The sequence below is a fragment of the Schistocerca piceifrons genome, chromosome X, assembly GCF_021461385.2.
Source record: "Schistocerca piceifrons isolate TAMUIC-IGC-003096 chromosome X, iqSchPice1.1, whole genome shotgun sequence".
Taxonomy (NCBI): Eukaryota; Metazoa; Arthropoda; class Insecta; order Orthoptera; family Acrididae; genus Schistocerca; species Schistocerca piceifrons.
In genome coordinates, this window is record NC_060149.1 from 931,960,152 (window position 1) to 932,104,330 (window position 144,179).

Consider the following 144,179-nt stretch of genomic DNA (forward strand, 5'->3'; position numbering starts at 1 on the left):
CGTGTTAACCACCAATACGCGCTGGGATTCGTCGTCCACCGGTATTTGCAAGTACGCATCGGCTAGGTCCAACTTTGAAAAATATTTTCCCGGGCACAGTTTAGCAAAAAGATCTTCCGGGCGGGGCAAAGGAAAAGTAGCAGTCACTAGCTGTGGATTCACTGTGGCCTTGAAGTCCACGCAAAGTCTCAATTTTCCGGAAGGTTTTGGCAAAATTACTAAGGGTGAGGCCCAGAGAGAAGCTTGCACACGTTCAATTACACCCTGTGATTCGAGATCGTGTAACGTTCTTGCGACCTCATCACGCAATGCGTGGGGAACATTGCGCGCCCTGAAAAATTTCGGTTGCGCGTTTACCTTCAGTTCTAAATGTGCTTCATAGTTTTTAGCGCAACCTAAGCCCGGTGCAAAAATGTCTGTAAAGTCGTCACACAGCCGAGAAACACTGTCTGTAGGCACAGTCTGATTCACTGATAGGACCTGATTTACAATAGACATGTTAAACAACTGAAATAAATCTAGACCAAACAAGTTCACTGCAGAAGAAGAACGAAGAACGTAAAATGACACAAGTTTTGTTTGTCCCTTGTATGTTGCAAGAAGGCTGCACTGTCCTAACACAGGAATGTTCTGTCCGGAATATGTAGTTAGCTTAACATTTGCGGAACGCAACGGAGGTTTGCCCAGTTGTTTGTACGTGTCGTGATTGAGCAATGAAACTGCAGCTCCGGTATCGAGCTGGAATGGTATCACTTTGCCTTCAAATTCTAAGTCCACAAAAAGTTTATTGTCCTGCTGACGACAAGAGCGACTGTGTTGTGCAATTGGAACAGACACTGGTACAGAATCGCTTGCTAATTGACGTGATTTCCGGCGACGTCGACGCACAGTTTTTGTGGGACGATCACAGTTACTGTTAGAGAAAGTGTCACTGGACGAAGCGGAATTAACGACATGAATGTCCATAGGCGAGGGTCCACGAGCCTGAGTGTCCTTGGTTCGATTCCGGCGCGAAGCAAAGGGCCTGGAATGATTGTGATTGTCTGATCTGAGCTTTTTCTGGCAAACACTTTGAACATGTCCTTTCTTATTGCAGAAAAAGCAAATAGCTTGGCGTGACGGGCAATGTTCACGCGAATGTCTAGTAGCACACCGCGGGCACGATTTCACTACATTTGTGGGCTGGCGCGGCACACATGGCTTAGCGCGCGGCTGCAGCTGTGCGGACGTGCGCGAGGCCCGGTTACCGGGCCGCGCAGCGCGTCCAGCGGGCCGGTTAATGTTACACACGGCTGGCGAAGTTTCAAAAGATTCCTGAGCACAGTCAAGTGTGTCCTGTCTATCCAATATGTCTATCACTTGCTGAAGGGAGGGATTAACTAGTTTCAAAATTTGCTCCCGTATGCGAACATCAGAAACGTTCTGTGCAATTGCATCACGCACCATTGTATCTGAATAAGAAAGACCACAGTCACATTCAAAGGCACAGTCCCTAGTAAGTCCTTGCAATGTTGCTACCCACTCCCTATTAGTTTGACTGGCCGTACGTTTTGTACGAAAGAACGTATACCGTTTTGCAACCACATTAACTGTTTCTTTGAAATAGGCATCTAATGCAGACAAAATTTCCTCGTAGGGCAGAGTCGCTACGTCGCGTCGGGGAAACAATTTCACTATCACACGGTATGTGGACACACCGACACAAGAAAGCAAAAACGGCTGCCGCTCATTACCTTGAATTCTGTAGGCTGCTAGATGAAAGTTGAACTGGCGAGACCACTCGTGCCAGGTCTCATCGGCTGCCACGTATGGTCGAAAGGGAGGTGCAACAGCATTTAGTGGCAGCGGTAGCGAAGAAGCGGCTGCGGCCGCATCGGTTTGCAGCGCACGTTGACCCTGGACGAGCTGTCCAAGGGCATCCAATAACGCCTGCGTCTGCTGATTCTGCAAGCGATAAAATTCGGACAGTACATCTGGAGAATGTGGCGAAGCCATGACACAATTAAATGTAAGCAATCAGAAAGAACTCTTTTCCCTCGTCGCCAATGTTGTGTCGGTAGCTGGGCCGACACCGTGAAGTTGAGATGGCTGAAAAGGCAAGCTAGACTAACGCAGACGGGCGTGAAGTACTGGAACAGGATACGTAATTAATGTTAGGAAGAAAAGTACGTTGCTGGTTTAATACTTAACTTTACTAAATCATGGTGGTACATCGATCTTGACGATACACAGGAGACTTTAAGTACAATCACTGTATGGCTAATGGTGCCTTGCTAGTTCGTAGCCATTAACTTAGCTGAAGGCTATTCTGTCTCTCGGCTAATGAGAGAGAAAGGCTTCGTACATCTGGTCGGTAGCTAGGTTCTCGTACAACTGGGCGGTAGCTAGGTTCTCGTACAACTGGGGCGAGTGCTCTCTCGTATCACGAGACCTGCCTTGGTGGTGGCGCTAGGTCTGCGATTACACAGTGGCGACACGCGGGTCCGACATGTACTAAATGGACCGCGGCCGATTTAAGCTACCACCTAGCAAGTGTGGTGTCTGGCGGTGACACCACAATTACTGTATCCCTTGGACCTTCACATTGACGATGAAACACAGAAATCGCATCAGAATTAAATACAAAAAGCACAATGCCGAATTAAGTACAAGAAGACTGACTTTTCTTAGTGTCTATGTTTCGAGCCTTTCCTGTGTCTCCAGTTTTCGATCCTGATGCGCAACTGCCAGATTACTGTATCCCTTGGACCTTCACATTGACGGTGAAACACAGAAATTGCATCGGAATTAATTACAAAATGCACAATGTCGACATAAGTACAAGAAATTGAGATTTCTTAGCATCTATGATTCGAGCCTATACTGTGTCACCAGTTTTAGATTCCGATGCACAACTGCAGGTTTACTGCACACCTTCGACCTTCACATTAACGATGAAACACAGAAACTGCATCGGAATTAATTACAAAATGCACAATGGCGACATAAGTACAAGAAGATTGAGATTTCTTAGAATCTATGATTGGAGCCTATACTGTGTCACCAGTTTTTAGATTCCGATGCACAACTGCAAGTTTACTGTATCCCTCATAACTTCTCATACACTGAAATTGCATCGGAATTTAATACATAAGGAACAATGCCGACTTAAGTACAAGAAGACTGAGTCTTCTTACTGTCTATGCTTTGGGCCTTTCCTGTGTCACCAGTTTTAGACGATGCTTCACTTCGGGTTTACTGTATCCCTTAAACCTTAACTTTGACGATGAAACACAGAAATTGCATCGGAATTAAATACGACAGGCACAATGCCTACTTAAGTACAAGAGGACTTAGTCTTCTTACTGTCTATGCCATGAGCGCTTCCTGTGTCACCAGTTTTAGATTCTGATGCTTCACTTCAGGTTTACTGTTTCCCTTTGGACCTTCACTTTGACGATGAAACACAGAAATTGCATCGGAATTCAATAGAAACGGCACAACGCCGACTTAAGTAGAAGCGGACTGAGTATTCTTACCGTCTATGTTTCGAGCCTTTCCCTTGAGACCAGTTTTGGATTCCGATGCTTCATTTGATGTTTCTGTCTCCCTTGGACCTTCACTTTGATTATGAAACACAAATATTGCATCGGAATTAAATACAAAAAGCACAAGGCCGATTTACGTACCAGAAGATTTTCTCATCTTACTGTCTATGTTTTAAGCCATTATTGTGAGACCACTTTTGGATTCCGATCTTTCACCTCAGGTTTGATGTATCCCTTGGACCATCACATTGATGATGAAACACAGATTTCGCATCAGAATTAATTACAAAAGGCACAATGACGACTTAAGCACAAGAAGACTTGATTTTCTTAGTGTCTATGTTTCGAGCCTTTCCTGTGCTCCAGTTTTAGATTGCGATGCACAACAGCAGTTTAACTGTATCCCTTGGAACTTCCCATTCACGATTAAACACAGAAATTGCATCGGAATTATATACATAACGCACAATACCGACTTAAGTACAAGAAGACTGACTTTTCTTAGTGTCTATGTTTCGAGCCTTTACTGTGTCTCCAGTTTTAGATCCCGATGCTTCACGTCCAATTTACTGTATCCCTTGGACCTTCACGTTGACGATGAAACACAGAAATTGCATCGGAATGAAATACAAAAGGCACAATGCCGACTTAAGTACAAGAAGACTGAGTCTTCTTACTGTCTATGCTCTGAGCCTTTCCTGCGTCACCAGTTTTAGGTTACGATGCGTCACGTCCAATTGACTGTATCCCTTATACCCTCACTTTGACGATGAATCACAAAAATAGCATCGGAATAAAATACAAAAGGCACAATGCCGACTTAAGTACAAGAAGACTGGGTTTTCTTAGTGTCAATGTTTTGTCGATTTCCTGTGAGACCAGTTTTAGATTTTGATGCTTCACTTCAGTTTTACTGTATCCCTTGTACCATCATTTTGACAATGAAACACAGTAATTGCATCGGAATTAATTACAAAATGCACAATGCCGACATAAGTACAAGAAGACTGACTATTCTTAGTGTCTATGTTTCGAGCCTTTTCTATGTCACCAGTTTTAGATTCCGATGCACAACTGCTGGTTTTGTGGCGGTGTTCGTAGCGACAAACAATTCGCTGTAGAAACGGCTTACGAAGTCACCGCCACACTTTTAATAGCGGGCCGACCGGTCCGCTGGAACAGTGAACAGAAAGATGAAAACACAAACACTCTGATTAAATAAAAGTCGGTACTTATCTTTATTAACGAAGATACAGACAGTAGTGAACTCCGTGTCTACAGAAATCTGTCTAGTTCGAGTCGGAGCGGATAGGTCAGCGTCGGCTGACTAGAAAAAACAACTCTGCAGCGATGAACACACAACTGACTAGCAAGTACACAATTCGGTGGCGAGTATACAACTGAGCGGCGAATACAGAACTGTCCTAGCGCTCGCGACTCCAGCGCTTAAGAAGCCAGAAGCCAGTATGGCGCGCGCAGACTTGCGGCGATTTGCTGTCTTGCTGGCGCTGCTTATGCGGACGGCGTCCGGACTTTGATGCTGCCAACCTTTTGGCAGCGGGCTCGGGTGGCATTACTGGCTAGGACATAACAGCTGGTTTACTGTATCCCTTGGAACTTCACATTCACGATTAAACACAGAAATTGCATCGGAATTAAATACAGAAGGCACAATATCGACTTAAGTACAAGAAGACTGAGTCCTCTTACCGTCTATTAAGTGAGCCTCTCCTGGGAGACCAGTTTTAGATTCTGATGCTGGGCTTCAGGTTTACGGTATCACTAGGACCTTCACATTGACGATGAAACACAGAAATTTCATCGGAATTAAATAGAAAAGGCACAATGGCGACCTAAGTACAAGAAGATTGAGTCTACTTACTGTCTATGCTTTGAGCCTTTCCTGTGTCACCATTTTTAGGTTCCGATGCTTCACGTCCAATTTACCGTATACCTTGGACCGTCACCTTGACGATGAAACACAAAAATTGCATCGGAATTAAATACAAAAGGCACAATGCCGACTTAAGTACAAAAGGACTGACTTTTCTTAGTGTCCATGTTTTGAGCGTTTCCTGTGAGACCAGTTTTAGATTCTGATGCTTCACTTCAGGTTCACTGTATCCCTTGGACCTTCATTTTGACGATGAGACACAGTAATTGCATCGGAATTTAATACAAAATGCACAATGCCGACATAAGTACAAGAAGACTGACTTTTCATAGTGTCTATGCTTTGAGTCTTTCCTGTGAGACCAGTTTTAGATTCCGATGCTTAACTTCATGTTTATTGAATCCCTTGGACTTTCACTTTGAAGATGAAACACAGAAATTGCATCGGAATTAAATACAAAAGGCACAATGCATACTTAAGTACAAGAAGACTGGCTTATCATAGTCCCTATGCTTTGAGCCTTTCCTGTGAGACTAGTTTTAGATTCTGATTCTTCACATCAGGTTTACTGATTCCGTTGGACATTCACATTGACGATGAAACACAGAAATTGCATCGGAATTAAATACATAAGGCACAATACCGACTTAAGTACAAGAAGACTGAGTCCTCTTACCATCTATGATTTGAGCCTTTCCTGTGAGACCAGTTTTAGTTTCTGATGTTTTACCTCAGGTTTACTGTATCACTTGGATCTTCACATTGACGATGATACACAGAAATTGCATCGGAATTAATTACAAAAGGCACAATGCCGACTTAAGTACAAGAAGACTGAATATTCTTAGTGTCTATGTTTCGAGCCTCTTCCATGTCACCAATTTATGATTCCGATGCACAACTGCTGGTTTACTGTATCCCTTGGACCTTCACATTGCCGATGAAACACAGATATCAGATCAGAATTAATTACAAAATGCACAATGCCGACTTATGCACAATAAGACTGACTTATCTTAGTGTCTATATTTCGAGCCTATCCCGTGTCTCCAGTTCTAGATTCCGATGCTTCACTTCAGGTTTACTGTATCACTTGGACCTTCTTATTAACGATGAAACACAGAAATTGCATCGGACTAAAATTGAAAAGGCACAATGCCGACATCAGAACAAGAAGTCTAACTCTTCACACTGTCTATGTTTGAACCTTTCCTGTGAGACCAGTTTTGGATATCGATCCTTCACTTCAGGTTTACTGTATCTCTCGGACCTTCCTATTGAATATGAGACACCGAAATTGCATCGGAATTAAATACAAAATGCACAATGCCAACCTAAGTACAAGTGGAATGACTCTCCTTACAGTCTATGTTTTGAGCCTATCCTGTGAGGCCAGTTTTAGATTCCGATGCTTCACTTCAGGTTTACAGTATCCCTTGGACCGTCTTACTGACGATGAAACACAGAAATTGCATCGGAATTAAATACAAAAGGCACAATGCCGACTTAAGTACAAGTAGAATGTCTCTTCGTACTGTCTATGTTTTGAACCTTTCCTCTGAGACCAGTTTTAGTTATCGATCCTTCACTTCAGGTTTACTGTATCGCTCTGACCTTCTTATTGACGATGAAACTTAGAAATTACATCGGAATTAAATACAAAAGGCACAATGAAGACTTAAGAACAAGAAGACTGACTCTTCTTACTGTCTACGTTTTGAAACTTTCGTGTGAGACCAGTTTAAGATATCGATGTTTCACTTCAGGTTTACTGTATCCCTTTGACCTTCTTATTGACGATGAAACACAGAAATTGCGTCGGAATTATATACAAAAGGCACAATGCCGACTTAAGTACAAGAAGACTCATTCTTCCTATTGTCTATGTTTTGAACCTTCCCTGTGAGACCAGTTTTAGATAGCGATGCTTCACTCCATGTTTTCTGTATCCCTTGGACCTTCTTATTGACAATGAAACAGAGAATTTGCATCGGACTTAAATACAAAAGGCACAATGCCGACATGAGAACAAGAAGTCTAACTCTTCTTACTGTGAATGTTAGAACCTTTCCTGTGAAACCAGTTTTAGATATCGATTCTTCACATCAGGTTTACTGTATCCCTTGGACCTTCTTGTTGACGATGAAACATATAAATTGCATCGAGATTAAATAAAAATGGCACAAAGCCGACTTATGTACAAGAAGACTGACTCTTCTTACTGTCTATGCTTTGAACCATTCCTGTGAGACCAGTTTTAGATATCGATTCTTCACTTCAGGTTTACTGTATCCCTTGGACCTTCATATTGACGATTATACACAGAAATTGCTTCGGAATTAAATACAAAAGGCACAATGCCGACTTAAGTACAAGAAGACTGACTCTTCTTACTGTCTATATTTTGAACCTTCCCTGTGAGACCAGTTTAGGATATCGATGCTTCACTTCAGCACTACTGTATCCCATGGACCTACTTATTGACGATGAAACACAGGAATAGCAACGGAATGAAATACTGAAGGCACACTGCCGACTTAAGGACAAGAGGAGTGACTCTTCTAACTTTCTATGTTTGAACCTTTCCTGTGAGACCAGTTTAAGATTGCGATGCTTCAGTTCATGTATACGGTTTTCCTAGGACCATCCTATTGACGAAGAAACTCACAAATTGCGTCGGTATTAAATATAAAACGCAAACGCTGACATAAGTTCAAGAAGACTGTTTTTCTTACTGTCAATGATTTTATCCTTTCCTGTGAGACCAGGTTTAGATTCCTATGCTTCACTTCAGGTTGTCTGTATCCCTTGGACCCACATATTGACGATGAACCACAGAAATTGCATCGGAATTAATTACAAAAGGCACAATGCCGACTTAAGTACAAGAAGACTGACTCTTCTTACTCCCTATGTAATGAACCAAACCTGTGAGACCTAAGTACAAGTAGAATGTCTCATCGTACTGTCTATGCTTTGAACCTTTCCTCTGAGGCCTGTTTTACATTCCGAAACTTCCCTTCAGGTTTACTGTATCTCTTGGACCTTCTTATTGACGAAGAAACATAGAAATTGCATAGGGATTAAATACAAATGCACAATGTCGACTTAAGTACAAGAAGACTGACTCTTCTTACTGTCTACGTTTTGAAACTTTCGTGTGAGACCAGTTTAAGATATCGATGCTTCACTTCAGGTTTACTGTATCCCTTTGACCTTCTTATTGACGATCAAGCACTTAAATTGCATCGGAATTAAATACTCAAGGCACAATGCCGACTTAAGTACAAGAAGACTGACTTTTATTAGTGTCAATGTTTGGAACCTTTCCTGTGTCACCAGTTATAGATTCCGATGCTTCTCTTCAGGTTTACTGTATCCCTTGGACCTTCTTACTGACGATAAAACACTGAAATTGCATCGGACTTAAATACAAAAGGCACAATGCCCACATAAGGACAAGAAGTCTAACTCCTCTTACTGTCTATGTTTGAACCTTTCCTGTGAGACCAGTTTTAGATATCGATTCTTCCCTCCAGTTTACTGTATCCCTTGGACCTTCTTGATGACGATGAAACATAGAAATTGAATCGAGATTAAATACAAATGGCACAATGCCGACTTATGTACAAGAAGCCTGACTCTTCTTACTATCTATGCTTTGAACCATTCCTGTGAGACCAGTTTTAGATATGGAGCCTTCACTCCGGGTTTACTATATCGCTTGGACCTTCTTATTGACGAAGAAACAAAGAAATTGCATCGGAATTAAATACAAAAGGCACAATGTTGACTTAAGTACAAGAAGACTGACTCTTCTTACTGTCTATGTCTTGAACCTTTCTTGTGAGACCAGTTTAAGATATCGATGCTTCACTTCAGGTTTACTGTATCCCTTTGACCATCTTATTGACGATGAAGCACTGAAATTGCATTGGAATTAAGTACTGAAGGCACAATGCCGACTTAAGAACAAGAAGACTGACTTTTATTAGTGTCAATGTTTGGAACCTTTCCTGTGTCTCACTTTTTTAGATTCCGTTGCACAACTGTTGGTTTACTTTATCCCTTGGACCCTCACATTGACGATTAAACGCAGAAATTGCATCGGAAATTAAGACAAAAGGTACAATGCCGATTTAAGTACAAGAAGACTAAGCCTTCTTACTGACTATGATTTGAATCTTACGATCGAGACCAATTTTAGATTCCGATGCTTTACTTTGGGTTTACTGTATGCCTTGGACCTTCGCTTTGATGATGAAACGCCGCAATTGCATCGCAATTAAATACAAAAGGCACAAAGCCGACTTAAATACAAGGAGCCTTAGTTTTCTTAGTGCCTATGTTTTGACCCTTTCCTGTGTCACCAGTTTTAGATTCCGTTGCACAACTGCTGGTTTACTGTCCCCCTTGGACCTTCACATTGACGATGAAACACAGTAATTGCATCGGAATTAGATACAAAAGTCACAATGCCGTCTTAAGTACAAGAAGACTGACTTTTCTCAGTGTCTATGTTTCTAGCCTGTCCTGTGTCACCAGATTTAGATTCCTTTGCACAACTGTGGGTTTACTGTATAGCTTGGACCCTCACATTGACGATTAAACACAGAAATTGCATCGGGAATAAATACAAAAGGTACATTGCCGACTTAAGTACAACAAGACTGAGTCTTTTAACCGTATATGATTTGACCCATACTTCTGAGACCAGTTTCAGATTCCGATGCTACACGTCAAGTTAACTGTGTCCCTTGGAGTTTCACTTTGATGATGAAACAAATTGCAGTTGAATTAAATACAAAAGGCACAATGCCGACATAAGGACATGAAGTCTAACTCTTCTTACTGTCAATGTTTGAACCTTTCCTGTGAGACCAGTTAAAGATAGCGATTCTTCACATCAGGTTTACTGTAGCCCTTGGACCTTCTTGTTGACAATGAAACATAGAAATTGCTTCGAGATTAAATACAAATGGCACAATGCCGACTTATGTACAAGAAGACTGGCTCTTCTTACTGTCTATGTTTTGAACCATTCCTCTGAGACCAGTTTTAGAAATCGATCCTTCACTTCAGGTTTACTATATCACTTGGACCTTCTTATTGACGAAGAACCATAGAAACTGCATTGGACTTAAATACAAAAGGCACAATGTCGACTTAAGTACAAGAAGACTGACTCTATTTACTGTCTATGATTTGAACCTTTCCACTGAGACCAGTTTTAGATTCCTATGCTTCACTTCAGGTTGCCTGTATTCCTTGGAGCTTCATGTTGACGATGAACCACAGAAATTGCATCGGAAATAATTACAAAATGCTCAATGCCGACTTAAGTACAAGAAGACTGACTCTTCTTACACCCTGTGTATGAACCTTACCTGTGAGATCAGTTTTAGATTCGCACGCTTCACCTCAGATTATCTGTATCCCCTGGACCTTCTTATTGACGATGAAACACAGAAATTCCATGGGAATTAAATACAAAAGGCACAATGCCAACTTAAGTACAAGATGACTGACTCTTCTTACTGTCTATGTTTTGAACCTGTCCTGTGAGACCAGTTTTAGATTCCAATACTTCACTTCATGTTTATTGTATCCCTTGGACTTTCTTACTAACGATGAAACACAGAAATTCCATCGGAAATAATTACAAAATGCACAATGCCGACATAAGTACAAGAAGACTGACTCTTCTTACTGTCCAGGTTTTGAACATTTCCTGTGAGCCCAGTTTTAGATTCCGATGCTTCACTTCAGGTTTACTGTATCACTTGGACCTCCTTATTGACGATGAAACACAGAAATTGCATCGGACTTAAATACAAAAGGCACAATGCCGACATAAGAACAAGAAGTCTTACTCCTCCTACTGTCTATGTTTGAACCTTTCCCGTGAGACCAGTTTTAGATATCGATTCTTCACTTCAGGTTTACTGTATCCCTTTGACCTTCTTATTGACGATGAAGCACTGAAATTGCATCGAAGTTAAATACTGAAGGCACAATGCCGATTTAAGTACAAGAAGACTGACATTTCCTACTGTCTACGTTTCGAACATTTTCTGTGAGACCAGTTTAGGATTCCTATGCTTCACTTCAGGTTGCCTGTATCATCTGGACCTTCATATTGGCGATGAAACTCAGATATTGCATCGGAATTAAATACAAAAGGCACAATGCCGACATAAGTACAAGAAGACTGACTCTTCTTAAACTCTAGGATTAGAATTTTTTCCTGTGAGACCTGTTTTAGATTCCGACGCTTCCCTTCTGATTAACAGTATTCCCTGGACCTTCTTATTGACGATGAAACACAGAAATTGCATCGGAATTAAATACAAAAGGCACAATGCTGACTTAAGTACAAGAAGACTGACTCTTCTTACTGTCTATGTTTTGAACTTTTCCTGTGAGACCAGTTTTAGATTCCGAAGCTTCACTTCAGGTTTACTGTATCCCTTGGACCCTCTTATTGACGATGAAACTCACAAATTGCGTGGGTATTAAATACAAAACGCAAACGCCGACTTAGGTTCAAGAAGAATGAATTTTCTTACTGACTATGTTTTGAACCTTTCCTGTGTGACCAGTTTTAAATTCCTATGCTTCACTTCAGGTAGTCTGTATCCCTTGGACCTTCATATTGACGATGAACCACAGAAATTGCATCTGAATTAATTACAAAACGCTCAATGCCGACTTAAGTACAAGAAGACTGACTCTTCTCACTGTCCATGATTTGAACATTTCCTGTGAGCACAGTTTTAGATTCCGATGCTTCACTTCAGGTTTTCTGTATCCCTTGGACCGTCTTATTGACGATGAGACACAGAAATGGCATATGACTTAAATAAAAAATGCACAATTCGAACTTAAGAACAAGAAGACTGACTCTTCTTACTTTCTATGTTTGAAACTTTCCTGTGAGACCAGTTTTAGATATCGATCCTTTACTTCAGGTTTACTGTATCGCTCGGACCTTCTTATTGACGATGAAACATAGAAATTGCATCGGAATTAAATACAAAAGGCACAATTAAGACTTAAGTACAAGAAGACTGACATTTCTTACTGTCTATGATTTGAACGTTTTCTGTGAGAACCAGTTTTAGATTCCTATGCTTCACTTCAGGTTGTCTGTATCCCCTGGACCTTCATATTGACGGTGAAACACAGAAATTGCATCGGAATTAAATACAAAAGGCACAATGCCGACAAAAGTACTAGAAGACTGACTCTTCTTTCACTCTATGATTTGCTCCTTTCCTGTGAGACCAGTTTTAGATTCCGACGCTTCACTTCAGGTTAACTGTATCCCCTGGACCTTCATATTGATAATGAAACACAGAAATTGCATCGGGATTAAATACAAAAGGCACAATGCTGTCTTAAGTACAAAAAAACTGACTCTTCTTACTGTCTATGTTTTGAACCTTTCCTGTGAAACCAGCTTTAGATTCCAATGCTTCACTTCAGGTTTACTGTATCCCTTGGACCTTATTTTTGGCGATGAAACACAGATATTTCATCGGAATTAAATAGAATAGGCACAATGCCGGCTTAAGTACAAGAAGACTGACTCTTGTTACTGTCTATGTTTTGAACTTTTCCAGTGAGACCAGTTTGAGATTCCGATGCGTCACGTCAGGTTTACTGTATCCTTTGGACCTCCTTATTGACGATGAAACACAGAATTTGCATCGGAATAAAGTACAAATGGCACAATGCAGACTAAAGTACAAGAGAACTGACTCTTCTTACAGTCTATGTTTCAAACCTTTCCTGTGAGACCAGGTTTATATTCCGGTGCTTCACCTCAGGTTTACTGTATCCTTTGGACCTTCTTATTGACGATGAAACACAGAAATTGCATCGGATTTAAAAAAAAATCACAACGCCGACTTAAGTACAAGAAGACCGACTCTTCTTACTGTCTATGATTTGAACCTTTCCTGTGAGACCAGTTTTAGATATCGATGCTTCACCTCAGGTTTACTTTATCCCTTGGACCTTCTTATTGACGATGAAACATGAAATTGCATCGGAATTAAATACAAAAGGCACAATGCTGACTGAAGTACAAGAAGACTGAATCTTCTTACTGTCTATGATTTGAACCTTTCCTGTGAGACCTGTTTTAGATTCCGATGCTTCACTTCAGTTTTAATGTATCCCTTAGACCTTCATATTGACGATTAAACACAGAAATTGCATCGGAAATAAATACAAAAGGCACAATGCCGACATAAGTGCAAGAAGACTGACTCTTCTTAATGTCTATGTTATGAACCTGTCCTGTGAGACCAGTTTTAGAAACTGATACTTCACTTCATGTTTATTGTATCCCTTGGACTTTCTTACTAACGATGAAACACAGAAATTCCTTCGGAAATAATTACAAAATGCACAATGCCGACATAAGTACAAGAAGACTGACTCTTCTTACTGTCCAGGTTTTGAACATTTCCAGTCAGCCCAGTTTTAGATTCCAATGCTTCACTTCAGGTTTACAGTATCACTTGGACCTCCTTATTGACGATGAAACACAGAAATTGCATCGGACTTAAATACAAAAGGCACAATGCCGACATAAGAACAAGAAGTCTTACTCCTCATACTGTCTATGTTTGAACCTTTCCCGTGAGACCAGTTTTAGATATCGATTCTTCACTTCAGGTTTACTGTATCCCTTTGGTCTTCTTATTGACGATGAAACACAGAAATTGCATCGGAATTAAATACAAAAGGCACAATGCCGATTTAGTATTAGAAGACTGACTCTTCATACTGTCTATGATTTGAACCTTGCCTGGGGGACCTGTTTGAGATACCGATGGTGCACTTCAGGTTTACTGTAGCCCTTGGACCTTCTCACTGACGATGAAAGACAGAATTTGCATCGGAATGAAATACAAAAGGCACAATGCCGACATAAGTACAAGAAGACTGACACCTCTTATTGTCTATGTTTGAACCTTTCCTGTGAGACTTGTTTTGGATTCCGATGCTTCACTTCAGGTTTACTGTATCCATTGGCCCTTCCTATTGACGATTAAACTCAGAAATTCCAACGGAATTAAATACAAAAAGCACAATGCCGACTTAAGTACAAGGCGACTGACTCTTCTTGCTGTCTATGATTTGAGCCTTTCCTGTGAGACCAGTTTTAGATTCCGATGCTTCACTTCATGTTTACTGTATCCCTTGGACCTTCTTATTGACGATGAAACACAGAAATTGCATCGGAATTAAATACAAAAAGCACAATGCCGTCTTAAGTACAAGAAGACTGACTCTTCTTACTGTCTATGCTTTGAACGTTTCCCGTGTGACCAGATTTAGATTCCGATGCTTCACTTCAGGATTACTGTCTCCCTTGCACCTGCTTACTGACGATGAAACACAGAAATTGCAACGGAATTAAATACAAAAGGCACAATGCCGACTTAAGTACAAGGAGACTGACTCTTCGTACTGTCTATGCTTTGAACCTTTCCTGTGAGACCAGTTTTAGATTCCGATGCTTCACTTCAGGATTACTGTCTCCCTTGCACCTTCTCACTGACGATGAAAGACAGAATTTGCATCGGAATGAAATACAAAAGGCACAATGCCGACATAAGTACAAGAAGACTGACACTTCTTATTGTCTATGTTTGAACCTTTCCTGTGAGACCGGTTTTAAAGTCCCATTCATCACTTCAGATTTACTGTATCCCTTGGACCATCTTATTCCCGATGAAACACAGAACTGCATCGGAAATATATACAAAAGGCACATTGCCGACTTTAGTGCAAGAAGACTGACTCTTCTTACTGTCTATGCTCTGAAACTTTCCTGCGAGACCAGAATAAGATTCCGATGCTTCACTTCAGGTCTAGTGTATCACTTGGATCGTTTTATTGACGATGAAACTCAAAAATAGCATCGGAATTTAGTACAAAAGGTACAATGCCGAATTAAGTACAAGGAGACTGACTTTTCTAACTGTCTATGATATGAGCCTTTCCTGTGAGACCAGTTTTAGATTCTGATGCTTCACTTCAGGTTTTATTGTATCTCTTGGATCTTCTTATTGACAATGAAACACAGAAATTGCAACGGAATTAAATACAAAAGCCACAATGCCGACTTAAGTACAAGAAAACTGACTCATCATATTGTCTATGTTTGAACCTCTCCTGTGAGACCAGTTTTAGATTCTGATGCTTCATTTCAGGTTTACTGTATCCATTGGACCTTCCTATTGACAATTAAACACAGAAATTCCATCGGAATTAAATACAAAAGGCACAATGCCGACTTAAGTATAAGAAAACTGACTCATCACATTGTCTATGATTGAACCTCTCCTGTGAGACCAGTTTTAGATTCTGATGCTTCACTTCAGATTTACTGAATCTCTTTGACCTTTTTATTGACGATGAAACACAGAAATTGCATCGGAATTAAATACAAAAGTCACAATGCCGACTTGTGCACAAGAAGACTGACTCTATTTACTGTATATGCTTTGAACCTGTCCTGTGAGTCCAGTTTTAGATTCCGATGCTTCACTTCAGGTTTACTGTACCCCTTGGACATTCTTATTGACGAAGAAACACAGAATTGCATCGGAATTAAATACAAAAGGCATAATGCCGACGTAAGTACAAGAAGACTGACTCTTCTTACTGTCTATGTTTTGAACCTTTCCTGTCAGACCAGTTTAAGATTCCGATGCTTCACTTCAGGTTTAGTGTATCCCTTGGACCGCCGTATTGATGATGAAACACAGAAATTGCATCGGAATTAAGTACAAAAGGTACAATGCCAACTTAAGTACAAGAAGACTGACTCTTCTTACTGTCTACGATTTGAGCCTTTCCTGTGAGACCAGTTTTAGATTCTGATTCTTCACTTCAGATTTACTGTATCTCTTGGACCTTCTTATTGACGATGAAACACAGAAATTGCATCGGAATTAAATACTAAAGCCACAATGCCGACTTAAGTACAAGAAAACTGACTCATCATACTGTCTATGTTTGAACCTCTCCTGTGAGACCAGTTTTAGATTCTGATGCTTCACTTCAGGTTTTGTGTATCCCTTGGACCGTCGTATTGACGATGAAACACAGAAATTGCATCGGAATTAAGTACAAAAGGTACAATGCCGACTTAAGTACAAGAAGACTGACTCTTCTTACTGTCTATGATTTGAGCCTTTCCTGTGAGACCAGTTTTAGATTCCGATGCTTCACTTCAGGTTTGCTGTACCCCTTGGACCTTCTTATTGTCGAAGAAACACAGAATTGCATCTGATTTAAATACAAAAGGCACAATGCCGACTTAAGTACAAGAAAACTGACCCATCTCACTGTCTATGTTTGAACCTTTCCTGTGAGACCAGTTTTAAAGTCCGATTCATCACTTCAGATTTACTGTATCCCTTGGACCATTTTATTCCCGATGAAACACAGAATTGCATCGGAACTATATACAAAAGGCACATTGCCGACTTAAGTGCAAGAAGGCTGACTCTTCTTACTGTCTATGCTCAGAAACGTTCCTGCGAGACCAGTTTAAGATTCCGATGTTTCACTTCAGGTTTAGTGTATCTCTTGGACCGTCTTATTGACGATGAAACACAGATATTGCATCGTAATTAAGTACAAATGACACAATGGCCACTTAAGTACAATAAGACTGACTCTACTTACTGTCTATGATTTGAACCTTTCCTGTGAGACCTGTTTGAGATACCGATGCTTCACTTCAGGTTTACTGTATCCCTTAGACCTTCTCATAGACGATGAAACACAGAATTTGCATCGGAATGAAATACAAAAATCACAATGCCGACATAAGTACAAGAAGACTGACACTTCTTAATGTCTATGTTTGAACCTTTCCGGTGCGACTAGTTTTAGATTCCCATGCTTCACTTCAGGTTTACTGTATCCCTTAGCCTTTCCTATTGAGATGAAACTCAGAAATTGCAACGGAGTTTAATACAAAATGCATAATGCCGACGTAAGTACAAGAAGACTGACTCTTCTTACTGTCAATGCTTTGAACCTTTCCTGTGAGACCAGTTTTAGATTCCGATGCTTCTCTTCAGGTATACTGTATCCCTTGGATATTCGTATTGACGATTAAACACAGAAATTGCATCGGAATTATATACAAAAGGCACAATGCCGACTTAAGTACAAGAAAACTGACACTTCTTATTGTCTATGTTTGAACCTTTCCTGTGAGACTTGTTTTAGATTCCGATGCTTCACTTCAGGTTTACCGTATCGCTTGGCCCTTCCAATTGACGAAGAAACTGAGAAATTGCAACGAAATTAAATACAAAATGCACAATGCCGACTGAAGTACAAGGAGACTGACTCTTCTTGGTGTCTACGTTTAAACCCTTCCTGTGAGACCAGTCTTAGTTTACGATGCTTCTCTTCAGGTTTACTGTATTCCTTGGACGTTTTTATTGACGATTAAACACAGAAATTGCATCGGAATTAAATACAAAAGGCAAAATGCCGACATAAGTACAAGAATACTGACTCCTCTTACTGTCTATGATTTGAACCTTTCCTGTGAGACCTGTTTGACAAACCGATGCTTCACTTCAGGTTTACTGTAACCCTTGGACCTTCTTATTGCCGATGAAACACAGAATTTGCATCGCAATGAAATACAAAAGGCACAATGCCGACGTAAGTACAAGAAGACAGACACTTCTTATTGTCTATGTTTCAACCATTCCTGTGAGACTAGTTTTAGATTCCGATGCTTCACTTCAGATTTACTGTATCCCTTGGCCCTTACTGTTGTCGATGAAATTTAGAAATTGCAACGTAATTAAATACAAAAGGCACAATGCCGACTTAAGAAAAAGGAGACTGACTCTTCTTACTGTCAATGCTTTGAACCTTTCCTGTGAGACCAGTTTTAGATTCCGATGCTTCTCTTCAGGTATACTGTATCCCTCGGATATTCGTATTGACGATTAAACACAGAAATTGCATCGGAATTATATACAAAAGGCACAATGCCGACTTAAGTACAAGAAGACTGACTCTTCTTACTGTCTATGTTTAGAAGCGCTCCTGTGAGATCAGTTTTAGATTCCAATGCTACACTTCACGATTACAGTATACCTTGGAACATCTTATTGACGATGAAACACAGAAATTGAATCGGAATGAAATACAAAAGGCAAAATGCCGACTTAAGTACAAGAAAACTGACTCATCATACTGTCTATATTTGAACCTCTCCTGTGAGATCAGTTTTAGATTCTGATGCTTCACTTCTGGTTTACTGTATCCATCGGACCTTCTTATTGACAATTAAACACAGAAAATGCATCGGAATTAAATACAAAAGGCACAATGCCGACTTAAGTACAAGAAGACTGACTCTTCTTACTGTCTAAGTTATGAACCGTTCCTGTGTGACCAGTTTTAGATTCCGATGCTTCACTTCACGATTACTGTATCCCTTTGAACTTCTTATTGACGATGAAACACAGAAATTGAATCGGAATTAAATACAAAAGGCACGATGCCGACTTAAGTATTTGAGGACTGACTCTTCATACTGTCTATGGTTTGAACCTTGCCTGTGGGACCTGTTTGAGATACCGATGCTGCACTTCAATTTTACTGTAGCCCTTGGACCTTCTCATCGACGATGAAACACAGAATTTGCATCGGAATGAAATACAAAAGGCACAATGCCGACATAAGTACAAGGGGACTGACACTTCTTATTGTCTATGTTTGAACCTTTCCTGTGAGACTTGTTTTAGAATCCGATGCTTCACTTCAGGTTTACTGTATCCTTTGGCCCTTCCAATTGACGAAGAAACTGAGAAATTGCAACGAAATTAAATACAAAAGGCACAATGCCGACTGAAGTACAAGGAGACTGACTCTTCTTGGTGTCTACGTTTAAACCCTGCCTGTGAGACCAGTTTTAGTTTCCGATGCTTCTCTTCATTTTTACTGTATTCCTTGGACGTTTTTATTGACGATTAAACACAGAAATTGCATCGGAATTAAATACAAAAGGCAAAATGCCGACATAAGTACAAGAAGACTGACTCCTCTTACTGTCTATGATTTGAACCTTTCCTGTGAGACCTGTTTGAGATACCGATGCTTCACTTCAGGTTTGCTGTATCCCTTGGACCTTCTTATTGCCGATGAAACACAGAATTTGCATCGCAATGTAATACAAAAGGCACAATGCCGACATAAGTACAAGAAGACTGACACTTCTTATTGTCTATGTTTCACCATTCCTGTGAGACTAGTTTTAGATTCCGATGCTTCAGTTCAGGTTTACTGTATCCCTTGGCCCTTACTGTTGTCGATGAAACTTAGAAATTGCAACGGAATTAAATACAAAAGGCACAATGCCGACTTAAGTACAAGGAGACTGACTCTTCTTACTGTCAATGCTTTGAACCTTTCCTGTGAGACCAGTTTTAGATTCCGATGCTTCTCTTCAGGTATACTGTATCCCTTGGATATTCTTATTGACGATTAAACACAGAAATTGCATCGGAATTATATACAAAAGGCACAATGCCGACTTAAGTACAAGAAGACTGACTCTTCTTACTGTCTATGTTTGAACCTCTCCTGTGTGACCAGTTTTAGATTCTGATGCTTCACTTCAGGTTTACTGTATCCATTGGACCTTCTTATTGACAATTAAACACAGAAATTGCATCGGAATTAAATACAAAAGGCACAATGCCGACTGAAGTACAAGGAGACTGACCCTTCTTGCTGTCTACGTTTTGAACCTTTCCTGTGAGACCAGTTTTAGTTTCCGATGCTTCTCTTCAGGTTTACTGTATTCCTTGGACATTTTTATTGACGATTAAACACAGAAATTGCATCGGAATTAAATACAAAAGGCACATTGCCGACTTAAGTACAAGAAGACTGACTCCTCTTACCGTCTATGATTTGAACCTTTCCTGTGAGACCTGTTTGAGATACCGATGCTTCACTTCAGCTTTACTGTATCCCTTGGACCTTCTTATTGCCGATGAAACACAGAATTTGCATCTGAATGAAATTCAAAATGCACTATGCCGACATAAGTACAAGAAGACCGCCACTTCTTATTGTCTATGTTTCAACCATTCCTGTGAGACTAGTTTTAGATTCCGATGCTTCACTTCAGGTTTACTGTATCCCTTGGAACTTCCTATTGACAATGAATCACAGAACTTTCATCGGAATTAAAAACAAAAGGCATAATGCCGACTTAAGTACAAGAAGACGGACTCTTCCTACTGTCTATGTCTTAAAACTTTCCTGTGAGACCAGTTTCAGATTCCGATGCTTCACTTCTGGTTTACCGTATCCCTTGGACCTTACTGTTGACGATGAAACACAGTAATTGCATCGGAATGAAATACAAAAGGCACAATGCCGACTTGTGTACAAGAAGACTGACTCTATTTACTGTCTATGCTTTGAACCTGTTCTGTGAGTCCAGTTTTAGATTCCGATGCTTCACTTCAGGTTTACTGTACCCCTTGGACATTCTTATTGACGAAGAAACACAGAATTGCATCGGAATTAAATACAAAAGGCATAATGCCGACCTAAGTACAAGAAGACTGACTCTTCTTACTGTCTATTTTTGAACCTTTCCTGTCAGACCAGTTTAAGATTCCGATGCTTCACTTCAGGTTTAGTGTATCCCTTGGACCTTCATATTGCCGATGCAACACATTGTGCCTTTTGTATCTAATTCCGATGCAATTTCTGTGTTTCATCGTCAATAAGAAGGTCCAAGGGATACAGTAAACCTGAAGTGTAGCATCGGAATCTAAAACTGGTCACACAGGAAAGGCTCAAATCCTAGAATGGAGGACAAGTCAGTCTTCTTGTACTTAAGTCGGAATTGTGCCTTTTGTATTTAATTCCGATTCAATATCTGTGTTTCATCGTCAGAAAGAAGGTCCAAGGGATATAGTAAACCTGAAGTGAAGCATCGATATCTAAAACTGGTCTCACAGGAAAGGCTCAAATCGTAGAATGTAAGAAGAGTCAGTCCTCTTGTACTTAAGATGGCATTGTGATTTTTGAATTCAATTCCGATGCAATTTCTGTGTTTCATACTCAAAATGATGGTCCTAGGGATACAGTAAACCTGAGGTGAAGCATCGGAATCTAAAACTGGTCTCACAGGAAAGGTTCAAAACATAGACAGAAAAAAGAGTCAGTCTTCTTTTACTTAAGTCGGCATTGTGCCTTTTGTATTATTTCCGATGCAATTTCTGTGTCGGCATTGTGCCTTTTGTATTTAAGTCCGATGCAATTACTGTGTTTCATCGTCAATAAGAAGGTCCATGGGATACAGGAAACCAGAAGTGAAGCATCGGAATCTAAAATTCGTCTCACAGGTAAGGCTCAAATCATAGAATGTAAGAAGAGTCAGTCCTCTTGTCCTTAAGTCGGCATTGTGCCTTTAGTACTTAATTCCGATGCAAGTTCCTTGTTTCATCGTCAATAAGAAGGACCATGTGATACAGTAAACCTGAAGTGTAGCATCGGAATCTAAAACTCGTCTCACAGGAAAGGCTCAAATCATAGAATGTAGGACCAGTCAGTCTTCTTTACTTAGGTCGGCGTTGTGCCTTTTGTATTTAATTCCGATTCAATTTCTGTGTTTCATCGTCCATAAAAAGGTCGAAGGGATACAGTAAACCTGAAGTGAAGCATCGGAATCTAAAACTGGTCTCACAGGAAAGGTTCAAAGCATAGACATTAAGAAGAGTCAGTATTCTTGTACTTAAGTCGGCATTGTGCCTTTTGTATTTAATGCCGATGTAATTTCTGTGTTTCATAGTCAGTAAGAAGGTCCAAGGGATACAGTAACCCTGAAGTGAAGCATCGGAATATAAAACTGGTCTAACAGGAAAGGCTCAAATCATAGAATGTAAGAAGAGTCAGTCCTCTTGTCCTTAATTCGGCTTTGTGCCTTTTGTATTTAATGTCGATGCAATTTCTGTGTTTCATCGTCAATAAGAAGGTCCAAGGGATACAGTAAATCAGAAGTGAAGCATCGGAATCTAAAACTGGTCTCACAGTAAAGGTTCAAACATAGACGGTAAGAAGTGTCAGTCTTCTTGTACTTCAAGTCGCCATTGTGACTTTTGTATTTAATTCCGATGCAATTTCTGTGTTTCATCGCCAATAAGAAGGACCAAGGGATACAATAAACCAGAAGAGAAGCTTCGGAATCTAAAACTGGTCTAACAGGTAAGGCTCAAATCATAGAATGTAAGAAGAATCTGTCCTCTTGTACTTAAGTCGGCATTGTGCCTTTTGTATTTAAATCCGATGCAATTTCTGTGTTTCATCGTTAATAAAAAGTTCCAAGGGATGCAGTAAACCTGAAGTTAAGCATCGGTATCTAAAACAGGTCTCACAGGAAAGGTTCAATTCATACACAGTAGAAGAGTCAGTCTTGTTGTACCTAAGTTGGCATAATGCCTTTTGTATATCATTCCGTTGGAATTTCTGTGATTCATCGACAATAATATGGTCCAAGGGATGCAGTAAACCTGAAGTGAAGAATCGGAATCTAAAACCGGTCTCACAGGAAAGGTTTAAAACATTGACAGTAAGAAGAGTCAGTCTTCTTGTCCTTAAGTCGGCATTGTGCCATTTATATTTAATTCCGATACAATATCTGTGTATCATCGTCAATAAGAAGGTCCAAGGGATACAGTAAACCTGAAGTGTAGCATCGGAATCTAAAACTGGTCTCACAGGAAAGGCTCAAATCCTAGAATGTAGGACAAGTCAGTCTTCTTGTACTTAAGTCGGAATTGTGCCTTTTGTATTTAATTCCGATTCAATATCTGTGTTTAATCGTCAATAAGAAGGTCCAAGGGATACAGTAAACCTGAGGTGAAGCATCGGAATCTAAAACTGGTCTCAGAGGAAAGGTTCAAACATAGACATTAAGAAGAGTCCGTTTTCTTGTACTTAAGTCGGCATAGTGCCTTTTGTATTTAATTCCGATGCAATTTCTGTGTTTCATCGTCAGAAAGAATGGCCAAGGGATATAGTAAACCTGAAGTGAAGCATCGATATCTAAAACTGGTGTCACAGGAAAGGCTCAAATCATAGAATGTAAGAAGAGTCAGTCCTCTTGTACTTAAGTCGGCATTGTGAATTTTGAATTTAATTCCGATGCAATTTCTGTGTTTCATAGTCAAAATGATGGTCCTAGGGATACATTAAACCTGAGGTGAAGCATCCGAATCTAAAACTGGTCTCACAGGAAAGGTTCAAAACATAGACAGAAAAAAGAGTCAGTCTTCTTTTACTTAAGTCGGCATTGTGCCTTTTGTATTATTTCCGATGCAAATTCTGTGTCGGCATTGTGCCTTTTGTATTTAAGTCCGATGAAATTACTGTGTTTCATCGTCAACAAGAAGGTCCATGGGAGACAGGAAACCAGAAGTGAAGCATCGGAATCTAATACTAGTCTCACAGGGAAGTTTCAAAACATAGACAGTAAGAGGAGTCAGTCTTCTTGTACTGGAGTCGGCATTGTGCCTTTTGTATTTAATTCCAATGCAATTTCTGTATTTCATCGTCACTAAGAAGGTCCAAGTAGTACAGTAAACCAGAAGTAGGGCATCGGAATCTAAAACTGGTCTCACAGGAAAGGCTCAAAACATATACAGTAAGACTGGCAATCTTATTGTACTTAAATCGGCATTGTGCGTTTTGTATTTAATTCCGATGCCATTTCTGTGTTTTATCGTCAATAAGAAGGTCCAAGGGATTCAGTAAAAATGAAGTGAAGCATCGGAATCTAAAACTGGTCTCACAGGAAAGGTTGAAAACATAGACAGTAAGATGAGTCAGTCTTCTTGTACTCAAATCGGCATTATGCCTTATGTATTTAATTCCGAAGCAATTTCTGTGTTGCATCGTCAAATAGAAGGGCCAAGGGATACAGTAAACCTGAAGTGAAGCATCGGTATCTAAAACTGGTCTCAGAGGAAAGGCTCAAATCATAGAATGTCAAAAGAGTCAGTCGTCTTGTCCTTAAGTCGGCATTGTGCCTTTTATATTTAATTTCGATGCAATTTCTGTGTCTCATCGACACTAAGAAGGTCCAACGGAAACAGTAAACCGGAAGTGAAGCATTGGAATCTAAAACTGGTCTCACAGGAAAGTTCCAAAACAAAGAAACTAAGAAGAGTCAGCCGTCTTGTACTTAAGCCGGCATTGTGTCCTTTGTATTTAATTCCGATGTGTTTCATCGTCATTAAGAATGTCTAAGGAACACTGTATATCTGATGTGAGCTTCGGAATCTAATACTGGTCTTACACGAAAGGTTCAAAACATAGACTGTAAGAAGAGCCTGTCTTCTTGTACTTAAATCGGCATTGTGGCTTTTGTATTTAATTCCGATGCAATTTATGTGTTTCATCGCCAGTAAGAAGGTCCAAGGGATACAGTACACCTGAAGTAAAGCATCGGAATCAAAAACTGGTATCACAGGAAAGGTTCAAAGCATAGACTGTAAGAATAGTCTGTCTTCTTGTACTTAAATCGTCATTGTGGCTCTTGTATTTAATTCCGATGCTATTTGAGTGTTGCATCGTCAATAAAATAGTCCAAGGTGTACAGTAAACCTGAAGTGTAGCATCGGAATCTAAAACTGGTCTCACAGGAAAGGTTCAAAACATAGACAGTCCTCTTGTAACTAAGTCGTCATTGTGACTTTTGTATTTAATTCCGATGCATTTTCTGTGTTTCATCGTCAATAAGAGGGTCCAAGGGATACAGTAAACCTGAAGTGAAGCAGCGGAATCTAAAACTAGTCTCATAGGAAAGTTTCAAAACATATACAGTAAAGTTAGGCCGTCTAATTGTACTTAAATCGGCATTGTGCCGTTTGTCTTTAAATCAGATGCAATTTCTGTGTTTCATCGCCAATAAGAAGGTCCAAGGGATACAGTAAACCTCAAGTGAAGCATCGGAATCTAAAACTGGTCTCACAGGAAAGTCTCAAAGCATAGTCAGTAAGAAGAGCACGTCTTCTTGTACATTAGTCGACATTGAACGTTTTGTATTTAATTCCGATGCAATTTCTGTATATCATCGTCAATACGAAGATAAAAGGGATACAAAATACGTGATGTGAAGCATCGAAATCAAAAACTGGTCTCACAGGAAAGGTTCAAAGCATAGAAAGTAAGAAGAGTGAGTCTTGTTGTACTTAAGTCGGCACTGTGCCTTTTGTATTTACTTCTGACGCAATTTCTGTGTTTCATCGTCAATAAGAAGGTCCAAGGGATACAGTTAACCTGAAGTGAAGCATCACAATCTAAAACTGGTCTCACAGGAGAGGCTCAAATCATAGAATGAGAGAAGGGTCTCTCCACTTGTACTTAAGTCGGCAATGTGCCTATTGTATTTAATTCCGATGCAATTTCTGTGTTTCATCGTCAATAAGAAGGTCCAAGGGATACAGTAAACCTGAAGTGAAGGATCGGAATCTAAAACTGGTCTCGCTGGAAAGGTTCAAACTTAGACAGTAAGATGAGTCAGTCTTCTTGTACTTAAGTGGGAATTGTGCCTTTTGTATTTACTTCCGATGCAATTTCTGTGTTTCAACGTCAATAAGAAGGTCCAAGGGATACAGTAAACCTGAAGTGAAGCATCGATATCTAAAACTGGTCTCACAGGAAAGGTTCAAAGATAGAGAGTAAGAAGGGTCAGTCTTCTCGTAACTAAGTCGGCTTTGTGCATATTGTATTTAATTCCGATGCAATTTCTGCGTTTCATCGTCAACAAAAGGTCTAAGGGATACAGAAATCCTAAAGTGGAGCATCCGAATCTAAAACTGGTGTAACAGGAAAGGTTCAAAAAATAGACAGTAAGAAGTGGCAGTCATCTTGTACTTAAATCGGCATTGTGCCTTTTGTATTTAAATCCGATGGAATTTCTGTGTTTCATCGTCAATAAGATGGTCCAAGGGATACAGTAAACCTGAAGTGAAGCATCGGAATCTAAATCTGGTCTCACAGGAAAGGTTCTAAAGATAGACAGTAAGAAGAGTCAGTGTTCTTGTTCTTAAGTCGGTATTGTGCCTTTTGTATTTAATTCCGTTGCAATTTCTGTGTTATAATGTCAATAAGAAGGTCCATGGGATACAGAAAAACCGGAAGTGCAGAATCGATATCTAAAACTGGTCTCACAGGAAAGGCTCCAATCATAGAATGTAAGAAGGGTCAGTCCTCTTGTACTTTAGACGGCATTGTGCCTTTTGTATATAATTCCGATGCAATATCTGTGTTTCATCGTCAATAAGAAGGTCCAAGGGATACAGTAAAACTTAAGTGAAGAATCGGAATCTAAAACTGGTCTCACAGGAAAGGTTCAAAGCATAGACAGTAAGAAGAGTCAGTCCTCTTGTACTTAAGTCGGCATTGTATCATTTGTATTTAATTCCGATGCAATTTCTGTGTTTCATCGTCAAAAAGATGGTCCAAAGGATACAGTAAACCTGAATTGAAGCATCGGAATGTAAAACCGGTCACAAAGTAAAGGTTCAAATCATGGACAGTAAGAAGAGCCCGTCTTCTTGTACTTTAGTCGACATTGTGGGTTTGTATTTAATTCCGATGCAATTTCTGTGTTTCATCGTTAATAAAAGGTCTTAGGGATACAGAGAATATGAGGTGAAGCATCGGAATCTAAAACTGGTCACACAGGAAAGGTTTAAAGCATAGACAGTAAGAAGAGTCAGTCCTCTTGTACTTTAGTCGGCATTGTGCCTTTTGTATTTAAATCAATAAGACGGTCTAAGGGATACAGTAAACCTGAAGTGAAGCATTGGAATCTAAAACTGGTCTCACAGGTAAGGTTGAAAACATAGACACTAAGAAGAGTCAGTCTTCTTGTACTCAAGTCGCCATTGTGCCTTATGTATTTAATTCCGAAGCAATTTCTGTGTTGCATCGTCAATTAGAAGGGCCAAGGGATACAGTAAACCTGAAGTGAAACATCGGTATCTAAAACTGGTCTCACTGGATAGACTCAAATCATAGAATGTCAGAAGAGTCAGTCGTCTTGTCCTTAAGTCGGCATTGTGCCTTTTGAATTTAATTTCGATGCAATTTCTGTGTCTCATCGACACTAAGAGGGTCCAACGGATACAGTAAACCGGAAGTGAAGCATCGGAATCTAAAACTGGTCTCACAGGAAAGGTCCAAAACAGAGAAAGTAAGAAGAGTCAGCCGTCTTGTACTTAAGTCGGCATTGTGCCCTTTGTATTTAACTCCGATGCAATTTCTGTGTTTCATCGTCAGTAAGAAGGTCCAAGGGATACAGTACACCTGAAGTAAAGCATCGGAATCAAAAACTGCTCTCACAGGAAAGGTTCAAAACATAGACAGTAAGAGGAGTCAGTGATCTAGTACCTAAGTCGGCATTGTGTCATTTGTAATTAATTCCGATGCAATTTCTGTGTTTCATCGTCCATAAGAATGTCTAAGGGCTACTGTAAATCTGAAGTGAGCTTCGGAATCTAATACTGGTCTCACACGAAAGGTTCAATACACAGACTGTAAGAAGAGTCTGTCTTCTTGTACTTAAGTCGGCATTGTACCTTTTGTAATTAATTCCGATGCAATTTCTCTGTTTCATCGTCAATAAGAAGGTCCAAGGGATACAGTAAACCTGAAGTGAAGCATCGGAATCTAAAACTAGTCTCACAGGAAAGTTTCAAAACATAGACAGTAAGAAGAGTCAGTCTTCTTGTAATGGAGTCGGCATTGTGCCTTTTGTATTTAATTCCAATGCAATTTCTGTATTTCATGGTCACTAAGAAGGTCCAAGTGGAACAGTAAACCAGAAGTAGGGCATCGGAATCTAAAACTGGTCTCACAGGAAAGGCTCAAACATATACAGTAAGATTAGGCAATCTTATTGTACTTAAATCGGCATTGTGCGTTTTGTATTTAATTCCGATCAAATTTCTGCGTTTTAACGTTAATAAGAAGGTCCAAGGGTTTCGGTAAAAATGATGTGAAGCATCGGAATCTAAAACTGGTCTCACAGGAAAGGTTGAAAACATAGACAGTAGGATGAGTCAGTCTTCTTGTACTCAAGTCGGCATTGTGCCTTATGTATTTAATTCCGAAGCAGTTTCTGTGTTGCATCGTCAATTGGAAGGTCCAAGGGATACAGTAAACCTGAAGTGAAGCATCGGTATCTAAAACTGGTCTCAGAGGAAAGGCTCAAATCATAGTATGTCAAAAGAGTCAGTCGTCTTGTCCTTAAGTCGGCATTGTGCCTTTTGTATTTCATTTCGATGCAATTTCTGTGCCTCATCGACACTACGAGGGTCCAACGGAAACAGTAAACCGGAAGTGAAGCATCGGAACCTAAAACTGGTCTCACAGGAATGTTCCAAAACAAAGAAACTAAGAAGAGTCAGCCGTCTTGTACTTAAGTCGGCATTGTGCCCTTTGTATTTAATTCCGATGCAATTTCTGTGTTTCATCGTCATTAAGAATGTCTAAGGGATACTGTAAATCTGAAGTGAGCTTCGGAATCTAATACTGGTCTCACACGAAAGGTTCAAAACATAGACTGTAAGAAGAGTCTGTCTTCTTGTACTAAAATCGGCATTGTGGCTGTTGTATTTAATTCCGATGCAATTTATGTGTTTCATCGTCAGTAAGAAGGTCCAAGGGATACAGTACAACTGAAGTAAAGCATCGGAATCAAAAACTGGTATCACAGGAAAGGTTCGAAACATAGACTGTCAGAAGAGTCGGTCTTCTTGTACTTAAATAGGCATTGTGGCTTTTGTATTTAATTCCGATGCAATTTGAGTGTTGCATCGTCAATAAGAAGATCCAAGATATACGGTAATCCTGAAGTTAAGCATTGGAATCTAAAACTGGTCTCGTGGGAAAGGTTCAAACTTAGACAGTAAGATGAGTCAGTCTTCTTGTACTTAAGTCGGCGTTGTGCCTTTTGTATTTAAATCCGATGCAATTTCTGTGTTTCAACGTCAATAAGAAGGTCCAAGGGATACAGTAAACCTGAAATGAAGCATCGATATCTAAAACTGGTCTCAAAGGAAAGGTTCAAAGATAGAAAGCAAGAAGGGTCAGTCTTCTTGTAACTAAGTCAGCTTTGTGCATATTGTATTTAATTCCGATGCAATTACTGTGTGTCATCGTCAATAAAAGGTCTAAGGGATACAGAAATCCTGAAGTGGAGCATCGGAATCTAAAACTGGTGTAACAGGAAATGTTCAAAAAATAGACAGTAAGAAGTGGCAGCCATCCTGTACTTAAATCGGCATTGTGCCTTTTGTATTTAAATCCGATGCAATTTCTGTGTTTCATCGTCAATAAGATGGTCCAAGGGATACAGTAAACCTGAAGTGAAGCATCGGAATCTAAATCTGGTCTCACAGGGAAGGTTCTAAAGATAGACAGTAAGAAGAGATAGTGCTCTTGTACTTAAGTCGGTATTGTGCCTTTTGTATTTAATTCCGTTGCAATTTCTGTGTTATATCGTCATTAAGAAGGTCCATGGGATACAGAAAAACCTGAAGTGCAGAATCGATATCTAAAACTGGTCTAACAGGAAAGGCTCCAATCATAGAATGTAAGAAGGGTCAGTCCTCTTGTACTTTAGACGGCATTGTGCCTTTTGTATATAATTCCGATGCAATTTCTGTGTTTCATCGTCAATAAGAAGGTCCAAGGGATACAGTAAAACTTAAGTGAAGAATCGGAATCTAAAACTGGTCTCACAGGAAAGGTTCAAAACATAGACAGTAAGAGGAGTCAGTCATCTTGTAACTAAGTCGGCATTGTGTCTTTGGTATTTAATTCCGATGCAATTTCTGTGTTTCATCGTCAATAAGAATGTCTAAGGGGTACTGTAAATCTGAAGTCAGCTTCGGAATCTAATACTGGTCACACACGAAAGGTTCAAAACACAGACTGTAAGAAGAGTCTGTCTTCATGTACTTCAATCGGCATTGTGGCTTTTGTATTTAATTCCGATGCAATTTATGTGTTTCTTCGTCAGCAAGAAGGTCCAAGGGATACAGTACACCTGAAGTAAAGCATCGGAATCAAAACCTGGTCTCACAGGAAAGGTTCAAAACATAGACTGTAAGAAGAGACTGTCTTCCTGTACTTAAATCGGCATTGTTGCTTTTGTATTTAATTCCGATGCAATTTGAGTGTTGCATCGTCAATAAGAAGGTCCAAGGTATACGGTAATCCTGAAGTGAAGCATGGGACTCTAGAAGTGGTCTCGCGGGAAAGGTTCAAAACATGGATGGTAAGAAGAGACAGTCTTCTTTTACTTAAGTTGGCATTGTGCATTTTGTATTTACTTCCGATGCAATTTCTGTGTTTCATCGTCAATAAAAAGGTAAAAGGGATACAGTAAACCTGAAGTGTAGCATCGGAATCTAAAACTGGTCTCACAGGAATGGCTCAAAACATATACAGTAAGATTAGGCAATCTTATTGTACTTAAATCGGCATTGTGCGTTTTGTATTTAATTCCGATGCAATTTCTGCGATTTAACGTCAATAAGAATGTCCAAGGGTTTCATTAAAGTGATGTGATCCATCGGAATCTAAAACTGGTCTCACAGGAAAGGTTGAAAACATAGACAGTAGGATGAGTCAGTCTTCTTGTACTCAAGTCGGCATTGTGCCTTATGTATTTAATTCCGAAGCAATTTCTGTGTTGCATCGTCAATTAGAAGGGCCAAGGGATACAGTAAACCTGAAGTGAAGCATCGGTATCTATAACTGGTCTCAGAGGAAAGGCTCAAATCATAGTATGTCAAAAGAGTCAGTCGTCTTGTCCTTAAGTCGGCATTGTGCCCTTTGTTTTTAATTCCGATGCAATTTCTGTGTTTCATCGTCATTAAGAATGTCTAAGGGATACTGTAAATCTGAAGTGAGCTTCGGAATCTAATACTGGTCTCACACGAATGGTTCAAAACATAGACTGTAAGAAGAGTCTGTCTTCTTGTACTAAAATCGGCATTGTGGCTTTTGTATTTAATTCCGATGCAATTTATGTGTTTCATCGTCATTAAGAAGGTCCAAGGGATACAGTAGACGTGAAGTAAAGCATCGGAATCAAAAACTGGTATCACAGGAAAGGTTCGAAACATAGACTGTAAGAAGAGTCTGTCTTCTTGTACTTAAATCGGCATTGTGGCTTTTGTATTTAATTCCGATGCAATTTGAGTGTTGCATCGTCAATAAGAAGATCCAAGGTATACGGTAATCCTGAAGTTAAGCATGGGAATTTAAAACTGGTCTCACGGGAAAGGTTCAAAACATGGACGGTAAGAAGAGACAGTGTTATTTTACTTAAGTTGGCATTGTGCATTTTGTATTTAATTCCGATGCGATTTCTGTGTTTCATCGTCAATAAGAAGGTCCAAGGAATACAGTTCACCTTAAGTGAAGCATCGGAATCTAAAACTGGTCTCACAGGAAAGGCTCAATTCATAGAATGAGGGAAGAGTCAGTCTTCTTGTACTTAAGTCGGCATTGTGCGTTTTTAATTAAATTCCGATACAATTTCTGTGTTTCATCGTCAATAAGAAGGTCCAAGGGATACAGTAAACCTGAAGTGAAGCATCGGAATCTAAATCTGATCACAAAGTAAAGGTTCAAATCATGGACAGTAAGAAGAGCCCGTCTTCTTGTACTTTAGTCGACATTGTGCGTTTTGTATTTAATTCCGATGCAATTTCTTGTTTCATCGTTAATAAAAGGTCTTAGGGATACAGAGAATATGAGGTGAAGTATCGGAATCTAAAACTGGTCCCACAGGAAAGGTTCAAAACATTGACAGTAAGAAGAGACAGTCCTCTTGTACTTAAATAGGCATTGTTCTTTTTGTATTTAAATCCGATGCAATTTCTGTGTTTAATCGTCAATAAGAAGGTCCAAGGGATTCAGTAAAAATGAAGTGAAGCATCGGAATGTAAAACTAGTCTCACAGGAAACTTTCAAATCATAGACAGTAAGAAGAGTCAGTCTTCTTGTACTGGAGTCGGCATGTGCCTTTTGTATTTAATTCCGATGCAATTTCTGTGTTGCATCGTCAATTAGGAGGGCCAAGGGATACAGTAAACCTGAAGTGAAGCATCGGTATCTAAAACTGGTCTCACAGGAAAGGTTCAAAACATAGACAGCAAGAAGGGTTAGTCTTCTTGTAACTAAGTCGGCATTGTGCCTTTTGTATTTAATTCCGATGCAATTTCTGTATTTCATCGTCACTAAGAAGGTCCAAGTAATACAGTAAACCTGATGTAGGGAATCGGAATCTGAAACTGGTCTCACAGGAAAGGCTCAAAGCATATACAGTAAGATTAGGCCGTCTAATTGTACTTAAATTGGCATTGTGCCATTTGTATTTAAATCAGATGCAATTTCTGTGTTTCATCGTCAATACGAAGGTCCAAGGGATAGAGTAAACCTCAAGTGAAGCATCGAAATCTAAAACAGGTCTCACAGGAAAGGCTCAAACCATAGACGGTAAGAAGAGCCCAATTTCTTGTACTCTAGTCGAGATTGAGCGTTTTGTATTTATTTCCGATGCAATTTCTGTATTTCATCGTCAATACGAAGATAAAAGGGATACAAAAAACCTGATGTGAAGCATCGGAAACAAAAACTGATCTCACAGGAAAGGTTCAAAGCATAGACAGTAAGAAGAGTCAGTCTTCTTGTACTTAAGTCGGCACTGTGCCTTTTGTATTTACTTCCGATGTAATTTCTGTGTTTCATCGTCAATAAGAAGGTCCAAGGAATACAGTAAACTTGAAGAGAAGCATCGGAATCTAAAACTGGTCTCACAGGAGAGGCCCAAATCATAGAATGTAAGAAGTTTCAGTCCTCTTGTACTTAAGTCAGCAATGTGCCTATTGTATTTAATTCTGATGCAATTTCTGTGTTTCATCGTCAATAAGAAGGTCCAAGGGATACAGTAGACCTGAAGTGAAGCATCAGAGTCTTAAAAATGGTCTCGCGGGAATGGTTCAAAACTTAGACAGTAAGTTGAGTCAGTCTTCTTTAACTTAAGGGGGCATTGTGCCTTTCGTATTTAATTCCCATGCAATTTCTGTGTTTCAACGTCAATAAGAAGGTCCAAGGGATACAGTAAACCAGAAGTGAAGCATCGGAATCTAAAACTGGTCACAAAGTAAAGGTTCAAATCATGGACAGTAAGAAGAGCCCGTCTTCTTGTACTTTAGTCGACATTGTGTGTTTTGTATTTAATTCCGATGGAATTTCTTGTTTCATCGTTAATAAAAGGTCTTAGGGATACAGAGAATATGAGGTGAAGTATCGGAAACTAAAACTGGTCCCACAGGAAAGGTTCAAAACATTGACAGTAAGAAGAGACAGTCCTCTTGTACTTAAATCGGCATTGTTCCTTTTGTATTTAAATCCGATGCAATTTCTGTGTTTCATCGTCAATAAGAAGGTCCAAGGGATTCAGTAAAAATGAAGTGAAGCATCGGAATCTAAATCTGGTCTCACAGGTAAGGTTGAAAACATAGACAGCAACAAGAGTCAGTCTTCTTGTACTCAAGTCTTCATTGTGCCTTATGTATTTAATTCCGAAGCAATTTCTGTGTTGCATCGTCATTTAGAAAGGCCAAGGGATACAGTAAACCTGAAGTGAAGCATCGGTATCTAAAACTGGTCTCACAGGAAGACTCAAATCATAGAATGTCAAAAGAGTCAGTCGTCTTGTCCTTAAGTCGGCATTGTGGCTTTTGTATTTAATTTCGATGCAATTTCTGTGTCTCATCGACACTAAGAGGGTCCAACGGAAACAGTAAACCGGAAGTGAAGCATCGGAATCTGAATCTGGTCTCACAGGAAAGGTCCAAAACAGAGAGAGTAAGAAGAGTCGGCCGTCTTGTACTTAAGTCGGCATTGTGCCCTTTGTATTTAATTCCGATGCAATTTCTGTGTTTCATCGTCAGTAAGAAGGTCCAAGGGATACAGGACACCTGAAGTAAAGCATCGGAATCAAAAACTGGTCTCACAGGAAAGGTTCAAAACATAGACAGTAAGAAGAGTCAGTCTTCTTGTAACTAAGTCGGCATTGTGAATTTTGTATTTAATTCCGATGCAAGTTCTGTGTTTCATCGTCAATAAGAAGGTCCAAGTAATACAGTAAACCTGAAGTAGGGCATCGGAATCTAAAACTGGTCTCACAGGAAAGGCTCAAAACATATACAGTAAGATTAGGCCGTCTTATTGTACTTAAATCGGCATTGTGCCTTTTGTATTTAAATCAGATGCAATTTCTGTGTTTCATCGTCAATAAGAAGGTCCAAGGGATACAGTAAACCTCAAGTGAAGCATCGGAATCTAAAACTAGTAACACAGGAAACTTTCAAAACATAGAGAGTAAGAAGAGTCGGTCTACTTGTACTGGAGTCGGCATTGTGCCTTTTGTATTTAATTCCGTTGCAAATTCTATATTTCATCGTCACTAAGAAGGTCCAAGTAGTACAGTAAACCTGAAGTAGGGCATCGGAATCTAAAACTGGTCTCACAGGAAAGGCTCAAAACATATACAGTAAGATTAGGCCGTCATATTGTACTTAAATCGGCATTGTGCCATTTGTATTTAAATCAGATGCAACTTCTGTGTTTCATCGTCAATAAGAAGGTCCAAGGGATACAGTAACCCTCAAGTGAAGCATCGAAATCTAAAACTGGTCTCACAGGAAAGGCTCAAACCATAGACAGTAAGAAGAGCCCATCTTCTTGTACTTTAGTCGACATTGTGCGTTTTGTATTTAATTCCGATGCAATTTCTGTATTTCATCGTCAATACGAAGATAAAAGGGATACAAAAAACCTGATATGAAGCATCGGAATCAAAAACTGGTCTCACAGGAAAGGTTCAAAGCATAGACAGTAATAAGAGTCAGTCTAATTGTACTTAAGTCGGCACTGTGCCTTTTGTATATACTTCCGATGCAATTTCTGTATTTCATCGTCAATAAGAAGGTCCAAGTAGTACAGTAAACTTGAAGTGAAGCATCGGAATCTAAAACTGGTCTCACAGGAGAGGCTCCAATCTTAGAATGTAAGAAGTTTCAGTCCTCTTGTACTTAAGTCGGCAATGTGCCTATTGTATTTAATTCCGATGCAATTTCTGCGCTTCAACGTCAATAAGAAGGTCCAAGGGATACAGTAAACCTGAAGTGAAGCATCGATACCTAAAACTGGACTCACAGGAAAGGTTCAAAAGATAGACAGTAAGAAGACTCAGTCTTCTTGTAACTAAGTCGGCTTTGTGCATTTTGTATTTAATTCCGATGCAATTTCTGTGTTTCATCGTCAATAAAAGGTCTAAGGGATACAGAAACCCTGAAGTGGAGCATCGGAATCTAAAACTGGTGTAACAGGAAATGTTCAAAAAATAGACAGTAAGAAGTGGCAGTCATCTTGTACTTAAATCGGCATTGTGCCTTTTGTATTTACATCCGATGCAATTTCTGTGTTTCATCGTCAATAAGAAGGTCCAAGGGGTACAGTAAACCTCAAGTGAAGCATCGGAATCTAAAACTAGTCCCACAGGAAACTTTCAAAGCATAGAGAGTAAGAAGAGTCGGTCTACTTGTACTGGAGTCGGCATTGTGCCTTTTGTATTTAATTCCGTTGCAAATTCTGAATTTCATCGTCACTAAGAAGGTCCAAGTAGTACAGTAAACCCGAAGTAGGGCATCGGAATCTAAAACTGGTCTCACAGGAAAGGCTCAAAACATGTACAGTAAGATTAGGCCGTCATATTGTACTTAAATCGGCATTGTGCCATTTGTATTTAAATCAGATGCAATTTCTGTGTTTCATGGTCAATAAGAAGGTCCAAGGGATACAGTAACCCTCGAGTGAAGCATCGAAATCTAAAACTGGTCTCACAGGAAAGGCTCAAACCATAGACAGTAAGAAGAGCCCATCCTCTTGTACTTTAGTCGACATTGTGGTTTTTGTATTTAATTCCGATGAATGTCTGTATTTCATCGTCAACACGAAGATAAAAGGGATACAAAAAACCTGATGTGAAGCATCGGAATCAAAAACTGGTCTCACAGGAAAGGTTCAAAGCATAGACAGTAAGAAGAGTCAGTCATCTTGTACTTTAGTCTGCATTGTGCCTTATGTATTAAATTCCGAAGTAATTTCTGTGTTGCATCGTCAATTAGAAGGGCCAAGGGGTACAGTAAACTTGAAGTGAAGCATCGGTATCTAAAACTGGTCTCACAGGAAAGACTCCAATCATAGAATGTCAAAAGAGTCAGTGGTCTTGTCCTTAAGTCGGCATTGTGCCTTTTGTATTTAATTTCGATGCAATTTCTGTGACTCATCGACACTAAGAAGGTCCAACGGAAACAGTAAACCGGAAGTGAAGTATCGGAATCTAAAACTGGTCCCACAGGAAAGGTCCAAAACAGAGAAAGTAAGATGAGTCAGCCGTCTTGTACTTAAGTCAGCATTGTGCCCTTTGTATTTAATTCCGATGCAATTTCTGTGTTTCATCGTCAGTAAGAAGGTCCAAGGGATACAGGACACCTGAAGTAAAGCATCGGAATCAACAACTGGTCTCACAGGAAAGGTTCAAAACATAGACAGTAAGAAGAGTCAGTTTTCTTGTATCTAAGTCGACATTGTGCCTTTTGTATTTAATTCCAATGCAATTTCTGTGTTTCATCGTCAAAAAGAATGTCTAAGAGATACTGTAAATCTGAAGTGAGCTTCGGCATCTAATACATGTCTCACACGAAAGGTTCAAAGCATAGAATGTAAGAAGAGTCTGTCTTCTTGTACTTAAATCGGCATTGTGGCTTTTGTTTTTAATTCCGATCCAATTTGAGTGTTGCATCGTCCATAAGAAGGTCCCAGGTATACGGTAATCCTGAAGTGAAGCATGGGTACCTAAAACTGTTCTCACGGGAAAGGTTCAAAACATGGACGGTAAGAAGAGACAGTCTTCTTTTACTTAAGTTGGCATTGTGCTTTTTGAATGTAATTCCGATGCAATTTCTGTATTTCATCGTCACTAAGAAGGTCCAAGTAATACAGTAAACCTGAAGTAGGGCATCGGATTCTAAAACTGGTCTCACAGGAAAGGCTCAAAACATATACAGTAAGATTATGCCGTCTTATTGTACTTAAATCGGCATTGTGCCTTTTGTATTTAAATTAGACGCAATTTCTGTGTTTCATCGTCAATAAAATGTCCAAGGGATACAGTAAACCTCAAGTGAAGCATCGGAATCTAAAACTGGTCTCACAGGAAAGGCTCAAAGCATAGACAGTAAGAAGAGCCCATCATCTTGTACTTTAGTCGACATTGTGCGCTTTGTATTTAATTCCGGTGCAATTTCTGTATTTCATCGTCAATACGAAGATAAAAGGGATACAAAACACCTGATGTGAAGCATCGGAATCAAAAACTGGTCTCACAGGAAAGGTTCAAAGCATAGACAGTAAGAAGAGTCAGTCTTCTTGTTCTTAAGTCGGCACTGTGCCTATTCTATTACTTCCGATGCAATTTCTGTGTTTCATCGTCAATAAGAAGGTCCAAAGAATACAGTAAACTTGAAGTGAAGCATCGGATTCTAAAACTGTTCTCACAGGAAAGGTTCAAAGCATAGACAGTAAGAAGGGTCAGTCCTCTTGTACTTAAGTCGGCATTGTATTTTTTGTATTTAATTCCGATGCAATTTTGTGTTTCATCGTCAATACGATGGTCCAAAGGATACAGTAAACCCGAATTGAAGCATCGGAATCTGTAACTGGTCACAAAGTAAAGGTTCAAATCATGGACAGTTAGAAGAGCCCGTCATCTTGTACTTTAGTCGACATTGTACGTTTTGAATTTAATTCCGGTGCAATTTCTGTGTTTCATCGTTAATAAAAGGTCTTAGGGATACTGAGAATATGAGGTGAAGCATCGGAATCTAAAACTGGTCCCACAGGATAGGTTCAGTACATAGACAGTAAGAAGAGTCAGTCTTCTTGTACTTAAGTCGGCACTGTGCCTTTTGTATTACTTCCGATGCAATTTCTGTGTTTCATCGTCACTAAGAAGGTCCAAGTAGTACAGTAAACCTGAAGTAGGGCATCGGAATCTAAAACTGGTCTCACGGGAAAGGCTCAAAACATATACAGTAAGATTAGGCCGTCATATTGTACTTAAATCGGCATTGTGCCATTTGTATTTAAATCAGATGCAATTTCTGTGTTTCATCGTCAATAAGAAGGTCCAAGGGATACAGTAACCCTCAAGTGAAGCATCGAAATCTAAAACTGGTCTCACAGGAAAGGCTCAAACCATAGACAGTAAGAAGAGCCCATCTTCTTGTACTTTAGTCGACATTGTGAGTTTTGTATTTAATTCCGATGCAATTTCTGTATTTCATCGTCAATACGAAGATAAAAGGGATACAAAAAACCTGATGTGAAGCATCGGAATCAAAAACTGGTCTCACAGGAAAGTTTCAAATCATAGACAGTAAGAAGAGTCAGTCTTCTTGTACTGGAGTCGGCATTGTGCTTTTTGTATTTAATTGCGATGCAATTTCTGTATTTCATCGTCACTAAGAAGGTCCAAGTAATACATTAAACCTGAAGTAGGGCATCGGAATCTTAAACTGGTCTCACAGGAAGGGCTCAAAACATATACGGTAAGATTAGGCCGTCTTATTGTACTGAAATCGGCATTGTGCCTTTTGTATCTATATCAGATGCAATTTCTGAGTTTCAACGTCAATACGAAGGTCCAAGGGATACATTAAACCTCAAGTGAAGCATCGGAATCTAAAAGTGGTCTCAAAGAAAAGGCTCAAAGCATAGACTGTAAGAAGAGCCCATCTTCTTGTACTTTAGTCGACATTGTGCGTTTTGTATTTAATTCCGATGCAATTTCTGTATTTCATCGTCAATACGAAGATATAAGGGATACAAAAAACCTGAGGTGAAGCATCGGAAACCAAAACTGGTTTCACAGAAAAGGTTCAAAGCATAGACAGTAAGAAGAGTCAGTCTTCTTGTACTTAAGTCGGCACTGTGCCTTTTGTATTACTTCCGATGCAATTTCTGTGTTTCATCGTCAATTAGAAGGTCCAAGGGATACAGTAAACCTGAGGTGAAGCATCGGAATCTAAAATTGGTCTCACAGGAAACGTTCAAAACATAGACAGTAAGAAGAGCCCGTCTTCTGGTACTTTGGTCGACATTTTGCACTTTGTATTTAATTCCTCTGTGTTCCATCGTCAATATGAAGGTCCAAGGGATACAGTAAACCTGAGGTGAAGCATCGGAATCTAAAACTGGTCTCACAGGGAACGTTCAAAACATAGACAGAAAGAAGAGCCCGTCTTCTGGTACTTTAGTCGACATTTTGCACCTTGTATTTAACTCCGATGCAATTTCTGTGTTTCATCGTCAATAAGAAGGTCCAAGGGATACAGTAAACCTGAAGTGAAGCATCGGAATCTAAAGCTGGTCACACAGGAAATGTTCAAATCATAGACAGTAAGTATAGTCAGTCTTCTTGTACTTAAGTCGTCATTGTGCCTTTTGTATTTAAATCCGATGCAATTTCTGTGTTTCATCATCAATAAGAACGCCCAAGAGATACAGTAAACCTGAAGTAAGAATCGATATCTAAAGCTGGAATCACAGCAAAAGCTCCAATTATGAATGTAAGAAGAGTCAGTCCTCTTTTACTTTAGTCCGCATTGTGCATTTTGTATTTAATTCCGATGCAATTTCTGTATTTCATCGTCAATAAAAGGTCTAAGGATACAGAAATCCCGAAGTGGAGCATCGGAATCTAAAACTGGTGTAACAGGAACGGTTCAAAACATATACAGTAAGAAGAGGCAGTCATCTTGTACTTCAATCGGCATTGTGCCTTTTATATTTAAATCCGATGCAATTTCTGTGATTCATCGTCAATAAGAAGGTCCAAGGGATACAGTACACCTGAAGTCAAGCATCGGAATCTAAAACTTGTCTCACAGGAAAGGTTCAAACATAGAGAGTATCAAGAGTCAGACTTCTTGTAACTATCTCGGAATTGTGCCTTTTGTATATAATTCCGATGCGATATCTGTATTTCACCGTCACTAAGAAGGTCCAAGGAATACAGTGAAGCTGAAGTAAGGCATCGGAATCTAAAACTGGTCTCACAGGAAAGGTTCATATCATAGACAGGAAGTAGAGTCAGTCTTCTTGTAACTATGTCGGTATTTTGCCTTTTGATTTTAATTCTGATGCATTTTCTCTGTTTCATCGTCAATAAGAATGACCAAGGGATACAGTCAATCTGAAGAGAACGGTCGGAATCTAAAACAGGTCTCACAGGAAAGGTTAAAACCATAGACAGTAAGAAGAGTCTGTCTTCTTGTACTTAAGTCAGCATTGTGCCTTTTAAATTTAATTCCGATACAATTTCTGTGTTGCATCGTCAATAAGATGGTCCAAGGGATACGGTTAACCTGAAGTGAAGAATCGGAATCCACAACTGGTCTCAGAGTAAAGGTTCATAACATAGACAGTAACAAGAGTCAGTCTTCATGTACCTAAGTCGGCATTGTTCCTTTTTTATTTAATTCCGATGCAATTTCTGTGTTTCTTCGTCAATAAAAAGGTCCAAGGGATACAGTAAAACTGAAGTGCAGAATCGATATCTAAAACTGGTCTCACAGGAAAGGCTCCAAACATAGAATGTGAGAAAGGTCATTCCACTTGTACTTTAGACGGCATTGTGCCTTTTGTATTTAATTCCGATGCAATTTCTGTGTTTCATCGTCAATAAGGGGGTCCAAGGGATACAGTAAAATTTGTGTGAAGAATCGGGACCTAAAACTGGTCTCACAGGAAAGGTTCAAACATAGACAGTAAGAAGAGTCAGTATACTTGTACCTAAGTCGGCAATGTGCCTTTAGTATTTAATTTCAATGCAATTTCTGTGTTCCATCGTCAATATGAGGTCGAAGGGATACAGTAAACCTGAGGTGAAGCATCGGAATCTAAAACTGGTCTCACAGGAAAGGTTCAAAACATAGACAGTAAGAAGAGCCCGTCTTCTTGTACTTTAGTCGACATTTTGCACTTTGTATTTAATTCCGATGCAATTTCTGTGTTCCATCGTCAATATTAAGGTCCAAGGGATACAGTAAACCTGAGGTAAAGCATCGGAATCTAAAACTGGTCTCACAGGGAACGTTCAAACATAGACAGTAAGAAGAGCCCGTTTTTTTGTACTTTAGTCGACATTTTGCACTTTGTATTTAATTCCGATGCAATTTCTGTGTTTCATCGTCGATAAGAAGGTCGAAGTAATACAGTAAACCTGAAGTGAAGCATTAGAATCAAAAACTGGTATCTCAGGAAAGGATCAAAGCATAGACGGTTGGAAGAGACAGTCCTCTTGTACTTAAAACGGCATTGTGCCTTCTGTATTTAAATCCGATGCAAATTCTGTGTTTCATCGTCAACAAAAAGGTTCAATGGAATCAATAAACCTGAAGTGAAGCATCGGAATCTAAAACTGGTCACACAGGAAATGTTCAAATCATAGACAGTAAGTATAGTCAGTCTTCTTGTACTTAAGCCGTCATTGGGCATGTTGTATTTAAATCCGATGCAATTTCTGTGTTTCATCATCAACAAGAAGGTCCAAGAGATACAGTAAACCTGAAGTGATGAATCAATATCTAAAACTGGTATCACAGCAAAAGCTCCAATTATGAATGTAAGAAGAGTCAGTCCTCTTTTACTTTAGTCGGCATTGTGCATTTTGTATTTAATTCCGATGCAATATCTGTGTTTCATCGTCAATAAAAGGTCTAAGGATAAATAAATCCTGAAGTGGAGCATCGGAATCTAAAACTCGTGTAACAGGAACGGTTCAAAACGTAGACAGTAAGAAGAGGCTGTCATCTTGTACTTAAATCGGCATTGTGCCTTTTGTATTTAAATCCGATGCAATTTCTGTGTTTCATCGTCAATAAGAAGGTCCAAGGGATACAGTACACCTGAAGTCAAGCATCAGAATCTAAAACTGGTCTCACAGGAATGGTTCAAACATAGAGAGTATCAAGAGTCAGACTTCTTGTAACTATCTTGGCATTGTGCCTTATGTATATAATTCCGATTAATATCTGTTTTTCACCGTCACTAAGAAGGTCCAAGAAATACAGTAAAGCTGAAGTAAGGCATCGGAATCTAAAACTGGTCTCACAGGAAAGGCTCAAAACATATACAGTAAGATTATGCCGTCTTATTGTACTTAAATCGGCATTGTGCCTTTTGTATTTAAATTAGACGCAATTTCTGTGTTTCATCGTCAATAAAATGTCCAAGGGATACAGTAAACCTCAAGTGAAGCATCGGAATCTAAAACTGGTCTCACAGGAAAGGCTCAAAGCATAGACAGTAAGAAGAGCCCATCATCTTGTACTTTAGTCGACATTGTGCGCTTTGTATTTAATTCCGGTGCAATTTCTGTATTTCATCGTCAATACGAAGATAAAAGGGATACAAAAAACCTGATGTGAAGCATCGGAATCAAAAACTGGTCTCACAGGAAAGGTTCAAAACATAGACAGTAAGAAGAGCCCGTCTTCTGGTACTTTGGTCGACATTTTGCACTTTGTATTTAATTCCTCTGTGTTCCATCGTCAATATGAAGGTCCAAGGGATACAGTAAACCTGAGGTGAAGCATCGGAATCTAAAACTGGTCTCACAGGGAACGTTCAAAACATAGACAGAAAGAAGAGCCCGTCTTCTGGTACTTTAGTCGACATTTTGCACCTTGTATTTAACTCCGATGCAATTTCTGTGTTTCATCGTCAATAAGAAGGTCCAAGGGATACAGTAAACCTGAAGTGAAGCATTAGAATCAAAAACTGGTATCTCAGGAAAGGATCAAAGCATAGACAGTTAGAAGAGACAGTCCTCTTGTACTTAAAACGGCATTGTGCCTTCTGTATTTAAATCCGATGCAATTTCTGTGTTTCATCGTCAACAAGAAGGTTCAAGGGATTCAGTAAACCTGAAGTGAAGCATCGGAATCTAAAGCTGGTCACACAGGAAATGTTCAAATCATAGACAGTAAGTATAGTCAGTCTTCTTGTACTTAAGTCGTCATTGTGCCTTTTGTATTTAAATCCGATGCAATTTCTGTGTTTCATCATCAATAAGAACGCCCAAGAGATACAGTAAACCTGAAGTGAAGAATCGATATCTAAAACTGGAATCACAGCAAAAGCTCCAATTATGAATGTAAGAAGAGTCAGTCCTCTTTTACTTTAGTCCGCATTGTGCATTTTGTATTTAATTCCGATGCAATTTCTGTATTTCATCGTCAATAAAAGGTCTAAGGATACAGAAATCCCGAAGTGGAGCATCGGAATCTAAAACTGGTGTAACAGGAACGGTTCAAAACATATACAGTAAGAAGAGGCAGTCATCTTGTACTTCAATCGGCATTGTGCCTTTTATATTTAAATCCGATGCAATTTCTGTGATTCATCGTCAATAAGAAGGTCCAAGGGATACAGTACACCTGAAGTCAAGCATCGGAATCTAAAACTTGTCTCACAGGAAAGGTTCAAACATAGAGAGTATCAAGAGTCAGACTTCTTGTAACTATCTCGGAATTGTGCCTTTTGTATATAATTCCGATGCGATATCTGTATTTCACCGTCACTAAGAAGGTCCAAGGAATACAGTGAAGCTGAAGTAAGGCATCGGAATCTAAAACTGGTCTCACAGGAAAGGTTCATATCATAGACAGGAAGTAGAGTCAGTCTTCTTGTAACTATGTCGGTATTTTGCCTTTTGATTTTAATTCTGATGCATTTTCTCTGTTTCATCGTCAATAAGAATGACCAAGGGATACAGTCAATCTGAAGAGAACGGTCGGAATCTAAAACAGGTCTCACAGGAAAGGTTAAAACCATAGACAGTAAGAAGAGTCTGTCTTCTTGTACTTAAGTCAGCATTGTGCCTTTTAAATTTAATTCCGATACAATTTCTGTGTTGCATCGTCAATAAGATGGTCCAAGGGATACGGTTAACCTGAAGTGAAGAATCGGAATCCACAACTGGTCTCAGAGTAAAGGTTCATAACATAGACAGTAAGAAGAGTCAGTCTTCATGTACCTAAGTCGGCATTGTTCCTTTTTTATTTAATTCCGATGCAATTTCTGTGTTTCTTCGTCAATAAAAAGGTCCAAGGGATACAGTAAAACTGAAGTGCAGAATCGATATCTAAAACTGGTCTCACAGGAAAGGCTCCAAACATAGAATGTGAGAAAGGTCATTCCACTTGTACTTTAGACGGCATTGTGCCTTTTGTATTTAATTCCGATGCAATTTCTGTGTTTCATCGTCAATAAGGGGGTCCAAGGGATACAGTAAAATTTGTGTGAAGAATCGGGACCTAAAACTGGTCTCACGGGAAAGGTTCAAACATAGACAGTAAGAAGAGTCAGTATACTTGTACCTAAGTCGGCAATGTGCCTTTAGTATTTAATTTCAATGCAATTTCTGTGTTCCATCGTCAATATGAGGTCGAAGGGATACAGTAAACCTGAGGTGAAGCATCGGAATCTAAAACTGGTCTCACAGGAAAGGTTCAAAACATAGACAGTAAGAAGAGCCCGTCTTCTTGTACTTTAGTCGACATTTTGCACTTTGTATTTAATTCCGATGCAATTTCTGTGTTCCATCGTCAATATTAAGGTCCAAGGGATACAGTAAACCTGAGGTGAAGCATCGGAATCTAAAACTGGTCTCACAGGGAACGTTCAAACATAGACAGTAAGAAGAGCCCGTTTTTTTGTACTTTAGTCGACATTTTGCACTTTGTATTTAATTCCGATGCAATTTCTGTGTTTCATCGTCGATAAGAAGGTCGAAGTAATACAGTAAACCTGAAGTGAAGCATTAGAATCAAAAACTGGTATCTCAGGAAAGGATCAAAGCATAGACGGTTGGAAGAGACAGTCCTCTTGTACTTAAAACGGCATTGTGCCTTCTGTATTTAAATCCGATGCAAATTCTGTGTTTCATCGTCAACAAAAAGGTTCAATGGAATCAATAAACCTGAAGTGAAGCATCGGAATCTAAAACTGGTCACACAGGAAATGTTCAAATCATAGACAGTAAGTATAGTCAGTCTTCTTGTACTTAAGCCGTCATTGGGCATGTTGTATTTAAATCCGATGCAATTTCTGTGTTTCATCATCAACAAGAAGGTCCAAGAGATACAGTAAACCTGAAGTGATGAATCAATATCTAAAACTGGTATCACAGCAAAAGCTCCAATTATGAATGTAAGAAGAGTCAGTCCTCTTTTACTTTAGTCGGCATTGTGCATTTTGTATTTAATTCCGATGCAATATCTGTGTTTCATCGTCAATAAAAGGTCTAAGGATAAATAAATCCTGAAGTGGAGCATCGGAATCTAAAACTGGTGTAACAGGAACGGTTCAAAACGTAGACAGTAAGAAGAGGCTGTCATCTTGTACTTAAATCGGCATTGTGCCTTTTGTATTTAAATCCGATGCAATTTCTGTGTTTCATCGTCAATAAGAAGGTCCAAGGGATACAGTACACCTGAAGTCAAGCATCAGAATCTAAAACTGGTCTCACAGGAATGGTTCAATCATAGAGAGTATCAAGAGTCAGACTTCTTGTAACTATCTTGGCATTGTGCCTTATGTATATAATTCCGATTAATATCTGTTTTTCACCGTCACTAAGAAGGTCCAAGAAATACAGTAAAGCTGAAGTAAGGCATCGGAATCTAAAACTGGTCTCACAGGAAAGGCTCAAAACATATACAGTAAGATTATGCCGTCTTATTGTACTTAAATCGGCATTGTGCCTTTTTTATTTAAATTAGACGCAATTTCTGTGTTTCATCGTCAATAAAATGTCCAAGGGATACAGTAAACCTCAAGTGAAGCATCGGAATCTAAAACTGGTCTCACAGGAAAGGCTCAAAGCATAGACAGTAAGAAGAGCCCATCATCTTGTACTTTAGTCGACATTGTGCGCTTTGTATTTAATTCCGGTGCAATTTCTGTATTTCATCGTCAATACGAAGATAAAAGGGATACAAAAAACCTGATGTGAAGCATCGGAATCAAAAACTGGTCTCACAGGAAAGGTTCAAAGCATAGACAGTAAGAAGAGTCAGTCTTCTTGTTCTTAAGTCGGCACTGTGCCTATTCTATTACTTCCGATGCAATTTCTGTGTTTCATCGTCAATAAGAAGGTCCAACGAAAACACTAAACTTGAAGTGAAGCATCGGATTCTAAAACTGGTCTCACAGGAAAGGTTCAAAGCATAGAAAGTAAGAAGGGTCAGTCCTCTTGTACTTAAGTCGGCATTGTATTTTTTGTATTTAATTCCGATTCAATATTGTGTTTCATCGTCAATACGATGGTCCAAAGGATACAGTAAACCTGAATTGAAGCATCGGAATCTGTAACTGGTCACAAAGTAAAGGTTCAAATCATGGACAGTTAGAAGAGCCCGTCTTCTTGTACTTTAGTCGACATTGTACGTTTTGAATTTAATTCCGATGCAATTTCTGTGTTTCATCGTTAATAAAAGGTCTTAGGGATACTGAGAATATGAGGTGAAACATCGGAATCTAAAACTTGTCCCACAGGATAGGTTCAGTACATAGACAGTAAGAAGAGTCAGTCTTCTTGTACTTAAGTCGGCACTGTGCCTTTTGTATTACTTCCGATGCAATTTCTGTGTTTCATCGTCACTAAGAAGGTCCAAGTAGTACAGTAAACCTGAAGTAGGGCAACCTGATGTGAAGCATTAGAATCAAAAACTGGTATCTCAGGAAGGGATCAAAGCATAGACGGTTGGAAGAGACAGTCCTCTTGTACTTAAAACGGCATTGTGCCTTCTGTATTTAAATCCGATGCAATTTCTGTGTTTCATCGTCAACAAAATGGTTCAATATGAGGTCGAAGGGATACAGTAAACCTGAAGTGAAGCATCGGAATCTAAAACTGGTCACACAGGAAATGTTCAAATCATAGACAGTAAGTATAGTCAGTCTTCTTGTACTTAAGCCGTCATTGGGCCTGTTGTATTTAAATCCGATGCAATTTCTGTGTTTCATCATCAACAAGAAGGTCCAAGAGATACAGTAAACCTGAAGTGAAGATTCAATATCAAAACTGGTATCACAGCAAAAGCTCAAATTAAGAATGTAAGAAGAGTCAGTCCTCTTTTACTTTAGTCGGCATTGTGCATTTTGTATTTAATTCCGATGCAATATCTGTGTTTCATCGTCAATAAAAGGTCTAAGGATAAATAAATCCTGAAGTGGAGCATCGGAATCTAAAACTGGTGTAACAGGAACGGTTCAAAACGTAGACAGTAAGAAGAGGCAGACATCTTGTACTTAAATCGGCATTGTGCCTTTTGTATTTAAATCCGATGCAATTTCCGTGTTTCATCGTCAATAAGAAGGTCCAAGGGATACAGTACACCTGAAGTCAAGCATCAGAATCTAAAACTGGTCTCACAGGAATGGTTCAAACATAGAGAGTATCAAGAGTCTGACTTCTTGTAACTATCTCGGCATTGTGCCTTATGTATATAATTCCGATTAATATCTGTTTTTCACCGTCACTAAGAAGGTCCAAGAAATACAGTAAAGCTGAAGTAAGGCATCGGAATCTAAAACTGGTCTCACAGGAAAGCTTCATATCATAGACAGGATGTAGAGTCAGTCTTCTTGTAACTAAGTCGGCATTTTGCATTTTGTTTTTAATTCTGACGCAATATCTGTGTTGCATCGTCAATAAGATGGTCCAAGGGATACGGTTAACCTGAAGTGAAGAATCGGAATCCACAACTGGTCTCAGAGTAAAGGTTCATAACATAGACAGTAAGAAGTGTCAGTCTTCATGTACTTAAGTCGGCATTGTGCCTTTTTTATTTAATTCCGATGCAATTTCTGTGTTTCTTCGTCAATAAAAAGGTCCAAGGGATACAGTAAACCTGAAGTGAAGCATCGTAATCTAAAACTGGTTTCACAGTAAAGGCTCAAATCATAGAATGTAAGAAGAGTCAGTCTTCTTGTACTTAAGTCGGCATTGTGCATTTTTAATTTGATTCCGAAGCAATTCCTGTGTTTCTTCGTCAATAAAAAGGTCCAAGGGATACAGTAAACCTGAAGTGATCCATCGGAATCGAAAACTGGTCTCACAGGAAATGTTTGAACCATAGACGGTAAGAAGAGTTAGTCCTCTTGTACTTGGGTCGGCATTGTGCCATTTGTTTTTAATTCCGATGCAATATCTGTATTTCATCGTCACTAAGAAGGTCCAAGGGATACAGTAAACCTGAAGAAGGGCATCGGAATCTAAAACTGGTCTCACAGGAAAGGCTCAAAACGTAGACAGTAAGATGAGCCCGTCTTTTTGTACTTTCGTCGACATTTTGCATTTTGTATTTAATTGCGATGCAATTTCTGTGTTTCATCGTCAATAAGAAGGTCCAAGGGATACAGTATACCTGAAGTGAAGCATCGGAATCTAAAGCTGGTCTCTCGGGAAAGGTTCAAAGCTTAGAGAGTTAGGGGAGTCAGTCTTTTAGCACTTAAATCAGCATTGTGCCCTTTGTATTTTATTACGATGCAATTTTTGTGTTTCATCGCCAATAAGACGGTCCAAGGTATACGTTAAACCTGAAGTGAGCATCGGAATCTAAAACTGGTCTCACAGGAAAGTTTCAAATCATAGTAAGCCGAGTCGGTCTTCTTGTACTTATTTCGGCATTGTGCCTTTTGTATATAATTCCGATGCAATTTCTGTGTTTCATCGTCAATATGAAGATCCAAAGGATACAGAAAACCTGGAGTGTAGCATCGGAATTTTAAAACTGGTCTCACAGGAAAGTTTCAAAGCATAGACAGTAGGAAGAGTCAGTCTCCTTGTACTTAAGTCGGCATAGTGCCTTTTGTATTTAATTCCGATGAAATTTCTGTGTTTCATCGTCAATAAGAAGGTCCGAGGGATACAGTAAACCTGAAGGGAAGCATCGGAATCTAAAACTGGTCTCACAGGAAAGGCCCAAATCATAGAATGTAAGAAGGGTCAGTCCTCTTGTACTTAAATCGGCATTGTGCCTTTAGTAATTAATTCCGATGCAATTTTTGTGTTTCATCGTCAATAAGAAGGTCCAAGGCATACAGTCAACTTGAAGTGAAGCATCGGAATCTAAAAGTGGTCTCACAGGAAAGGTTCAAAAAATAGACAGCAAGAAGAGTCAGTCTTCATGTACTTAAGTCGGCAGTGTGCCATTTGTATTTCATTCCGATGCAATTTCTGCGTTTCATCGTCGATAAGAAGATCCAAGGGATACAGTAATCCTGAAGTGAAGCATCGATATCTAAAACTGGTCACACAGGAAAGGCTCAAATCATTGAATTTGAGAGGAGTCAGTCCTCTTGTACTGAAGTCCTCATTGTGCATTTTGTATTTAATGTCGATGCAATTTGAGTGTTTCATCGTCAAGAAGAAGGTCCAAGGGATACAGTAAACCTGAAGTGAAGCATCGGAAGCTAAGACTGGTCTCACAGGAAAGGTCGAAAACATAGACAGTAAGAAGAGCCCGTCTTCTTGTACTTTAGTCGACATTGTGCGTTTAGTATTTAATTCCGATGCAATTTCTGTGTTTCATCGTCGTTATGAAGGTTCAAGGGATACAGTAAACCTGAAGTAAATCATCGGATTCTAAAACTGGTCTCTCAGGAAATGTTCAAATCATAGCCAGTGAGTAGAGGTAGTGTTCATATACTTAGGTCGACATTAGGAGTTTTGTAATTAATTCCGATGCCATGTCTGTGTTTCATCGTCAATAAGAAAGTTCAAGGGATAGAGTAAGCCTGAAGTGAAGCATCGATATCTAAAACTGGTCTCACAGGAATGGCTCAAATCATAGAATGCAAGAAGAGAAAGTCCTCTTGTACCTAAGTCCTCAGTGTGCATTTTGTAACTAATTCCGATGCTATTTCTGCCTTACATCGTCAAAAAGAACGTCCAAGGGATACGGTAAACCTCAAGTTAAGCATCGGAATCTAAAACCGGTCTCACAGGAAAGGTTCAAAACATAGACAGTGTGAAGAGTCAGTCATCTTGTACTTATGTCGGCATAGTGTCTTTTGTACTTAATTCCGAACCAATTTCTGTGTTTCATCGTCAGAAAGGACGTCCAACGGATACGGTAAACCTGAAGTGAAGAATCGATATCTAAAACTGGTCTCACCGGGAAGTCTCCAATCAATGATTTTGAGAAGAGTCATTCCTCTTGTACTTTAGTCGGCATTGTGCCTTTTGTATTTACTTGCGATGCAATTCCTGCGTTTCATCGTCAAAATGAAGGTACAAGGGTTACAGTTAACCTAAAGTGAAGCATCGGAATCTAAAACTGGTTTAACAGGAAAGATTCAAAACATAGACTGTAAGAAGGATCAGTCCTCTTGTACTTAAAACGGCATTGTGCCTTTTGTAATTAATTCCGATGCAAATTTTGTGTTACATCGTCACTAAGAAGGTCAAAGGGATACAGTCAACTTGAAGTGAAGCATCGGAAACTAAAAGTGGTCTCACAGGAAAGGTTCAAAGCATAGACAGCATGAAGAGCCCGTCCTCTTGTACTTCAGTCGACATTGTGCTTTTAGTATTTAATTCCGATGCAATATCTGTGTTTCACCGTCTTTGTGATGGTTCAAGGGATACAGTAAACCTGAAGTAAATAATCGGATTCTAAAACTGGACTTACAGGAAAGGTTCAAATCATAGACATTAAGTAGAGTCACTCTTCATATACTTAGATCGACATTGGGAATTTTGTATTTAATCCCGATGCCATTTCTGTGTTCCATCGTCAATAAAAAAAGTCCAAGGGATACAGTAAACCAGAAGTGAGGCATCGATATCTAAAACTGGTCTCACAGGAAAGGCTCAAATCATAGAATGCAAGAAGAGTCAGTCATATTGTAATTAAGTCGTCATTGTGCCTTTTGTACTTAATTCCGAACTAATTTCTGTGTTTTATCGTCAATAAGGACGTACAAGAATACAGTAAACCTGAAGTGAAGAATCGATTTCTAAAACTGGTCTCACAGGAAAGTCTCCAATCAAAGAATGTAAGAAGAGTCAGTCCTCTTGTACTTTGGTCGGCATTGTGCCTTTCGTATTTACTTGCGATGCAATTTCTGTGTTTCATCGTCAATATGAAGATCCAAGGGATACAGAAAACCCGAAGTGAAGCATCGGAATTTCAAATCTGGTCTCACAGTAAAGGATCAAAGCATAGACAGTAAGAAGAGTCAGGCTTCTTGTACTTAAGTCGGCATTGTGCGTTTTGTACTTAATTCCGAACTAATTTCTGTGTTTTATCGTCAATAAGGACGTTCAAGGGAAACAGTAAACCTGAAGTGAAGAATCGATACCTAAAACTGGTCTCACAGGATGGTCTCCAATCAAAGAATGTAAGAAGAGTCAGTCCTCTTGTACTTTAGTCGGCATTGTGCCTTTTGTATTTACTTGCGATGCAATTCCTGTGTTTCATCGCCTTAAGAAGGTACAAGGGTTACAGTTAACCTGAAGTGAGGCATCGGAATCTCAAACTGGTCTCACAGGAAAGGTTCAAAACATAAACAGTAAGAAGAGTCAGTCTTCTTGTACTTAAGTCGGCATTGTGCCTTTTGTATTTAATTAAGATGCAATTTCCGTGTTTCATCGTCGATAAGAAGTTCCAAGGAATACAGTAAACCTGAAGTGATGCACGTAATCTAAAACTGGTCTCACAGGAAAGGCTCAAATCATAGAATGTAAGAGGAGTCAGTCCTGTTGTACATAAGCCGGCATTGTGCCTTTTGTATTTAATTCCGATGCAACTAATGTGTTTCAACGTCAATTATATGGTCCAAGGGATACAGTTAACCTGAAGTGAAGCATCGGAATCTAAAACTGTTCTCACAGGATAGGTTCAAAACATTGACAGTAAGAAGAGTCAGTCATCTTGTAGTTTAGTCGGCATTGAGCGTTTTGTATTTAATTCCGATGCAGTTTCTGTGTCTCAAAGTCAATAAGAAGGTCCAAGGGATACAGTAAACGTGATGTGAAGCATCGTAATACAAAACTGGTTTCACAGGAAAGCTTCAAATCATAGAAAGTAAGAAGAGTCAGTCCTCTTGTACTTAAGTCGGCATTGAGCGTTTTGTATTTAATTCCGATGCAATTTCTGTGTTTCAACGTCAATAAGAAGGTCCAAGGGATACAGTAAACCTGAAGTGAAGCATCGGATTCCAAAACTGGCCTCACAGGAATGGCTCAAAACATAGACAGTAAGAAGTGTCAGTCTTCTTGTACTTAAGTCGGCATTGTGCGTTTTGTATTTAATTCCGATTCAATTTCTGTGTTTCAACGTCAATAAGAAGGTCCAAGGTATACAGTAAACCTCAAGTGAAGCATCGCAATCCGAAACTGGTCTCACAGGAATGGTTCAAAACATAGTCACTAAGAAGAGTCAGTCTTCTTGTACATAAGTCGGCATCGTGCTTTTTGTATTTAATTCCGATGCAGTTAGTGTGTTTCATCGTCAATAAGAAGGTCCAAGGGATACAGTAAACACGAAGTGAAGCATCGATATCAAAAACTGGTCTCACAGGAAAGGTTCAAAACGTAGAATGTAAGAAGAGTCAGTCCTCTTGTACTTATGTCATCATTGTGCATTTTGTAATTAATTCCGATGAAATATCTGTCTTTGATCGTCTAAAAGCAGGTCCAAGGGATACGGTAAACCTGAAGTGAAGCATCGGAATCTAAAACTGGTCTCACAGGAAAGGTTCATGATATAGACAGCAAGAAGAGTCAGTCTTCTTGTTCTTAAGTCGGCATTGTGCATTTTGTGTTTAATTCCGATGCAATTTCTGTATTTCATCGTCAGTAAGAAGGTTCAAGGGATACAGTAAACCAGAAGTAAAGCATCGGAATCTAAAACTGGCCTCACAGGAAAGGCTCGAATCATAGAATGTAAGAAGAGTCAGTCCTCTTGTACTTAAATCGGCGTTGTGCCTTTTGTATTTAATTCCGACGCAAACTCTGTGTTTCATCATCAATAAGAAAGTCCAAGGGATACAGTTAACCTGATGTGAAGCATTAGAATCTAAAACAGGTCTCACAGGAAAGGTTCATATCATAGAATGTAAGAAGAGTCGGTCCTCTTGTACTTAAGTCGGCATTGTGCATTTTGTATTTAATTCCGATGCTATTTCTGTGTTTCAACGTCAAAAAGAAGGTCCAAGGGATACAGTAAACCCGAAGTGAAGCATCGATATCAAAAACTAGTCTCACAGGAAAGGCTCAAAACATAGAATGTAAGAGGAGTCAGTCCTCTTGTACTTATGTCTTCATTGTGCATTTTGTAATTAATTCTGATGCAATTACTGTCTTTCATCGTCTAAAAGGAGGTCCAAGGGATACGGTAAACCTGAAGTGAAGCATAGGAATCTAAAACTGGTCTCACATGAAAGGTTCAAAATATAGTCAGCAAGAAGAGTCAGTCTTCTTGTTCTTAAGTCGGCATTGTGCATTTTGTATTTCTTTCCGATGCAATCTCTGTATTTCATCGTCAATAAGAAGGTTCAAGGGAGACAGTAAACCTGAAGTGAAGCATCTTAATCTTAAACTGGTCTCACAGGAAAGGCTGGAATCATAGAATGTTAGAGGAGTCAGTCGTCTTGTACTTAGGTCGGCATTGTGTCTTTTGTAATTAATTCCGATGCAATTTATGTGTTTCATAGTCACTAAGAAGGTCCAAGTGATAGAGTAAACCTGAAGTGAAGCATCAGAATCTAAAACAGGTCTCCCAGGAAAGGTTCAAAACATAGACAGTAAGAAGAGTTAGTCTTCTTGTACTTAAGTCGGCATTGTGCCTTTTGTATTATATTCCGATATAATTTCTGTGTTTCATCGTCAATAAGTAGGTCCAAGGGATTCAGTAAACCTGAAGAGAAGCATAGGAATCTAAATCTCGTCTCTCAGTAAAGGTTCAAAGCATTGTGAGTAAGAAGAGTCATTCTTCCTGTACTTAAGTCGGTATTGTGACTTTTGTATTTGATTCCGATGCAATTTCTGTGCTTCATCGTCAATAAAAAGGTCCAAGGGATACAGTAAACCTGAAGTGAAGCATCGGAATCTTATACTGGTCTCACTGGAAAGGTTCAAACATAGACTGTAAAAGGAGTCAGTCTTCATGTACTTAAGTCGGCATTGTACTTTTGTATTTAACTCCGATGCTATATCTGTGTTTCATCGTCAATAAGAAGGTCCAAGGAATACAGTAACCCTGAAGAGAAGCATCGATTTCTAAACCTGGTCTCACAGGTAAGGCTCAAATCATTGAATGTAAGACGAGTCAGTCCTCTTGTACTTAAGTCGGCATAGTACCTTTTGTTTTTAATTTCGATGCAATTTCTGTGTTTCAACGTCAACAAGAGCGTCCAAGGGATACGGTAAACCTGAAGTGAAGCATCGGAATCTGAAGCTGGTCACACTGGAAAGCTTCAAATCATAGACTGTAAGAAGAGTCAGTCTTCTTATACTTAAGACGGCATTGTGCGTTTGGTATTTAATTCCGATGCAATATCTGTGTTTCAACGTCAATAAGAAGGTCCAAGGGATACAGTAAACCTCAAGTGAAGCATCGGAATCCAAAACTGGTCTCACAGGAATGGTTCAAAACATAGACAGTAAGATGGGTCAGTCTTCTTGTACTTATGTCGGCATCGTGGCTTTTGTATTTAATTCCGATGCATTTACAGTGTTTCATCGTCAATAAGAAGATCCAAGGGATACAGTAAACCCGAAGTGAAGCATCGATATCAAAAACTGGTCTCACAGGAAAGGCTCAAAACATAGAATGTAATAGGAGTCAGTCCTCTTGTACTTATGTCTTCATTGTGCATTTTGTAACTAATTCCGATGCAATTTCTGCCTTTCATCGTCAAAAAGAAGGTCCAAGGGACAGGGTAAACCTGAAGTGAAGCATCTGAATCTAAAACTGGTCTCACAGGAAAGGTTCAAAATATAGACAGCAAGAAGAGTCAGTCCTCTTGTACTTAAGTCGGCATTGTGCCTTTTGTATTTAATTCCGATGCATTTTCTGTGTTTCCTCCTCATTAAGAAAGTCCAAGGGATACAGTAAACCTGAAGCGTGGCATCGGTGTCTAAAACTGGTCTCACAGAGAAGGTCCATATCAGAGAGAGTAACAAGAGTCAGTCTTCTTGTACTTAAGTCGGCATTGTGCCTTTTGTATTTAATTAAGATGCAATATCTGTGTTTGATCGTCAATAAGAAGGTCCAATGGAAACAGTAAACCTGAAGTGAAGCATCTTGAACCAAAAAAGTCTCACAGGAAAGGTTCAAATCATAGACAGTAATAAGAGTCAGGCTTCTTCTACTTAAGTCGGCATTGTGCCTTTAGTAATTAACTCCGATGCAATTTCGGTGTTTCATCGTCAATAAGAAGGTCCAAGGAATACAGTAAACCTGAATTGAAGGATCGATATCCAAAATCTGGTCTCACAGGAAGGGCTCAAATCATAGAATGTAAGAAGACTCAGTCCTCTTGTACATAAGTCGGCATTGTGCCTTTTGTATTTAATTCCGATGCAAAATTCTGTGTTTCTACGTCAATACGAAGGTCCAAGGGATACAGTAAACGTGAAGTGAAGCATCGGAATCCAAAACTGGTCCCAGAGGAAAGCTTCAAATCATAGACAGTAAGAAGAGTCAGTCTTCTGTACTTAAGTCGGCATTGTGCGTATTGTATTTAATTCCGATGCAATTTCTGTGTTTCAACGTCAATAAGAAGGTCCAAGGGATACAGTAAACCTGAAGTGAAGCATCGGTATCCAAAACTGGTCTCACAGGAAGGGTTCAAACCATAGGCAGTAAGAAGAGCCCGTCTTCTTGTACTTTAGTCGACATTGTGTGATTTGTATTTATTTCCGATGCAATTTCTGTGTTTCATCGTCTTTATGAAATTCCAAGGGATACAGAATACTTGAAGGGAAGCATCGGAATCTAAAGTGGTCTCTCAGGGAAGGCTCAAAATATAAACATTAAGAAGAGTCATACTTCTTGTACTTAATTCGGCATTGTGCCTTTTGTATTTGATTCCGATGCAATTTCTGTGATTTATCGTCAATAAGAAGGTCCAAGGGATACAGTAAACCTAAAGTGAGGCATCTTAATCTAAAACTGGTCTCACACGAAAGGGTCGACTCATAGAATGTAAGAAGAGTCAGTCCTCTTGTACTTAAGTCGGCATTGTGATTTTTGTATTTATTTCCGATGCAATTTCTGTCTTTCATCGTCTAAAAGAAGGTCCAAGGGATACGGTAAACCTAATGTGAAGCATCGGAATCTAAAACTGGTCTCACAGGAAAGGTTCAAAATAAAGACAGCAAGAAGAGCCTGTCTTCTTGTACTTAAGTCGGCATTGTGCATTTTGTAACTGATTCCGATGCAATTTCTGTATTTCATCGTCAATTAGAAGGTCCAACGGATACAGTAAACCTGAAGTGAAGCATCTTAATTTTAAACTGGTCTCTTAGGAAAGGCTCGAATCAACGAATGTAAGAGGAGTCAGTCTTCTTGTACTTAAGTCGGCATTGTGCCATTTGTATTTACTTCCGATGCAATTTATGTGTTTCATCGTCACTAAGAAGGTCCAAGGGATACAGTAAACCTGAAGTGAGGCATCGGAATCTAAAACTGGTCTCACAGAGATGGTCCATATCAGAGAGAGTAAGAAGTTTCAGTCTTCTTGTACTTAAGTCGGCATTGTGCTTTTGTATTTCATTCCGATGCAATTACTGTGTTTCATCGGCAATAAGAAGGTCCAAGGGATACAGTAAATGTGAAGTGAAGCATCTGAATCTAAAACTGGTTTCACAGGAAAGGTTCACATCATAGAGAGTAAGAAGAGTCAGTCTTCTTGCACTTAAGTCGGCAATGGGCCTTCTGTATTTAATTCCGTTGATATTTCTGTGTTTCCTCGTCAATAAGAAGGTACAAAGGACACAGTAGACCTGAAGTGAACCATCGGAATCGAAAACTGGTCTCACAGGAAAGGGCCAAAACATAGACAGTAAGAAGGGTCAGTCTTCTTGTACTTAAGTCGGCATTGTCCCTTTCGTATTTAATTCCGATGCCATTTCTGTGTTTCATCTTCAATAAGAAAGTCCAAATGATACAGTAAACCTGACGTGAAGCATCGGAATCCAAAACTGATCTCACAGCAAAAGTTCAAAACATAAACAGTAGGAAGAGTCAGTCTTCTTGTACCTAAGTCTTTATTGGGCCTTTTGTATTTAATACCGCTATAATATCTGTGTTTCAACGTGAATGAAAAGGTCCAAGGGATACAGTAAATCTGAAGTGAAGCATCGGAATCTAAAACTCGTCTCACAGGAAAGGTTTAAATCATAGACAGTATGAAGAGTCAGTCTTCTTGTACTTAAGTCGGCATTATGCCTTCTGTATTTAATTCCGATGCAATTTCTGTGTTTCATCGTCAATAAGAAGGTCCAAGGGATACAGTACACCTGAAGAGAAGCATCGGAATCTAAAACTGGTCTCACAGGAGAGGTTGAAATCACTGACAGAAAGAAGAGTCAGCCTTGATGTAACTAAGTAGGCATTGTGCCTTTAGTATTTAATTCCGATGCATTCTCTGTGATTCATCGTCAAAAAGAATGTCCAAGGGATACAGTATATCTGAAGTGAAGGATCGGAATCTATAACTGGTCTCACAAGAAAGGTTTAAAGCATAGACAGTAAGAAGAGTCAGACTTCTTGTACTTACGTCAGCATAGTGCCTTTTGTATTTAATTCCCATGCAATCTCTGTGATTCATCGTCAATAAGACGGTCCAAGGGAAACAGTAAAACTGAAGTGAAGCATCCTAATCTAGATTTGGTCTCACAGGAAAGGCTCGATCATAGAATGTAAGAGGAGTCATTCCTCTTGTACTTAAGTCGGCATTGTGCATTTTGTAATTACATCCGATGCAATTTCTGAGTTTCATCGTCAATAACTTGGTCCAAGTGATAAAGTAAACATGAAGTGAAGCATCGGAATCTAAAACTGGTCTCACAGTAAAGGTTCAAAACATAGACAGTAATTAGAGTCAGTCTTCTTGTACTTAAGCCGGGATTGTGCCTTTTGTATTTAATTCCGATGCAATTTCTGTGTTTCATCGTCAATAAGAAAGTCCAAGGGATACAGTAAACCTGAAGTGAAGCATCGGAATCTAAAACTGGTCCCACATCAAAGGTTCAAATCATAGACAGTAGGAAGAGTCAGTCTTCTAGTACTTACGTCGATATTGTGCCTTTTGTATTAAATTCCGCCTTAATTTCTGTGTTTCAACGTCAATAAAAAGGTTCAAGGGATACAGTAAACCCGAAATGAAGCATCGGAATTTAAAACTGGTCTCACAGGAAAGGTTCAAATCATAGACAGTAAGAAGAGTCAGTCTTCTTGTAACTAAGTCGGCATTGCGCCTTTTGTGTTTAATTCCGATGCATTATCTGTGTTTCATCGTCAATAAGAATGTCCAAGGGATACAGTAAATCTGAAGTGAAGCATCGGAATCTATAACTGGTCTCACAAGAAAGGTTCAAAACATAGACAGTAAGTAAGAATCAGTCATCTTGTACTTAGGTGGGCATTGTGGCTACTGTTTTTAATTCCGATCCTATTTCTGTGTTTCGTCGTCAATAAGAAGGTCCAAGGGATAAAGTAAAACTGGAGTGAAGCATCTGAATCTAAAACTGGTCTCACAGGAAAGGTTCAAAGCATAGACATTAAGAAGAGTCAGTCTTCTTGTACCTGAGACGGCATTGTGCCTTTTGTAATTAATTCCGATGCAATATCTGTGTTTCATCGTCAATAAGAAGGTCCAAGGGATAAAGTAAATCTGAAGTGAAGCATCGGAATCTAAAACTGGTCTCACAGGAAAGGTTCAAAGCTAGACATTAAGAAGAGTCAGTCTTCTTTTACTTGAGACGGCATTGTGCCTTTTGTATTTAATTCCGATGCAATTTCTGTGTTTTATCGTCAATAAGATGGTCCAAGGGATACAGTAAACCAGAAGTAAGGCATCGGAATATAAAACTGGTGTCACAGGAAAGGTTCAAAACATAGACAGTAAGAAGAGTCAGTCTTCTTGTAACTAAGTCGGCATTGTGCCTTTTGTATTTAATTCCCATGCATTTTCTGTGTTACTTCGTCAATAACAAAGTCCAATGGATACAGTACGCCTGAAGCGAAGCATCGGAATCTAAAACTGGTCTCACAGGAGAGGTTCAAATCATAGACAGTAAGAAGAGTCAGTCTTCTTGTACTTAAGTCGGCATTGAGCCTTTAGTATTTAATTCCGACGCAATTTCTGTGTTTCATCGTCAATAAGAAGCTCTGAGTGATGTAGTAAACCTAAAGGGAAGCATCGGAATTTAAACTGCTCTCACAGGAAAGGCTCAAATCATAGAATGTAAGAAGGGCCAGTCCTCTTGTACTTAAAACGGCATTGTGCCTTTTGTAATTAATTCTGATGCAATTTTTGTGTTTCATCGTCAATAAGAAGGTCCAAGGTATACAGTCAACTTGAAGTGAAGCATCGGAATCTAAAAGTGGTCTCACAGGAAAGGTTCAAAACATAGACAGCATGAAGAGCCCGTCTTCTTGTACTTTAGTCGACATTGTGCGTTTAGTATTTAATTCCGATGCAATATCTGTGTTTCATTGTCAATAAGAAGGTCCAGGAGATACTATAAACCTGAATTGAAGCATCGGGATCTAAAACTGGTCTCACAGGAATGGTTTAAAACATAGACAGTAAGAAGAGTCAGTCTTCTTGTAACTAAGTCGGCATTGTGCCTTTTGTATTTAATTCCCATGCATTTTCTGTGTTACTTCGTCAATAACAAAGTCCAATGGATACAGTAAACCTGAAGTGAAGCAATGGTATCTAAAACTGGTCTCACTGGAAAGGTTCAAACCATAGACAGTAAGAAGAGTCAGTCTTCTTGTATTTAGGTCGGCATTGTGCTTTTTGTATTTATTTAAGATGCAATTTCTGAGTTTTATCGTCAATAAGAAGGTCCAAGGGATACAGTAAACCTGAAGTGAAGCAATGGTATCTAAAACTGGTCTCACAGGAAAGGCTCAAATCATTGGCAATAAGAAGAGCCCGTCTTCTTGTACTTACGTCGGCAATGTGCCTTCTGTATTAAATTCCGATGAAATTTCTGTATTTCATCGTCAATAAGAAGGTCCAAGGTGTACAGTAATCCTGAAGTGAAGCATCGGAATCTAAAACTGGTCTCACAGGAAAGGGTCAATTCATAGGCTGTAAGAAGGGTAAGTCTTCTTGTACTTAAGTCGGCATTGTGCGTTTTGTATTTAATTCCGCTGCAATTTAAGTGTTTCAACGACAATAAGAAGGTCCAAGTGATACAGTAAACCTCAAGTGAAGCTTCGCAATCCAAAACTGGGCTCACAGGAATGGTTCAAAACATAGACACTAAGAAGAGTTAGTCTTCTTGTACATAAGGCGGCATCGTGCCTTTTGTGTTTAATTCCGATGCAATTAATGTGTTTCATCATCAATGAGAAGGGCCAAGGGATACAGTAAACCCGAAGTGAAGCATCGTTATCAAAAACTGGTCTCACAGGAAGGTTTCAAAACGTAGAATGTAAGAGGAGTCAGTCCTCTTGTACTTAAGTCATCATTGTGCATTTTTGTAATTAATTCCGATGCAATCTCTCTCTTTCATCGTCTAGAAGCAGGTCCAAGGGATACGGTAAACCTGAAGTGAAGCATCGGAATCTAAAACTGGTCTCACAGGAAAAGTTCAAAATATAGACAGCAAGAAGAGTCAGTCTTCTGGTACTTAAGTCGGCATTGTGCATTTTGTATTTACTTCCGATGCAATTTCTGTATTTCATCGTCTTATAAGAAGGTTCAAGGGATACAGTAAACCAGAAGTAAAGCTTCGGAATCTAAAACTGGTCCTACAGGAATGGTTTAAACATAGACAGTAAGAAGACTCAGTCTTCATGTACTTAAGTCGACATTGGGCATTTTGTATTTAATTCTGATGCAATTTCTGTGTTTCATCGTTAATTACAAGGTCCAAGGCATACAGTAAACCTGAAGTGAAGCATCTTAATCTTAAACTGGTCTCACAGGAAAGGTTCGCATCATAGAATGTAAGAGGAGGCAGTCGTCTTGTACTTAAATCGGCATTGTGCCTCTTGTATTTAATTCCGATGCAATTTCTGTGTTTCATCGTCACTAAGAAGGTCCAAGGGATACAGTAAACATGAAGTGAGGCATCGGAATCTTAAACTGGTCTCACAGAGAAGGTCCATATCAGAGAGAGTAAGATGAGTCAGTCATCTTGTACTTAAGTCGGCATTGTGCCTTTTGTATTTAATTCCGATGCAATTTCTGTGTTTCATCGTCACTAAGAAGGTCCAAGGGATATAGTAAACCTGAAGTGAGGCATCTTAATCTAAAACCGGCCTCACAGGAAAGGCTCGAATCATAAAGTGTAAGAAGAGTCAGTCCTCTTGTACTTAAATCGGCATTGTGCCTTTTGCATTTAATTCCGATGCAATTTCTGTGTTGCAAAGTCAATAAGAAGGGCCAAGGGATGCAGTATATCTGAAGTGAAGCATCGGAATCTAAAACTGGTCTCAGAGGAAAGCTTCAAATCATAGACAGTTAGAAGAGTCAGTCTTCTTGTACTTAAGTCGACATTGTGCGTTTTGTATTTATCTCCGATGCAATTTCTGTGTTTCAACGTCAATAAGAAGGTCCAAAGGATACAGTAAACCTAAAGTGAAGCATCGGAATCCAAAACTGGTCTCACAGGAATGTTCCAAAACATAGACAATCAGAAGAGTCAGTCTTCTTGTACTTAAATAGGCATCGTGCGTTTTGTATTTAATTCTGATGCAATTCCTGTGTTTCATCGTCAATAAGAAGGTCCATGGGATACACTGAACCTGAAGTTAAGCATCGGAATCTAAAACTGGTCTCACAGGATAGGCTCAATTCATAGAAAGTAAGAGGAGTCAGTCGTCTTGTACTTAAGTCGGAATTGTGCGTTTTGTATTTAATTCCGATGCAATTTCTGTGTTTCATCGTCAATAAAAAGGTTCAAGAGAGACAGTAAACCTGAAGTGAAGCATCTTCATCTAAAACTGGTCTCACAGGAAAGGGTCAAATCATAGAAAGTAAGAAGAGGCATTCGTCTTGTACTAAAGTCGGCATTGTGACTTTTATATTTAATTCCGATGCAATTTCTGTTCTTTCATCGTCAATTAGAAGGTCCATTGGAAACAGTAAACCTGAAGTGAAGCATGGGAATCTAAATCTCGTCTCTCACGAAAGGATCAAAGCATTGAGAGTGGAAGAGCCAGTCTTCTTGTACTCAAGTCGGCATTGTGCGTTTTGTATTTAATTCCGATGCAATTTCTGTGTCTCAAAGTCAATAAGAAGATCCAAGGGATACAGGAAACATGAGGTGAAGCATCGTAATCCAAAACTGGTCTCACAGGAATGGCTCAAATCATAGAAAGTAAGAAGAGTCAGTCCACTTGTACTTAAGTCGGCATTGTGCCTTTTGTATTTAATTCCAGTGCAATTCCTGTGTTTCATCGCCAATAAGAAGGTCCAAGGGATACAGTAAACCTGAAGTGAAGCATCGGAATCTAAAACTGGTCTCACAGGAAAGTTTCAAATCAAAGACATTAAGAAGAGTCGGTCCTCTTGTACTTAAGTCGGCATTGTCCGTTTTGTATTTAATTCCGATGCAATTTCTGTGTTGCAACGTCAAGAAGAAGGTCCAAGGGATACAGTAAACATGGAGTGAAGCATCGTAACTCAAAACTGGTCTCACAGGAATGGTTCAAAACATAGACAGTAAGAAGAGTCAGTCTTCTTGTTCTTAAGTCGGCATCGTCCCTTTTGTATTTAATTCCGATGCAATTCCTGTGTTTCATCGTCAATAAGAAGGTCCATGGGATACAGTAAACCTGAAGTTAAGAATCGGAATCTAAAACTGGTCTCACAGGAATGGCTAAAATCATAGAAAGTAAGAAGAGTCAGTCCACCTGTACTTAAGTGGGCATTGTGCCTTTTGTATTTAATTCCGTTGCAATTTCTGTGCTTCATCGTCAACAAGAAGGTCCAAGGGATACAGTGAACCTGAAGTGAAGCATCTTTATCTTAAACTGGTCTCACGGGAAAGGCTCGAATCATAGTATGTAAGTTGAGTCAGTCGTCTTGTACTTAAGTCGGCATTGTGCCTTTTGTATTTAATTCCGATGGAATTTCTGTGTTTCATCGTCACTAAGAAGGTCCGTGGGATACAGTAAACCTGAAGTGAGGCATCGGAATCTAAATCTGGTCTCACAGAGAAGGTCCATATCAGAGAGAGTAAGAAGAGTCAGTCTTCTTGTACTTAAGTCGGCACTGTGCCTTTTGTATTTAATTAAGATGTAATATCTGTGTTTGATCATCAGTAAGAAGGTCTAAGGGATACATTAAACCTGAATTGAATCAACGGAATCTAAAACTGGTCACACAGGAATGCTTCAAATCATAGGCAGTTAGAGGAGTCAGTCTTCTTGTACTTAAGTCGGCATTGTGCGTTTTGTACTTAATTCCGATGCAATATCTGTGTTTCAACGTCAATAAGAAGGTCCAAGGGATACAGTAAGTCTCAAGTGAAGCATCGGAACCCAAAACTGGTCTCACAGGAATGGCTCAAAAGATAGACAGTAAGAAGAGTCAGCCTTCTTGTACTTAAGTCGCCATCGTGCCTTTTGTATTTAGTTCCGATGCTATTACTCTGTTTCATCGTCAATAAGAAGGTCCAAGGGATACAGTAAACCCGAAGTAAAGCATCGATATCAAAAACTGGTCTCACAGGAAGGGCTCAAAACAAAGAATGTAAGAGGAGTCAGTCCTCTTGTACTTATGTCTTCATTGTGCATTTTGTAATTAATTCCGATGCCATCTCTGTCTTTCATCGCCTAAAAGAAGGTCCAAGGGATACGGTAAACCTGAAGTGAAGCATCTGAATCTAAAACTGGTCTCACAGGAAAGGTTCAAAATATAGACAGCAAGAAGAGTCAGTCTTCTTCTACTTAAGTCGGCATTGTGCCTTTTGTATTTAACTCCGATGCAATTTCTGTGTTTCATCGTCAATTAAAAGTTTCAAGGAATACAGTAAACCTGAAGTGAAGCATCGATATCTAAAACTGGTCTCACAGGAAAGGCTCAAATCATAGGTTGTAAGTACAGCCAGTCCTCTTGTTCTTAAGTCGGCATTGTGCCTTTTGTATTTAATTCCGATGCAATTTCTGTGTTTCATCGTCACTAAGAAGGTCCATGGGATACAGTAAACCTGAAGTGAGGCATCGGAATCTAAAACTGGTCTCACAGAGAAGGTCCATATCAGAGAGAGTAAGAAGAGTCAGTCTTCTTGTACTTAAGTCGGCATTGTGCCTTTTGTATTTAATTAAGATGTAATATCTGTGTTTGATCATCAGTAAGAAGGTCCAAGGGATACAGTAAACCTGAAGTGAAGCATCGGAATCTAAAACTGGTCTCACAGTAAAGGTTCAAAACATAAACAGTAATTAGAGTCAGTCTTCTTGTACTTAAGCCGGGATTGTGCCTTTTGTATTTAATTCCGATGCAATTTCTGTGTTTCATCGTCAATAAGAAAGTCCAAGGGATACAGTAAACCTGAAGTGAAGCATCGGAATCTAAAACTGGTCCCACATCAAAGGTTCAAATCATCGACAGTAAGAAGAGTCAGTCTTCTAGTACTTACGTCGATATTGTGCCTTTTGTATTAAATTCCGCCTTAATTTCTGTGTTTCAACGTCAATAAAAAGGTTCAAGGGATACAGTAAACACGAAATGAAGCATCGGAATTTAAAACTGGTCTCACAGGGAAGGTTCAAATCATAGACAGTAAGAAGAGTCCGTCTTCTTGTAACTAAGTCGGCATTGCGCCTTTTGTGTTTAATTCCGATGCATTATCTGTGTTTCATCGTCAATAAGAATGTCCAAGGGATACAGTAAATCTGAAGTGAAGCATCGGAATCTATAACTGGTCTCACAAGAAAGGTTCAAAACATAGACAGTAAGTAAGAATCAGTCATCTTGTACTTAGGTCGGCATTGTGGCTACTGTTTTTAATTCCGATCCTATTTCTGTGTTTCATCGTCAATAAGAAGGTCCATGGGATAAAGTAAAACTGGAGTGAAGCATCTGAATCTAAAGCTAGTCTCACAGGAAAGGTTCAAAGCATAGACATTAAGAAGAGTCAGGTTTCTTGTACCTGAGACGGCATTGTGCCTTTTGTAATTAATTCCGATGCAATTTCTGTGTTTCATCGTCAATAAGAAGGTCCAAGGGATAAAGTAAATCTGAAGTGAAGCATCGGAATCTAAAACTGGTCTCACAGCAAAGGTTCAAAGCTAGACATTAAGAAGAGTCAGTCTTCTTTTACTTGAGGCGGCATTGTGGCTTTTGTATTTAATTCCGATGCAATTTCTGTGTTTTATCGTCAATAAGATGGTCCAAGGGATACAGTAAACCAGAAATAAGGCATCGGAATATAAAACTGGTGTCACAGGAAAGGTTCAAAACATAGACAGTAAGAAGAGTCAGTCTTCTTGTAACTAAGTCTGCATTGTGCCTTTTGTATTTAATTCCCATGCATTTTCTGTGTTACTTCGTCAATAACAAAGTCCAATGGATACAGTAAACCTGAAGTGAAGCAATGGTATCTAAAACTGGTCTCACTGGAAAGGTTCAAACCATAGACAGTAAGAAGAGTCAGTCTTCTTGTATTTAGGCGGGCATTGTGCTTTTTGTATTTATTTAAGATGCAATTTCTGAGTTTTATCGTCAATAAGAAGGTCCAAGGGATACAGTAAACCTGAAGTGAAGCAATGGTATCTAAAACTGGTCTCACAGGAAAGGCTCAAATCATTGGCAATAAGAAGAGCCCGTCTTCTTGTACTTACGTCGGCAATGTGCCTTCTGTATTAAATTCCGATGAAATTTCTGTATTTCATCGTCAATAAGAAGGTCCAAGGTGTACAGTAAACCTGAAGTGAAGCATCGGAATCTAAAACTGGTCTCACAGGAAAGGGTCAAATCATATTCTGTAAGAAGGGTAAGTCTACTTGTACTTAAGTCGGCATTGTGCGTTTTGTATTTAATTCCGCTGCAATTTAAGTGTTTCAACGACAATAAGAAGGTCCAAGTGATACAGTAAACCTCAAGTGAAGCATCGCATTCCAAAACTGGGCTCACAGGAATGGTTCAAAACATAGACACTAAGAAGAGTTAGTCTTCTTGTACATAAGTCGGCATCGTGCCTTTTGTGTTTAATTCCGATGCAATTAATGTGTTTCATCATCAATGAGAAGGGCCAAGGGATACAGTAAACCCGAAGTGAAGCATCGTTATCAAAAACTGGTCTCACAGGAAGGTTTCAAAACGTAGAATGTAAGAGGAGTCAGTCCTCTTGTACTTAAGTCATCATTGTGCATTTTTGTAATTAATTCCGATGCAATCTCTCTCTTTCATCGTCTAGAAGCAGGTCCAAGGGATACGGTAAACCTGAAGTGAAGCATCGGAATCTAAAACTGGTCTCACAGGAAGAGTTCAAAATATAGACAGCAAGAAGAGTCAGTCTTCTGGTACTTAAGTCGGCATTGTGCATTTTGTATTTAATTCCGATGCAATTTCTGTATTTCATCGTCTTATAAGAAGGTTCAAGGGATACAGTAACCCAGAAGTAAAGCTTCGGAATCTAAAACTGGTCCTACAGGAATGGTTTAAACATAGACAGTAAGAAGACTCAGTCTTCATGTACTTAAGTCGACATTGGGCATTTTGTATTTAATTCCGATGCAATTTCTGTGTTTCATCGTTAATTACAAGGTCCAAGGCATACAGTAAACCTGAAGTGAAGCATCTTAATCTTAAACTGGTCTCACAGGAAAGGTTCGAATCATAGAATGTAAGAGGAGTCAGTCGTCTTGTACTTAAATCGGCATTGTGCCTCTTGTATTTAATTCCGATGCAATTTCTGTGTTTCATCGTCACTAAGAAGGTCCAAGGGATACAGTAATCCTGAAGTGAGGCATCGGAATCTTAAACTGCTCTCACAGAGAAGGTCCATATCAGAGAGAGTAAGATGAGTCAGTCATCTTGTACTTAAGTCGGCATTGTGCCTTTTGTATTTAATTCCGATGCAATTTCTGTGTTTCATCGTCACTAAGAAGGTCCAAGGGATATAGTAAACCTGAAGTGAGGCATCTTAATCTAAAACTGGCCTCACAGGAAAGGCTCGAATCATAAAGTGTAAGAAGAGTCAGTCCTCTTGTACCTAAATCGGCATTGTGCCTTTTGTATTTAATTCCGATGCAGTTTCTGTGTTGCAAAGTCAATAAGAAGGGCCAAGGGATACAGTATATCTGAAGTGAAGCATCGGAATCTAAAACTGGTCTCAGAGGAAAGCTTCAAATCATAGACAGTTAGAAGAGTCAGTCTTCTTGTACTTAAGTCGGCATTGTGCGTTTTGTATTGAACTCCGATGCAATTTCTGTGTTTCAACGTCAATAAGAAGGTCCAAAGGATACTCTAAACCTAAAGTGAAGCATCGGAATCCAAAACTGGTCTCACAGGAATGTTCCAAATCATAGACAATAAGAAGAGTCAGTCTTCTTGTACTTAAATAGGCATCGTGCGTTTTGTATTTAATTCTGGTGCAATTCCTGTGTTTCATCGTCAATAAGAAGGTCCATGGGATACACTGAACCTGAAGTTAAGCATCGGAATCTAAAACTGGTCTCACAGGATAGGCTCAATTCATAGAATGTAAGAGGAGTCAGTCGTCTTGTACTTAAGTCGGAATTGTGCGTTTTGTATTTAATTCCAATGCAATTTCTGTGTTTCATCGTCAATAAAAAGGTTCAAGAGAGACAGTAAACCTGAAGTGAAGCATCTTCATCTAAATCTGGTCTCACAGGAAAGGCTCGAATCATAGAAAGTAAGAAGAGGCATTCGTCTTGTACTAAAGTCGGCATTGTGACTTTTATATTTAATTCCGATGCAATTTCTGTTCTTTCATCGTCAATTAGAAGGTCCATTGGAAACAGTAAACCTGAAGTGAAGCATAGGAATCTAAATCTCGTCTCTCAGGAAAGGTTCCAAGCATTGAGAGTGGAAGAGTCAGTCTTCTTGTACTCAAGTAGGCATTGTGCGTTTTGTATTTAATTCCGATGCAATTTCTGTGTCTCAAAGTCCATAAGAAGATCCAAGGGATACAGGAAACATGAGGTGAAGCATCGTAATCCAAAACTGGTCTCACAGGAATGGCTCAAATCATAGAAAGTAAGAAGAGTCAGTCCACTTGTACTTAAGTCGGCATTGTGCCTTTTGTATTTAATTCCGATGCAACTCCTGTGTTTCATCGCCAATAAGAAGGTCCAAGGGATACAGTAAACCTGAAGTGAAGCATCGGAATCTAAAACTGGTCTCACAGGAAAGTTTCAAATCATAGACAGTAAGAAGAGTCGGTCCTCTTGTACTTAAGTCGGCATTGTCCGTTTTGTATTTAATTCCGATGCAATTTCTGTGTTGCAACGTCAATAAGAAGGTCCAAGGGATACAGTAAACATGGAGTGAAGCCTCGTAACTCAAAACTGGTCTCACAGGAGTGGTTCAAAACATAGACAGTAAGAAGAGTCAGTCCTCTTGTTCTTAAGTCGGCATCGTGCCTTTTGTATTTAATTCCGATGCAATTCCTGTGTTTCATCGTCAATAAGAAGGTCCATGGCATACAGTAAACCTGAAGTTAAGAATCGGAATCTAAAACTGGTCTCACAGGAATGGCTCAAATCATAGAAAGTAAGAAGAGTCAGTCCACCTGTACTTAAGTGGGCATTGTGCCTTTTGTATTTAATTCCGTTGCAATTTCTGTGCTTCATCGTCAACAAGAAGGTCCAAGGGATACAGTGAACCTGAAGTGAAGCAACTTTATCTTAAACTGGTCTCACGGGAAAGGCTCGAATCATAGTATGTAAGATGAGTCAGTCGTCTTGTACTTAAGTCGGCATTGTGCCTTTTCTATTTAATTCCGATGCAATTTCTGTGTTTCATCGTCACTAGGAAGGTCCATGGGATACAGTAAACCTGAAGTGAGGCATCGGAATCTAAAACTGGTCTCACAGAGAAGGTCCATATCAGAGAGAGTATGAAGAGTCAGTCTTCTTGTACTTAAGTCGGCATTGTGCGTTTTGTACTTAATTCCGATGCAATATCTGTGTTTCAACGTCAATAAGAAGGTCCAAGGGATACAGTAAATCTCAAGTGAAGCATCGGAACCCAAAACTGGTCTCACAGGAATGGCTCAAAAGATAGACAGTAAGAAGAGTCAGCCTTCTTGTACTTAAGTCGCCATCGTGCCTTTTGTATTAAATCCGATGCTATTACTCTGTTTCATCGTCAATAAGAAGGTCCAATGGATACAGTAAACCCGAAGTGAAGCATCGATATCAAAAACTGGTCTCACAGGAAAGGCTCAAAACATAGAATGAAAGAGGAGTCAGTCCTCTTGTACTTATGTCTTCATTGTGCATTTTGTAATTAATTCCGATGCAATCTTTGTCTTTCATCGCCTAAAAGAAGGTCCAAGGGATACGGTAAACCTGAAGTGAAGCATCTGAATCTAAAACTGGTCTCACAGGAAAGGTTCAAAATATAGACAGCAAGAAGAGTCAGTCTTCTTGTACTTAAGTCGACATTTAGCATTTTGTATTTAATTCCGATGCCATTTCTGTGTTTCATCGTCAATTAGATGGTCCAAGGGATACAGTGAACCTGAAGTGAAGCATCATTGTCTTCAACTGGTCTCACAGGAAAGGCTCGAATCATAGAATGTAAGATGTGTCGGTCGTCTTTTACTTAAGTCGGTATTGTGCCTTTTGTCTTTAATTCCGATGCAAATTCTGTGTCTCATCGTCACTAAGAAGGTACAAGGGATACAGTAAACCTGAAGTGAGACATCGGAATCTTAAACTGGTCTCATAGAGAAGGTCCATATCAGAGAGAGTAAGAAGAGTCAGTCTTCTTCTACTTAAGTCGGCATTGTGCCTTTTGTATTTAACTCCGATGCAATTTCTGTGTTTCATCGTCAATTAGAAGTTTCAAGGAATACAGTAAACCTGAAGTGAAGCATCGATATCTAAAACTGGTCTCACAGGAAAGGCTCAAATCATAGGTTGTAAGTAGAGCCAGTCCTCTTGTTCTTAAGTCGGCATTGTGCCTTTTGTACTTAATTCCGATGCAATTTCTGTGTTTCAACGTCAATAAGAAGGTCCAAGGGATACAGTAAACCTGAAGTGAAGCATCTGAATGCAAAACTGGTTTCACAGGAATGGTCCAAAACATAGACAGTAAAGAAGGGTCAGTCTTCTTGTACATAAGTCGGCATTGTGCCTTTCGTATTTAATTCCGATGCAATTTCTGTGTTTCATCGTCAATAAGGAGGTCCATGGGATACAGTAAACCTGAAGTTAAGCATCGGAATCTGAGACTGGTCTCACAGGAAAGGCTCAAAACATAGATTGTAAGAGGAGTCAGTCCACTTGTACTTATGTCTTCATTGTGCATTTTGTAATTAATTCCGATGCAATTTCTGTCTTTCATCGTCAAAAAGAAGGTCCAAGGGACACGGGAAACCTGAAGTGAAGCATCTGAATCTAAAACTGGTCTCACAGGAAGGGTTCAAATTATAGACGGAAAGAAGAGTCAGTCTTCTTGTACTTAAGTCGGCATTGTGCATTTTGTATTTAATTCCGATGCAATTTCTGTATTTCATCTTCAATAAGAATGTTCAAGGGATACAGTAAATCTGAAGTAAAGCATCGGAATCTAAAACTGGTCTCACAAAAAAGGTTCAAACATAGACAGTAAGAAGAGTCAGTCTTCATGTACTTAAGTCGACATTGGGCATTTTGTATTCAATTCCGATGCAATTTCTGTGTTTCATCGTCAATTAGAAGGCCCAAGGGATACAGTGAACATGAAGTGTCACATGAAAGGCTCGAATCATAGTATGTAAGAGGAGTCAGTCGTCTTGTCGTTAAGTCGGCATTGTGCCTTTTGTATTTAATTCCGATGCAATTTCTGTGTTTCTTCGTTACTAAGAAGGTCCAAGGGATACAGTAAACCTGAAGTGAGGCATCGGAATCTAAAACTGGTCTCACAGAGAAGGTCCATATCAGAGAGAGTAAGAAGAGTCAGTCTTCTAGTACTTAAGTCGGCATTGTGCCTTTTGTATTTAATTAAGATTCAATTTCTGTGTTTGATCGTCAATAAGAAGGTGCAAGGGATACAGTAAACTTGAAGTGAAGCATCTTGATCTAAAACCGGTCTCACAGGAAAGGTTCAAAACATAGACAGTAAGAAGAGTCAGTCTTCTTCTATTTAAGTCGGCATTGTGACTTTTGTATTTAACTCCGATGCAATTTCTGTGTTTCAACGTGAATAAGAAGGTCCAAGGGATGCAGTAAACCTGAAGTAAGCATCGGAATATAAAACTGGTCACACAGGAAAGCTTAAAATCATAGACATTAAGAAGAGTCAGTCTTCTTGTACTTAAGTCGGCATTGTGCTTTTTGTATTTAATTCCGATGCAATTACTGTGTTTCATCGTCAAAAAAGAAGGTCCGAGGGATACAGTAATCCCGAAGTGAAGCATCGAAATCAAAAACTAGTGTCACAGGAATTGCTCAAACATAGAATGTAAGAGGAGTCAGTCCTCTTCTACTTATGTCTTCATTGTGCATTTTGTAATTAATTCCGATGCAATTACTGTCTTTCAACGTCTAAAAGAAGGTCCAAGTAATACGGTAAACCTGAAGTGAAGCATCGGAATCTAAAACTGCTCTCACAGGAAAGGTTCATAATATAGACACCAAGGAGAGTCAGTCTTCTTGTTCTTAAGTCGGCATTGTGCATTTTGTATTTCATTCCGATGCAATCTCTGTATTTCATCGTCAATAAGAAGGTTCAAGGGAGACAGTAAACCTGAAGTGAAGTGTCTTAATCTTAAACTGGTCTCACAGGAACGGCTCGAATCACAGAATGTAGGAGGAGTCAGTCGTCTTGTACTTAAGTCGGCATTGTGTCTTTTGTAATTAATTCCGATACAATTTATGTGTTTCATCGTCAATAAGTAGGTCCAAGTGATACAGTAAACCTGAAGAGAAGCATAGGAATCTAAATCTCGTCTCTCAGGAAAGGTTCTAAGCATTGTGAGTAAGAAGAGTCAGTCTTCTTGTGCTTAAGTCGGCATTGTGCCTTTGGTATTTAACTCCGATGCAATTTTTGTGATTCATCGTCAATATAAGGTCCAAGGAATACAGTAAACCTTAAGTGATGCATCAATTTCTAAAACTGGTCTCACACGAAAGGCTCAATTCATAGAATGTTAGAAGAGTCAGTCCTCTTGTACTTAAGCCGGCATTGTGCCTTTTGTATTTAATTCCGATGCATTTTTTGTGTTTCAACGTCAATAAGAAGGTCCAAGGAATACAGTAAATCTGAAGTGAAGCATCGGAATCTAAAACTGATCTCACAGGAAAGGTTTAAAACATAGACAATAAGAAGAGTCAGTCTTCTTCTACTTAAGTCGGCATTGTGCGTTTTGAATTTGATTCCGATCCAATTTCTGTGTTGCAACGTCAATAAGAAGGTACAAGTTATACAGTAAACCTGAAGTGAAGCGTCGGAACTCAAAACTGGTCTCACAGGAATGGTTCAAAGCATAGACAGTAGGAAATGTCAGTCTTCTTGTACATAAGTCGGCATTGTGCCTTTTGTATTTAATTCCGTTGCAATATCTGTGCTTCATCGTCAACAAGAAGGTGCAAGGTATAGAGTGAACCAGAAGTGAAGCATCTTTATCTTAAACTGGTCTCACAGGAAAGGCTCGTATCATAGAATGTAAGATGAGTCAGTCGTCTTGAACTTAAGTCGGCATTTTGCCTTTTGTATTCAATTCCGATGCAATTCTTGTGTTTCATTATCAATAAGAAGGTCGAAGGGATACAGTAAACCTGAAGTGAGGCATCGGAATCTAAAACTGGTCTCACAGAGAAGGTCCATGTCAGAGAGAGTAAGAAGAGTCAGTCTTCTTGTACTTAAGTCGGCATTGTGCTGTTTGTATTTGATTAAGATGGAATTTCTGTGTTTGATCGTCAATAAGACGGTCCAAGGGATACAGTAAACCCGAAGTGAAGCATCGGAATGTAAAACTGGTCTCACAGGAATGGTTCAAAACATAGCCAGTAAGAAGAGTCAGTCTTCCTCTACTTAAGTCGGCATTGTGCCTTTTGTATTTAACTCCGATGCAATTTTTGAGTTTCATCGTCAATTAGAAGTATCAAGGAATACAGTAAACCTGAAGTGAAGCATCGATATCTAAAACTGGTCTCTCAGGAAAGGCTCAAATCGTAGGATGTAAGTAGAGCCAGTCCTCTTGTACTTAAGTCGGCATTGTGCCTTTTGTATTTAATTCCGATGCAATTTCTGGGTTTCAACGTCTATAACAAGGTCCAAGGGATACAGTAAAGCTGAAGTGAAGCATCGGAATCTAAGACTGATCTTACAGGAAAGGTTCAAAACATAGACAGTAAGAAGAGTCAGTCTTCTTGTACTTAAGAAGGCATTGTGCGTTTTGTATTTACTTCCGATGCAATTTCTGTGTTTCAAAGTCAATTAGATGGACCAAGGGACACAATAAACCTGAAGTGAAGCAACGGAATCTAAAAGTGGTCTCACAGGAAAGCTTCAAATCATAGACAGTAAGAAGTGTCAGTCCTCTTGTACTTAAGTCGACATTGTGCGTTTTGTATTTAATTCCGATGCAATTTCTGTGTTTCAACGTCAATAAGAAGGTCCAAGGGATACAGTAAACCTGAAGTGAAGCATCGTAATCTAAGACTGGTCTCACAGGAAAGGCTCAAATCATAGAAAGTAAGCAGAGTCGGTCCACTTGTACTTAAGTCTTCATTGTGCCTTTAGTATTTGATTCCGATGCAATTTCTGTGCTTCATCGTCAATTAAAAGGTCCAAGGGATACAGTAAACCTGAAGTGAAGCATCGGAATCTTATACTGGTCTCACAGGAAAGGTTCAAACATAGACAGTAAGAAGAGTCAGTCTTCATGTACTTAAGTCGGCATTATGCCATTTGTATTTAACTCCGATGCTATTTCTGTGTTTCATCGTCAATAAGAAGGTCCAAGGAATACAGTAAACCTGAAGTGAAGCATCGATTTCTGAAACTGGTCGCACAGGAAAGGCGCAATTCATAGAAAGTAAGACGAGTGAGTTCTCTTGTACTTAAGTCGGCATAGTACATTTTGTTTTTAATTTCGATGCAATATCTGTGTTTCAACGTCAACAAGAAGGTCCAAGGGATACAGTAAACCTGCAGTGAAGCATCGGAATCTATAGCTGGTCACACAGGAAAGCTTCAAATCATAGACAGTAAGATGAGTCAGTCTTCTGGTACTTAAGTCGGCATTGTGCATTTGGTATTTAATTCCGATGCAATATCTGTGTTTCAACGTCAATAAGAAGGTCCAAGGGATACAGTAAACCTCAAGTGAAGCATCGGAATCCAAAACTGGTCTCACAGGAATGGTACAAAACATAGACAGTAAGAAGAGTCAGTCTTCTTGAACTTAAGTCGGCATCGTGAATTTTGTATTTAATTCCTATGCAAATACTGTGTTTCATCGTCAATATGAAGGTCCAAGGGAAACAGTAAACCCGAAGTGAAGCATCGATATTAAAAACTGGTCTCACAGGAAAGGCTTAAAACATAGAATGTAAGAGGAGTCAGTCCTCTTATACTTATGTCTTGATTGTGCATTTTGTAATTAATTCCGATGCAATTCCTGCCTTTCATCGTCAAAATCGAGGTCCAAGGGACACGGTAAACCTGAAGTGAAGCACCTGAATCTAAAACTGGTCTCACAGGAAAGGTTCAAAATATAGACGGCAAGAAGAGTCAGTCCTCTTGTACTTAAGTCGGCATTGTGCGTTTTGTATTTAATTCCGATGCAATTTCTGTATTTCATCGTCAATAAGAAAGTTCAAGGGATACAGTAAACCTGAAGTAAAGCATCGGAATCTAAAACAGGTCTCACAGGAAGGGTTCAAACATAGACAGTAAGAAGCGTCAGTCTTCATGTACTTAAATCGATATTGGGCACTTTGTATTTAATTCCGATGCAATTTCTGAGTTTCATCGTCAATTAGAAGGCCCAAGGAATACAGTAAACCTGAAGTGAAGCATCGGAATCCAAAACTGGTCTCACAGGAATGGTCCACAACATACACAGTAAGAAGAGTCAGTCTTCTTGTACTTAAGTCAGCATCGTGCGTTTTGTATTTAATTCCGATGCAATTACTGTGTTTCATCGTCAATAAGAAGGTCCAAGGGATACTGTAAACCAGAAGTGAAGCATCGATATCCAAAACTGGTCTCACAGGAAAGGCTCAAAACATAGAATGTAAGAGGAGTCAGTCCTCTTGTACTTATGTCTTCATTGTGCATTTTGTTATTAATTCCGATGCAATTTCTGTATTTCAAAGTCAATAAGAAGGTCGAAGGGATACAATAAATCTAAAGTGAAGCATCTGAATCTAAAACAGGTCTCACAGGAAAGGTTCAAACTTAGAGACTAAGAAAAGTCGGTCTTCTTGTACTCAAGTCGGCAATATGCCTTCTGTATTAAATTCCGATGATATTTCTGTGTTTCATCGTCAATAAGAAGGTGCAAGGGATACAGTAAATCTAAAGTGAACCGTCGGAATCTAGGACTGGTCTCACAGGAAAGGTTCAAATCATAGACAGTAAGAAGAGTCAGTCTTCTTGTACTTAAGTCGGCAATATGCTTTCTGTATTTAATTCCGATGATACTTCTGAGTTTCATCGTCAATAAGAAGGTACAAGGGATACAGTAAACCAGAAGTGAGGGATCGGAATCTAAAACTGTTCTCACAGGAAAGGTTCAAAGCATAGGCAGTAAGAACAACCCGTCTTCTTGTACTTTAGGCGACATTGTGCGTTTTGTATTTAGTTCCGATGCAATTTCTGTGTTTCATCGTCTTTATGAAATTCCAAGAGACACAGAATACTTGAAGGGAAGCATCGAAATCTAAAACTGGTCTCACAGGGAATGCTCAAATATAAAGAGTAAGAAGAGTCAGACTTCTTGTACTTAAGTCGGCATTGTGCCTTTTGTATTTAATTCCGATGCAATTTCTGTGTTTCATCGACAATAAGAAGGTCCATGGGATACAGTAAACCTAAAGTGAGGCATCTTAATCTAAAACTGGTCTCACACGAAAGGCTCGAATCATAGAATGTAAGAAGAGTCAGTCCTCTTGTACTTAAGTCGGCATTGTGCTTTTTGTCTTTAATTCCGATGTAATTTCTGCCTTTCATCGTCTAAAAGAAGGTCCAAGGGATACGGTAAACCTGAAGTGAATCATCGGAAACTAAAACTGGTCTCACAGGAATGGTTCAAAATATAGACAGCATGAAGAGCCAGTCTTCTTGTACTTAAGTCGGCATTGTGCATTTTGTATTTAATTCCGATGCAATTTCTGTATTTCATCGTCAATTAGAAGGTTCAAGGGATACAGTAAACCTGAAGTAAAGCATCGGAATCTAAAACTGGTCTCACAGCAAAGGTTCAAACATAGACAGTTAGAAGAGTCAGTCTTCATGTACTTAAGTCGACATTGGGCATTTTGTATTTAATTCCGATCCAAATTCTGTGTTTCTTCGTCAATTAGAAGGTCCAACGGTTACAGTAAACCTGAAGTTAAGCATCTTTATCTTAACCTGGTCTCATAGGAACGGCTCGAATCAACGAATGTAAGAGGAGTCAGTCGTCTTGTACTTAAGTTGGCATTGTGCCTTTTGTATTTATTTCCGATGCAATTTATGTGTTTCATCGTCACTAGGAAGGTCCAAGGGATACAGTAAACCTGAGGTGAGGCATCGGAATCTAAAACTGGTCTCACAGAGAAGGTCCATATATGAGAGAGTAAGAAGAGTCAGTCTTCTTGTACTTAAGTCGGCATTGTGCTTTTGTATTTAATTCCGATGCAATTTCTGTCTTTCATCGTCTAAAAGGAGGTCCAAGGGATACGGTAAATCTGAAGTGAAGCATCGGAATCTAAAGCTTGTCTCACAGGAAAGGTTCGAAATATAGACAGCATGAAGAGCCAGTCTTCTTGTACATAAGTCGGCATTGTTCATTTTGTATTTAATTCCGATGCAATTTCTGTATTTCTTCGTCAATTAGAAGTTTCAAGGGAGACAGTAAACATGAAGTAAAGCATCGGAATCTGAAACTGGTCTCACAGCAAAGGTTCTAACATAGACAGCAAGAAGAGTCAGTCTTCATGTACTTAAGTCGACATTAGGCATTTTGTATTTAATTCCGATGCAATTTCTGTGTTTCATCGTCAATAAGAAGGTCCAAAGGATACAGTAAATCTGAGGTGAAGCATCTGAATCTAAAACTGGTCTCACAGGGAGGGTTCAAAACATAGAGAGTAAGAAGAGTCAGTCTTCTTGTACTTATGTCGGCTATGTGCCCTCTGTATTTAATTCCGATGATATTTCTGTGTTTCGTCGTCAATAAGAAGGTACAAGGGATACAGTAGACCTAAAGTGAACCATCGGAATCTAAAACTGGTCTCACAGGAAAGGGCCAAAACATAGACAGTAAGAAGTGTCAGTCTTCTTGTACTTAAGTCGGCATTATGCCTTTTGTATATAATTCCGATGCAATTTCTGCGTTTATCGTCAATAAGAAGTTCCAAGGGATACACTAAACCTAAAGGGAAGCACCGATATCTAAAACTGCTCTCACAGGAAAGGCTCGAATCATAGAATGTAAGAAGAGTCAGTATTCTTGTACTTTAGTCGGCATTGTGCCTTTTGTATTTAATTCCAATGCAATTTCTGTGTTTCATCGTCAATATCAAGGTCCAAGGGATACAGTAAACCTGAAGTGAAGCATCGGAATTTAAAACTGGTCTCACAAGAAAGGCTCAAATCATAGAATGTAAAAAGAGTTGGTCCACTTGTACCTAAGTCGGCATTGTGCCTTTTGTATTTAATTCCGATGCAATTTCTGTGTTTCATCGTCAATAAGAAGGTCCTAGGGATACATTAAACCAGAAGTGAAGCATCGGAATCTAAAACTGGTCTCACAGGAAAGGTTAAAAACATAGACAGTAAGAAGAGTCAGTCTTCTTGTAACTAAGTCGGCATTGTGCCTTTTGTATTTCACTCCAATGCAATTTCTGTGTTTCATCATCAATAAGAAGGTCCAAGGGATACAGTAAACCTGAAGTGAAACATCGGAATACAAACTGGTCTCACATTAAAGGTTCTAAACATAGACAGTAAGAAGGGTCAGCATTCTTGTACTTAAGTCGGCAATGTGGCTTTTGTATTTAATTCCTATGCAATTACTGTGTTTCATCGTCAATATGAAGGTCCAAGGGAAACAGTAAACCCGAAGTGAAGCATCGATATCAAAAACTGGTCTCACAGGAAAGGCTTAAGACATAGAATGTAAGAGGAGTCAGTCCTCTTGTACTTATGTCTTGATTGTGCATTTTGTAATTAATTCCGATGCAATTCCTGCCTTTCATCGTCAAAATCGAGGTCCAAGGGACACGGTAAACCTGAAGTGAAGCACCTGAATGTAAAACTGGTCTCACAGGAAAGGTTCAAAATATAGACGGCAAGAAGAGTCAGTCCTCTTGTACTTAAGTCGGCATTGTGCGTTTTGTATTTAATTCCGATGCAATTTCTGTATTTCATCGTCAATAAGAAAGTTCAAGGGATACAGTAAACCTGAAGTAAAGCATCGGAATCTAAAACAGGTCTCACAGGAAGGGTTCAAACATAGACAGTAAGAAGCGTCAGTCTTCATGTACTTAAATCGATATTGGGCACTTTGTATTTAATTCCGATGCAATTTCTGAGTTTCATCGTCAATTAGAAGGCCCAAGGAATACAGTAAACCTGAAGTGAAGCATCGGAATCCAAAACTGGTCTCACAGGAATGGTCCACAACATAGACAGTAAGAAGAGTCAGTCTTCTTGTACTTAAGTCGGCATCGTGCGTTTTGTATTTAATTCCGATGCAATTACTGTGTTTCATCGTCAATAAGAAGGTCCAAGGGATACTGTAAACCAGAAGTGAAGCATCGATATCCAAAACTGGTCTCACAGGAAAGGCTCAAAACATAGAATGTAAGAGGAGTCAGTCCTCTTGTACTTATATCTTCATTGTGCATTTTGTTATTAATTCCGATGCAATTTCTGTATTTCAAAGTCAATAAGAAGGTCGAAGGGATACAATAAATCTAAAGTGAAGCATCTGAATCTAAAACTGGTCTCACAGGAAAGGTTCAAACTTAGAGACTAAGAAAAGTCGGTCTTCTTGTACTCAAGTCGGCAATATGCCTTCTGTATTAAATTCAGAAGATATTTCTGTGTTTCATCGTCAATAAGAAGGTGCAAGGGATACAGTAAATCTAAAGTGAACCATCGGAATCTAAGACTGGTCTCACAGGAAAGGTTCAAATCATAGACAGTAAGAAGAGTCAGTCTTCTTGTACTTAAGTCGGCAATATGCTTTCTGTATTTAATTCCGATGATACTTCTGAGTTTCATCGTCAATAAGAAGGTACAAGGGATACAGTAAACCAGAAGTGAGGGATCGGAATCTAAAACTGTTCTCACAGGAAAGGTTCAAAGCATAGGCAGTAAGAACAACCCGTCTTCTTGTACTTTAGGCGACATTGTGCGTTTTGTATTTAGTCCCGATGCAATTTCTGTGTTTCATCGTCTTTATGAAATTCCAAGGGACACAGAATACTTGAAGGGAAGCATCGAAATCTAAAACTGGTCTCACAGGGAATGCTCAAAATATAAACAGTAAGAAGAGTCAGACTTCTTGTACTTAAGTCGGCATTGTGCCTTTTGTATTTAATTCCGATGCAATTTCTGTGTTTCATCGACAATAAGAAGGTCCATGGGATACAGTAAACCTAAAGTGAGGCATCTTAATCTAAAACTGGTCTCACACGAAAGGCTCGAATCATAGAATGTAAGAAGAGTCAGTCCTCTTGTACTTAAGTCGGCATTGTGCTTTTTGTCTTTAATTCCGATGTAATTTCTGCCTTTCATCGTCTAAAAGAAGGTCCAAGGGATACGGTAAACCTGAAGTGAATCATCGGAAACTAAAACTGGTCTCACAGGAATGGTTCAAAATATAGACAGCATGAAGAGCCAGTCTTCTTGTACTTAAGTCGGCATTGTGCATTTTGTATTTAATTCCGATGCAATTTCTGTATTTCATCGTCAATTAGAAGGTTCAAGGGATACAGTAAACCTGAAGTAAAGCATCGGAATCTAAAACTGGTCTCACAGCAAAGGTTCAAACATAGACAGTTAGAAGAGTCAGTCTTCATGTACTTAAGTCGACATTGGGCATTTTGTATTTAATTCCGATCCAAATTCTGTGTTTCTTCGTCAATTAGAAGGTCCAACGGTTACAGTAAACCTGAAGTTAAGCATCTTTATCTTAACGTGGTCTCATAGGAACGGCTCGAATCAACGAATGTAAGAGGAGTCAGTCGTCTTGTACTTAAGTTGGCATTGTGCCTTTTGTATTTATTTCCGATGCAATTTATGTGTTTCATCGTCACTAGGAAGGTCCAAGGGATACAGTAAACCTGAGGTGAGGCATCGGAATCTAAAACTGGTCTCACAGAGAAGGTCCATATATGAGAGAGTAAGAAGAGTCAGTCTTCTTGTACTTAAGTCGGCATTGTGCTTTTGTATTTAATTCCGATGCAATTTCTGTCTTTCATCGTCTAAAAGAAGGTCCAAGGGATACGGTAAATCTGAAGTGAAGCATCGGAATCTAAAGCTTGTCTCACAGGAAAGGTTCGAAATATAGACAGCATGAAGAGCCAGTCTTCTTGTACATAAGTCGGCATTGTTCATTTTGTATTTAATTCCGATGCAATTTCTGTATTTCTTCGTCAATTAGAAGGTTCAAGGGAGACAGTAAACATGAAGTAAAGCATCGGAATCTGAAACTGGTCTCACAGGAAAGGCTCGAATCATAGAATGTAAGAAGAGTCAGTATTCTTGTACTTTAGTCGGCATTGTGCCTTTTGTATTTAATTCCAATGCAATTTCTGTGTTTCATCGTCAATATCAAGGTCCAAGGGATACAGTAAACCTGAAGTGAAGCATCGGAATTTAAAACTGGTCTCACAAGAAAGGCTCAAATCATAGAATGTAAAAAGAGTTGGTCCACTTGTACCTAAGTCGGCATTGTGCCTTTTGTATTTAATTCCGATGCAATTTCTGTGTTTCATCGTCAATAAGAAGGTCCTAGGGATACATTAAACCAGAAGTGAAGCATCGGAATCTAAAACTGGTCTCACAGGAAAGGTTAAAAACATAGACAGTAAGAAGAGTCAGTCTTCTTGTAACTAAGTCGGCATTGTGCCTTTTGTATTTCACTCCAATGCAATTTCTGTGTTTCATCGTCAATAAGAAGGTCCAAGGGATACAGTAAACCTGAAGTGAAACATCGGAATACAAACTGGTCTCACATTAAAGGTTCTAAACATAGACAGTAAGAAGGGTCAGCATTCTTGTACTTAAGTCGGCAATGTGGCTTTTGTATTTAATTCCGATGCAATTTCTGTGTTTCATCGACAATAAGAAAGTCCAAGGGATACAGTAAACCTGACGTGTAGCATCGGAATCTAAAACTGGCCTCACAGCAAAGGTTCAAACATAAACAGTAGGAAGAGTCAGTCTTCTTGTACTTAAGTCTTTATTGTGCCTTTTGTATTTAATTGCGCCTTAATTTCTGTGTTTCAACGTCAATGAAAAGGTAAAAGGGATACAATAAATCCGAAGTGAAGCATCCGAATCTGGAATTGGTCTCACAGAAAGGCTCAAATCATAGAATGTAAGAAGAGTCAGTCTTCTTGTACTTGAGACGGCATTGTGCCTTTAGTATTTAATTTCGATGCAAATTCAGTGTTTCATCGTCAGTAAGAAGGTCCAAGGGATACAGTAAACCTGAAGTGAAGAATCAGAATCTAAAACTGGTCTCACAGGAAAGGTCCAAAACTGAGAGAGTGAGAAGAGTCAGTCATCTTGTACTTCAGTCTGCATTGTGCCTTTTGTATTTAATTCCGATGCAATTACTGTGTTTCATCGTCAATAAGATGGTCCAAGGGATACAGTAAACCAGAAGTAAAGCATCGGAATATAAAACGGGTCTCACAGGAATGTTTCAAAACATAGACAGTAAGAAGAGTCAGTCATCTTGTAACTAAGTCGGCATTGTGCCTTTTGTGTTTAATTCCGTTGCAATTTCTGTGTTTCATCGTCAATGAGAAGGTCCAAGGGATACAGTGAACCTGAAGTGAAGCATCGGAATGTAAAACTCGTCTCACAGGAAAGGTTCAAAACATAGACAGTAAGAATAGTCAGTCTTCTTGTACTTAAGTCGGCACTGTGCCTTTTGTATTTAACACCGATGCAATTTCTGTGTTTCATCGTCAATAAAAAGGTCCAAGGGATACAGTAAACCTGAGGTGTAGCATCGGAATCTAAAACTGGTCTCCCAGCAAATTTTCAAATCATAGACAGTAAGAAGATTCAGTCTTCTTGTACTTAAGTCGGCATTGTGCCTTTTGTATTGAATTCCGATGCAATTTTTGTGTTTCGTCGTCAATAAGAATGTCGAAGGGATACAGTAAATCTGAAGTGAAGCATCGGAATCTAATACTGGTCTCACAGGAAAGGTTCAAATCATAGACTGTAAGAAGAGTCGGTCTTCTTGTACTTAAGTCGGCATTGTGTCGTTTGTATTTAATTCCGACGCCATTTCTGTGTTTCATCGTCAATAAGGAGGTCCAAGGGATACAGTAAATCTGAAGTGAAGCATCGGCATCTTATACTGGTCACACAGTAAAGGTTCCAAGCATAGACAGTAAGATGAGTCTGTCTTGTTGTTCTTAAGTCGGCATTGTGCCTTTTGTATTTAATTCCGATGCAATTTCTGTGTTTCAACGTCAAGAAGATGGTCCAAGGATACAGTAAACCTGAAGTGAAGCATCGGAACCTAACACTGGTCTCACAGGAAAGGTTCAAAGCATAGACAGTAAGAAGAGTCTGTCTTCTTGTACTTATGTCGGCATTGTGTGTTTTGTATTTAATTCCGATGCAATTTCTGTGTTTCATCGTCAATAAGAAGGTCCGAGGGATACAGTAAACCTGAAGTGAAGCATCGGTTCCAGAACTGGTCTCACAGGAAAGGTTCAAAACATAGACAGTAAGAAGAGTCAGTCTTCTTGTACTTAAGTCGGCATTGTGCCTTTTGTATTTAATTCCGTTGCAATTTATTTATTAATTTATTTATGCATTTTTTTTACCTGGCAAGATTAGGGCCTACAGGCCCTCTCTTACACCTAACCAGGCATACTCAGAGTCAACAAATTTCAGTGTCTACAGAAAATTAGGACATATAACATGTTATACAGTATTAATGTTAAAGAAAAAAATAGAGATTATAAAAGTAGTAAATTGTAAATTATAACAATCAAAAAATAATTATAACAATCAAGAATAATAAAAATAATAATAATAATGATAATAATAATAATAATAATAATGACTATGTAAATGAAAGTAAACATATTTTTCTTTTATGTGTTTCAGTCCTATTGCTAGTTGGGAATTTTGTCGTTATATTCTTGCTGCTTGTGGGTAATTCTCATCCAGCAGAGACATAAGGCGATGGAATGGGGTGAAAGAGATATAGAAGAGGTAGATAGGTTAGAGGAAGAGAAATAGAATGGTAAAATTCGAAGCTATGATGGAGTGGAGAAAGAAAAAGATGAGGGGGGGGGGCACAACAATGGTGGCTATACATTCCCTAATATGGAAGTCTTAAGTTCCCTCTTGAATGTTGAGTGGTTTTGGGTAAGACGCAGATCACAGGGGAGCATGTTCCATAGTCGTATGGTTGAGATGCAGAATGACACGGAGAAAGATTTTGTGTTATATAGAGGTACAGCCAAGATGCTAGACGTATCAGATCTGGTATTGCGGTTGTGGAATGATGATAGGTGTTTAATGTGAGAAGATAAGTATTGGGGGCACCAGTGGCTAAGAAATCGATGAGGTAAGCACATCGGGTGGAGATCGCGTGCCTTATGTGGGCGTATCCAACCTAGCTGGGAGTATGAAGGACTGATATGATCATACAACCGTATGTTGCATACGTATGTAACACAAGCATTCATCACTGGCTCGATGCATCTCGAATTTTCATTCTTTGTGCCATGTTGAAACATCACAGTAGTAAAGATTAGGCAAGACTAGTGTTTGGACTAATTTTTGTTTCACATGGGTTGGAAATATTTTTCTGAATTTTTGAATTGCATGTAGGGCGCAGAGCGATTTCCGGCAAGCTGTGACTGTTTGTTCTTCTCAGTTTAGGTGTTCATCCAAGATTATTCCAAGGTCCTTTACTGTTTTTTGGTATGGTAGTTGGGTACCATTGAGGAGTATTTGAGGTACTGTTTCGCGAAAGTACCGACTGATTAACTTTGGATGAAATATAAGTATGACCTGGGATTTCTTGGGGTTTAGTTTCAGACCTAGGTTCTGTGCCCATCGAGAAACAGAGCAAAGATCTGCGTTCATACTCGCTACTGCGTCAGCAATGTTCTTGGGGCTTGCACTTATGTACAGTTGGATGTCGTCGGCATATAGATGGTAGTTGCAGGAGTGAATCACTGAAGAAATATCATTAATGTACAGTGAGAAGAGTATTGGACCAAGGACGTAGCCTTGGGGAACTCCCGGGCGCACGTTTTTCCATGATGACTTTTCCGACCCACAAATGACTTGTTGACTTCTGTTTTTGAGGTAGATGTCGAACCAGTGTATTGCGCTGTTTGAGAAATTCAGCTGCTTCATTTTAATTTGTAATATATCAAAGTCACCGTATCAAAAGCCTTGCTAAAGTCAAGCAGTGTTAGAATGGTAGCCTCACGTCTGTCCATAGCATGTTTAATGTCATCAGTTACTTTGATTAATGCAGTTGCTGTACTATGGTGCTTTCGAAAGCCTGACTGATATTTGTCGTGGATGTTATGAGTTTTGAGGTAATCCGTCAGCTGTTCACGGACGATGTAATCTAGGGCTTTAGATATTGCAGGAAGTATGTTGATCGGCCTGTAGTGTGTTTCATCGTCAATAAGATGGTATAAGGGATACAGTAAACCTGAAGTGAAGCATCGATATCAAAAACTGATCTCTCAGGAAAGGCTCAAATCATTCAATGTAACAAGAGTCAGTCCTCTTGTACTTAAGTCTTCATTGTGCATTTTGTATTTAATTCCGATGCAATTTCTGTCTTTCATCGTCAAAAAGAAGGTCCAAGGGATACAGTAAACCTGAAGTGAGGCAAAGGAATCTACAACTGGTCTCACGGGAAAGGTTCTAAACGTAGACAGTAAGAAGAGTCGGTCTCATGTACTTAAGTCGACATTGGGCATTTTGTATTTAGTTCCGATGAAATTTCTGTGTTTCATCGTCAATAAGAAGGTCCAAGGGATACAGTAAACCTGAAGTGAAGCATCGGTATCAAAAACTGGTCACACAGGAAAGGCTCAAAGCATATACAGGAAGAAGACTCAGTCTTCTTGTACTTACATCGGCATTGTGCATTTTGTATTTAATTCCGATGCAATTTCTGTGTTTCATAGTAAATATGATGGTCCAAGGGATACAGTAAACCTGAAGTGAAGCATCGGAATCTAAAACTGGTCTCACAGGAAAGGTTCAAAACACAGACAGTGAGAAGAGTCAGTCTTCTTGTACTTAAGACGGCATTGTGCACTTTTTATTTAATTCCGACGCAATTTCTGTGATTCACCGTCAATAAGAAAATCCAAGGGATACAGTGCACCTGAAGTGAAGCATCGATATCAAAATCAGGTCTCACAAGAAAGACTCACATCATAGAATGTAAGAAAGTCAGTCCACTTGTACTTAAGTCTTCATTGTGCCTTTTGTATTTAATTGCGATGCAATTTGTGTGTTTCCCCGCCAATAAGAAGGTCCAAGGGATACAGTAAACCTGAAGTAAAGCATCGGAATCTAAAACTGGTATCACGGGAAAGGTTTAAAACATAGACATAAAGAAGATTCAGTCCTCTTGTACTTAAGTCGGTATTGTGCCTTCTGTATTTAATTCCGATGCAATTTCTGTGTTTCATCGTCAATAAGAAGGTCCAAGGGTTACAGTAAACCTGAAGTGAACAGTTGGAATCTAAAACTGGTCTCACAGGAAAGGTTGAAATCGTAGACAGTAAGAAGAGACAGTCTTCTTGTACTTTAGTCGACTTGTGCGTTTTGTATTTAATTCCGATGCAGTTTCTGATTCTCATCGTCAATATGTAGACCCAAGGGATACAGTAAACCTGAAGTGAAGCATCGATATCAAAAACTGGTCTCACAGGAAAGGCTCAAATCATAGAATGTAAGAAAGTCAGTCCTCTTGTACTTAAGTCGGCATTGTGCTTTTTGTATTTAATTCTGATGCAATTTCTGTGTTTCATCGTGAATAAGAAGGTCCAAGGGATACTGTAAACTTGAAGTAAAGTAACGGAATCTAAAACTGGTCTCACAGGAAAGGTCCAAAACATAGACAATAAGTAGAGTCAGACATCTTGTACTTAAGCCGGCATTGTGCCTTTTGTATTTAATTCCGATGCAATTTCTGCGTTTCATCGTCAATAAGAAGTACCAAGTAAACCTGAAGTGAAGCATCGATATCTAAAACTGGTCTCACAAGAGAGTCTCGAATCATAGAATGCAAAAAGGCTCATTCCTCTTGTACGTAAGTCGGCATGGTGCGTTTTGTAATTAAATCTGTAATAATTTCTGTGTTTCATCGTCAATGATAAGGTCTATGAGATACAGTAAACTTGAAGTGAAGCATCGGAATCTAAAACTGGTCTCACAGGAAAGGTTCAAAGCACAGATAGTAAGAAGAGTCAGTCCTCTTGTACTTAACTCGGCATTGTGCCTTTTGTATTTAATTCTGATGCAATTCCTGTGTTCTATCGTCAATACGAAGGTCCAAGGGATACAGCAGACCGGAATTCTGGCATCGGAGTCTAAAACTGGTCTCATAGCAACGGTTCAAAACATAGACAGTAAAAAGCGTAAGTCTTCTTGTACTTAAGTAGGCATTGTGCTTTTTGTATTTAATTCCGGTGCAATTTCTGTGTTTCATCGTCAATAAGAAGGTCCAAGGGATACGGTAAACCTGAAGTGAAGCATCGGAATCTAAAACTGGTCTCACAGGAAAGGTTCAAACATAGACAGTGAGAAGAGTTAGTCTTCTTGTACTTAAGACGGCATTGTGAACTTTGAATTTTATTCCAATGCATTTTCTGTGTTTCATTTTTCGCCGAAAATCAGGATCACGATCAGATCGTATTTGGCACTAAAAGGGTTAATTCCGATGCAATTTCTGCGTTCCATCGTCAATAAGAAGGTTTAAGGGATACAGAAAACCTGACGTGAAGCATCGGAATCTAAAACTGATCTCACAGGAAAGGTTCAAACCATAGACAGTAAGAAGAGTCAGTCTTCATGTACTTAAGTCGACATTGGGCATTTTGTATTTAATTCCGATGCAATTTCTGTCTTTCATCGTCAAAAAGAAGGTCCAAGGGATACAGTAAACCTCAAGTGAGGCATTGGAATCTGAAACTGGTCTCACAGGAAAGGTTCAAAACATAGTCAGTAAGAAGAGTCAGTCTTCTTGTACTTAAGTCGGCAATGTGCATTTTGTTTTTAATTCCGATGCAATTTCTGTGTTTCATTGAGAATAAGAAGGTTAAAGCAATACTGTAAACCTGAAGTGAAGCATCGGAATCTAAAACTGGTCTCACAGGAAGGGTCCAAAGCATAGACAGTAAGAGGAGTCAGACATCTTGTACTTAACTCGGCAATGTGCCTTTTGTATTTATTTTTTATGCAATTTCTGTGTTCCATCGTCAATACGAAGGTCCAAGGGATACAGCAAACCTGAAGTGAAGCATCGGAATCCAAAACTGGTCTCACAGGAATGGTTCAAATCATAGATAGTAAGAAGAGTCAGTCATCTTGTACTTAAGTCGGCATTGTGCCTGTAGTATTTGACTCCGATGGAATTTTTGTGTTTCATAGTCAATAAGAACGTCCAAGGGATACAGTAAACCTGAAGTGAAGGATCTAAATCTAAAACTGGTCTTACAGGAAAGGCTCAAATCATAGAATGTGAGAAGAGTCAGTCCTCTTGTACTTAATTCGGCATTGTGCCTTCTGTATTTAATTTTGATGTAATTTCTGTGTTCCATCGTCAATACGAAGGTCCAAGGGATACAGCAAACCTGAAGTGAAACATCAGAGTCCAAAACTGGTCTCACAGGAAGGGTTCAAACATAGAGAGTAGGAAGAGTCAGTCTGCTTGTACTTAAGTCGGCATTGTGCCTTTTGTATTTAATTCCGATGCAATTTCTGTGTTTCATCGTCAATAAGAAGGTCCAAGTGAAACAGTAAACCTGAAGTGAAGCATCGATATCAGAAACAGGTCTCACAGGAAAGGCTCAAATTATAGAAAGTAACAAGAGTCAGTCCTCTTGTACTTAAGCCTTCAATGTGCATTTTGTAGTGAATTCCGATGCAATTTCTGTGTTTCATTGACAATAAGAAAATTCAAGCGATACTGTTAACCTGAAGTGAAGCATCGGAGTCTAAAACGTTTCCCACAGGACAGTTTCAAATCGTACACAGTAAGAAGAGTCAGTCATCTTGTACTTACGTCGGCATTGTGGCTTTTGTACTTAATTCCGATGCAATTTCTGTGTTTCATAGTCAATAAGAAGATCCTAGGGATACAGTAAACCTGAGGTGAAGCATCGGAATCTAAAACTGGTCTCACAGGATAGGTTCAAACATAGACAGTAACAGGAGTCAGTCTCCTTCTACTTAAGACGGCATTGTGCATTTTGCATTTAATTTCGATGCAATTTCTGTGTTTCATCGTCAATAAGAAAATCCATGGATACAGTACACCTGAAGTGAAGCATAGATACCAAAAACTGGTCTCACAGGAAAGGCTCAAATCATAGAATCTAAGAAAATCAGTCCTCTTGTACTAAAGGCTTCATTGTGCATTTTGTATTTAGTTCCGATGCAATTTCTGTGTTTCATCGTCAATAAGAAGGTAGAAAGTATACAGTAAACCGGAAGTGAAGCATCGGAATCTAAAACTGGTCTCACAGTAAAGGTTCAAATCATAGACAGTAAGAAGAGTCAGTCTTCATGTACTTAAGTCGACATTGGGCATTTTGTATTTAATTCCGATGCAATTTCTGTGTTTCATCGTCAATAAGAAGGTCCAAGGGATACAGTAAACCGGAAGTGAAGCATTGGAATCTAAAACTGTTCTCACAGGATAGGTTCAAAACGTAGGCAGTAAGAAGAGTCAGTCATCTTGTTCTTAAGTCGGCATTGTGCCTTTTGTATTTAATTCCGAAGCAATTTCTTCGTTTCATCGTCAATAAGAAGTTCCTAGCGATACAGTAAACGTGAAGTGAAGCATCGATATCTCAAACTCGTCTCACAGGACGGGCTTGAATCATAGAATGTAAGAAGAGTCTGTCCTCATGTACTTAAGTAGGCATTGAGCATTTTGTATTTAATTCCGATGCAATTTATGTGTTTCATCGTCAATAAGAAAGTCCAAGGGATACAGTAAACCTGAAGTGAAGCATCGGAATCGAAAACTGGTCTCACAGGAAAGGCTGAAATCATAGAATGTAAGAAGAGTCAGTCCCCTTTTACTTAAGTCGGCAATGTGCAGTTTGTATTAAATTCCGATTCCATTTCTGTGTTTCATCGTCAAAAAGGAAGTCCAAGGGATACACTAAATCTGAAGTGAAGCATCGGAATCTTAAGCTGGTCACACAGTAAAGGTTCAAAGCATAGAGAGTAAGATGAGTCAGTCTCGTTGTACTTACGTCGGCATTGTGCCTTTTGTATTTAATTCCGATGCAATTTCTGTGTTTCATCGTCAATAAGAAAGTCCAAGGGATACAGTAAACCCGACGTGAGGCATCGGAATCTAAAACTGGACTCACAGCAAAGGTTCAAAACATAGACAGTAGGAAGAGTCATTCTTCTTTTACTTAAGTCAATATTGTGCCATTTGTATTTAATTCCGATGCAATATCTGTGTTTCATCGTCAAAAAAAAGGTCCAAGGGATACAGTAAACCTCAAGTGAAGCATTGGAATGTAAAACTGGTCTCACAGGATAGGTTCAAAACATAGTCAGTAAGAAGAGTCAGTCTTCTTGTACTTAAGTCGGCATTGTGCCTTTTATATTTAATTCCGATGCAACTTCTGTGTTTCATAGTAAATATGATGGTCCAAGGGATCCAGTAATCCTGAAGTGAAGCATCGGAATCTAAAACTGGTCTCGCAGGGTAGGTTCAAACCATAGACAGTAAGAAGAGTCAGTCTTCCTGTACTTAAGACAGCAGTGTGCATTTTGTATTCATTTCCGACGCAATTTCTGTGTTTCACCGTCAATAAGAAAATCCAAGGGATACAGTGCACCTGAAGTGAAGCATCGATATCTAAAACTGGTCTCACAGTCGGCTCAAATCACAGAATGTAAGAAGAGTCAGTCGCCTTGTACTTATGTCGGCATTGTGCTTTTTGTATTTCATTCCGACGCAATTTCTGTGTTTCACCGTGAATAAGAGGGTCCAAGGGATACTGTAAACCTGAAGTGAAGCAACGGAATCTAAAACTGGTCTCACAAAAAAGTTCCAAAACTTAGACAGTAAGAAGAGTCAGACATCTTGTACTTATGTCGGCATTGTGCCTTTTGTATTTAATTCAGATGCAATTTCTGCGTTTCATCGTCAATAAGAAGTACCAAGGGATACAGTAAACCTGAAGTGAAGCATCGATATCTAAAACTGGTCTCACAAGAAAGGCTCGAATCATAGAATGTAAGAAGGCTCAGGCCTCTTTTACTTAAGTCGGCATTGTGCCTTTTGTATTTAAATCCGTTATAATTTCTGTGTTTCATCGTCAATAAGAAAGGCCATGGGATTCTGTAAACCTGAAGTGAAGCATCGGAATCTAAAACTGGTCTCACAGGAGAGGTTCAAGGCATAGATAGTAAGAAGAGTCAGACTTCTTGTACTTAAGTCGGCATTGTGCCTGTTGTATTTAACTCTGATGAAATGTTTGTATTTCATCGTCAATAAGAACGTCCAAGGGATACAGTAAACCTGAAGTGAAGCATCGGTATCTAAAACTGGTCTCACAGGAAAGGCTCAAATCATAGAAAGTAAGAAGAGTCAGTCCTCTTGCACTTAACTCGGCATTGTGCCTTTTGTAATTAATTCTGATGCAAATCCTGTGTTCCATCGTCAATACGAATGTCCAAGGGATACAGCAAACCTGAATTCTGGCATCGGAATCTAAAACTGGTCTCATCGGAACGGTTCAAAACATAGACAGTGAAAAGCGTAAGTCTACTTGTACTTATGTAGGCATTGTTCGTTTTGTATTTAATTAAGATGCAATTTTCCTGTTTCATCGTCAATAAGAAGGTCCAAGGGATACAGTAAACCTGAAGTGAAGCATCGGAACCTAAAACTTGTCTCACAGGAAAGGTTCAAAACATAGTCAGTAAGAGGAGTCAGTCTTCTTCTACTTAAGACGGCATTGTGCATTTTGTATTTAATTCCGATGCAATTTCTGTGTTTCATCGTCAATTAGAAAGTCCAAGGGATACTGTACACCTGAAGTGAAGCATAGATATCAAAAACTGGTCTCACAGGAAAGGCCCAAATCATACAATCTAAGAAAATCAGTCCTCTTGTACTTAAGGCTCATTGCGCATTTTGTATTTAATTCCGAATCAATTTCTTCGTTTCATCGTCAATAAGAAGATGCAAGCGATACAGTAAACCTGATGTGAAGCATCGATATCTAAAACTGGTGTCTCAGGAAAGGCTCGAATCATAGAATGTAAGAAGAGTCAGTCCTCTTGTACTTAACTCGGCGTTGTGCCTTTTGTATTTAATTCCGATGCAATCTCTCTGTTCCATCGTCAATAAGAAGGACCAAGGGACACAGCAAACCTGAAGAGAAACATCGGAATCCAAAACTGGTCTGACATAAACGGTTCAAAACATAGACAGTAAATAGAGTAAGTCTTCTTGTATTTAGGTAGGCATTGTGTGTTTTGTATTTAATTCCGATGCAATTTCTGTGTTTCATCGTCAATAAGAAGGTCCAAGGGATACAGTAAACCTGAAGTGAGGCGTCGATAACTAAAACTGGTCTCACAGGAGGGGCTCAAATCATGGAATGTAAGAAGAGTCAGTCCTCTTGTACTTAAGTCGGCATTGTGCCTTTTGTATTGAAATCGGATGCAATTTCTGTGTTTCATCGGCAATAAGAAGGTCCAAGGGATACAGTAAAGCTGAAGTGAAGCATCGGAATCAAAAACTGGTCTCACAGGAAAGGTTCAAAGCATAGACAGTCAGAAGAGACAGTACTCTTGCACTAAAATCGGCATTGTGCTGTTCACATTTAAATCCGATGCAATTGCTGTGTTTCATCGTCAATACCAAGGTCCATGGGATACAGTAAAACTGTAGTGAAGCATGGGGACATAAAACTGGTCTCACAGGAAGGGCCCAAACATATACAGTAAGAAGAGTCAGTCTTCTTGTATTTAGGTCGGCATTGTGAATATTGTATTTAATTCCGATGCAAATTCTGTGTTTCATCGTCAATAAAAAGGTCCAAGGGATACAGTAAACCTGAACTGAAGCATCGGAATCTACAACTGGTCTCACAGGACAGGTTCTAATCCTAGACAGTAAGAGGAGTCAGTCATCGAGTACTTAGGTCGGCATTGTGCATTTTGTATTAAAATTATATGCAATTTCTGTGTTTCAACGTCAATAAGAAGGTCCTAGGGACACAGTAAACCTGAACTGATGAATCGGAATAAAAAACTGGTCTCACAGCATAGACAGTCAGAAGAGACAGTCCCCTTGTACATAAATCGGCATTCAGTTTTCGTATTTAAATCCGATGCAATTTCTGTGTGTCATCGTCAATATGAAGGTCCAAGGGATACAGTAAACCTGAATTTAAGCATCGGGATGTAAAACTGGTCTCACAGGAAGGGCTCAAGTCATGGACAGTAAGAAGAGTCAGTCTTCTTGTACCTAAGTCAGCATTGTGCCCTTTGTATTTAATTCCGATGCAATTTCTGTGTTTCTTCGTCAATAAAAAGTTCCAAGGGATACAGTAAACCTGAAGTGAAGCATCGAAATCGTAAACTGGTCTAACAGGCAAGGTACAGACATAGACAGTAAGAAGAGTCAGTTTTCATGAACTTACGTCGGCATTGTGCCTTTTGTATTTAACTCCGATGCAATTTCTGTGTTTCATCGTCAATAAGGCGGTCCAAGGGATACAGTAAACCTGAAGTGTAGCATCGGAATCTTAAACTGGTCTCACAGGAAATGTTCAAACATAGACATTAAGAACTGTCAGACTTCATGTACTGAAGTCGACATTGGGCATTTTGTATTTAATTCCGATGCAATTTCTGTGTTTCATCGTCAATAGGAAGGTCCAAGGGATACAGTAAACCTGAAGTGAAGCATCGATATCTAAAACTGGTCTCGCAGGAAAGGCTCAAATCATGGAATGCAAAAAGAGACAGTCCTCTTGTATTTAAGTTGGCAATATGCCTTTTGTATTTAATTCCGATGCAATTTCTGTGTTTCATCGTCAATAAGAAGGTCCAAGTGATACAGTATGGCTGAATTGAAGCATCGGAATCTAAAACTAGTCACGCAGGAAAGGCTCAAAACAAATATAGGAAGAAGACTCAGTCTTCTTGTACTTACATCGGCATTGTGCAATTTGAATTTAATTCCGATGCAATTTCTGTGTTTCATAGTCAATATGATGGTCCAAGGGATACAGTTAATCTGAAGTGAAGCATCGGAATCTAAAACTGGTCTCAAAGCAAAGGTTCAAAACATAGACAGTAAGATGAGTCAGTCTTCTTGTACTTAAGTTGTCACTGTGCCTTTTTAATTCCGATGCAATTTCTGTGTTTCAATAAGAAGGTCCTAGGGATGCAGTAAACCTGAAGTGAAGCTTTCGAGTCTAAAACTGGTCGCACAGGAGAGGTTCATAACATAAACAGTAAGAAGAGTCGGTGTTCTTGTACTGATGACGGCACTGATCCTTTTGTATTTATTTCCGATGCAATATCTCTGTTTTATCATCAGTAAGAAGGATCAACGGATACAGTAAACCTGAAGTAAAGCATTTGAATCCAAAACTGATCTCACAGAAAAAGTTTAAAACATAGACAGTAAGTAGAGACAGTCCTCTTGTACTTCAGTCGTCATTGTGGATTTTGTATTCAATCCGGATGCAATTTCTGTCTTTGATGGTCAAAAAGAAGGTCCAAGGGTTACACTATACCTGAAGTGAAGCATCGGAATCTAAAACTGGTCTCACAGGAAAGGTTCATAACATAGACAGAAAGAAGTGTCAGTCTTCTTGTACTTAAGTCGGCATTGTGCCTTTTGTATTTATTTCCGATGCAATTTCTGTGTTTCATCGTCAATAAGAAGGTCCAAGGGATACAGTTAACCTGAAGTGAAGCATCGGTATCTAAAACTGGTCTCACAGGAGAGGTTCAAATCATAGACAGTAAGAAGAGTAAGTCTTCTTGTACTTAAGTCGGCATTGTGCCTTTTGTATTTAAATCCGATGCAATTTCTGAGTTTCTTCGTCAATGAGAAGGTCCAAGGGATACAGTAAACCTGAAGTGAAGCATCGGAATCTAAAACTGCTCTCAAAGGAAAGGTTCAAAACATAGACAGCAAGAAGAGTCGGTCTTCTTGTACTGAAGTCGGCATTGCGCCTTTTGTATTTAATTCCGATGCACTTTCTGTGTTTCATCATCAATAAGAAGGGCCAAGGGATACAGTTATCGTGAAGTGAAGCATGGGAATCTAAAACTGGTCTCACAGGATAGGTTCAAAGCATAGACAGTAAGAAGAGTCAGTCTTCTTGTACTTAAGACGGCATTGAGCATTTTGTATTTAATTCCGATGCAATTTCTGTGCTTCATCGTCAATAAGAAGGTCCAAGGGATACAGTAAAAATGAAGTGATGCATCGGAATCTGAAACTGTCCTCACAGGAAAGGTTAAAATTATAGACAGTAAGAAGAGTCAGTTATCTTGTACTAAAGTCGGCATTCTGAACTTTGTATTTAAATCCGATGCAATTTCTATGTTTCATCGCCAGTAAGGAGGACCAAGGGATACAGTAAACCCGAAGTAAACCATCGGAATATAAAACTGGTCTCACAGGAAAGGTTCAATACATAGACAGTAAGAAGAGTCAGTCGTCTTGTACTTAAGTCGGCATTGTGACTTTTGTATTTAATTCCGATGCAATTTCTGTGTTTCATCGTCACTAAAAGGTCCAAGGGATACAGTAAACCTGAAGTGAAGCATCGGATTCTAAAACTGGTCTCACAGGAAAGGCTAAAATCATAGAATTTAAGCAGAGTCAGTCCTCTTATACTTAATTGGGCATTGTGCCTTTTGTATATAATTCCCATGCAGTTTCTGTGCTTCATCGTCAATATGAAGGTCAAAGGGATACAGTAAACCTGAAGTAAAGCATCGGAATCTAAAACTGTTTCACAGGAAAGGCTCATAACGTAGACAGTAAGAAGAATCAGTCTTCTTGTACTTAAGTCAGCATTGTGCGTTTTGCATTTCATTCCGATGCAATTTCTGCGTTTCAACGTCAATAAGCTGGTCCAAGGGATAGTGTAAACCTGAAGTGAAGCATCGGAATCTAAATCAGGTCTCACAGGAAAGGTTAAAATTATAGACAGTAAGAAGAGTCAGTCTTCTTGTACTTAAGTCTGCATAGTGACTTTTGTATTTAAATCCGATGCAATTTCTGAGTTTCATCGTCAATAAGAACGTCCAAGGGATACATTAAACCTGATAAGTAGCATCGTAATTAAAAACTGATCTCACAGGAAAGGTTCAAATCATAGACAGTAAGAAGAGACAGTCTTTATGTACTTAAGTCGTCATTGTGCCTTTTGTTTCTAAATCCGATGCAATTTCTGTAATTCATCGTCAATAAGAGGGTCCTAGGGATACAGTAAACCAAAAGTGAAGCATCGGAATCTAAAACTGGTCTCACAGGAAAGGTTCAAAACATAGACAGTAAGAAGTGTCAGTCTTCTTTACTTAAGTCGGCATTATACCTTTTGTATTTAATTCCGATGCAGTGTCGTCATTGTGCATTTTGTATTTAATCGCGTTGCAATTTCTGTCTTTCATCGTCAATAAGAAGGTCCAAGGGATACAGTAAACCTGAAGTGAAGCATCTATATCTAAAACTGGTCTCACAGGAAAGGCTTCAATCATGGAATGCACGAAGACTCATTCCTCTTGTACTTATGTCGGCATTGTGCCCTTTGTATTTAATTCCGATGGAATTTCTGTGTTTCATCGTCAATGAGTAGGTCCAAGGGATACAGTAAACCAGAAGTGAAGCATCGATATCTAAAACTAGTCACACAGGAACGGCTCAAATCATTGAATGTAAGAAGAGTCAGTCTTCTAACACTTAAGTCGGCGTCGTGCTTTTGTATTTTATGCCGATGCAATATCTGTGTTTCTTCGTCAATAAGAAGGTCCAAGGGGTACAATGAACCTGAAGTAAAGCATCGGAATCTAAAACTGGTCGCACAGGAAAGGTTCAAAACATAGTCAGTAAGAGAGCCAGTCTTCTTGTACTTAAGTCGGCATTGTGGCTTTTGTATTTAATTCCGATGCAATGTCGTCATCGTGCATTTTGTATTTAATCCCGTTGCAATTTCTGTCTTTTATCGTCAATATGAAGGTCGAGGGATACCGTAAACCTGAAAAGAAGCATCAGAATCTACAACTGGTCACACTGGAAAGGCTCAAACATATACAGGAAAAGGACACAGCCTTCTTGTACTTACATCGGCATTGTGCATTTTGTAAATATTTCCGATGAAATATCTGTGTTTCATAGTCAATATGATGGTCCAAGGGATACAGTAAACCTGAAGTAAAGCATCGGAATCTAAAACTGTTTCACAGGAAAGGCTCATAACGTAGACAGTAAGAAGAATCAGTCTTCTTGTACTTAAGTCGACATTGTGCGTTTTGTATTTAATTCCGATGCAATTCCTGTGTTTCATCGTCAATATGAAGGTCTAAGGGATACAGTAAACGTGAAAAGAAGCATCGGAATCTTAAACTGGTCTCACGGGAGAGGTTCAAATCATAGCCAGTAAGAAGAGTCACTCTTCTTGTACTAAAGTCGTATTTGTGCCTTTTGTATTTAATTCCGATGCAATATCTTTGTTTCATCGTCAATAAGAAGGGCCAAGGGATACAGTAAACCTGAAGTGAAGCATCGATTTCAAAAACAGGTCCCACAGGAATGGCTCATATTACAGAATGTAAGAAGAGCCAGTCCCATTGTACTTAAGTCTTCATTGTGCATTTTGTATATCATTCCGATGCAATTTCTGTCTTCCATCGTCAAAAGGAAGGGTCAAGGAGTACAGTAAACCTGAAGTGAAGCATTGGAATCTAAAACTGCTCTCATTTAAAAGGTTCAAAACATCGACAGTAAGAAGAGTCAGTCTTCTTGTACTTAAGTTTGCATTGTGCCTTTTCTATTTAAATCCGATGCAATTTCTGTGTTTATTCGCTAATAAGAAGGTCCAAGGTATACAATGAACCTGTAGTGAAGCATCGGAATCTAAAACTGGTTCACAGGAAAGGCTCAAAACGTAGACAGTAAGAAGAATCAGTCTTATGGTACTTCAGTCGGCATTGTGCGTTTTGTATTTATTTCCGATGCAATACCTGTGTTTCATCGCCAATATGAAGGTCTAAGGGATACAGTAAACCTGAAAAGAAGAATCGGAATCTAAAGCTGGTCTCACGGGAAAGGTTCAAAACATGGACAGTAAGAAGAGTCAGTCTTCTGACTCTTAAGTCGGCATTGTGCGTTTTGCATTTCATTCCGATGCAATTTCTGCGTTTCAACGTCAATAAGCTGGTCCAAGGGATAGTGTAAACCTGAAGTGAAGCATCGGAATCTAAATCAGGTCTCACAGGAAAGGTTAAAATTATAGACAGTAAGAAGAGTCAGTCTTCTTGTACTTAAGTCTGCATAGTGACTTTTGTATTTAAATCCGATGCAATTTCTGAGTTTCATCGTCAATAAGAACGTCCAAGGGATACATTAAACCTGATAAGTAGCATCGTAATTAAAAACTGATCTCACAGGAAAGGTTCAAATCATAGACAGTAAGAAGAGACAGTCTTTATGTACTTAAGTCGTCATTGTGCCTTTTGTTTCTAAATCCGATGCAATTTCTGTAATTCATCGTCAATAAGAGGGTCCTAGGGATACAGTAAACCAAAAGTGAAGCATCGGAATCTAAAACTGGTCTCACAGGAAAGGTTCAAAACATAGACAGTAAGAAGTGTCAGTCTTCTTTACTTAAGTCGGCATTATACCTTTTGTATTTAATTCCGATGCAGTGTCGTCATTGTGCATTTTGTATTTAATCGCGTTGCAATTTCTGTCTTTCATCGTCAATAAGAAGGTCCAAGGGATACAGTAAACCTGAAGTGAAGCATCTATATCTAAAACTGGTCTCACAGGAAAGGCTTCAATCATGGAATGCACGAAGACTCATTCCTCTTGTACTTATGTCGGCATTGTGCCCTTTGTATTTAATTCCGATGGAATTTCTGTGTTTCATCGTCAATGAGTAGGTCCAAGGGATACAGTAAACCAGAAGTGAAGCATCGATATCTAAAACTAGTCACACAGGAACGGCTCAAATCATTGAATGTAAGAAGAGTCAGTCTTCTAACACTTAAGTCGGCGTCGTGCTTTTGTATTTTATGCCGATGCAATATCTGTGTTTCTTCGTCAATAAGAAGGTCCAAGGGGTACAATGAACCTGAAGTAAAGCATCGGAATCTAAAACTGGTCGCACAGGAAAGGTTCAAAACATAGTCAGTAAGAGAGCCAGTCTTCTTGTACTTAAGTCGGCATTGTGGCTTTTGTATTTAATTCCGATGCAATGTCGTCATCGTGCATTTTGTATTTAATCCCGTTGCAATTTCTGTCTTTTATCGTCAATATGAAGGTCGAGGGATACCGTAAACCTGAAAAGAAGCATCAGAATCTACAACTGGTCACACTGGAAAGGCTCAAACATATACAGGAAAAGGACACAGCCTTCTTGTACTTACATCGGCATTGTGCATTTTGTAAATATTTCCGATGAAATATCTGTGTTTCATAGTCAATATGATGGTCCAAGGGATACAGTAAACCTGAAGTAAAGCATCGGAATCTAAAACTGTTTCACAGGAAAGGCTCATAACGTAGACAGTAAGAAGAATCAGTCTTCTTGTACTTAAGTCGACATTGTGCGTTTTGTATTTAATTCCGATGCAATTCCTGTGTTTCATCGTCAATATGAAGGTCTAAGGGATACAGTAAACGTGAAAAGAAGCATCGGAATCTTAAACTGGTCTCACGGGAGAGGTTCAAATCATAGCCAGTAAGAAGAGTCACTCTTCTTGTACTAAAGTCGTATTTGTGCCTTTTGTATTTAATTCCGATGCAATATCTTTGTTTCATCGTCAATAAGAAGGGCCAAGGGATACAGTAAACCTGAAGTGAAGCATCGATTTCAAAAACAGGTCCCACAGGAATGGCTCATATTACAGAATGTAAGAAGAGCCAGTCCCATTGTACTTAAGTCTTCATTGTGCATTTTGTATATCATTCCGATGCAATTTCTGTCTTCCATCGTCAAAAGGAAGGGTCAAGGAGTACAGTAAACCTGAAGTGAAGCATTGGAATCTAAAACTGCTCTCATTTAAAAGGTTCAAAACATCGACAGTAAGAAGAGTCAGTCTTCTTGTACTTAAGTTTGCATTGTGCCTTTTCTATTTAAATCCGATGCAATTTCTGTGTTTATTCGCTAATAAGAAGGTCCAAGGTATACAATGAACCTGTAGTGAAGCATCGGAATCTAAAACTGGTTCACAGGAAAATCTCAAAACGTAGACAGTAAGAAGAATCAGTCTTATGGTACTTCAGTCGGCATTGTGCGTTTTGTATTTATTTCCGATGCAATACCTGTGTTTCATCGCCAATATGAAGGTCTAAGGGATACAGTAAACCTGAAAAGAAGAATCGGAATCTAAAGCTGGTCTCACGGGAAAGGTTCAAAACATGGACAGTAAGAAGAGTCAGTCTTCTGACTCTTAAGTCGGCATTGTGCGTTTTGCATTTCATTCCGATGCAATTTCTGCGTTTCAACGTCAATAAGCTGGTCCAAGGGATAGTGTAAACCTGAAGTGAAGCATCGGAATCTAAATCAGGTCTCACAGGAAAGGTTAAAATTATAGACAGTAAGAAGAGTCAGTCTTCTTGCACTTAAGTCGGCATTGTGCGTTTTGTATTCAATTACGATGCAATTTCTGTGTTTCATCGTCAATAAGAAGCTCCAAGAAATGGAGTAAACCTGAAGTGAAGCATCGGAATCTATAACTGGTCTCACAGGAATGGTTCAAATCAAAGACAGTAAGTAGAGTCAGTCTTCTTGTACTTAAGTTGGCATTGTGCCATTTGTATTTAAATCCGATGCAATTTCTGTATTTCATCGTCAATAAGAAGGTTTAAGGGATACAGTAAACTTGATATGCAGCATCGGAATTAAAAACTGATCTCACAGGAAAGGTTCAAAACATAGATAGTTAGAAGAGTCAGTCTTCTTGTACTTAAGTCGGCATTGTGCATTTTGTATTTAATTCCGATGCAATGTCTGTGTTTCATCGTCAATAAGAAGGGCCAAGGGATACAGTAAACCTGAAGTGAAGCATCGATATCAAAATCAGGTCCCACAGGAATGGCTCATATGTTAGAAAGTTAGAAGAGTTAGTCCACTTGTACTTATGTCCTCATTGTGCATTTTGTATTTCATTCCGATGCAATTTCTGTCTTTCATCGTCAAAAAGGAGGTTCAAGGGATACAATACATCTGAAGTGAAGCAACGGAATCTAAAAGTGGTCTCATTGGAAATGTTCAAAACATAGACAGTAAGAAGACTCAGTCTTCTAGTACTTAAGTCGGCATTGTGCCTTTTGCATTAAATTCCGATGCAATTTCTGTGTTTCATCGACAATGAGATGGTCCAAGGGATACAGTAAACCAAAAGTGAAGCATTGGAATCTAAAACTGGTCTTAGAGGAAAGGTTCAAAACTTAGACAGTAAGAAGAGTCAGTCTTCTTGTACTTAGGACGGCATTGTGCAATGTGTATTTATTCCGATGCAATTTCTGTGTTTCATCGTCAATAAGAAGGACCAAGGGATACAGTAAACCAAAAGTGAAGCATCGGAATCTAAAACTGGTCTTAGAGGAAAGGTTCAAAACTTAGACAGTAAGAAGAGTCAGTCTTCTTGTACTTAAGTCGGCATTGTGCCTTTTATATTTAATTCCGATGCAACTTCTGTGTTTCATAGTAAATATGATGGTCCAAAGGATACAGTAATCCTGAAGTGAAGCATCGGAATCTAAAACTGGTCTCGCAGGATAGGTTCAAACCATAGACAGTAAGAAGAGTCAGTCTTCCTGTACTTCAGACAGCAGTGTGCATTTTGTATTCATTTCCGACGCAATTTCTGTGTTTCACCGTCAATAAGAAAATCCAAGGGATACAGTGCACCTGAAGTGAAGCATCGATATCTAAAACTGGTCTCACAGTCGGCTCAAATCATAGAATGTAAGACCAGTCAGTCGCCTTGTACTTATGTCGGCATTGTGCCTGTTGTATTTAATTCCGACGCAATTTCTGTGTTTCACCGTGAATAAGAGGGTCCAAGGGATACTGTAAACCTGAAGTGAAGCAACGGAATCTAAAACTGGTCTCACAAAAAAGGTCCAAAACTTAGACAGTAAGAAGAGTCAGACATCTTGTACTTAAGTCGGCATTGTGCCTTTTGTATTTAATTCAGATGCAATTTCTGCGTTTCATCGTCAATAAGAAGTACCAAGGGATACAGTAAACCTGAAGTGAAGCATCGATATCTAAAACTGGTCTCACAAGAAAGGCTCGAATCATAGAATGTAAGAAGGCTCAGGCCTCTTTTACTTAAGTCGGCATTGTGCCTTTTGTATTTAAATCCGTTATAATTTCTGTGATTCATCGTCAATAAGAAAGTCCATGGGATTCTGTAAACCTGAAGTGAAGCATCGGAATCTAAAACTGGTCTCACAGGAGAGGTTCAAGGCATAGATAGTAAGAAGAGTCAGTCTTCTTGTACTTAAGTCGGCATTGTGCCTGTTGTATTTAACTCTGATGAAATGTTTGTATTTCATCGTCAATAAGAACGTCCAAGGGATACAGTAAACCTGAAGTGAAGCATCGGTATCTAAAACTGGTCTCACAGGAAAGGCTCAAATCATAGAAAGTAAGAAGAGTCAGTCCTCTTGCACTTAACTCGGCATTGTGCCTTTTGTAATTAATTCTGATGCAATTCCTGTGTTCCATCGTCAATACGAATGTCCAAGGGATACAGCAAACCTGAATTCTTGCATCGGAATCTAAAACCGGTCTCATGGGAACGGTTCAAAACATAGACAGTGAAAAGCGTAAGTCTACTTGTACTTATGTAGGCATTGTGCGTTTTGTATTTAATTAAGATGCAATTTTCCTGTTTCATCGTCAATAAGAAGGTCCAAGGGATACAGTAAACCTGAAGTGAAGCATCGGAACCTAAAACTTGTCTCACAGGAAACGTTCAAAACATAGTCAGTAAGAGGAGTCAGTCTTCTTCTACTTAAGACGGCATTGTGCATTTTGTATTTAATTCCGATGCAATTTCTGTGTTTCATCGTCAGTTAGAAAGTCCAAGGGATACAGTACACCTGAAGTGAAGCATAGATATCAAAAACTGGTCTCACAGGAAAGGCCCAAATAATAGAATCTAAGAAAATCAGTCCTCTTGTACTTAAGGCTCATTGCGCATTTTGTATTTAATTCCGAATCAATTGCTTCGTTTCATCGTCAATAAGAAGATGCAAGCGATACAGTAAACCTGATGTGAAGCATCGATATCTAAAACTGGTGTCTCAGGAAAGGCTCGAATCATAGAATGTAAGAAGAGTCAGTCCTCTTGTACTTAACTCGGCGTTGTGCCTTTTGTATTTAATTCCGATGCAATCTCTCTGTTCCATCGTCAATAAGAAGGACCAAGGGACACAGCAAACCTGAAGAGAAACATCGGAATCCAAAACTGGTCTGACATAAACGGTTCAAAACATAGACTGTAAATAGAGTAAGTCTTCTTGTATTTAGGTAGGCATTGTGCGATTTGTATTTAATTCCGATGCAATTTCTGTGTTTCATCGTCAATAAGAAGGTCCCAGGGATACAGTAATCCTGAAGTGAGGCGTCGATAACTAAAACTGGTCTTACAGGAGGGGCTCAAATCATAGAATGTAAGAAGAGTCAGTCCTCTTGTACTTAAGTCGGCATTGTGCCTTTTGTATTGAAATCGGATGCAATTTCTGTGTTTCATCGGCAATAAGAAGGTCCAAGGGATACAGTAAACCTGAAGTGAAGCATCGGAATCAAAAACTGGTCTCACAGGAAAGGTTCAAAGCATAGACAGTCAGAAGAGACAGTACTCTTGCACTAAAATCGGCATTGTGCTGTTCACATTTAATTCCGATGCAAATTCTGTGTTTCATCGTCAATACAAAGGTCCAAGGGATACAGTAAACCTGAACTGAAGCATCGGAATCTACAACTGGTCTCACAGGACAGGTTCTAATCCTAGACAGTAAGAGGAGTCAGTCATCGAGTACTTAGGTCGGCATTGTGCATTTTGTATTAAAATTATATGCAATTTCTGTGTTTCAACGTCAATAAGAAGGTCCTAGGGACACAGTAAACCTGAACTGATGAATCGGAATAAAAAACTGCTCTCACAGGAAAGGTTCACAGCATAGACAATCAGAAGAGACAGTCCCGTTGTACATAAATCGGCATTCAGTTTTCGTATTTAAATCCGATGCAATTTCTGTGTGTCATCGTCAATATGAAGGTCCAAGGGATACAGTAAACCTGAATTTAAGCATCGGGATGTAAAACTGGTCTCACAGGAAGGGCTCAAGTCATGGACAGTAAGAAGAGTCAGTTTTCATGAACTTACGTCGGCATTGTGCCTTTTGTATTTAACTCCGATGCAATTTCTGTGTTTCATCGGCAATAAGGAGGTCCAAGGGATACAGTAAGCCTGAAGTGTAGCATCGGAATCTTAAACTGGTCTCACAGGAAATGTTCAAACATAGACATTAAGAACAGTCAGACTTCATGTACTGAAGTCGACATTGGGCATTTTGTATTTAATTCCGATGCAATTTCTGTGTTTCATCGTCAATAGGAACGTCCAAGGGATACAGTAAACCTGAAGTGAAGCATCGATATCTAAAACTGGTCTCGCAGGAAAGGCTCAAATCATGGAATGCAAAAAGAGACAGTCCTCTTGTATTTTAGTCGGCATTATGCCTTTTGTATTTAATTCCGATGCAATTTCTGTGTTTCATCGTCAATAAGAAGGTCCAAGTGATACAGTATGGCTGAATTGAAGCATCGGAATCTAAAACTAGTCACGCAGGAAAGGCTCAAAACAAATATAGGAAGAAGACTCAGTCTTCTTGTACTTACATCGGCATTGTGCAATTTGAATTTAATTCCGATGCAATTTCTGTGGTTCATAGTCAATATGATGGTCCAAGGGATACAGTTAATCTGAAGTGAAGCATCGGAATCTAAAACTGGTCTCACAGGAAAGGTTCATAACATAGACAGAAAGAAGTGTCAGTCTTCTTGTACTTAAGTCGGCATTGTGCCTTTTGTATTTAAATCCGATGCAATTTCTGAGTTTCTTCGTCAATGAGAAGGTCCAAGGGATACAGTAAACCTGAAGTGAAGCATCGGAATCTAAAACTGCTCTCAAAGGAAAGGTTCAAAACATAGACAGCAAGAAGAGTCGGTCTTCTTGTACTGAAGTCGGCATTGCGCCTTTTGTATTTAATTCCGATGCACTTTCTGTGTTTCATCATCAATAAGAAGGGCCAAGGGGTACAGTAAACCTGAAGTGATGCATCGGAATCTGAAACTGTCCTCACAGGAAAGGTTAAAATTATAGACAGTAAGAAGAGTCAGGTATCTTGTACTAAAGTCGGCATTGTGAACTTTGTATTTAAATCCGATGCAATTTCTATGTTTCAGCGCCAGTAAGGAGGACCAAGGGATACAGTAAACCCAAAGTAAAGCATCGGAATATAAAACTGGTCTCACAGGAAAGGTTCAATACATAGACAGTAAGAAGAGTCAGTCGTCTTGTACTTAAGTCGGCATTGTGACTTTTGTATTTAATTCCGATGCAATTTCTGTGTTTCATCGTCATTAAAAGGTCCAAGGGATACAGTAAACCTGAAGTGAAGCATCGGATTCTAAAACTGGTCTCACAGGAAAGGCTAAAATCATTGAATTTAAGCAGAGTCAGTCCTCTTATACTTAATTGGGCATTGTGCCTTTTGTATATAATTCCCATGCAGTTTCTGTGCTTCATCGTCAATATGAAGGTCCAAGGGATACAGTAAACCTGAAGTAAAGCATCGGAATCTAAAACTGTTTCACAGGAAAGGCTCATAACGTAGACAGTAAGAAGAATCAGTCTTCTTGTACTTAAGTCGACATTGTGCGTTTTGTATTTAATTCCGATGCAATTTCTGTGTTTCATCGTCAATACGAAGGTCTAAGGGATACAGTAAACGTGAAAAGAAACATCGGAATCTTAAACTGGTCTCACGGGAGAGGTTCAAATCATAGCCAGTAAGAAGAGTCACTCTTCTTGTACTAAAGTGGGCATTGTGCCTTTTGTATTTATTTCCGATGCAATATCTTTGTTTCATCGTCAATGAGAAGGGCCAAGGGATACAGTAAACCTGAAGTGAAGCATCGATTTCAAAAACAGGTCCCACAGGAATGGCTCATATCACAGAATGTAAGAAGAGCCAGTCCCATTGTACTTAAGTCTTCATTGTGCATTTTGTATATCATTCCGATGCAATTTCTGTCTTCCATCGTCAAAAGGAAGGTTCAAGGAGTACAGTAAACCTGAAGTGAAGCATTGGAATCTAAAACTGCTCTCATTTAAAAGGTTCAAAACATAGACAGTAAGAAGAGTCAGTCTTCTTGTACTTAAGTTTGCATTGTGCCTTTTGTATTTAAATCCGATGCAATTTCTCAAATACTTCGTCAATAAGAAGATCATAGAATGTAAGAGGAGTAAGTCTTCATGTACTTAAGTCGGCATTGTGCTTTTGTATTTAATTCCGAGGCAATGTCTGTGTTTCATCGTCAATATGAAGGTCTAAGGGATACAGTAAACCTGAAGTGAAGCTTCAGAATCAAACTCGTCTCACAGGAAAGGCTCAAAGCATAGACAGAAAGAAGAGTCAGTCTTCTTGTACTTAAGTCAGCATTGTGCCTTTGTATTTAATTCCGATGCAATTTCTGGGTTTCTTCGTTAATAAGAAGGTCCAAGGGATACAATGAACCTATAGTGAAGCATCGGAATCTAAAACTGGTTCACAGGAAAGGCTCAAAACGTAGACAGTAAGAAGAATCAGTCTTCTGACTCTTAAGTCGGCATTGTGCGTTTTGCATTTCATTCCGATGCAATTTCTGCGTTTCAACGTCAATAAGCTGGTCCAAGGGATAGTGTAAACCTGAAGTGAAGCATCGGAATCTAAATCAGGTCTCACAGGAAAGGTTAAAATTATAGACAGTAAGAAGAGTCAGTCTTCTTTTACTTAAGTCTGCATAGTGACTTTTGTATTTAAATCCGATGCAATTTCTGTGTTTCATCGTCAATAAGAAGGTCCAAGGGATACATTAAACCTGATAAGTAGCATCGGAATTTAAAACTGATCTCACAGGAAAGGTTCAAATCATAGACAGTAAGAAGAGACAGTCTTTATGTACTTAAGTCGTCATTGTGCCTTTTGTTTCTAAATCCGATGCAATATCTGTAATTCATCGTCAATAAGAGGGTCCTAGGGATACAGTAAACCAAAAGTGAAGCATCGGAATCTAAAACTGGTCTCACAGGAAAGGTTCAAAACATAGACAGTAAGAAGTGTCAGTCTTCTTTACTTAAGTCGGCATTATGCCTTTTGTATTTAATTCCGATGTAGTGTCGTCATTGTGCATTTTGTATTTAATCGCGTTGCAATTTCTGTCTTTCATCGTCAATAAGAAGGTCCAAGGGATACAGTAAACCTGAAGTGAAGCATCTATATCTAAAACTGGTCTCACAGGAAAGGCTTAAATCATAAAATGCACGAAGACTCATTCCTCTTGTACTTATGTCGGCATTGTGCCCTTTGTATTTAATTCCGATGGAATTTCTGTGTTTCATCGTCAATAAGTAGGTCCAAGGGATACAGTAAACCTGAAGTGAAGCATCGATATCTAAAACTAGTCACACAGGAACGGCTCAAATCATTGAATGTAAGAAGAGTCAGTCTTCTAGTACTTAAGTCGGCGTCGTGCTTTTGTATTTTATGCCGATGCAATATCTGTGTTTCTTCGTCAATAAGAAGGTCCAAGGGGTACAATGCACCTGAAGTGAAGCATCGGAATCTAAAACTGGTCGCACAGGAAAGGTTCAAAACATAGTCAGTAAGAGAGTCAGTCTTTTTGTACTTAAGTCGGCATTGTGCTTTTTGTATTTAATTACGATTCAATTTCTGTGTTTCATCGTCAATAAGCTGGGTCAACGGATAGTGTAAACTTGAAGTGAAGCATCGGAATCTAAAACTGGCCTCACAGGAAAGGTTCAAATCATAGACAGTAAGAAGAGGCAGTCTTTATGTACTTAAGTCGTCATTGTGCCTTTTGTTTCTAAATCCGATGCAATTTCTGTAATTCATCGGCAATAAGAGGGTCCTAGGGATACAGTAAACCAAAAGTGAAGCATCGGAATCGGAAACTGGTCTCACAGGAAAGGTTCAAAACATAGACAGTAAGAAGTGTCAGTCTTCTTTACGTAAGTCGGCATTGTGACCTTTGTATTTAATTCCGTTGGAATTTCTGTGTTTCATCGTCAATAAGTAGGTCCAAGGGATACAGTAAACCTGAAGTGAAGCATCGATATCTAAAACTAGACACGCAGGAACGGCTCAAATCATAGAATGTAAGAAGAGTCAGTCTTCTAGTACTTAAATCGGCGTCGTGCTTTTGTATTTTATGCCAATGCAATTTCTGTGTTTCTTCGTCAATAAGAAGGTCCAAGGGATACAATGAACCTGAAGTGAAGCATCGGAATCTAAAACTGGTTCACAAGAAAGGCTCAAAACGTAGACAGTAAGAAGAATCAGTCTTATGGTACTTAAGTCGACATTGTGCGTTTTGTATTTATTTCCGATGCAACACCTGTTTTTATCGCCAATATGAAGGTCTAAGGGATACAGTAAACCTGAAAAGAAGCATCGGAATCTAAAGCTTGTCTCACGGGAGAGGTTCATAACATGGACAGTAAGAAGAGTCAGTCTTCTTGCACTTAAGTAGGCATTGTGCGTTTTGCATTTCATTCCGATGCAATTTCAGCGTTTCAACGTCAATAAGATGATCCAAGGGATACAGTAAACCTGAAGTGAAGCATCGGAATCTAAAACTGGTCGCACAGGAAAGGTTCAAATCATAGTCAGTAAGAGAGTCAGTCTTCTTGTACTTAAGTCTTCATTGTGCATTTTGTATATCATTCCGATGCAATTTCTGTCTTCCATCGTCAAAAGGAAGGTTCAAGGAGTACAGTAAACCTGAAGTGAAACATTGGAATCTAAAACTGCTCTCATTTAAAAGGTTCAAATCATAGACAGTAAGAAGAGTCAGTCTTCCTGTACTTAAGTCAGCATTGTGCTTTTGTATTTAATTCCGATGCAATTTCTGTGTTTATTCGTTAATAAGAAGGTCCAAGGGATACAATGAACCTATAGTGAAGCATCGGAATCTAAATCTGGTTCACAGGAAAGGCTCAAAACGTAGACAGTAAGAAGAATCAGTCTTATGGTACTTCAGTCGGCATTGTGCGTTTTGTATTTATTTCCGATGCAATACCTGTGTTTCATCGCCAATATGAAGGTCTAAGGGAAACAGTAAACCTGAAAAGAAGAATCGAAATCTAAAGCAGGTCTCACGGGAAAGGTTCAAAACATGGACAGTAAGAAGAGTCAGTCTTCTGACTCTTAAGTCGGCATTGTGCGTTTTGCATTTCATTCCGATGCAATTTCTGCGTTTCAACGTGAATAAGTTGGTCCAAGGGATAGTGTAAACCTGAAGTGAAGCATCGGAATCTAAATCAGGTCTCACAGGAAAGGTTAAAATTATAGACAGTAAGAAGAGTCAGTCTTCTTGTACTTAAGTCGGCATTGTGACTTTTGTATTTAAATCCGATGCAATTTATGTGTTTCATCGTCAATAAGAAGGTCCAAGGGATACATTAAACCTGATATGTAGCATCGGAATTAAAAACTGATCTCACAGGAAAGGTTCAAATCATAGACAGTATGAAGAGACAGTCTTTATGTACTTAAGTCGTCATTGTGCCTTTTGTTTCTAGATCCGATGCAATATCTGTAATTCATCGTCAATAAGAGGGTCCTAGGGATACAGTAAACCAAAAGTGAAGCATCGGAATCTAAAACTGGTCTCACAGGAAAGGTTCAAAACATAGACAGTAAGAAGTGTCAGTCTTCTTTACTTAAGTCGCCATTATGCCTTTTGTATTTAATTCCGATGTAGTGTCGTCATTGTGCATTTTGTATTTAATCCCGTTGCAATTTCTGTCTTTCATCGTCAATAAGAAGGTCCAAGGGATACAGTATATATGAAGTGAAGCATCTATATCTAAAACTGGTCTCACAAGAATCATGGAATGCACGAAGACTCATTCCTCTTGTACTTATGTCGGCATTGTGTCCTTTGTATTTAATTCCGATGGAATTTCTGTGTTTCATCGTCAATAGGTAGGTCCAAGGGATACAGTATACCTGAAGTGAAGCATCGGAATCTAAAACTGGTCACACAGGAAAGGCTCACAACATATACAGCAAGAGGACACAGTCTTCTTGTACATACATTGGCATTTTGCATTTTGTATTTGATTCCGATGCAATTTCTGTGTTTCATAGTCTATATGGTGGTCCAAGGGATACAGTAAACCTGAAGTAAAGCATCGGAATCTGAAACTGTTTCACAGGAAAGGCTGAAAACGTAGACAGTAGGAATAATAAGTCTTCTTGTACTTAACTCGACATTGTGCCTTTTGTATTTAATTCCGATGCAATGTCGTCATTGTGCATTTTGTATTTAATCCCGTTGCAATTTCTGTCTTTCATCGTCAATAAGAATGTCCACGTGATACAGTAATCCTGAAGTGAAGCATCGATATCTAAAACTAGTCACACAGGAACGGCTCAAATCATAGAATGTAAGAAGAGTCAGTCTTCTAGTACTTAAGTCGGCGTCGTGCTTTTGTATTTTATGCCGATGCAATTTCTGTGTTTCTTCGTCAATAAGAAAGTCCAAGGGATACAATGAACCTGAAGTGTAGCATCGGAATCTACAACTGGTTCACAGGAAAGGCTCAAAACGTAGACAGTAAGAAGAATCAGTCTTATGGTACTTAAGTCGGTATTGTGCGTTTTGTATTTATTTCCGATGCAATACCTGTTTTTATCGCCAATATGAAGGTCTAAGGAATACAGTAAACCTGAAAAGAAGCATCGGAATCTAAAGCTTGTCTCACGGGAGAGGTTCATAACATGGACAGTAAGAAGAGTCAGTCTTCTTGCACTTAAGTCGGCATTGTGCTTTTTGTATTTAATTACCATTCAATTTCTGTGTTTCATCGTCAATAAGCTGGGTCAAGGGATAGTGTAAACCTGAAGTGAAGCATCGGAATCTTAATCAGGTCTCACAGGAATGGTTCAAATCATAGACAGTAAGAAGAGTCAGTCTTCTTTTACTTAAGTCGCATTGTGCCTTTTGTATACAATTACGATGCAATTTCTGTGTTTCATCGTCAATAAGAAGCTCCAAGAAATGGAGTAAACCTGAAGTGAAGCATCGGAATCTATAACTGGTCTCACAGGAATGGTTCAAAACAAAGACAGTAAGTAGAGTCAGTCTTCTTGTACTTAAGTTGGCATTGTGCCATTTGTATTTAAATCCGATGCAATTTCTGTATTTCATCGTCAATAAGAAGGTTTAAAGGATACAGTAAACCTGATATGCAGCATCGGAATTAAAAACTGATCTCACAGGAAAGGTTCAAAACATAGATAGTTAGAAGAGTCAGTCTTCTTGTACTTAAGTCGGCATTGTGCATTTTGTATTTAATTCCGATGCAATGTCTGTGTTTCATCGTCAATAAGAAGGGCCAAGGGATACAGTAAACCTGAAGTGAAGCATCGATATCAAAATCAGGTCCCACAGGAATGGCTCATATCATAGAAAGTTAGAAGAGTTAGTCCGCTTGTACTTATGTCCTCATTGTGCATTTTGTATTTCATTCCGATGCAATTTCTGTCTTTCATCGTCAAAAAGAAGGTTCAAGGGATACAATACATCTGAAGTGAAGCAACGGAATCTAAAAGTGGTCTCATTGGAAATGTCCAAAACATAGACAGTAAGAAGAGTCAGTGTTCTTGTACTTAAGTCGGCATTGTGCCTTTTGCATTAAATTCCGATGCAATTTCTGTGTTTCATCGACAATGAGATGGTCCAAGGGATACAGTAAACCAAAAGTGAAGCATCGGAATCTAAAACTGGTCTTAGAGGAAAGGTTCAAACCTTAGACATTAAGAAGAGTCAGTCTTCTTGTACTTAGGACGGCATTGTGCAATGTGTATTTATTCCGATGCAATTTCTGTGTTTCATCGTCAATAAGAAGGACCAAGGGATACAGTAAACCAAAAGTGAAGAATCGGAATCTAAAAGTGGCCTACAGAAAAGGTTCAAAACTTAGACAGTAAGAAGAGTCAGTCTTCTTGTACTCAAGACGGCATTCTGCAATTTGAATTTATTCCGATGCAATTTCTTTGTGTAATCGTCAATATGAAGGTCTAAGGGATACAGTAAACCTGAAGTGAAGCATCGGAAACTAAAACTGGTCTCTCAGGAAAGGTTCAAAACATAGACAGTAAGAAGAGTCAGTCTTCTTGTACTTAAGTCGGCATAGTGCTTTTGTAATTAATTCCGTTGAAATATCTGTGTGTCATCGCCAATATGAAGGTCTAAGTGATACAGTGCGTCTGAAGTGAAGCATCGGAATCAAAAACTGGTCTCACAGGAAAGATTCCAAACATAGACAGTCAGAAAAGACAGTCCTCTTAAACTTAAATCGGCTTTGTGCTTCTTGTATTTAAATCCGATGTAATTTCTCTGTTTCATCGTCAATATAAAGATCCAAGGGGTACAGTAATCCTGAAGTGAAGCATCGGAATCTAAAACCGGTCACGCAGGATATGCTCAAAACATAGTTAGTAAGAAGAGTCAGTCTTCTTGTACTTATTTAGCATTTTGCTTTTTTTATTTAATTCCGATGCAATTTCTGTGTTTCATCGACAATATGAAGGTCCAAGGGATACAGAAAACCTGAAGTGAAGCATCGGAATCTAAAACTGCTCTCACAGGAAAGGTTCAGGACATAGACAGTAAGAAGTGTCAGTCTTCTTTACTTAAGTCGGCATTGTGCCTATTGTACCTAATTCCGATGGAATTTCTGTTTTTCATCGTCAATTAGAAGGTCCAAGGGATACAGTAAACATGAGGTGTAGCTTCGATATCTAAAACTAGTCACACAGGAACGGCTCAGACCATAGAATGTAAGAACAGTCAGTCTTCTTGTACTTAAGTCGGCATTGTGCCTTTTGTATTTAATTCCGATGCAATTTCTGTGTTTCATCGTCAATATGAAGGTCTAAGGGATACAGTAAACCTGATATGATGCTTCGGAATATAAACTGGTCTCACAGGAAAGGATCAAAGCATAGACAGTAAGAAGAGTCAGTCTTCTTGTACTTAAGTCGGCATAGTGCTTTTGTAATTAATTCCGATGAAATTTCTGTGTGTCATCGCCAATATGAAGGTCTAAGTGATACAGTAAACCTGAAGTGAAGCATCGGAAACTAAAACTGGTCTCTCAGGAAAGGTTCAAAACATAGACAGTCAGAAGAGACAATCCCCTTGTACTTAAATCGGCATTGTGCCTTTTGTATTAAACTCCGATTCAATTTCTGTGTTTCATCGTCAATTAGAAGGTCCAAGGGGATACAGTAAACCTGAAGTGAAGCATCTATATCTATAACTGGCCTCACCGGAAAGGTACCAATCATCGAGTGTAAGAAGAGTCAGTTCTCTTGTACTTTAGTCGACATTGTGCGTTGTGTATTTAATTCCGATGCAATTTCTGTGTTTCATCGTCATTATGAAATTCTAAGGGATACAGTGCGTCTGAAGTGAAGCATCGGAATCTAAAACTGGTCTCACAGGAAAGGTTCAAAACATAGACAGTAAGAAGAGTCTGTCTTCTTGTACATAAGTCGGCATTCTTATTTTTGTAGTTAATTCCGATGCAATCTCTGTCTTTCATCGTCAACAAGAAGGTACAACGGATACAGTAAACCTGAAGTGAAGCATCGGAATCTAAAACTGGTCCCACGGGAAAGGTTCAAACATTGACAGTCAGAAGACACACTCCTCTTGTACTTAAGTCGGCATTGTGACTTTTGTATTTAATTCCGTTGCAATTTCTGTGTTTTATCGTCAATAAGAGGGTCCAAGGGATACAGTAAACCTGAAGTGAAGCATCGATATCTAAAAGTGGTCACACAGGATTTGCTCTAAACATAGATAGTAGGAAGAGTCAGTCTTATTGTACTTAAGTCAGCATTGTGGCTTTTGTATTTAATTCCCATGCAGTTTCTATGTTTCTTCACCAATAAGAAGGTCCAAAAGATACAGTAAACCTGAAGTGAAGCTTCGGAATCTATAACTGGTCTCACAGGAAAAGTTCAAATCATAGACAGTCAGAAGACACAGTCCACTTATACTTAAATCGGCAATGTGACTTTTTTATTTAAATCCGATGCAATTTCTGTGTTTCATCGTCAATATGATGGTCCAAGAGATACAGTAAACCTGACGTGAAGCATTGGAATCTAAAACTGGTCAAACAGGATTTGCTCAAAACATAGATAGTAATAAGAGTCAGTCTTCTTGTAATTAAGTCGTCATTTTGCGTTTTCTATTTAATTCCGATTCAATATCTGTGTTTCATCGTCAATATGAAGGTCCAAGGGATACAGAAACGCTGAAGTGAAGCATCTAAATCAAAAACAGGTCCCACAGGAAAGGCTCATATCGTAGAAGAGTCAGTCCTCTTGTACTTAAGTCATCATTTTGAATTTTGTTTTTAATTCCGATGCTATTCCTGTCTTTCATCGTCAAAAAGAAAGTTCAAGGGATACAGCAAACCTGATACGAAGCATCGGAATCTAAATCTGGTCTCATAGGAATGGTTCATAACATAGACAGGAAGAAGAGTCAGTCTTCTTGTACTTATGTCGGCATTGTGCATTTTGCATTTAATTCCGATGCAATATCTGTGTTTAATCGTCAAAAAGATGGTCCAAGGGGAAATGTAAAACTGAAGTGAAGCATCGGAATCTAAAACAGGTCTCACAGGAAAGGTTCAAAACATAGACAGTAAGAAGAGTCAGTCTTCTTGTACTTAAGTCGGCTATATGCCTTTTGTATTCAATTCCGATGCAATTGTAATGTTTCATCATCAATAAGAGGGACCAAGGGATACAGTAAACCTGAAGTGAGGCATCGATATCTAAAACTGGTCTCACAGGAAAGCCTCATATCATTTAATGTAAGAAGAGTCAGTCCTCTTGTACCGAGGTCGGCATTGTGCATTTCGTATTTTATTCCGATGCATTTTCTGTGATTCATCCTCAATAAAAAGGTCCAAGGGATACAGTAAACCTGAAGTAAGGCATCGATAACTAAAACTGGTCTCACAGGAAAGGCTCCAATCATAGAATGTAGGGAGAGTCAGTCCACTTGTACTTAAGTCGGCTTTGTGGATTTTGTATTTAATTCCGATGCAATTTCTGTGTTCCATCGTCAATAAGAAGGTCCAAGAGATTCAGTAAACCTGAAGTGAAGCATCGGAAACTAAAACTGGTCTTACAGGAGAGGTTCAAAACATAGACAGTAAGAAGAGTCAGTCATCTTTACTTAAGGCGGCATTGTGCCATTTGTTTTTCATTCCGACGCAATTTCTGTGTTTCATCGTCAATAAGAAGGTCCAAGGGATACAGTAAACCTGAAGTGAGGCATCAATATTTAAAACTGGTCTCACAGGAAAGCCTCATATCATTTAATGTAAGAAGAGTCAGTCCTCTTGTACCGAGGTCGGCATTGTGCATTTCGTATTTTATTCCGATGCATTTTCTGTGATTCATCCTCAATAAAAAGGTCCAAGGGATACAGTAAACCTGAAGTAAGCCATCGATAACTAAAACTGGTCTCACAGGAAAGGCTCCAATCATAGAATGTAGGGAGAGTCAGTCCACTTGTACTTAAGTCGGCTTTGTGGATTTTGTATTTAATTCCGATGCAATTTCTGTGTTTCATCGTCAATAAGAAGGTCCAAGGGATACAGTAAACCTGAAGTGAAGCATCAATATTTAAAACTGGTCTCACAGGAAAGGCTCAAATCATAAAATGTAAGAAGGGTCAGCCTTCTTGTACTAAGGTCGGCATTGTGCCTTTTGTGTTTAATTGCGATGCAATTTTTGTTTTTCTTGGTCATTAAGAAGGTCCAAGTGATACAGTAAACCTGAAGTGAAGAATCGTAAACTAAAACTGGCCTCACAGGAATGGTGCAACTCTTAGAGAGTATGAAGAGTCAGTCATCTTGTACTTAAGTCGGCATTGTGCCTTTTGTATTTAATTCCTATGCAAATTTTGTGTTTCATCGTCAATACGAAGGTCTAAGGGGTACAGTAAACCTGAAGTGAAGCTTCGATATCTAAATCTGGTCTCACAGGAAAGGTTCAAAACATAGATAGTAAGAAGAGTCAGTCTTCTTGTACTTAAGTCGGCTATATGCCCTTTGTATTCAATTCCGATGCAATTTTAGTATTTCATCATCAATAAGAAGGTCCAAGGGATACAGTAAACCTGCAGTGAAGCATCGATATCTAAAACTGGTCTCACAGGAAAGGCTCAAATCGTAGAATGTGGGGCGAGTCAGTCCTCTTGTAGTTAAATCGGCATTGTCCCTTTTGTATTTAATTCCGATGCAATATCTGTGTTTCATCGTCAATAACAAGGTCCAAGTGAGACAGTAAACCAGAAGTGAAGCATCGGAATCTAAAACTAGTCTCACAGGAAAGGTTCAAAACATAGACCGTAAGAAAAGTCATTCTTCTTGTACTTAAGTTGGCATTGTGCCTTTCGTGTTTAATTCCGATGCAATTTCTGTGTTTCATCGTGAATAAGAATGTCCAACGGATACAGTAAACCTGAAGTGAAGCATCGGAATCGAATACTAGTCTCACAGGAAAGGTTCAAACATAGAGAGCAAGATGAGTCAGTCCTCTTGTACTTAAGTCGGCATTGTGCCTTTGTATTTAAGTCCGATGCAATCTCTGTGTTTCATCGTCAACAAGAAGGTCCAAGGGATACAGCAAACCTGAAGTGAAGCATCGATATATAAAACTGGTCTCACAGGTAAGGCTCAGATCATTGAATGTAAGAAGAGTCAGTCCTCTTGTGCCGAGTTCTGCATTGTGCATTTTGTATTTTATTCCGATGCATTTTCTGGGGTTTATCGTCAATAAAAAGGTCCAAGGTATACAGTAAACCTGAAGTAAGTCATCGACATCTAAAACTGTCTCACAGGAATGGCTCATATCATAGAATGTAGGGAGAAACAGTCCTCTTGTACTTAAGTCGGCATTGTGCCTTTGTATTTATTTCCAATGCAATTTCTGTGTTTCTTCGTCAATAAGAAGGTCCAAGGGATTCAGTAAACCTAATGTGAAACATCGTAATCTAAAACTGGTCTTACAGGAAAGGTTCAAAACATAGACAGTAAGAAGAGTCAGTCTTCATTACTTAAGGCGGCATTGTGCCATTTTGAATAAATTCCGATGCAATTTCTGTGTTTCATCGTCAATAAGAAGGTCCAAGGGATACAGTAAACCTGAAGTGAAGCATCGATATTTAAAACTGGTCTCACAGGGAAATCTCAAAGCTCAGACAGTAAGAAGAGTCGGTCTTCTTGTAGTTAAGTCGGCATTGTGCCTTTTGTATTTCATTCCGATGCATTTTCTGTGTTTCATCGTCAATATGAAGGTCCAAGGGATACAGTAAAACTGAAGTGAAGCATCGGAATCTAAAACTGGTCTCACAGGAAAGGTTCAAAACATAGACAGTAAGAAGAGACATTCTTCTTTACTTTAGTCGGCATTGTGCCGTTTGTATTTAATTCAGATCCAATGTCAGTGTTTCATCGTCAATAAGTAGGTCCAAGGCATACGGTAAACCTGAAGTGAAGCATCGAGATTTAAAACTGGTCTCACAGGAAAGGCCCATATCATAGAATGTAAGAAGAGTCAGCCTTCTTGTACTAAAGTCGGCATTGTGCCTTTTGTATTTAATTGCGATGCAATTTCTGTGTTTCTAAGTCATTAAGAAGGTCCAAGTGATACAGTAAACCTGAAGTGAAAAATAGTAATCTAAAACTGGTCTCACAGGAATGGATCAACACTTAGTCAGTATGAAGAGTCAGTCTTCTTGAACATAAGTCGGCATTGTGCCTTTTGTATTTAATTCCGATGCAAAATCTGTGATTCTTCGTCAATAAGAAGGTCCAAGGCATACAGTAAACCTGAAGTTAACTTCCGGAATCTAAAACTGCTCACGCAGGAAAGGTTCAAAACATTGACAGTAAGTAGAGTCAATCTTCTTGTTCTTAAGTCGGCATTGTGCCATTTGTATTTTATTCCGATGCAATTTCTGTGTTTCATCGCCAATAAGAAGGTCCAAGGGATACAGTAAATCTGAAGTGAAGCATCGGAATCTAAAACTGGTCTCACAGGAAAGTTTCAAAACATAGACAGTAAGAAGAGTCAGTTTTCGTGTACTTAAGGCGCCATTGGGTATTTTGTATTTGATTCCGATGCAATTTCTGTGTTTCATCGTCAATAAGAGGGTCCAAGGCATACAGTAAACCTGAAGTGAAGCATCGGAATCTAAAACTGGTCTCACAGGAATGGCATAAAGCATAGACAGTAAGATGAGCTCGTCCTCTTGTATTTTAGTCGACATTGTAATTTTTGTATTTATTTCCGATGCAATTTCTGTGTTACATCGTCAATATGAAAGTCTAAGGGATACAGTAAGTCTGATGTGAAGCCTCGGAATCTAAAACTTGTCTCACAGGAAAGGTTCAAAACATAGACAGTCAGAAGAGACAGTCCTCTTGTACTTCAATTGGCATTATGCATTTTGTATTTAAATCCGACTCAATTCCTGTGTTTCATCGTCAATATGAAGGTCCAAGGGATACAGTAAACCGGAAGTGAAGCATCGGAATCTAAAACTGGTCTCACAGGAATGGCTCAAAACATAGACAGTGAGAAGAGGCAGTGTTCTTGTACTTAGGTCGGCTTTGTGCCTTTTGTATTTAATTCCGATGCAGTGCTGTGTTACATCGTCAATAAGAAGGTCCAAGGGATACAGTAAACCTGAAGTGAAGCATTAGAATCTAAAACTGGCCTCACAGGAAAAGTTCAAAACATAGACAGTACGAAGAGTCAGTCTTCTTGTACTTATGTTGGCATTGTGCCTTTTGTATTTAATTCCGATGCAATATCTGTATCTCTCCGCCTATAAGAAGGTCCAACGTATACAGGAAACCTGAAGTGAAGCATCGGAATCTAAAACTGGTCTCACAGGAAAGGGTCATAGCATAGACAGTAAGAAGATTCGGTCTTCTTATACTTCTGTCGGCATTGTGCCTTTTGTATTTTAATCCGATGCAATTTCTGTGTTTCATCGTCAATATGAGGGTCTAAGGGATACAGTAAACCGGACGTGAAGCATCGGAATCTAAAACTGTTCTCACTGGAAGGGCCCAAATCATAGACCGTAAGAAGAGTCACTCTTCTTGCACTTAAGTCGGCATTGTGCTTTTAGTATTTAATTCCGATGCAATTTCTGTGTTTCATCGTGAATGAGAATGTCCAAGGAACACAGAAAACCTGAAGTGAAGCATCGGAATCGAAAACTGGTCTCACAGGATAGGTTCAAATCATAGACAGTAATAAGAGTCAGTCTTCTTGTACTTACGTCGGCATTGTGCCTTTTGTATTTAATTCCTATGCAATTTTTGTGTTTCATCGTCAATACGAAGGTCCAGGGGATACAGTAAACATGAAGTGAAGCATCGGAATCTAAAACAGGTCATACAGGAAAGGTTCAAGACATAGACAGTAAGAAGAGCCGTCTTCTCATACTTTGATCGACATTCTGCGTTTTGTATTTAATTCCGATGCAATTTCTGTGATTCATAGTCAATAAAAAGGTCCAACGGATACAGTAAACCTGACATGAAGTATCGGAAACTAAAACTGGTGGAACAGGAAAGGTTCAAAACATCGACAGTAAGAAGATTCAGTCCTCTTGTGCTTAAGTCGGCATTGCGCCTTTTGAATGAAATTCCGATCCCATTTCTGTGTTTCATCGTCAATAAGAAGGTTCAAGTGATACAGTAAACCAGAAGTGAAGCATCGATTTCTAAATCTGGTCTCACAGGAAAGGTTCAAAACATAGACAGTGAGAAGAGTCAGTCTTCTTGTACTTAAGTCGGCTATAAGTCTTTTGTATATAATTCCGATGCAATTTCAGTGTTTCATCATTAATAAGAAGGTCCAAGGGATACAGTAAACCTGAAGTGAGGCATCGATATCTAAAACTGGTCTCACAGGAAAGGCTCAAATCATAGAATGTAGGGAGAATCGGTCCTCTTGTCCTTAAGTCGGCTTTGTGCCTTTTGTATATAATTCCGCTGCAATTTCTGTGTTTCATCGTCATTAAGAAAGTCCAAGGGTTTCAGTAAACCTGAAGTTAAGCATCGGAATCTAAAATTGGTCATACAGGAATTGTTCAAGACATAGACGGTAAGAAGAGCCGTCTTCTCATACTTTGGTCGACATTCTGCGTTTTGTATTTAATTCCGATGCAATTCCTGTGTTTCATCGTCAATAAGAGGGTCCAAGTGATACAGTAAACCTGAAGTGAAGCATAGGAATCTAAAACTGGTCTCCCAGGAATGGTTCAAAACATAGACCGTAAGAAGAGTCATTCTTCTTGTAATTAAGTCGGCATTGTGCCTTTTGTATTTAATTCCGATGCAATTTCTGTGTTTCATCGTCAATAAGAAGGTCCAACTTATACAGTAAACCTGAAGGGAAGCGTCGCAATGGAAGACTGGTCTCACAGGAAGGGCTCAAAACGCAGGCAGTAAGAAGAGTCAGACTTCTTGTACCTATGTTTGCATTGTGCATTTTGTATTTAATTCCGACGCTATTTCTGTGTTTCATTGTCAATAAGAAGGTCCAAGGGCTACAGTAAACGATAAGTGAAGCATCGGAATCAAAATCTGGTCTCACAGGAAAGGTTCAAAACTTAGACAGTAAGAAGAGTCAGTCCTCTTGTACTTAAGTCGGCATTGTGCCTTTTGTTGTTCATTCCGATGCAATTTCTGTGCCTCATATTCAATAAGAAGGTCCAAGGTATACAGTAAACATGAAGTGAAGCATCGGAATCGAAAACTGGTCTCACAGGAAAGGTTCAAAACATACAGAGTAAGAAGAGTTAGTCCTCTTGTACTTAAGTCGGCATTGTGCCTTTTGTATTTAATTCCGATGCAATTTCTGTGTTTCATCGTTAACAAGAATGTCCAAGGGATACAGTAAACCTGAATTGAAGCATCGATTCTTAAAATTGGTCTCACAGGAAAGGCTCATATCATAGAATGTAAGAATAGTCAGTAACCTTGTACTGAAGTCGGCATTGTGCCTTTTATATATGATTCCGAAGCAATATCTGTGTTTCATCGTCAATAAGTAGGTCCACGGGATACAGTAAACCTGAAGTGAAGCATCGGATTCTAAAACTGGCCTCACAGGAATGGTACAAAACATAGACGGTTAGAAGAGTCAATCTTCTTGTTCGTATGTCGGCATTGTGCCTTTTGTATTTTATTCTTATGCATTTTCTGTGTTTCATCGTCAATAAGAAGGTCCAAGGGATACAGTAAACCTAAAGTCAAGCATCGGATTCTAAAACCGGTCTCACAGAAAGGTTGAAGGCATAGACAGTTAGAAGAGTGTGTCTTCTTGTACTTAGGTCGGCATTGTGCCTTATGTATTTAATTCCGATTCAATATCTGTGTTTCTTCGTCAATAAGAAGGTCCAAGCGATACAGTAAACCTGAAGTGAAGCACCGGAATCTAAAACTGGTCTCACAGCAAAGGTTCAAAGCATAGACAGTAAGAAGAGTCTGTCTTCTTGTAGTTAAGTCAACATTGTGCCTTTAGTATTTAATTCCGATGCAATTTCTGTGTTTCGTCGTCAATATGAAGGGCCAAGGGATACTGAAAACCTGAAGTGAAGCATCGGAATCTAAAATTGGTCTCACAGGAAAGGTTCAAAATATAGACAGTAATAAGAGTCTGTCTTCGTTACTGAAGTCAGCATTGAGCCTTTTCTGATAAATTCCGAAGCAGTTACTGTGTTTCATCGTCAATAAGAATGTCTAAGGGATACAGTAAACCTGAAGTGTAGCATCGATATCTAAAACTGGTCTCACAGGAAAGGCTCAAATCATAGATTGTAAGAAGAGTCAGTCCTCTTGTACTTAGGTCGGCATTGTGGCTTTTTTATTAAATTCCGGTGCAATTTCTGTGCTTCTTCGTCAATAAGAAGGTCCAAGCGATACAGTAAACCTGAAGTGAAGCACCGGAATCTAAAACTGGTCATATAGGAGAGGTTCAAAACATAGACAGTAAGAAGAGTCAGTCGTCTTGTACTTAAGTCGGCATTGAGCCTTTTGAATTTAATTCTGATGCAATTTCTGTGTTTCATCGTCAATAGGAAGGTCCAAGTGATAGTGTTATCCTGAAGTGAAGCATCGGAATCTAAAACTAGTCTCACAGGGAAGGTTCAAATCATAGACCGGAAGAAGAGTCATTCTTCTTGTACTTAAGGCGGCATTGTGCTTTTTGTCTTTAATTCCGATGCAATTTCTGTATTTCATCGTCAATAAGTAGGTCCAAGGGATACAGCAAACCTGAAGTGAAGCATCGGAATCGAAAACTGGTCTCACAGGAGAGGTTCAAATATAGAGAGTAAGAAGAGTCAGTCCTCTTGCATTTAAGTCGGCATTGTGCCATTTGTATTTAATTCCGATGCAACTTCTGTGTTTCATCGTCTACTAGAAGGTCCAAGGGATAAAGTAAACCTGAAGTGAGGCATCGATATCTAAAACTGGTCTCACAGGAAAGGCCCATCTTATTCAATGTAAGAAGAGTCAGTCCTTTTGTACTGAAGTCGTCATTGTGCCTTTTGTATTTAATTCCGATGCAATATCTGTGTTTCATCGTCAATAACAAGCTACAAGGGAAACTGTAAACCTGAAGTGAAGCATCAGAATCTAAAACTGGCCTCACAGGAAAGGTTCAAAACATAGACAGTAAGAAGAGTCAGTCTACTTTACTTACGTAGTTATTGTGCCTTTTGTATATAATACCGATGCAATTTCAGTTTTTCATCGTCAATAAGAAGGTCCTAGGGATACAGTAAACCTGAAGTGAAGCATCGGAATCTAAAACTGGACTCACAGGAAAGGTTCAAACACAGACAGTAAGAAGAGTCAGTCTTCTTGTACTTGAGTCGGGATTTTGTGCTTTTGTATTTGATTCCAAAGCAATTTCTGTGTTTTATCGACAATACGAAGGTCCAAGCAATACAGTAAACCTGAAGTGAAACAAAGGAATCTAAAACTGGTCTCATAGGAGTGTCTCAAAACATAGACAGTAAGATGAGCTCGACTTCTTGTACTTTAGTCGACATTGTGCGTTTTGTATTTAATTCCGATGCAAATTCTGTGCGTCATTGTCAATAAGTCTATGGGATACAGTAAGTCTGAACTGAAGCATCGGAATCTAAAACTGGTCTCACGGGAAAGGTTCAAAACATAGACAGTCAGAAGAGACAGTCCTCTTGTACTTAAATTGGCATTGTGCCTTTTGTATTTAACTCCGATGCAATTTCTGTAATTCATCGTCAATAAGCAGGTCCAAGGCATAAAGTAAACCTGAACTGAAGCATCGGAATCTAAAACTGGTCTCACACTAAAGGTTCATAACACAGACAGTTCAAAAGAGTCAGTCTCCCTGTACATAAGTCGGCATTGTGGCTTTTGTGTTTAATTCCGATGCAATTTCTGTGTTTCTTCGTCAATACGAAGATCCAACGGATACAGTACACCTGAAGTGAAGCATCGGAATCTAAAACTGGTCTTACAGGAAAGGTTCAAAACATAGACAGTAAGAAGATTCAGTCTTCTTGCACTTTAGTCGGCATTGTGCCCTATGTATCTAATTCCGATGCAATTTCTGTGTTTCTTCGTCAATAAGAAGGTCCAAGGAATACAGTTAATCTGAAGTGAAGCATCGGAATCTGAAACTGGTCTCACAGGAAAGGTTCAAAACATAGACAGTAAGAAGAGTCAGTCCTCTTGTACTTAAGTCGGCATTGTGCCTTTTGATTTTAATTCCGATGGAATTTCAGTGATTCATCGTCTACAAGAAGGTCCAAGGGATACAGTAAACCTGAAGTGAAAAATCGGAATCTCAAGCTGGTCTCACAGGAAAGGTTAAAATCATAGACAGTAAGAAGTGTCAGTCTTCCTGTACTTATGTCGGCATTGTGCCATTTGTAATTAATTCCGATACAATTTCTGTGTTTCATCGTCAATAAGAAGGTCCCAGGGATACAGTTAACCTGAAGTGAAGCATTGGAATCTAAAACTGGTATCACTGGAAAGGTTGAAAGCATAGGTAGTAAGATGAGTCAGTCTTCTTGTACTTAAGTCGGCATTGTGAGTTTTGTATTTATTTCCGATGCAATTTCTGTGTTTCTTCGTCAATAAGAAGGTCCAACTGATACAGTTATCCTGAAGTGAAGCATCGGAATCTAAAACTGGTCTCACAGGAAAGGCTCAAAACATGGACAGGAAGAAGTTTCAGTCTTCTTGTACTTAAGTCGGCATTGTGCCAATTGCATTTAATTTCGACGCCATTTCTGTGTTTCATCGTTAATAAGAAGGTCCAAGGGATACAGTAAACCTGAAGTGAAGCATCGGAATCTAAAACTGGTCTCTCAAGAAAGATTCAAAACATTGACTGTAAGTATAGTCAGTCTTCTTGTAGTTAAGTCGGCATTGTGCCTTTTGTATTTCATTCCGCTGCATTTTCTGTGTTTCATCGCCAATATGAAGGTCCAATGGATACAGAAAGCCTGAAGTGGAGCATCGAAATCGGAAACTGGTCTACCAGGAAAGGTTCATAACATAGACAGTAAGAAGAGTCAGTCCTCTTGTGCATAAGTCGGCATTGTGACTTTTGTATTTTATTCCGATGCAATTTCTGTGTTTCTTCATCGATAACAAGGACCAAGTGGTACGGTAAACCTGAAGTGAAGCATCGGAATCGTAAACTGGTCTCACAGGAAAGGTTATAAACATAGACAGTAAGAAGAGTCAGTCTTCTTGTACTTATGTCGGTATTGTGCGTTTTGTATGTAATTCCGATGCAATTTCTGTGTTTCATCGTCAATATGAAGGCCTAAGGGATAGAGTAAACCTGAAGTGAAGCAACGGAATCTAAAACTAATCTCAAAGGAAATGTTCAAATCATAGACAGTAAAAAGAGTCAGTCTTCTTGTTCTTAAGTCGGCATTGAGCGTTTTGCATTTAATTCCGATGCAATTTCTGTGTTTCATCGTCAACAAGATGGTCCAAGGGATACAGTAAACCTGAAGTGAAGAAACGGAATCAAAAACTTGTATCACAGGAAATGTTCAAAACATAGACAGTAAGAACAGTCATTCTTCTTGTACTTAAGTCGGCATTGTGCCTTTAGTATTTAAATCCGGTGCAATTTCTGTGTTTCATCGTCAATAAGAAAGTCCAAGGAATACAGTATACCTGAAGTGAGGCATCAACATCTATAATTGGTCTCATAGGATTGGTTCAAATCATGGAATGTAAGAAGAGTCAGTCCTCTTGTACTGTACTCGATATTGTGCCTTTTGTATTTGATTCCGATGCAAAATCAGTGTTTCATCGTCAATATGAAAGTCTAAGCGATACAGTAAGTCTGAAGTGAAGCTTCGGAATCTAAAACTGGTCTCACAGGAAAGGTTCATAACATAGACAGTAATAAGAGCCAGTCTTCTTGTACATTAGTCGGCATTCTGAATTTTGTATTTAATTCTGATGCAATTTCTGTGTTTCATCGCCAACAAGACGGTCCAAGGGATACTGTAAACCTAGAGTGAAGCATCGGAATTAAAAACTGGTCTCACAGGAAAGGTTCAAAACATAGACAGTAAGAAGAGTCAGTCTTCTTTTACTTATTTCGGCATTGAGCCTTTTGCATTTAATTCCGATGCTATTTCTGTGTTTCATTGTCTATAAGATAGTCCATGGTATACAGTAAACCTGAGGGGAATCATCGGAAACTAAAACTGGTCCCACAGGAAAGGTTCAAAACATAGACAGTAAGAAGGGTCAGTCTTCTTGTACTTAAGTCGGGATTGTGCCTTTTGTATTTAAATCCGATGCAATTTCTATGTTTCATCGTCAATAAGATGGTCCAAGTGATACAGTAAATCTGAAGTGAAGGATCGGAATCAAATACTGGTCTCACAGGAAAGGTTCAAAACAAAGACAGTCAGAAGAGACAGTCCACTTGTACTTCATTCGGCATTGTGCTTTTTCTATTTAAATCCGATGCAATTTCTGTGTTTCATCGTCAATATTAAGGTCCAAGGGATATAGTAAAACTGAGGTGAAGCATCGGAATCTAAAACTGGTCGTACTGGATATACTCAAAACATAGATTGTGAGAAGAGTCAGTCTTCTTGTACTTAATTCCGCTTTTTGCCTTTTGTATTTAATTCCGATGCAATTTCTGTGTTTCATCGTCAATATGAAGGTCCAAGGAATACAGAATACCTGAAGTGAAGCATCGGAATCTAAAACTGGTCTCACAGGAAGGGTTCAAATTATAGACAGTAAGATGAGTCAGTCTTGTTTACTTAAGTCGGCATTCTGCCAATTGTATTTCATTCCGATGCAATTTCTGTGTTTCATCGTCAATAAGAAGGTCCAGATGATACAGTTAACCTGAAGTGAAGCATCGGAATCTAAAACTGGTCTCACAGGAAAGGTTCAAAACAGAGACAGTAAGAAGAGTCCGTCTCCTTGTACTTAAGTCGGCATTGTGCATTTTGCATTTAATTCCGATTCAATATCTGTGTTTAATCGTCAATCAGAAGAGACAGTCCACTTGTACTTAAATCGGCAATGTGATTTTTTTATTTAAATCCGATGTAATTTCTGTGTTTCATCGTCAAAATGAAGGTCCAAGGGATACAGTAAACCTGAAGTGAAGCATCAGAATCTAAAATTGGTCAAACAGGATTTGCTCAAATCATAGATAGTAAGAAGAGTCAGTCTTCTTGTACTTACGTCGCCATTGTGACTTTTGCATTTAATTCTGATGCAATATCTGTGTTTAATCGTCAAAAAGATGGTCCAAGGGGTACTGTAAACCTGAAGTGAAGCGTCGGATTCTAAAACAGGTCTCACAGGAAAGGTTCAATTCATCGACAGTAAAAAAAGTCGGTCTTCTTGTACTTAAGTCGGCATAGTGCCTTTTCTATTTAATTCCTATGCAATGTCCGTGTTTCTTCGTCAATAAGAAGGTCCAAGGGGTACAGTAAACCTGAAGTGAGGCATCGGAATCTAAAACAGGTCTCACAGGAAAGGTTCAATACATGGACAGTAAGAACAGTCGGTTTTCTTGTACTTAAGTCGGCATTGTGCCTTTTGTATTTAATTCCGATGCAATTTCTGTGTTTCTTCGTCAATAAGAATGTCCAAGGTACATAGTAAAGCTGAAGGGAAGCTCCGGAATCTAAAACTGGTCACACAGGAAAGGTTTTGTTATGTCCTACCCAGTAATGCCAACCGAGCCCGCTGCCAAAAGGTTGGCAGCATCAAAGTACGGACGCCGTCCGCATAAGCAGCGCCAGCGATACAGGAAATCGCCGCAAGTCTGCGCGCGCCACCGCTGGCTTCTGGCTTCTTAAGCGCTGGAGTCGCGAGCGCTAGGACAGTTCTGTATTCGGCGCTCAGTTGTATACTCGCCACCGAATTGTGTACTTACTAGTCAGTTGTGTGTTCATCGCGGCAGAGTTGTTGTTTGTCGTCAGCCGACGCTGACCTAGCCGCTCCGACTCGAACTAGACAGATTTCTGTAGACACCGAGTTCACTATTGTGTTACTGTACCTTCATTAATAAAAGATAAGTACCGACTTTTATTTAATATGAGTGTTTGGGCTTTCATCTTTCTGTTTACTGTTCCAGCGGACCGGTCGGCCCGCTATTACAAGTGTGGCGGTGACTTCGTAAGCCATTTCTACAGCCAAGTGTTTGTCGCTACGAACACCGCCACAAACGGTTCAAATCATAGACAGTAAGTAGAGTCAATCTACTTGTACTTAAGTCGGCTTTGTGCATTTTGTATTTAATTCCGATGCAATTTCTGTGTTTTATTCTCAATAAGAAGGTCCAATGGATACAGTAAGCCTGAAGTGAAGCATCGGAAACTAAAACTGGTCTCACAGGAAAGTTTCATAGTATAGACAGTAAGAAGAGTCAGTTTTCGTGTACTTAAGTCGGCATTGTTCCTTTTGTACTTGATTCCGATGCAATTTCTGTGTTTCATCGTCTATAAGAGGGTCCAAGGCATACAGATAACCTGAAGTGAAGCATCGGAATCTAAAACTGGTATCACAGGAATGCTTCAGAACATAGACAGTAAGGTGAGCTCGTCCTCTTTTTTTTAGTCGACATTGTGCTCTTTGTATTTATTTCCGCTGCAATTTCTGCGTTACATCGTCAATATGAAAGTCTAAGGGATACAGTAAGCCTGGAGTGAAGCTTCGGATTCTAAAACTGGTCTCACAGGAGAGGTTCAAAACATAGACAGTCAAAAGTGACAGTCTTCTTGTACTTAAATTGTCATTGTGCATTTTGTATTTAAATCCGATGCAATTTCTGTGTTTCATCGTGAATAAGAATGTGCGAGGGATACAGTAAGTCTGATGTGAAGCATCGGAATCTAAAACTGGTCTCACAGGAAAGGTTCAAAACACAGACAGTCAGAAGAGACAGTCCTCTTGTACTTAAATTGGCATTGTGCATTTTGTATTTAAATCCGATTAAATTTCTGTGTTTCATCGTCAATACGAAGGTCCAGGGGATACAGTAAACCGGATGAGAAGCATCGGAATCTAAAACTGGTCTCACAGGAAGGGCTCAAAACATAGACAGTTAGAAGAGTCAGTGTTCTTGTACTTATGTCGGCTTTGTGCCTTTGGTATTTAATCCCGATGCAGTGCTGTGCTACATCGTCAACAAGAAGGTCCAAGGGATACAGTAAACCTGAAGTGATGCATCGGAATCTAAAACTGGTCTCACAGGAAAGGGTCAAAACATACACAGTAAGAAGATACAGTTTTCTTATACTTATGTCGGCATTGTGCCTTTTGTATTTTAATCCGATGCAATTTCGGTGTTTCATCGTCAATATGAAGGTCTAAGGGATACAGTAAACTGGACGTGGAGCATCGGAAACTAAAACTGTTCTCACTGGAAGGGCCCAAAACATAGACCGTAAGAAGAGTCATTCTTCTTGCACTTATGTCGGCATTGTGCCTTTAGTATTTAATTCCGATGCAATTTCTGTGATTCATCGTGAATAAGAATGTCCAAGGAACACAGAAAACCTGAAGTGAAGCATCGGAACGAAAACTGGTCTCACAGGAAAGATTCAGAACATAGAGAGTAAGAAGAGTAAGTCCTCTTATACTGAAGTCGGCATTGTGCATTTTGTATTTTATCCCGATGCATTTTCTGTGATTCATCGTCAATAATAAGGTCCAAGGGATACAGTAAACCTGATGTGAAGCATCGGAATCGAAAACTGGTCTCACAGGAAAGGTTCAAATCATTGACAGTAATAAGAGTCAGTCTTATGGTACTTAATTCGGCATTGTGACTTTTGTATTTAATTCCTATGCAAATTTTGTGTTTCATCGTCAATACGAAGGTCCAAGGGATACAGTAAACCTGAAGGGAAGCATCTGAATTCAAAACTGGTCAAACAGGATTTGCTCAAATCATAGATAATAAGAAGAATCAGTCTTCATGTACTGAAGTTGGTTTTGTGCATTTTGTATTTAAATCCGATGCAATTGCTGTGTTTCATCGTCAATTAGGAGGTCCAAGGGATACAGTAAATCTGAAGGGAAGCATCGGAATCAAAAACTGGTCTCACAGGAAAAGTTCAAATCATAGACAGTCAGAAGAGACAGTCCACTTATACTTAAATCGGCAATGTGATTTTTTTATTTAAATCCGATGCAATTTCTGTGTTTCATCGTCAATATGATGGTCCAAGGGATACAGTAAACCTAACGTGAAGCATCGGAATCTAAAACTGGTCAAACAGGATTTGCTCAAAACATAGTAAGAAGAGTCAGTCTTCTTGTCCTTAAGTCGTCATTTTGCGTTTTCTAATTTATTCCGATGCAATATCTGTGTTTCATCGTCAATATGAAGGTCCAAGGGATACAGAAACCCTGAAGTGAAGCATCTAAATCAAAAACAGGTCCCACAGGAAAGGCTCATATCATAGAGGGTGAGAAGAGTCAGTCCTCTTGTACTTAAGTCATCATTGTGCATTTTGTATTTAATTCGGATGCTATTTCTGTCTTTCATCGTCAAAAAGAAGGTTCAAGGGATACAGCAAACCTGATACGAAGCATCGGAATCTAAATCTGGTCTCATAGGAATGGTTCATAACATAGACAGGAAGAAGAGTCAGTCTTCTTGTACTTAAGTCGGCATTGTGCATTTTGCATTTAATTCCGATGCAATATCTGTGTTTAATCATCAATCAGAAGAGACAGTCCACTTGTACTTAAATCGGCAATGTGATTTTTTTATTTAAATCCGATGTAATTTCTGTGTTTCATCGTCAAAATGAAGGTCCAAGGGATACAGTAAACCTGAAGTGAAGCATCAGAATCTAAAATTGGTCAAACAGGATTTGCTCAAATCATAGATAGTAAGAAGAGTCAGTCTTCTTGTACTTAAGTCGGCATTGTGACTTTTGCATTTAATTCCGATGCAATATCTGTGTTTAATCGTCAAAAAGATGGTCCAAGGGGTACTGTAAACCTGAAGTGAAGCGTCGGATTCTAAAACAGGTCTCACAGGTAAGGTTCAATTCATCGACAGTAAAAACAGTCGGTCTTCTTGTACTTAAGTCGGCATAGTGCCTTTTCTATTTAATTCCTATGCAATGTCCGTGTTTCTTCGTCAATAAGAAGGTCCAAGGGGTACAGTAAACCTGAAGTGAGGCATCGGAATCTAAAACAGGTCTCACAGGAAAGGTTCAATACATGGGCAGTAAGAACAGTCGGTTTTCTTGTACTTAAGTCGGCATTGTGCCTTTTGTATTTAATTCCGATGCAATTTCTGTGTTTCTTCGTCAATAAGAATGTCCAAGGTACATAGTAAAGCTGAAGGGAAGCTCCGGAATCTAAAACTGGTCACACAGGAAAGGTTATGTTATGTCCTACCCAGTAATGCCAACCGAGCCCGCTGCCAAAAGGTTGGCAGCATCAAAGTACGGACGCCGTCCGCATAAGCAGCGCCAGCGATACAGGAAATCGCCGCAAGTCTGCGCGCGCCACCGCTGGCTTCTGGCTTCTTAAGCGCTGGAGTCGCGAGCGCTAGGACAGTTCTGTATTCGGCGCTCAGTTGTATACTCGCCACCGAATTGTGTACTTACTAGTCAGTTGTGTGTTCATCGCGGCAGAGTTGTTGTTTGTCGTCAGCCGACGCTGACCTAGCCGCTCCGACTCGAACTAGACAGATTTCTGTAGACACCGAGTTCACTATTGTGTTACTGTACCTTCATTAATAAAAGATAAGTACCGACTTTTATTTAATATGAGTGTTTGGGCTTTCATCTTTCTGTTTACTGTTCCAGCGGACCGGTCGGCCCGCTATTACAAGTGTGGCGGTGACTTCGTAAGCCATTTCTACAGCCAAGTGTTTGTCGCTACGAACACCGCCACAAACGGTTCAAATCATAGACAGTAAGTAGAGTCAATCTACTTGTACTTAAGTCGGCTTTGTGCATTTTGTATTTAATTCCGATGCAATTTCTGTGTTTTATTCTCAATAAGAAGGTCCAATGGATACAGTAAGCCTGAAGTGAAGCATCGGAAACTAAAACTGGTCTCACAGGAAAGTTTCATAGTATAGACAGTAAGAAGAGTCAGTTTTCGTGTACTTAAGTCGGCATTGTTCCTTTTGTACTTGATTCCGATGCAATTTCTGTGTTTCATCGTCTATAAGAGGGTCCAAGGCATACAGATAACCTGAAGTGAAGCATCGGAATCTAAAACTGGTATCACAGGAATGCCTCAGAACATAGACAGTAAGGTGAGCTCGTCCTCTTTTTTTTAGTCGACATTGTGCTCTTTGTATTTATTTCCGCTGCAATTTCTGCGTTACATCGTCAATATGAAAGTCTAAGGGATACAGTAAGCCTGGAGTGAAGCTTCGGATTCTAAAACTGGTCTCACAGGAGAGGTTCAAAACATAGACAGTCAAAAGTGACAGTCTTCTTGTACTTAAATTGTCATTGTGCATTTTGTATTTAAATCCGATGCAATTTCTGTGTTTCATCGTGAATAAGAATGTGCGAGGGATACAGTAAGTCTGATGTGAAGCATCGGAATCTAAAACTGGTCTCACAGGAAAGGGTCAAAACATACACAGTAAGAAGATACAGTTTTCTTATACTTATGTCGGCATTGTGCCTTTTGTATTTTAATCCGATGCAATTTCGGTGTTTCATCGTCAATATGAAGGTCTAAGGGATACAGTAAACTGGAAGTGGAGCATCGGAAACTAAAACTGTTCTCACTGGAAGGGCCCAAAACATAGACCGTAAGAAGAGTCATTCTTCTTGCACTTATGTCGGCATTGTGCCTTTAGTATTTAATTCCGATGCAATTTCAGTGTTTCATCATCAATAAGAAGGTCAAAGGGATACAGTAAACCTGAAGTGAGGCATCGATATCTAAAACTGGTCTCACAGGAAAGGCTCAAATCATAGAATGTAGGGAGAATCAGTCCACTTGTACTTAAGGCGGCTTTGTGCCTTTTGTATATAATTCCGATGCAATTTCTGTGTTTCATCGTCAATAAGAAGGTCCAAGGGACCCAGCAAACCTGAAGTTAAGCATCGGAATCTAAGACTGGTCATACTGGAAGGGTTCAAGACATAGACGGTAAGACGAGCCGTCTTCTCATACTTTAGTCGACATTCTGCGTTTTGTATGTAATTCCGATGCAATTTCTGTGTTTCATCGTTAATAAGAGGGTCCAAGTGATACAGTAAACCTGAAGTGAAGCATCGGAATCTAAAACTGGTCTCCCAGGAATGGTTCAAAGCATAGACCGTAAGAAGAGTCATTTCTCTTGTAATTAAGTCGGCAATGTGCCTTTTGTATTTAATTCCGATGCAATTTCTGTGTTTCATCGTCAATAAGAAGGTCCAAGGGATACAGTAAACCTGAAGTGAAGCGTCGCAATGGAAGACTGGTCTCACAGGAAGGGCTCAAAACGTAGACAGTAAGAAGAGTTAGACTTCTTCCACCTATGATGGCATTGTGCATTTTGTATTTAATTCCGATGCAATTTCTGTATTTCATCGTCAATAAGAAGGTCCAAGGGATATAGGAAACTTGAAGTGAAGCATCGGAATCTAAAACTGGTCTCACAGGAAAGTTTCAAAGCACAGACAGTAAGAAGAGTTGGTCATCTTGTAGTTAAGTGGGCATTGTGCCTTTTGTATTTCATTCCGATGCTTTTTCTGTACTTCACCGTCAATATGAAGGTCCAAGAGATACAGTAAAACTGAAGTGAAGCATCGGAATCTAAAACTGGTCTCACAGGAAAGGTTAAAACATAGACGGTAAGAAGAGTCATTCTCCTTTACCTTAGTCGCCATTGTGCCTTTTCTATTTAATTCCGATGCAATTTCTGTGTTTCATCGTCAATAAGAAGGTCCAAGGGATACAGTAATCTTGAAGTGGGGCATCGATATCGACACCTGGTCTCACAGGAACGGCTCAAATCATAGAATGTAAGAAGAGTTAGTCCTCTTGTACTTAAGTCTGCATTGTGCCTTTTGTATTTAATTCCGATGCAATTTCTGTGTTTCATCGTCAATAACAAGGTCCAAGGAATACTGTAAACCTGTAGTGATGCGTCGAATTCTAGAACTGGTCTCACTGGAAAGGCTCAAAGCATAGACAGTATAATGATTTCGTCTTCTTGTTCTTTTGTCGACATTGTGCGATATGTAATTAATTCCGATGCAATTTCTGTGTTTCATCGTCAATATGAAGGTCCAAGGGATACAGTAAACCTAAAGTGAAGCATAAGAATCTATAACTGGTCTCACAGAAAAAGGTTGAAAGCATAGACAGTAAGAAGAGACTGTCTTCCTGTAGTTAAGTCGGCATTTTGCTTTTGGTATTTAAATCCGATGCAATTTCTGTGCTTCATCGTCAATATGAAGGTCCAAGGGTTACAGTAAACCTAAAGTGAAGCATCGGAATCTAGAACTGGTCTCACAGGAAAGGCTCAAAACATGGACAGGTAGAAGTTTCAGTCTTCTTGTACTTAAGTCGGCATTGTGTCAATTGTATTTAATTCCGACGCCATTTCTGTGTTTCATCGTTAATAAGAAGGTCCAAGGGATACAGTAAACCTGATGTGAAGCATCGGAATCTAAAACTGGTCTCACGGGAGAGGTTTAAAACATAGATAGTAAGAAGTGTCAGTCTTCTTGTACTTAAGTCGGCATTGTGCCTTTTGTATTTAATTCCGATGCAATTTCTGTGGTTCATCGTCAATAACAAGGTCCAAGGGATACAGTAAACCTGAAGTGATGCACGGATGCACGCCAAGACCATAGGATCCTACGCAGTGCCGTAGGGGACCGTACCGCCACTTCCCAGCAAATTAGGGACACTGTTGCTCCTGGGGTATCGGCGAGGACCATTCGCAACCGTCTCCATGAAGCTGGGCTACGGTCCCACACACCGTTAGGCCGAATTCCGCTCACGCCCCAACATCGTTCAGCCCGCGTCCAGTGGTGTCGCGACAGGCGTTAATGGAGGGACGAATGGAGACGTGTCGTCTTCAGCGATGAGAGTCGCTTCTGCCTTGGTGCCAATGATGGTCGTATGCGTGTTTGGCGCCGTGCAGGTGAGCGCCACAATCAGGACTGCATACGACCGAGGCACACAGGGCCAACACCCGGCATCATGGTGTGGGGAGCGATCTCCTACACTGGCCGTACACCACTGGTGATCGTCGAGAGGACACTGAATAGGGCACGGTACATCCAAACCGTCATCGAACCCATCGTTCTACCATTTCTAGACCGGCAAGGGACCTTGCTGTTCCAACAGGACAATGCACGTCCGCATGTATCCCGTGCCACCCAACGTGCCCTAGAAGGTGTAAGTCAACTACCCTGGCCAGCAAGATCTCCGGATCTGTCCCCCATTGAGCATGTTTGGGACTGGATGGAGCGTCGTCTCACGTGGTCTGCACGTCCAGCACGAACCCTGGTCCAACTGAGGCGCCAGGCGGAAATGGCATGGCAAGCCGTTCCACAGGACTACATCCAGCATCTCTACGATCGTCTTCATGGGAGAATAGCAGCCTGCATTGCTGCGAAAGGTGGATATACACTGTACTAGTGCCGACATTGTGCATGCTCTGTTGCCTGTGTCTATGTGCCTGTGGTTCTGTCAGTGTGATCATGTGATGTACCTGACCCCAGGAATGTGTCAATAAAGTTTCCCCTTCCTGGGACAATGAATTCACGGTGATCTTATTTCAATTTCCAGGAGTGTAAATACAAAAGGCACAATGCCGACTTAAGTACAAGAAGACTGACTCTTCTTACTGTCTATGTTTTGAACATTTCCTGTGAGACCAGTTTTAGATTCCGATGCTCCACTACAGGTTTACTGTATCCTTTGGACCTTCTTATTGACGATGAAACGCAGGAATTGCATCGGAATTAAATACAAAAGGCACAATGCCGACTTCAGTACAAAAAGCCTGTCTCTTCTTACTGTGTATGCTATGAACATTTCCTGTGAGACCAGTTTTGGATTTAGATGCTTCACTTCAGGTTTACTGTATCCCTTGGACCTTCTTATTGACGATGAAACACAGAATTTTCAACGGAGTTAAATACAAGAGGCACAATGCCGACTTCAGTACAAGAAGCCTGTCTCTTCTTACCGTCTATGAATTAAACCTTCCCTGTGAGACCAGTTTCAGATTCCGATGCTCCACTTCAGGTTTACTGTATCCTTTGGACCTTCTTATTGACGATGAAACACAGAAATTGCATCGGAATTAAATACAAAAGGCACAATGCCGACTTCAGTACAAAAAGCCTGTCTCTTCTTACTGTGTATGCTATGAACATTTCCTGTGAGACCAGTTTTGGATTTAGATGCTTCACTTCAGGTTTACTGTATCCCTTGGACCTTCTTATTGACGATGAAACACAGAATTTTCAACGGAATTAAATACAAAAGGCACAATGCCGACTTCAGAACAGGAAGCCTGTCTCTTCTTACCGTCTATGAATTAAACCTTCCCTGTGAGACCAGTTTTAGATTCCGATGCATCACGTCAGGTTTACTGCATCCCTTGGACCTTCTTATTGACGATGAAACACAGAAATTGCATCGGAATTAAATACAAAAATCACAATGTCGACTTAAGTATAAGAATACGTCTTCTTACTGTCTATGATTTGAACCTTTCGTGTGAGACCAGTTTTAGATTCCGATGCTTCACTTCAGGTTTACTGTATCCCTTGGACCTTCTTATTGACGATGAAACACAGAAATAGCATCGGAATTAAATACAAAAGTCACAATGCCAACTTCAGTACAAGATGACCGACTCTTCTTACGGGCTACAGTGAACCTGAAGTAAAGCATCGGCATCTGAATTTGGTGTCACAGGAAAGGTTCAAATCTTAGAATGTAAGATGAGTCAGTCCACTTGTACTTAAGTCGGCGTTGTTCCTTTTGTATTTGATTCCGATGCAAACTCTGTGTTTCATCGTCAATAAGAAAGTCCAAGGGATACAGTAAACCAGAAGTCAAGCAACGGAATCTAAAACTGGTCTCACATGAAAGGTTCGAAACACAGACTGTAAGAAGAGTCAGTCTTCTTGTACTTAAGTCGGCATTGTGCCTTTTGTATTTAATTCCGATGCTAATTCTGTGTTTCATCGTCAATACGAAGGTCCAAGGGACACAGTAAATCTGAAGTGAAATATCGGAAACTAAAACTGGTCTCACAGGAATGGTTGAAAACTTAGACTGTAAGAAGATTCAGTCCTCTTGTACATAAGTCAGCATTGTGCCTTTTGTATTTAAATCCGATGCAATTTCTGTGTTTCATCGTCAATAAGAAGGTGCGAAGGATACAGTAAACCTGATGTGAAGCATCGGAATCTAAAACTGGTCTCACGGGAGAGGTTTAAAACATAGATAGTAAGAAGTCTCAGTCTTCTTGTACTTAAGTCGGCATTGTGCTTTTTGTATTTAATTCCGATGCAATTTCTGTGGTTCATCGTCAATAAGAAGGTCCAAGGGATACAGTAAACCTGAAGTGAAGCATCGGAATCTAAAACTGATCTCAAAGGAATGGCACAAAGCATAGACAGTAAGATGAGCTCGTCTTCTTGTACTTAATTCGGCATTGTGCCTTTTGTATTTAATTCCGATGCAATTTCTGTGTTTCTTAGTCAATAAGAAGGTCCAAGGGATACAGTAAACCTGAAGTGAAGCATCGATACCTAAAACATGTCTCACAGGAATAGCTCAAATCATAGGACTTCAGAAGTGTGAGTCCTCTTGCCCTTAAGTCGGTATTGTGCCTTTAGTATTTAATTCCGATGCAATTTCTGTGTTTCATCGTCAATAAGAAGGTCCAAGGGATACAGTAAACCTGAAGTGAAGCATCGGAATCTAAAACTGGTTTCACGGGAAAGATTCAAAACATAGACGGTAAGAGGAGTCAGTCATCTTGTACTGAAGTCGGCATTGTGCCTTTTGTATTTAATTCCGATGCATATTCTGTGTTTCATCGTCTGTAAGAAGGTCCAAGGGACACAGTAAACAAGAAGAGAAGCGTCGATATCTAAAACTGGTCCCAAAGGAAAGGCTCAAATCATAGATTGTAGGAAGAGTCAGTCCTCTTGTACTTAAGAGGGCATAGAGCCCTTTGTATTTAATTCCGATGCAATTTCTGTGTTTCATCGTCAATAAGAAGGACCGAGGCATACAGTAAACCTGACGTGATGCATCGGAATCTAAAACTGGTCTCACAGGAAAGGTTCAAAACATAGACAGTAAGAAGAGTCAGACTTCTTGTACTTAAGTCGGCATTGTGACTTTTGTATTTAATTCCGATGCAATTTTTGTGTTTCATCGTCAATAAGATGGTCCAAGGGATACAATAAACCTGAAGTGAAGCATCGAAATCCAAAACTGTCTCACAGGAAATGTTCAAAGCATACACAGTAAGAAGTGTCAGCCAGTTTGCCATGGCATACGGAGCTCCATCGCAGTCTTTAACACTGGTTGCGTGCCGCTACAGCGTGGACGTGAACCGTATGTGCAGTTGACGGACTTTGAGCGAGGGCATATAGTGGGCATGCGGGAGGTCGGGTGGACGTACCGCCGAATTGCTCAACACGTGGGGCGTGAGGTCTCCACAGTACATCGATGTTGTCGCCAGTGGTCGGCGGAAGGTGCACGTGCCCGTCGACCTGGGACCGGACCGCAGCGACGCACGGATGGACGCCAAGACCATAGGATCCCACGCAGTGCCGTAGGGGACCGCACCGCCACTTCCCAGCAAATTAGGGACACTGTTGCTCCTGGGGTATCGGCGAGGACCATTCGCAACCGTCTCCATGAAGCTGGGCTACGGTCCCGCACACCGTTAGGCCGAATTCCGCTCACGCCCCAACACCGTGCAGACCGCCTCCAGTGGTGTCGCGACAGGCGTGAATGGAGGGACGAATGGAGACGTGTCGTCTTCAGCGATGAGAGTCGCTTCTGCCTTCTGTCGAGAGGACACTGAATAAGGCACAATAAATCCAAACCGTCATCGAACCCATCGTTCTACCATTCCTAGACCGGCAAGGGAACTTGCTGTTCCAACAGGACAATGCACGTCCGCATGTATCCCGTGCCACCCAACGTGCTCTAGAAGGTGTAAGTCAACTACCCTGGCCAGCAAGATCTCCGGATCTGTCCCCCATTGAGCATGTTTGGGACTGGATGGAGCGTCGTCTCACGCGGTCTGCACGTCCAGCACGAACCCTGGTCCAACTGAGGCGCCAGGTGGAAATGGCATGGCAAGCCGTTCCACAGGACTACATCCAGCATCTCTACGATCGTCTCCATGGGAGAATAGCAGCCTGCATTGCTGCGAAAGGTGGATATACACTGTACTAGTGCCGACATTGTGCATGCTCTGTTGCCTGTGTCTATGTGCCTGTGGTTCTGTCAGTGTGATAATGTGATGTACCTGACCCCAGGAATGTGTCAATAAAGTTTCCCCTTCCTGGGACAATGAATTCACGGTGATCTTATTTCAATTTCCAGGAGTGTAAATACAAAAGGCACAATGCCGACTTAAGTACAAGAAGACTGACACTTCTTACTGTCTATGTTTTGAACCCTTCCTGTGAGACCAGTTTTAGATTCCGATGCTCCACTTCAGGTTTACTGTATCCTTTGGAACTTCTTATTGACGATGAAACACAGAAATTGCATCGAAATTAAATACAAAAAACACAATGCCGACTTCAGTACAAGAAGCCTGTCTCTTCTTACTGTGTATGCTATGAACATTTCCTGTGAGACCAGTTTTGGATTTAGATGCTTCACTTCAGGTTTACTGTATCCCTTGGACCTTCTTATTGACGATGAAACACAGAAATTGCATCGGAATTAAATACAAAGGGCTCAATGCCGTCTTAAGTACAAGAGGACTGACTCTTCCTACAATCTATGATTTGAGCCTATCCTTTGGCACCAGTTTTAGATATCGACGCTTCTCTTCTTGTTTACTGTGTCCCTTGGACCTTCTTACAGACGATGAAACACAGAATATGCATCGGAATTAAATACAAAAGGCACAATGCCGACTTCAGTACAAGATGACTGACTCCTCTTACCGTCTATGTTTTGAATCTTTCCCGTGAAACCAGTTTTAGATTCCGATGCTTCACTTCAGGTTTACTGTATCCCTTGGACCTTCTTATTGACGATGAAACACAGAAATAGCATCGGAATTAAATACAAAAATCACAATGTCGACTTAGGTACAAGAATACGTCTTCTTACTGTCTATGATTTGAACCTTTTGTGTGAGACCAGTTTTAGATTCCGATGCTTCACTTCAGGTTTACTGTATCCCTTGGATCTTCTTATTGACGATGAAACACAGAAATAGCATCGGAATTAAATACAAAAGTCACAATGCCGACTTCAGTACAAGATGACTGACTCTTCTTACGGGCTACAGTGAACCTGAAGTAAAGCATCGGCATCTGAATTTGGTGTCACAGGAAAGGTTCAAAACATAGAATGTAAGATGAGTCAGTCCTCTTCTACTTAAGTCGGCGTTGTTCCTTTCGTATTTGATTCCGAAGCAAACTCTGTGTTTCATCGTCAATAAGAAGGTCCAAGGGATACAGTAAACCAGAAGTCAAGCAACGGAATCTAAAGCTGGTCTCACATGAAAGGTCCGAAACACAGACTGTAAGAAGAGTCAGTCTTCTTGTACTTAAGTCGGCATTGTTCCCTTTGTATATAATTCCGATGCAATTTCTGTGTTTCATCGTCAATAAGAAGGTCCAAGGGATACAGTAAACCTGAAGTGAAGCATCGGAATCTAAAACTGGTCTCACAGCAAAGGTTCAAAACATAGGCAGTAAGAAGAGTCAGTCCTCTCGTACTTAAGTTGGCGCTGTGCCATTTGTTTTTAATTCCGATGCAATTTCTGTGTTACATCGTCAATAAGAAGGTCCATGGTATACAGGAAACCTGAAGTTAAGCATCGAAATCTAAAACTGAGCTCACAGGAGAGGTTCAAATCATAGAAAGTGAGAGTGTCAGTCTTCTTGTACTTAAGTCGGCATTGTGCCATTTGTATTAAATTCAGATGCAATTTCTGTGTTTCATCGTCAATAAGAAGGTCCAAGGTATACAGTAAACTTGAAGTGAAGCATCGGATTCTAAAACTTGACTCACAGGAGGGGTTCAAGTCATAGAAAGTTAGAGTGTCAGTCCTCCTTTACTTACGTCGGCATTGTGCCTTTTGTATTAAATTCAGATGCAATTTCTGTGTTTCATTGTCAATAAGTAGGTCCAAAGAATACAATAAATCTGAAGTGAAGCATCGGAATCTAAAACTAGACTTACAGAAGAGGTTCAAATCATAGAGGTTTAGAGAGTCTGTCCTGTTGTACTTAAGTCGGCATTGTGCCTTCTGTATTAAATTCGGATGCAAACTCTGTGTTTCATCGTCAACAAGAAGGTCGAAGGGATACAGTAAACCTGAAGTGAAGCATCGGAATCTAAAAGTGGACTCACAGGAGAGGTTCAAATCATAGAAAGTTAGATTGTCACTCCTCTTGTACTTAAGCCGGTATTGTGCCTTTTGTATTAAATTCGGTTGCAATTTCTGTGTTTCATCGTCAATAAGAAGGTCCAAGGGATACAGTAAACCTGAAGTGAAGCATCGGAATCTAAAACTGGACTCACAGGAGCGGTTCAAATCATAGAATGGTACCGTGTCAGTCCTCTTTTACTTAAGTCGGCATTGTGCCTTTTGTATTACATTCGGATGCAATTTCTGTGTTTCATCGTCAATAAGAAGGTCCAAGGGATACAGTAAACCTGAAGTGAACCATCGGAATCTAAAACTGGACTCCCAGGAGAGGTCAGATCATAGAAAGTGAGAGTGTCAGTCCTCTTGTACTCAAGTCGGCATTGTGCCATTTGTATTAAATTCGGATGCAATTTCTGTGTTTCAACGTCAATAAGAAGGTCGAAGGGATACAGTAAACCTGAAGTGAAGCATCGGAATCTAAAACTGGACTCACAGGAGAGGTTTAAATCATAGAAAGTTAGATTGTCACTCCTCTTGTACTTAAGCCGGTATTTTGCCTTTTGTATTATATTCGGATGCAATTTCTGTGTTTCATCGTCAATAAGAAGGTCCAAGTGATACAGTAAACCTGAAGTGAAGCATCGGAATCTAAAACTGGACTCACAGGAGCGGTTCAAATCATAGAATGGTAGAGTGTCAGTCCTCTTGTACTTAAGTCGGCATTGTGCCATTTGTATTAAATTCAGATGCAATTTCTGTGTTTCATCGTCAATAAGGAGGTCCAAGGTATACAGTAAACCTGGAGTGAAGCATCGGATTCGAAAACTTGTCTCACAGGAGGGGTTCAAGTCATAGAAAGTTAGTGTGTCAGTCCTCTTTTACTTACGTCGGCATTGTGCCTTTTGTATTAAATTCGGATGCAATTTCTGTGTTTGAACGTCAATAAGAAGGTGCAAGGTATACAGTAAACCTGAAGTGAAGCATCGGAATCTAAAACTGGACTCAGAGGAGAGGTTCAAATCATAGAAAGTGAGAGTGTCACGCCTCTTGTACTTAAGTCGGCTTGTGCCATTTGTATTAAATTCTGAAGCAATTTCTGTGTTTCATCGTCAATAAGTAGGTCCACGGAATACAATAAATCTGAAGTGAAGCATCGGAGTCTAAAACTAGACTCACAGGAGAGGTTCAAATCATAGATGGTTAGAGTGTCTGTCCTGTTGTACTTAAGTCGGCATTGTGCCTTCTGTATTAAATTCGGATGCAAACTCTGTGGTTCATCGTCAGTAAGAAGGTCGAAGGGATACAGTAAACCTGAAGTGAAGCATCGGAATCTAAAACTGGACTCACAGGAGAGGTTCAAATCATAGAAAGTTAGATTGTCACTCCTCTTGTACTTAAGCCGGTATTGTGCCTTTTGTATTATATTCGGATGCAATTTCTGTGTTTCATCGTCAATAAGAAGGTCCAAGGGATACAGTAAACCTGAAGTGAAGCATCGGAATCTAAAACTGGACTCACAGGAGCGGTTCTAATCATAGAATGGTACAGTGTCAGTCCTCTTTTACTTAAGTCGGCATTGTGCTTTTTGTATTAAATTCGGATGCAATTTCTGTGTTTCATCGTCAATAAGAAGGCCCAAGGGATACAGTAAACCTGAAGTGAACCATCGGAATCTGAAACTGGATTCACAGTAGAGGTTCAGATCATAGAAAGTGAGAGTGTCAGTCCT